At 39.9% G+C, this 131,222-nt stretch overlaps 9 protein-coding genes and 1 pseudogene across 10 annotated transcripts; 1 reads left to right on the top strand and 9 right to left on the bottom strand.

The window, feature by feature from the left end:
• Positions 1 to 21,593: 21,593 nt before the first annotated feature.
• tyw1 (tRNA-yW synthesizing protein 1 homolog (S. cerevisiae)) lies at positions 21,594 to 91,769 on the bottom strand. Of its 2 annotated transcripts, XM_078246958.1 has the most exons (16): positions 91,514 to 91,769; positions 91,082 to 91,209; positions 90,703 to 90,834; positions 90,174 to 90,275; positions 88,342 to 88,536; positions 87,389 to 87,682; positions 83,004 to 83,126; positions 72,192 to 72,324; positions 68,328 to 68,380; positions 68,118 to 68,236; positions 64,237 to 64,346; positions 58,487 to 58,664; positions 54,937 to 55,072; positions 48,616 to 48,726; positions 33,511 to 33,678; positions 21,594 to 23,172 (listed from the first exon to the last, which is right to left on the bottom strand). In XM_078246958.1, exons 1-16 carry the CDS (start codon positions 91,575 to 91,577, stop codon positions 22,951 to 22,953), a joined length of 2,268 nt encoding a protein of 755 aa, XP_078103084.1. In that variant the 5' UTR covers positions 91,578 to 91,769; the 3' UTR covers positions 21,594 to 22,950. The 2 variants fall into 2 exon arrangements, with proteins under 2 accessions (XP_078103084.1, XP_078103085.1); XM_078246959.1 differs by lacking the exons at positions 87,389 to 87,682; positions 88,342 to 88,536; positions 90,174 to 90,275; ... (1 more) ...; positions 91,082 to 91,209; positions 91,514 to 91,769 and adding an exon at positions 83,674 to 84,243.
• A 716-nt stretch (positions 91,770 to 92,485) lies between these two features.
• On the top strand, positions 92,486 to 96,148 carry sbds (SBDS ribosome maturation factor). Its single transcript, XM_078246953.1, has 5 exons — positions 92,486 to 92,724; positions 93,579 to 93,708; positions 93,789 to 93,989; positions 94,925 to 95,089; positions 95,234 to 96,148. Exons 1-5 carry the CDS (start codon positions 92,597 to 92,599, stop codon positions 95,357 to 95,359), a joined length of 750 nt encoding a protein of 249 aa, XP_078103079.1. The 5' UTR covers positions 92,486 to 92,596; the 3' UTR covers positions 95,360 to 96,148.
• Positions 96,149 to 96,521: 373 nt separating this feature from the next.
• LOC144515819 (claudin-4-like) lies at positions 96,522 to 98,079 on the bottom strand. Its single transcript, XM_078246956.1, has one exon. It carries the CDS (start codon positions 97,983 to 97,985, stop codon positions 97,314 to 97,316), a length of 672 nt encoding a protein of 223 aa, XP_078103082.1. The 5' UTR covers positions 97,986 to 98,079; the 3' UTR covers positions 96,522 to 97,313.
• A 154-nt stretch (positions 98,080 to 98,233) lies between these two features.
• Positions 98,234 to 101,077, bottom strand: cldnj (claudin j). Its single transcript, XM_078246954.1, has 2 exons — positions 100,693 to 101,077; positions 98,234 to 99,787 (listed from the first exon to the last, which is right to left on the bottom strand). Exons 1-2 carry the CDS (start codon positions 100,774 to 100,776, stop codon positions 99,125 to 99,127), a joined length of 747 nt encoding a protein of 248 aa, XP_078103080.1. The 5' UTR covers positions 100,777 to 101,077; the 3' UTR covers positions 98,234 to 99,124.
• Positions 101,078 to 101,374: 297 nt separating this feature from the next.
• LOC144515820 (claudin-4-like) lies at positions 101,375 to 102,959 on the bottom strand. The gene has a single exon (XM_078246957.1). It carries the CDS (start codon positions 102,878 to 102,880, stop codon positions 102,215 to 102,217), a length of 666 nt encoding a protein of 221 aa, XP_078103083.1. The 5' UTR covers positions 102,881 to 102,959; the 3' UTR covers positions 101,375 to 102,214.
• A 3,975-nt stretch (positions 102,960 to 106,934) lies between these two features.
• LOC144515814 (claudin-like protein ZF-A89) lies at positions 106,935 to 107,858 on the bottom strand (annotated as a pseudogene).
• Positions 107,859 to 111,533: 3,675 nt separating this feature from the next.
• Positions 111,534 to 112,774, bottom strand: LOC144515816 (claudin-4-like). Its single transcript, XM_078246952.1, has one exon. It carries the CDS (start codon positions 112,665 to 112,667, stop codon positions 112,035 to 112,037), a length of 633 nt encoding a protein of 210 aa, XP_078103078.1. The 5' UTR covers positions 112,668 to 112,774; the 3' UTR covers positions 111,534 to 112,034.
• A 749-nt stretch (positions 112,775 to 113,523) lies between these two features.
• Positions 113,524 to 114,820, bottom strand: cldnf (claudin f). Its single transcript, XM_078246951.1, has one exon. The coding sequence runs from the start codon at positions 114,721 to 114,723 to the stop codon at positions 113,968 to 113,970; it is 756 nt and encodes a 251-aa protein (XP_078103077.1). The 5' UTR covers positions 114,724 to 114,820; the 3' UTR covers positions 113,524 to 113,967.
• A 4,281-nt stretch (positions 114,821 to 119,101) lies between these two features.
• Positions 119,102 to 120,654, bottom strand: LOC144515811 (claudin-4-like). The gene has a single exon (XM_078246949.1). It carries the CDS (start codon positions 120,581 to 120,583, stop codon positions 119,948 to 119,950), a length of 636 nt encoding a protein of 211 aa, XP_078103075.1. The 5' UTR covers positions 120,584 to 120,654; the 3' UTR covers positions 119,102 to 119,947.
• Positions 120,655 to 121,738: 1,084 nt separating this feature from the next.
• cldna (claudin a) lies at positions 121,739 to 122,875 on the bottom strand. Its single transcript, XM_078246950.1, has one exon. The coding sequence runs from the start codon at positions 122,743 to 122,745 to the stop codon at positions 122,125 to 122,127; it is 621 nt and encodes a 206-aa protein (XP_078103076.1). The 5' UTR covers positions 122,746 to 122,875; the 3' UTR covers positions 121,739 to 122,124.
• Between the last annotated feature and the right edge of the window lie 8,347 nt (positions 122,876 to 131,222).

Genomic DNA, 131,222 nt, shown 5'->3' with positions numbered 1-131,222 from the left:
TTCCTCTTCATCTACAGTTTTCTTTTTGTTTTTAAAATTTCTTCAAATAGGAATCGTCTAGTTTCCGGTATTTTCGTTGTTTTCTGCTCAGCTTGACGAAACTCACAAGTAGGCAAACATATATACAATATATAAAAACTATATATATATAGCGTGAAAACTTATGTCTGGCGGAAAATAGGTTAGAAAAGTAGCCTGATTAATTATATATATATTTAAGATGACCAATTTAAGATGACCAATCGTCTAGGTATTCTAGCTAAAAACTGTCACCCATGACCCAGTTCAGACTGTACACTGACTGGTGTCTAGCAGAGACAGAAACAAGACAGATGAGTCAGACAAGCCAGCAACTTTACCGTCTGCAGGTAAGTGTTTAGGATAAAAGGGCCTGTTTTGGACCTGGTGGCATTGCTGTAACTGATGAGTTTTGTTCGAAATAGAGCCGAGCAAGAAGTGACACCTGCTCTCACAAAAATGAAAAGTTACCTGGTATGTTTTAGAGGACAGTGAAGAATGCAAGGTCTTTGCTGACAGAGCAATAACTTATTTGTGGATCTGTGAATAAAACATGCAGCCAGTTTCTCAGTATGGCTGTGCATTCGTGCATTTAGAAGGTTCTACTAATGTGGTTTTGGCTCCTGGACATTCCTACAAGTTTCTACGACAGATGTGGGTATCTGAGACGACAACCCTGAACCCTGGACACAGTGAAGAGTTAACATCTCCCAGGAAGTCTGAGAGTACCTGGTGATCCCACACGAAGGACAGCGGAGTAAGTTGTTTGGGAAGAAGCAGTAGTAGCTTCTGGTCTGCTTGGCCAAAAACCATATCACACAATTCCCCTGATTTAATACAAAGTATTTACTGAGCATGTTGCTGAAGTTTGTCACACTTTGAGGAAAGTACCTGTTAGAGTGCTGATCTACAACTTCTTCATTTAAATAAATTGCTCTTTTGATACTCAGTGTTGCAGATTAATGCCATGAAGTGGAGATTTTATTAATAGTTAATAATAGGTTTTACATTTTGCAATATTCCCCCAAAATTTGGTTGAAAAGTCAAAGTATTACATATAACCAAGGGTGTAACTTTGGGTTCAACATTGGTTGGGTTGAGATCTCCACTTTTGAGCAAAATTGAAATTTTGAGCATCAAACACTTAATTTCCTGCATTCTGGTGAATGTTTCTCCAACAGTTGTTTGCCTTTTCTGCATCAATTTATGGTGCAAATGTCTTTATGTATGTAAAGGAAATTATAATAGGTTTTTGGGGTGGATTGCACTGGCCAGTTATGATTATTGGGAGGGTTGTAACCCCCCCATCCCCCCTGTAAATTACACCTATGCATATACTGTAACCATTGTCTCAACAACATTTCAGTAACTATATTTCATTGTGTAGTAAAGGCCAGCTGAAATACATGCAGGGAAAGGCTGTTTAAACAGTGGTTAGGCCTTATGCAGGCTAGATGTCTAAAACATGTAGACTTTTCAAACAAATTTAGCTGTGTTTTCACTTTTTGACCTTCAAATCACCAAATAATCTCTTGCTGGGTATTTTGGGCCAGTACTTACTGTACGCGCACAAAATAATGACTGCTTATCAAAAAAGGCGTGACTGGAATTTGGCAAAGAAAGCAAAGAAGAATCATAGGAACATATTTTCTGGAGGGAGGGTCTGGCTAGTCCATACAGCATTCCGGGATGGGAGAAAAACGTGGTCTGGTTTATTGGCATTTCTTTTAACCAATCACAATTGTCATAAGTGGCGTTAAGTGCAGGGCGGAGCAACGCCGCCTCTGTAAAATAGCCTCAGATCTCTGCAGGGTAAATCCAGACAGCTAGCTAGACTATCTGTCCAATCTGAGTTTTCTGTTGTACGACTAAAACAACCTGTTGAACGTACACATATTCCACCAAAACAAGTACCTTCCCGAGGTTATTTTGCAGAGTTGCACGTTTTCCTCCCATCCCGGAATGCTGTGTGGACTAGCCAGACCCTCCACAGCGCTGCGGAGGAAGGTCTGGCAATGCGAGACAGGTTAACAAGTGGCATCAAATTACCTACTGTTTATAGGAGCCTCAACGACCGGAGTTATGCTGGTTCTGTGGATGTTTGAAGATGAGTAAAACACTCATTTAAATCAGGATTGCCTTCATTTGTAAATGGTTGTAATGGCAGCTGTTATTGCAATACCATGTTTCCCACAAGAAATAATAATAAATAAGTAATATTAGAATGTACATAACCAGAGTTAAGCAGACCCTGAAATAAGTGAATAAGTGAACTTGGTAAATTATTACTCAACCAATTTAGAAAAAGAACTTTGAATTAATTTGCAGTCTTAGCAGTTTTATCAGGTTTGGGTTTCATATGTGCTTCATGCCGGGATTACTGTGAGCTATTCTGATCTTTTCCTTTCATACAGACTTCTGCACACACACACACACACACACACACACACACACACACACACACACACACACACCATGTGTCACATATCCAATCTGTACTCAGTTCCTTCCCAGTTCAGCCTTGGAAAGCTCATAACCATGAGCCGTGTTTATGTGCACGTGTGAGTGTGACTGCATGTCTGAACGTGCATGTGTGTGTGTGTGTGTGTGTGTGTGTGTGTGTGTGTGTGTGTGTGTGTGTGTGTGTGTGTGTGTGTGTGTTCTCAATGGAATGAGTCACAGTGTCTCTGTTCCTGCTGTGGCTTCATCTAACTTTTTCTAAAGGAAATCTAATGAGTCAATAAGTCTGTTCTGGATTTGCTGCAAAGAAATAAAATCACTGATACCGCCTGACAGCTGCTGAGGACCACAAAGCTTCTGGCTGCTGAATATCTTTGTAGGGTACAAATAGAAGGATATATATATATATTTTTTTTTATTGAACCAACACTATTGTGATGCATACACACACAGTGAGCATTAAATTATTATTGTCAAACCTGTGACAATGTGAGCTGTGTGAGCCAAACTAGTTGCTTTATATTCATCACTTTCTTTTATTAGGTTTTTCCCAAAAGAAATACTGTATCAGTAAACATCCAAATTGAAAACCTTGTCTGATCATTTATTTGCCTGAGTTGACAATATCATGTTACCCTTTGCCAAGGATAATGTATAAATATAATGGAATGGTAATTATACAGAAACAAATAAGAGCACATAAGAAAAATGCAACATCCCTGTGTGCAAAACAGAGTTTAAGAGTTCAGAGTTAACCAATACCAAGCAAAAACAAAAACTAGGACCAAGTCAACATTAAGAGCCATTTTGGTTCCTAAAACGCTGGTAATACAGTAGATAGCAGAACAAAATCAGTAAAATGTCAATCAGCAACATTACTACAACAATAAATGCTTTCTGTACTACTTTATTCCCATATAAGGTTATGGAGGCTAAAACCTTTCCCAGCATGCATTGAATAGCAGGGAATTCCCAGGACAAGTCGCTGGTTCATCACACAGAGACAGTCCAACACATTCAAACTAAGATTCACACTATGGGCAGTTTAGTGTTCAGTGTCAGTTTCTTCCCACAGTCCAAAGACTCTAAACTGCCTGCTTTGTAAATATAGTGACTGTCATTGACATAGATGAGACATCATCAGACAAAAACCAAATCACTGCATTTGTGTAATGAAAGCTTTGTGGAGTTCACCATACCTAGAGATTGGCATGGTTTTATTTCAGTTAGCCTAATAGCTGGTTTGATTTGCATTGAGAGATGATTTCATGGAAAGTACCCCATGCCAATCTCTAGGTATGGTGAAGGGTATGTGATGATGTGGGGCTATTTTAATTCCAAAGGCCAAGGGAACTTTATCAGGATGCATAGTATCCTGGATCCATGAAATAACTGGCTTTTAAAAATAAAATTATAGCAGCTGTTAAATATAGCAGCCTAAATTCAATTCTTAAATCAGCCTAGTGATGGCATCTGATAAGACAACTATTATGTGTTATGTGTTGTGCTGCTGTTGAAATTACATTCACATTTTGGATTTTAAAAAGTACAAATATGGAGAGCCACTTAGCATAGACCTTTAAAGAGAGAGATGTGACCCTGTAATTACAGCTTCCATGTCATCCAACAGATGTAACTATAGCCGGTATGTCTGACAGCACAGCTAACATGAACAGTTAATGGGAAAACCAAATCTATTAATGATTCCATGTAGCTATCAGCAACATTGGTTTGCATTAAGCTAGCCAGTAAACCCCACTTTAGCTGCTAGTGTTAGCAAACACTAGCTAGTCTGAGAACAGTCTGTTAACATGAATATTTTCAAGCCTCCAAGTTTGGTAGCAAATGAATGCATGATTCCATGGTAAACCCCCCATTTGGCTGCTACATTCCCAGTGTTAGCAAACGCTAGCTAGTCTGTTAACATTAATATTTGCAAGCCTCCAAGCACAGACGTCACACTTTAAATCCTACCTGTTGCCTTTCACCATCCACTTATTTAACTGCTGTCGCATCCCTTTATCATGCCATCTCCTTTTCCCTCTTTCTTTTTCTATTTTTAGCCTCCGACAACTCACTACTCAGTGCGCTAGTACCTGCTCGCTGTGCGCTCACGGCGCTCCCCGTGAAAAAGGTGGGTATGCGCTAGGTGCTAGGGGCACCAAAGCGATAAAATAATAATATATATATATATATATATATATATATTTTACCATCGCTTTGGCACCCCCATGGTGCTGCGCCCCTATGCGCCGCATATAGCGCATACCCACTTTTTGTGCCAAAAAGGAGACTCGGATGAAGCTGGGAAGGATTAAACACACGGTTTCCACACCATGGTAATCCACCGTGATAATAATGATATTTTAAATGAAAATGGTAATTGTTATCGTCAACATTTCTATCGCGGTTTACCGTTACACCGGTAATCGTTACATCCCTAGTGATGTCCTCACACATTGCTCTCTAGCCACAAACCACCTTGCCTTGTTTTCAAGTAAATAGAAGCCAGTAGATAAGATGTACTCAAAATGGCAGCAGCTTCAGAAAAGAAAAGATCTCCTCAGGCAGTCAGGCGTCAGTCTAGCTGCTCATGCTGGCTCAGTAGTCCATGACAATGACTTAAAAAGGAAAGTTCTTCTTAACTTTAGTCTAAAATATTCTGGTGCAGTATTCTTTATATTTCATAGTGTTATGTTATTTTGTTATTAGTGTTATGTCACAAAAGCCTTTTGAATATATATTTTATTATATAGCCTTCTCTCTATATATAGTTTTTATAATCTGCCAAAAACTAAGAGCAGCAGAACAAACCCCGGGGCTCAGCTGTGCAGACAGAGAGCTATTGGTGTGTTCTTAAAATTACACAAACAAGGTGCACAAATAAAAGGACAAAATAGCCTTCTGGTTTGCAGCATTTCAAGCATTTTGGGAGCAGATATGCTGTCAGATTTGTGGCCTTTCAGCAAGTGTAGTGGTGTAAGATAAGATTACATTTTTTATCTATCCAGAGCAGTTGCAATACAAAGTGGGAAGAGTGCAAATATAAAAGTCTAAGATAATGAGTGCAGATCTTTAAAGTCCAGTGAGACATTGTAACATAGTGTACTATTCACTTACAGGCACCCTATCTTCATCTAGTTAGACTTAACTGACTGAGGATAGAGAATTAATTATTTAAAAGAAAAATACTGTAACCATTGTGATGGGGGGCAGAGCCACATGTTGTAAACATTTGAGGCTCAGCCAAAACCTAAGGGGACCCGGGGGCATGCTCCCTCTGGGAGATTTTTTCCCCCATATGGCAGCTATTTGCACTATTTTTCAAGCAATTTGATAATAGAATGCCTAAAAATCTGTAAACTATTTGTAATAGTTGCCAAAGAAAAACTTAATTAAAATAATGAGAGCATGACTGCAAAAGGGAGACTGATGGGTACCCATAAAACCCATTTTTTATTCAGATATCTGGAGGTGAGAGGTCAAGGCACCCCTCTGAAAATGGCCATGCCAGTTTTTCCCTCATCAAAATTTAGCCTGACTTTGGAGTGTTATTTAGCTACATATGACACCAATATCTAGTTTTACTCTATATTTAAAACAGAGCCCGCTACAGCCTCTGAAAGACAGTAAAGTCTACATAATAGATTCAGGGCTTTTAAAAAAACATTTGGAACTGGAGCACCAAACGCCACAACTTCGCCCCTGCATTTAGCATATTTTTGCAAAACAAAATGATCCCCATACTTGAGTCTGGGCTGAGCTGCAGGGGTCATTCACCAACATACACGCACACACAAAAATACACAAACAGCTGGAAGAAATATGGTGCTTACTCCTTCAATCCAGTCATTTCTCAAGTGCTGTTTCTATTCTGAATCATGACCTTTATCCAATGTTGAATTGCATGGCCTACAGAAGTGATGTGTGTTTAGATCGACAGTAGCCTTTTAACATGTTGCAAGAGCTCAGAATACATTTAGTAGAAAATGTCAGCGACTTCATCTGTATGCTGCAACAATAGCAATCCACACTGAAATGTTTCAGAGGATATTGGGATGGTATCTTAGATAACTCTGCCTGCTGACACCATCAGGAGTCTTTAGTATATTGACATTTCCTTTACTTTCATCACACCTGGTGAAAAGCGATCATAATCACACAACCTTCCGCTCCTATATTTGGTCAATCATATATCTGCCAAGCTCGCTGCTCACAGACGTAGAGCATGCAGTACAGTACACACAGTTTCTCCGGACAACCAAATGTGAGGCATCTGTGCTCTGTGACTGGTCATGTGGTTAACACTGAGTCCATGTGCAGAGCTTCACAGTGTTACAGACTGACGGCTACATATCTACAAACTATATACGCAGACAAAAGCTCCAGTGGAAAATAAGCTATTAAATCTACTGTAGCAGTGTCAGTGCCATACCGTATAACCGGAACAAAGAAAAGGATGCAGGTCCATTTGCAGCACAGCACACTGAAGATCAAAGACAGCTTCATTATGCAAACATGTTGTTCCTACTAGACTGATATAAATGCCTTGTTGCTGACTAATGACTGGTTGTAGATTAACAAATACTTTCTGTTCACAGATTTGCATGGTAATGAAAGAGTATTTTTTATATAATAATTCATCAATGGCTTTCTACATTAGGAGCAAATTTACAGATCAAAGTAACATGTATACCAGCTAGCTTATTTAGTGATGACATTCAGTGGTGGAATGTAACTAAGTACATTTACTGAAGTATCGTGCTTAAGTACAAATGTGAGGTACTTGTACTTTACTTGAGTCTTTTCTTTTCATGCCACTTTCTACTTCTACTCCACTACATCTCAGACAGAAATATTGTACTTTTAACTCCACTACATTAATCTGACAGCTTCAGTTACTAGTTACTTTACAAGAGTTTTGCACACAAAACACATGTAGTTCATTAAATACAATGTTTTATTATAAATTAAACTAACCAACAATATAACGGCCTACAAGTCCAGCTGAAAGGATTAGACCATTAAACACTTAGTTCATTGACAGAACTGTTTGGATTGTTTCCAGATTCTAAAATGTAAGGATTTTTCTGCATTGAATACTTTTACTTTAAATACTTTAAATACATTTTCCTGATGATACTTACATACTTTCACTTAAGTAACATTTTCGATGCAGGACTTTCACTTGTAACAGAGTATTTTTACAGGGTGGTACTAGTACTTTTACTTAAGTAAAGGATCTGAATACTTCTTCCAGCACTGATGACATTAATCCATTTAATGTTTTCCCTTTTCTAAAGCATACATATCTGTCCTGGACCATGCTTTGTTCTGGACCACAAGAAGGATCTTAGGGTACTATTTCATGTTTTAGTTTTTGTCTTTTTTCCCCCCAACCTGTTATTGTGTTAATGTTGTGTGAGGATATTTTCCAGTTTGAATAAAACCCTTTGGGCTGAGGTCAATCCACACGGCAAACCAAATACAGAGCTCAGCATGTTTTAGACGAGTTCAGGAAAAGGATAACAGGAGTACAGGTAATTCCCACATGTAGCCTTCTCTCATCCGCTTCCCATCTATAGCATAATGTGAAACATGTAGTAGCCTAACTGTGATGTATACCGCACAGCAGTTTTACTTCTAAATTGGCATAACACATATATCGCAACAAGCCGACCATATTTTTTAAAACGGCATACAAAACACACAACTTAAAAACATCCCCTCCCCCCGAACACCCCCATTCGTCATCACCACTTATTAAAAAAAATGAAAACGAGCAACAACCATAATTATTCAATGCAATAAAATAACAAAATAAACAGCTGTAAACCAAATTAACATAATATGTATGTGACAAAACAATAAGCACTATGTACAGTATACAGTATGTCTCTCCACAGTACATGGCTTCTTAGGAACCCTCCAGAAAGCTCTGGTACTTTCCCCATTTCCTAGTGTAGACATTCAATCTGGCAAACCGTTTATATGATCTTTTTTCAAATGCTGCCACTTTAGCAATCTCACAAGCCCACTCCTGAATTGACTGCACCCCTTCATTCCTCCATCCTCTTAAAATAATCTGTCTGGCTATTATTAAACTAGATGTTGCACCAACACTTATGTCAAATCTCAGTAGATGCATGTCACATTAGCATTTATATCTTCCAACCATTGCGTAGTCAATTGTGACAGGGGATAAGTCTTTATTTTGTTATTTTATGGAATTGATCAGCGGTGTATGATTCAGCTCTGAGGCTTGGCAACCTGCCTGAAATTCATATATTCAATCATGTACAGAAGACTGTGTGCCAAACCACAGGCAGCAAGAAAAATAAGTGCTAGCGGTAAATAAAATTCCCAAATGTCCATGACTTTTCACAGCTGGAGATCAAGGTTTTTTGGGCATGATTAAGATTGTTTACTTAAGTAAAAGTACCACACTGTAAAAGTACTCTGTTACAAGTAAAAGTCCTGCATTTAAAATGCTACTTAAGTAAAACTATTTAAGTGTCACCAGGAAAATGTACTTAAAGTATTAAAAGTAAAAGTACTTCATGCAGAAAAATCCTCCCATTTTAGAAACTGGAAATGGTCAAAAACGTTCTATTGAATTGTCTAATCATTTCAGCTGTACTTGTAGGCCCTTATATTGTTGGGTATTTTCATTTATAATAAAACATCGTATTTTATAAACTACATGTGTTTTGTGTGCAAAAATCTTAATTTGTAAAGTAACTAGTAACTGAAGCTGTCAGACGGGAGGGTGTGGCTGGGAAAAGGAAAGGACAGTCTTGGCTACTCTGCTTAGCCTGCTGCCACTTCCACATGGATCGGATAAGAAGTAAAAAAGGAATGGATGCATTTCCTCATGCATGCACATGAAGTTATACAGCCGTGCTCTAATTGACAGCAGCAGAAGGAAGAATAATCTAGTCTAAAGTCACTACATCTGGGTAGCTGCTGCTGGATACAGTTGTGTGACAATTCAAACACTACACTGCTGATACTGCAACACAAGTATGTTCCTAAAATAAATCTTCAATAAATATTTGGCTCCTTGAGGGCAGAAGAACTTCACAAAAAGCTAAGGTCTGGAAAATGATCGCCTTAAAGGTCCAATATGTTATATATTTACTGTAATAAATAAAGAAATGACCCCAATGCGTCATCAGATATTAAAGAAACATGCTGAGTTGAAATACTATCTTTTCTGACAACAATGCTAATGCCATTATTTTCTCCTTTTGAAATTTCGTTCCGTTACGGAATTTCTGCCCAGTTTGACAGCCAGGCCGGGTAGCCAGATGTACCAGTAAAAACGTAAACCCAGCGCGCTACAGCTGTAACGTTAATACAACCATGAAAGCAGCAAACAAACGAACAGGATCAACGGAGATGGATTCTACCCGACCTAAAAAAACGTGTCATGTTTCTAACAGTTGCGTGACCAGAGACGTAACAAACCCCAGGGAAATATCGGCTATGTATTTGAAAAATGGAGACAGCTTAGAGCCCAAAAAGACTCCAAGTTGGCTAATTTCCTCATGAACAGGTAGCTAAGCTTTAGCTTAAGGCCAATTTATCACAGCATTGTATGTCTTTTAACATTTGTGTACTCACATTGAATTATATAGCTAGAGTACCGAGTTGGTTACTTGCAAAAACAACTGAGACACAGCCAGTAAAATGATCCCGACTGTTCCTAGCTAACCCTGCTGCTAACGTTACCGGAGGACCAGGCAAGCTGGCCACGGCTGTATATAATGTGTAGCCTGTTCAGCGGCCGTAGCCGACAACAGTGAGTTATTTTAGCCAAGGGAGGGGGGGGCTGTAAATCAGGAAGAGAGGACCTTGAGTTTGCAGTGTGTTTAGCGATTGTTGCCGTAATTTTAAGCCAATAAAGTGTGTTCAGTCGGGTGGAGAGGACGGCAAGCTATTGTTATTTATAGCGGTTCCTACCGTAATTCTAAGCTGAGGAAATGAGGAAAGGTTTTTTTTTTTACCGTAATTCTAAACCTATGAAGTGTGTCTGTCTGTCAAGTGGAAAGGACAGCGAGGTTGTTGTGTTTTTAGCGGTTCTTACTGTAATTCTAAGCCAAAAAAGTGTGTCTGTCAGTTGGGTACAGAGCTCAGCGTGAGCACGGCTTTTATGACTGTTTAATATAGCCAGCATCTAACATTAGCTACTCAGCTGTGCTGTGAAGTAATGTCTGGCTATGTGAGACAAGCGTCTAGCAACATTGTTGTGGATGCTGCGGTCTCAGCCTGGCAACCTCCGTGAACTTCGAGTCTGGGGAGGAAGGGGCGGGGGAGACGACTCTCTCCAGTATTTAGAATTTGTACTGCAGTAACTATTTTAAACACTAGCCGTCAGTATTACATATTGCACCTTTAATGTAGCATTTATTTAAAGTTGTGTTTCTGTCCACCTGATGAATGTTAAGTGCAATATTTACTCTCCTTTAAGCTCTGGTTTTGTCTGGAGACAAACTGTGGGCTCTTTAGCTGCTAAATGCTCCAGCTATGCTCACCAGCTCGTCACTAACTTCAGTCTGTCTGCAATTTGGTGCTGGGCATGCAAAGTACAGTGGGTTTATCATTACAAGCAACACTTTCACGTTACAAACTTTCATTTGATTCCTGATTAGTGGAGGTTTCACTTATTCAAATTCTCACAGTAAAACCAGACCAGGTTGGATCCTGAGTGCCTACAATTATGAAGTTAAGGCGTGTTTGGTTTTATTTCCTTGTGAATTACCTGTGCCAGGAAACAGCTGTGATCACTGATGTGTGGCTAAAAATGTGCAGAACAAACAGTTCCCATTGCATCAACCTTCCATCAGTGGCAATATGCGTACACATATGCACACTACTGTAACTCTGTAACATTGTGTTATAGTTGTGCTTTACACAAGAGGTTAAGTGCAGAAAACATGACACCTGTGTGATAAACAAGTGTAATAAACAAGTGGCATCAACAGCTTTTCAGTTACAGGGTCAATACAAAAAGCTCTCACCTAGAGCTAATTCAAGTATTTCAGTCAGTCTGTGGGATGCATAATAATCAGCTCCGTGCAATTCAGCTCACAGGCCACCCTGGCTTCTTGCCTGCTAACCTGCCTCTGGTTCATTCATCAATCAAATGCTCTGGCCTTAACAGACGACAGGACATAAAGGTTACAGAAAAATATGCTTCACCTGATACCCACCAATGATTTCTCTGAACACATGCGCATACATGCACTCTCTCTGTGGGACATCCTCAGATTTAAGAAGTGAGAAGACAGAAGAGTTTCATTTTCAATCTTTATCTTATTTGGGTTTCATTCCCATATTGGTGTCATCCACATATATCCACACATAGTATATGGCTTTGATCCTCCCTTTCTCTCTAAATGTTTCATCTTTCCAATGAATGTGCTAGTAGACAAAGATCCTAGTCAACATGATCAAGTTATGTCACTTCCCATAGACCCTGTTTTCACTAAAGCTTAATGCATTAGTTCTTATGCTTTCTTCAGTTGAATATGGAAAATCAATTATGATCCAGAAAAGATACATAATTATTGGACAGGCTTTTGGAAACCAACATGTACATTTTAAAACATTTTCAAACATGGTCATCAATCCACAGGGGTTACTTCTCTGTTTAACTTGTTCATAACCATTAACAACTAGTAGTAAACAGTCCTGCTTAAAAGAGTAAGCAACGGCAAAGTCAATTCCATTTCCTGTGCTAATATGTTTGGTTGGGCATGTGTGGACATAAATAGCAGGTGACAACAGTTTTTTTTAATGCAGCTTGACTTAACTGTACAACGCTACCACAATGTCTCACTCACACACACCTTCAACATAATGACGGGAAAGGCAGATTATGGTATAAATTGCATTGTTGTTTTTGTATTTCTAAATTCTATCTTTAATGCAAAGTCAGGAAAAAGGAAAACATGTCTTATCAGTGCTCTTTCAGCACATGGATGCAAAATTGTCACTTGCCATCTTTTTCTACACCACACCATAACTTACAGCCTTAAAATTACAATAAAACTGAGTCAACACCTAGACAACTGTTTAATTTTACTTTAGGTGGCGATTATTGCAGGGCTATTGTTTTGCATTGCATTTTATGATACAGATGTTTTTTTAAACTAAGTGTTGTGTGTTTTTCACTAAGACCTAAACAGCAGTCAAATGCATGGATTTTGAGTAGATGACCTGATATGTTATCAGGTCAACATCAATGGTGTCAGTTTAGCCACCTGGGAAATGTAATAATCTGAATAGGATTGGTTATCCAAGATAAAGATAAAGATGATACATACACAGATGATACAGAAAAGATAGTGAAGGTCTAAACCTTTAAAGTGATGTTTTAATTGCTTATGATGGCGCAAAACGTTTGCGTGGACTGTTCCCCTTTCGATTAGCTGTGAAACAGACAATATGACAGCAGAGCCTGAGAAGAGAAAGAATGATCCAGGACACACAGCAGGCAATTAGCACATATCACTCCTAATCGCTCTGCACCCCGAACGCATTTCAACACTCATTATTGAGACAGATTTTCTATAATTCATCGCATTGCTGTGTGATTTATCGCCAGTTAGTTGTCAGGCGAGAATTCATTACGCCATTAGAATGCAAAACCTCATTCAAAAATCAAGCATCAATATGCAAGGCGATGCCTTCGTTAGACGGTCATTTGGTTAATTGAATCACTTTGTTTAAAGAGAGGCTTGGCATTTGAGCTAATCAAGGTTGTTGCCTTACAGCACCTGTCTCTCACAGAAGCAGCACTTGCAGGCAGAAAACAATACCACAGCCTTATACTTCTGGCGGCAAATGTCAGTATTGAGCCAGTTGCATTTCTGAAACGATGATAAGTGAGTGAGTACAATTAATTTAGTGAACTCCCACAGCACAGGAGGTCAGGTGTATTTGCCTGTTGACAGAACATTGAGTGAAACACATGAGGTGAAAAATTAGTGTGGTCCAGGACAAAGAGGCATCAATACAGCTGGAGCAGAAAAATTCAGATTACAAACACATTCTCGGCATGGGGGCTGTGCTTTTCCTGCTAAAGCAGCCCTGAGGTGATTGCTTCCATTACACTGTATCAATTATTTACCCCATTATTGTATAGGAAAATATGATTGTGATTGAAAAAAAAGCACTTCAGATGGAATGATGTTTCAGTAGTAATTTACCGGTATATAGTCTATATCCACGACGTTCCACTTCCGGGATTGCTCCTGTCACACGACTAAAACAACCTGTGAACGTACACGTTCCACCAAAGCAAGTTCCTTCCCGAGGCTATTTTGCAGAGACACTGTGGCTCTGTCCGGCGCTTAGCGCTGCCCATGACGACTGTGATTGGAAAGAAATGCCAATAAACCAGGGGTCTCATTTATAAATGTGGCGTACGCACAAAACGGGGCTGCCACTTCCCACGCAAAGGTTCTGATTTATAAAAAACAAAGTTGACGGGAGAATGTGCGGTCCTCCACGCAAACTCTGACCCATGCGTACGCACATTTTGGAGACAATGGGAATTGGCGACGCAGATGGTGAGGTAAATGTGTTGGAATAACGACTTCCCCTAATATGTTCAAGTATTGATGCCTCACTCACATTTCTTCACTCCATATCATCCACGTTGTCATGAAGATTAAATCCAGCAGTGTTATTTGAGCTTGTACTGAGTGATACTTGTTCCATAAACTTTGTAAAATCCAACTCAAATCTTAAATAAAAATTTGTTCTTAATGTTTAATCGGCGCTGTCTCACCGTCACATTGTCCACTACGGAGCGCAGGAGGATGAGATGGCCCGACGCATGGAATACAGGACAGCATTTAAATACCCTAGCATTAGATAACGGCAGAACACAGTGTAAATAACTAAATATCTGTCTTTAATACTTTGTATATATCATCAAATGTCAAAGTCTGGAAATACAGCCGTTAAGCTCTCGCGCAATCGTTACACTTAATGTCCTCGTTCTCAGTCCAACTTTAATACTGTTAGTGACCAAACCTGCATGAAGAAACGTGTGTCTGCCTATTAGACTTTCGTCTTCAGATTGTATCTCTGGGTGGGGGATACCACTAGTTGATGCTGGGATTTTGGCAAGGTGTTAACAATCAAATACAGGTCCTCGCCACTCTGGAGGCAACTGGCTGTTTTCAGAGGGAAATGTCAGACAGCTAAGTGTTTTATATAAATATTATATATAATCTTCAACTTTATCACTAAGGCTTGTTTGGATATAATATACTGTATAGTTCTGTTAAATCTTATCATATAGGTCTGGTATATCGAAGTTGTCCCCGAGTGCCATAATGCCTGCCGTTTTGGACGGTATTATTAATATAGGTAGTCTATAGATCAGGTTTCCCTACACTGTGGGTAATCTGTGATTTATAAAGGGAACATTGCTTACAGGTGTGCGTATGCATGGTTTTATAAATCTGATTCATTTTTGGCTTATGGCCATACGTACACTGTTAGTAAGGATCCTACGCACAGTTTTATAAATCAAACCCCAGGCTGTGTGGACTAGCTAGACCCTCCTTTGCGGTGCTGTGTAGGAAGGTCTGGCAATGCGAGACTAACCGGTATATAATGAAATAAGCATTTTCCAGATGCTAGTTGAGGAAATATAAAATATCCACTGCATTCACATTTTGCAGTGTCCAATGAAACAATGACCAATGTCTCTTCAGTGTGACACTGGGCAAGGGTGTCCATTGTGTTCTAATTTGTTTTGGGCTGTTGATGTCATTTTGAGCAATTTCCTCTTTGGCAAAGGCAGCTTAACATTTGGCTCCTGCTCTCCTCAAATCTGTTGGTTTGACTGAGTGCCGACAAGCTCATCCCTGCACGTCTCAATGAATTCATGTACAGACAGAGGTGAAGCCGTGCGCATTCACAAAGGCATCTGACCGTACAGGCGCAGCCATAAACACGTGGGTGCAGGCCGTTTATAGGTCACCCTTTTCAGACATTTTAGACTAAAGATAGAAATACACACAGGCATCTTAAAACGAGTGAACACTGATTCACTCAGATCAAACTACATGGTCAAACGCACACACGCACGCACTGCATCCAGTTTTTTGTGAGAGGCCCACTGGAAAAACAATATATATTGTGTTTAAAAGATGCCTTTGTTCTTATGTGAAATCCTATTCAACAGAAACTGGTGCAAACATAGGACTCAATCACAATATTAACAAAAATAGTCCCACAATATTGATATCAATCATAAAGTTTATGTAAAAATCAATAAAAAGATCAATCAAAATCCTATACTTTGATGTTCAGTGTAATGATATATGTCCCTCTGTTATGCTTTACGTAAGAAATCTCTTCACAGAATTATAACAATAATAATTCTGTTAGTTTTTCACAGAATCATAATTTAGACAACTTAATATTGGAAAATTATAGCACAATATAATTATATTGCCACAATACAATCCCATAGACAGTGAATAAACAATAATACTGAATTAGCACCCAGCCTTTTCAAGTCCATGGAGACAACCCACTTCAGCCCATAATGGTGCTGGGTTACAGATGGACACTGTCAGGATGAGCTGAGGAATGGAGGACTGCTTGGAGCCCAGATTCTCTGGACATCTGGCCCAAACATGACACACATTCACATACAGATGCACATGAATACACAGTGATAAACAGCACATGCACACACACAGAAGCTGAGGGGAAGAAGGGGCATGGAGTAATGGTTCGAGCTGCTGGTGGTGCAGAGCCGTCTGTGAACACTTTCCACTGAAGCGAACAGACTCTTCTCACCCCCCCTTATCTATCTGACAAACAGATAGATAACACAGATAACATCCTCCAACACATTTACCAGCCATGTGCAAGAACCATTATCACTTTCAGATACCCTTGCGTTTTGGGCACATTATGTTTAGGAACTGTTCACAGCCTTGCAATCATGGGCTGAGCTTTTACACACCACCAGCAGCTTAAACATGGATGAGAAAGCCTATGGGACAAAAGCAGAGAAAAATATCAACAGCTACAGCTTTGTTTTTCCAACTGTCTCTATCGGGGTTCAGTGGACACCCTGCTGTTCCAACGACAAACCACCAAGCTGACCTCTGCTCAGCAAACATATCAACCTGTGAGAATATTAGGCGTACGTGGGCACATATTCAACTTTGATGGATATCTTGCCAATAGGAAAGATTTTTTTTTTTGCTCTTATTTTGTAGGCCTCCAGATAGTTATCTTGGACTCCAAACTGAAATCAAAATAAATATATTTTCTCAAAGCCAAAAAAGAACTCCTTTGTATTGGGTCCTTGCTTTCAAATGGCACGTTACAGTGCAGCAAATTCAGTGAAGGAACTACAGTACAACTCATTTTTGGATGAACTGAAGCCATTTAAGTCTCCATCTGTCGTTGTTTGGGCACAGCCAAGTGTGTGTGCTTTTTAGCTCCACATATGTTTTAGCAAAATACTTATTAAGAGGGGTTTGAGGCTTATGATCCAGTTCTTGATGTGTGGGATTTAAAAAATGAGCAATGTGTGTGTGTGATACATACTTGTATAAACAGTTTAACTATAATTTACAGAAGACAACAAAATCTGATGTTATCCCCTTTCTGTTTCTCTCTCAGCCCTCTTACAAAGCATACACACTCTTTCTGTGAAAAACAATTACTGTTATCCTTTCTGTTTCAGTGGGTCTCAATTATTAAGTATTTGTCACTCTGGTGTTAAGAGAGGATTGCTGGAGGATGATAAAAACACATTTCTCATTCAAAAATCATCACTGCATGCATTCACATTATGAAAGATTCATGTAACACTTCTGGGGACTGTGGTGTGCCCCCAGGAAAATCTGTGGATGATAAAGCCATATTCCGTATGTCACAATAAGAAAGAGTCAGGCCAAGAACATATGATCTTATCTTTCTCCTTTGTGTTTTACTTTATTTTTCTTATCAGATTTCTTGTTCAGTGAGATTTGTTTTGAGGTGTGTAGTTCAATGGCCTCTTTGCAAAACAAGTATTGATACATTATTTTATCAGACACTGCAAATGTGGCGTACAGAGCCGAATTTATAAATACACACAAACAAAGCACAACTGAGTCCATTCATCATTTACAGTGGGGAGAACAAGTATTTGATACACTGCTGATTTTGCAGGTTTTCCTACTTACAAAGCATGTAGAGGTCTGTAATTGTTATCATAGGTACCCTTCAACTGTGAGAGACGGAATCTAAAACAAAAATCCAGAAAATCACATTGTATGATTTTTAAATAATTCATTTGCATTTTATCGCATGACAATAAGTATTTGATCACCTACCAACCAGTAAGAATTCCAGCTCTCACAGACCTGTTAGTTTTTCTTTAAGAAGCTCTCCTGTTCGCCACTCATTACCTGTATTAACTGCACCTGTTTGAACTTGTTACCTGTATAAAAGACACCTGTCCACACACTCAATCAAACAGACTCCAACCTCTCCACAATGGCCAAGACCAGAGAGCTGTGTAAGGACATCAGGGATAACATTTTAGACCTGCACAAGGCTGGGATGGGCTACAGGACAAAAGGCAAGCAGCTTGGTGAGAAGGCAACAACTGCTGGCGCAATTATTAGAAAATGGGAGAAGTTCAAGATGACGGTCAATCTCTCTCGGTCTGGGGCTCCATGCAAACTCTCACCTCGTGGGGCATCAATGATCATGAGGAAGGTGAGGGATCAGCCCAGAACTACATGGCAGGACCTGGTCAATGACCTGAAGAGAGCTGGGACCACAGTCTCAAAGAAAACCATTAGTAACACACTACGCCATCACGGTTAAAATCCTGCAGCGCACGCAAGGTCCCCCTGCTCAAGCCAGCGCATGTCCAGGCCCGTCTGAAGTTTGCCAATGACCATCTGGATGATCCAGAGGAGGAATGGGAGAAGGTCATGTGGTGTGATGAGACAAAAATAGAGCTTCTTGGTCTAAACTCCACTCGTGTGTTTGGAGGAAGAAGAAGGATGAGTACAACCCCAATAACACCATCCCAACCATGAAGCATGGAGGTGGAACCATCATTCTTTGGGGATGCTTTTCTGCAAAGGTGACAGGACGACTGCACCGTATTGAGGGGAGGATTGATGGGGCCATGTATCGCGAGATCTTGGCCAACAACCTCCTTCCCTCAGTAAGAGCATTGAAGATGGGTCGTGGCTGGGTCTTCCAGCATGACAACGACCTGAAACACACAGCCAGGGCAACTAAGGAGTGGCTCCGTAAGAAGCATCTCAAGGTCCTGGAGTGGCCTAGCCAGTCTCCAGACCTGAACCCAATAGAAAATCTTTGGAGGGAGCTGAAAGTCCGTATTGCCCAGCGACAGCCCAGAAACCTGAAGGAGCTGGAGAAGGTCTGTATGGAGGAGTGGGCCAAAATCCCTGCTGCAGTGTGTGCAAACCTGGTCAAGAACTACAGGAAACGTATGATCTCTGTAATTGCAAACAAAGGTTTCTGTAACAAATATTAAGTTCTGCTTTTCTGATGTATCAAATACTTATGTCATGCAATAAAATGCAAATGAATTACTTAAAAATCATACAATGTGATTTTCTGGATTTTTGTTTTAGATTCCGTCACAGTTGAAGAGTACCTATGATAAAAATCACAGACTTCTACATGCTTTGTAAGTGGGAAAACCTGCAAAATCGTCAGTGTATCAAATACTTGTTCTCCCCACTGTATATATTTCAGTCAATTAGCTGAATCACTCAATGTGACTTTAATGGAGTGCACCGGTTAAATGAGAGCATCAAACATTGCAAACATACAAGAGTGCAGATGTCAGAGCCATGGGATAATGATAATTTTGAAATACACACATACACACTTATTTTCATTATCCCACTGTGAACAGAAATAACACAGTTTAAAATAAGTTTGTTACGTTACTTAAGCCATTAACATTTCACCCTTCCATAAGCACATAAACAAATACAAGTAGACAAAGGGCCTCATTTCATTTCCTAAACCTTTGAGATGTGTTGTGCTATGTGTAATCTCCTAATGCAATTTCTGAGATTTAATTGTTGTTTGACAGACATGAACATTTATCTTAGGTTTTAAATTAGACTATATCAAACAACCCAGTCACAAGGTAGCCTGGTCCTACCAGATTCTTGTACATTTCATTTGCACAGAGAGTCTGGCCTCTCTCCATTGACAAGTGTTAACTTCCTTGAAGGCGGGTACTCTGTTGAAGTTTAAAACTATTGGATCTGCCCAGAGCCACTCTGGATCTGCCATAGCCAATCGCTAACGTTTGGTCGTGACGTATGTCATGCGCATGTGCAACAAGAGGGGAGACCGACAACTATCGGCTTGTATTTAGCATTAGCATCGCTAGCGTTAGCCTTAGCCAACTCCTTCACCACTAACGGAGCGAGCTGGAAAATCTAACTTTTCCCAATAAAACTCGCTTTGAAATACTCCTCATAACAAACACCCTCAAATCGACTCGTTTTGTCACTACATTCACGTGTTGAGTGAGTGATACACTTTCACACCATATATACACACATTCAAATAATTGACTGAATAACAACGTATAAATATTGAGTTTGAAATGTGTCCTGTTTCTCATGACTGTCCATTGATATGACTTCTAGGTGAAAGCTACAATAAACGATTTGATGTTTTTAAAATGGGATCTCAACATCCTAGGAGTCAAAAGACCAAAAAACAAGAACGAATTGTTAATGTAAAAAATAAAAACACTGGCATAGGATGCACAAGCACCTCCCCAACCTGAGCAATTACCCATCATCCCCCAGGGCCTTCTCACCATTCTCCAGGAAGATTTTCTCTTGTGAGACGTGCAACCTCCTGTATAGTCACTGTTACTATAACCTTTATTTATTCAAACAGGGTTTGTATGCTTGTTGCTTTTTGGCATAGCAGTTACATGATGATCTGAATGTGTTACTCATCAACTTTCCTGTCTTGTTTACAGATAATGAAACCAGTGTCCTCCGTACTACATATTTATAGTTACATGATTTGACACCCTGCAACCTCAATCATCTACAGTTTACCCATTGAGGAGTGTGCTCTCTCATGTGCTTTGTGTAATCTCAAGTCACTGAAAACTCAGGTATCCCAAATTAAGACAACTCACTGAGGGCCAGTTTCTATCTGTATCCACGCCGAAGTGTTTGAAGTGCAGATTACTTCTGTCTGAAGGGGGTTGAGACATTGAGACAAAATAACTGTTAGGATGAAAACAAGCATTTTGTATTATGGAACTGGAAGGTTTTGTTCTCAAAACGACGCAATTTTCTCATTTTGTGCAGCAGCCATACGATCTTGTTTTCCTGCCTGTGTATAGTAATTACACTGACGGAAGTAAAGATTAAGTTGCACAACTCTTCCACGCCGATTCAGTCTTTTAGTTCCCCCAAACATCTTCCCCAACAACACCTTCGTTAGAGTAGAACATGAAGTTGGTTCTGCTTTCTCTAATAGAATAATAATAGAATAATAATAATCCTGCTGACAAACAAACCAAACCGAAAACACAACCTCCGTGGCGGAGATAATAACAGTTTATGTCCCTTGCTCTGTTATGTTATTGTTAAAGTCAGATAATACAAGTCCTGTACAATGTGTCAACTATTTTATATGTAATTCTGCTATTCTATATGTAATTGTATATTGCAAAAACACAAAAAACAATCCAATCACAAATACTTTTACTGCAGCTTTATATTTCTTGACTACAGTAACAATGAATTACATCTGAGTAAACTTTAACAGGAATAATGGGAGCGACTGCACTGTTTCACTTTTGATCTTCACCTCTGCCTCCATCCTCAATTAGAGCTCTGCTGTTGGCCTCTAAGTGCAGCCCAGAAAGCTTTCGCCACAATTATTGTGGTCTTAAAATGTCAACTTCCCACTTTGTTGGCAGTAAAAAAAAAAAAAAAAAAGAATAGACAAAATGAGGTCTTCCAGAGATACAGTATGACGTGTCTTAATCCACCTGTGTGTACTTAATGTGTGCTGCATATGAAAATCACAAATGACAAATCAGATTATTCCTTATCTGTTTATTATAGTGACATATTCCCACACTTGCTGTTTCTCCCAACAGGGAGTCACTGCAACATTAGAGATCTTACAAAACAAATCAAAATGGACTTAAACATTAACATCTGGTTTTACATTCAATTAAAAAGAAAAGGAAAATGGACTTGAATTTTACATCTGGATTCACTAAAATATCAGTCAAGGCTTTATTGCGGCACGCTGGACTCGAGGAGGTGTTCATGAGTTTGACTGAAGCTACGTCATCACCGATCTTGCTTTTCTTCATACTCCTACTTTATCCGGATGGGTGGCTGAATGTAGATCAGACAGCATACATTTGGGAGTTGGATGGATTTTTAAAATGTGTTTTATCTATCTTTGTTCACAGTGTTTTGTCTCTTTAATTAAGAGCTGAGAAACAGCTTAAATTTGGATGTATTCCTTCTTAAACTGCAATCCAAAACAGTGATATCATTTTATCCCTTCAAGTGCCTTAATCCACTTTTTTCATATTAAAACTACTGATGTAGTAGTTTTTTTACTACGTCATCCATCCGCAGTTTAGGTCAAATATACAACAATATTACAGTAGATTTTTTAACCATTGTGCACCTTTTTATTTTTTACAGCAAACCTGTCAAAATTGCAAAACTATCTGTCAAAAGCTACAATATTGGGCTGGGAATGTGCAACAGTGCAAAAAAGCCAGATTTTTCCAGTGGAGACACAGCCTTAATGCCTTTCTCTCCCTGCTCAAGTCTCTCACCTGTAAGTAAATACATCCACTGTCCTAATGAGGAGGAGAAAAGGGTGTCTGGGAAAGTGTCGCTCCCACAGACGTCATGAGGAGAAGAGCTACTCCTTATATGCTTATCATGTTCTGAGCTGTACAGCTGCCTAACTACAGTAGAACCTGGAATATAAAAAAAAAATATGTCCGAAATGATGATAATGACACAAACTCCCAACTTTAACAGTGTAAACCAAGTGCTGCAAGATGGTTTAACAGCTCAAAGCCATTGACATTTATTATAATGACCCCTTCAAAAAAAAGAGGGAAGTATCAAAGATCTATGTACAGGAAGTAAAAGAATCACTTAAAGGGAATGTTAAATTAATTCTGACAGTTTTTGGCTGATCTTAGAGCTCATGCCAATAAAATGAAAGATCCAAATTGAAGAGAAATGAAACGAGGGCGAAAGAGTTTAAGTGAGAACGAGGGCAGCTGGGGAAAGTTACACTCTCTGAAACTCAAAGAGGATAGGAATAAAACCATTGAACCCTACCTGTTTTAATTGTTTATGCTTTGGAGATTAGTACTCGTTCTATTCATCCTACCTACCTCTCTCTCTCTCACATCTATCAGCATCCTGAAATGTCTTTGGTTTTGTTGCGCCGTTGGAAGCGTGTGTCAGTGGGGTCAAAACCTTGCTCATTGGCTCCAAACAGAGCCCAGCTGGGCGTCTTGGCCATGTAGTCCAAGGCTGAGAAGCCCTGCTGTCCCCCACTCTCCTCATGAGCCTGGACCAGCTCCTGGAAACGCTCGTAGTCGATCCACGTCCACCACTCGCCATCCACCTTGAACTGAAAGCACACACAGAGAAGAAACATTATAAACAAGTCTTAAACGTTTGTGACATAACGCTTCTTTTAGTAAGTGTCATTCGGTTTTTGTCATGACAAGTTGTGGTTAGGGTTAGAGTTAGTGTTAGGGGTCATGTGTCATCACCATTTTATTTATTTGGTTATTTGTTTGTTTATTAAGATAGCATCTACCTTCCACTCCAAGCACTCCTGCAATTAAACTCCGTGCCTTCTCTTTTCTGGTGTTGCTGCTTAAAAAAAAGATCTGCGATGTCTATTCAGTCCCTCCAGGATTTCGCAATGTCGCGATCGCGCCAATCCACGTGACTTCAACCAAACACCGCGAATTTGGTGCGACTCGCAATTTTGACCAATCACCACAACTTTTCCGCAAATTTGACCAATAACCTGAACTTTCCCACGACTTCAACCAATCCCAGCAGTGCCACGTGCACTCTGAGAGCCAATGACCAAGCGGGAGTGAGAACGGGTTGATCATTTCCTTGTTTGTGATATGAAGACGAGACGTGTGTGACTCGAACATCTCATACTTACCAACAAAATGTACAGCGAACGACCGTGCAAAACATTTCAGACCATCCTGCCAACCTGTATACATTTTAACATCAATGTACGCTGTAACGATTTAAAAGACGCTGAAGTTGCTGCCGTTTCCATCCTGGCTGAAATCCTGGCTCTCTGCAGCGGGTGGGGCTGCTGCTCCGTTCCCCCTGCGACTGGCGCACACCCACCCACACACACACACACACCCACCCCCACACACACACGGTGGATGCAGGAAAAACCGGAGCTGAGACGACACAATGACCTAAATTGAGGACAGCTGCGCTCGTTATTGTAAGTGCAATGATAAGTTAGTCCAATAAGAAATGTTACTTTATCAAACCGTATGAATGTGTGTCCCAGGCCAGGACAGGAAATGAACTAACAATGTAAAGATCAATAAGCCACTGACAATGACAGATATGTTCAAATTTAATGCATTCATAAATTATTATTTTCTGTCTTAAATCCACCAGCCATTTTCATATTATACCAACATTTGCAGCATCCTGAGCCTTTTTGGTAAGGTTACTAGGAAAACTCAGCCCAGAGTAATTTTATTCTCCCCAAAACAAGTTTCCTTTTTATTTTTAAGATAAGAACTACACAAAAAAATTGCAACTTTTTTTGCAACTTCCTCCGTCTCCTGCAACTTCATTGCAACAAACATAGAAAAGACATCCCAACTTTTATCAAAATTTTTTACAAAAGTTCCCACGAAATCAGGCATTTTGGGCCGCAACAATCTCAAAAAAAGGCCGCGAAATCCTGGAGGGACTGTGTATCGTCGTCCGTGTTGTAGAGGAGACGTATACAACATTGGGGTGTGTGTTTTGGTATATTGACTGGATACTCTCGCTGTTTCACTTCCTGCTGTCCGAACGGCTCCCGTGAAAATAGACCTGGCGAGTATCTTTAGCAGAGCGGAGAGCTGCTTCACTCACGCTTCTGGGACGCGCTGCGTCTGGTGGAATATCAAGCATTGACTTGAATGGCCGTGATTGTAGACGCGTGAAAATAAATAAAGAACCCAACAAAAACATTTTCTTTTTTTAAAACCAAAATCAATCCAACTGGAGTAGATGGAAAGATCGCACTGCTGGTTCTATTCTTCAATTGGCCTTTGTTACAACCAAAAGTTATTTCAGCACAGAATAATACAAAATAAAAAAAATCCTTTATTTAAAAATAATTTAAAACATATCCACCTGTTACCATGTCGCACATTGTCTTCTTATAGCAAATACACCATTCCCTCCATCTAATTTCATCAAATAATCTGTTGTGGCATGATGGGGAAATAAGATCTCTAAAACTGTATTCGAAACATTGTGATCATTTTGCAGCATGAAATTTAGATAATTTATTTTGGCAAACATTTAAAGACCTGCACATATACATATGTAAAGAAACAAAGCTAATAAAAAACAGCAACCTTATATACACACACACACACACACACACACACACACACACACACACTTATACAACCATTTAAATGGAAGCCATATGCTCAGATACAGAGAGAGAAATAAGTGGGCAACCACACTCAAAAAGAAAAGTGTGAATTTAAAGATGTGACAGTGATTATAGAGTGTCTCCCTTCACACCTGCCACTTGCGGTTAGCTTATTGCCTTTTTTAAATGGTTGCAGGTTCACCAATTCCACCTCCTTCTCACATTTCTCCATTTATCAATCAATGCTTCTTGCTCCTTCACCAAAGTCGCTATCCATCTTTCTAAAGAAAAAAGAGAGAGAAATAAATGTGGCAGTGGGCGAGGAGCCGGAAAAAAAAGTGTGTGTTAGTTTGTGAGAGGCACACTAACTACCAGAGAGAGAGAGACAGATAGAACAGCTTGAATGTTTCATTGAGGGAAAAGCCTCTAACATCACTCTGCCTCTCTAACCCTGGTTGTTTTCTCAAACCAGCAAACGAGTGTGACCTCTACTTTCCCAGCATGCAACAGTGCTCCCCAGTTGATACAATACCATGTTTCCCTTGTTGTCTGCAAATATGGGAAAGACTGAGAAGAAACAGAGAGCAAGCAAAGTAGGTATTACAACCTTTCCTCTGACGTTTGGTGGCGTTTATGGCAGCAGAGTCTGATCTTTAAAATGGTCCTTCATGACTTTAACTCACTGGTGGGTTTTGTTTTGAAAAGCTGCGACTGGATGCAAAATGGTGCTAAGCTGTCACAGGGGATGACTGCTGTGCTTTTAGGTCTCAGCATTTAGAATTTAAGAGCTCTTTCAGGTTCAGGGCTGCTTTGGCCAGACCCCTATGTATGCGCTGTGGCTTGCTTATTTAAAACTGTCAGACACAAACAGCTTCTACAACTGTAATTAACACAAAATAGCAATAGCAAATGTACTCATGAAGGACTAACATTTATTTGCCAAGTTAAAGATTTTCCTGCTGGAGATGACGACCCACTGAAGGAGTCATGGCAATAAGCATTTGAGTGTTAGCCTTTAGATGCCTTTTACATGCCTCAGCCATTACAGAAAAGCTACCCAATGCATTGCTAATGAGGCCTGAGAAATGGGGAGAAGATGAAAGCAGCGCCTATTGGGAGCTAATGTTTCTGGTAATGAGAAGGGATGATATTTGTTCAGCCGGCATCTTGGCAAACAATTTCAGTCTCTAAGCAACAAAGCAAGGCTGATGAGCTGCCTAGGATGAGAACAAGACCTGCCTGTTGGTTTTACTAACAGCGTCTTTGCTGAGGATCACTGAGGACAGCTTTGTTCACTGAGCACCACAGGAGGTGCCTTCATGTATGTGCACATGCCAATGAGCTAGCACGCACATGCTTGCACGCACATATACACACACACACATCACATCTTATCTCTTTCTACCATGGTATCTGCTCTGTAAATGAGATTTCCCGTGCTCTCTCTAGAGACAAGAAAATAGGAAGAAATCTATTCACATATAATCACACACACACACACACGCACGCACGCACGCACGCACGCACACACACACACACACACTCATATCAGGTGGTCTTGAGATCTGGTGACTGAGGCCATTTGAGTAGAAGAGTGAACTCATTGTCAATGTTCAAGAAACCAGTCTGAGATGATTTTAACTTTGTGACATGACGCGTTATCCTGCTTAAAGTAGCCATTAACAGACGGGTACACTGTGGTCATAAAGGGACAGACATGGTCAGCAACAATACTCAGGTAGGCCGTGACGATTGAACAATGATTAATTGGTACATGGCCCACAGTTTGCCTTGAAAATATCCCCCACGCTACTACATTACCACCACCAGCCTGAAACATTGACACAAGGTAGGATGGATCCATGCTTTTATTCAAATTCTAACCCAACCCTCTGAATGTTGCGGCAGGAATGAAGACTCATCAGACGAGGCAATGTTTTTCTGAACCTCTATTATCCCATTTTGGAGAGCCCATGCCAAATGTAGCTTCAGTTTCCTGTTCTTAGCTGACAGGAGTGGAACGTGGTGTTATCTTCTGCTGCTGTAGCCCATCTTTTTCAAGATTCGATGGGTTGTGCGTTCAAAAATGACCTTCTGCATACCTCGGTTGTATCGAGGGGTTATTTGAGTTACTGTTGCCTATCAGGTTGAACCAGTCTGGCCATTGTCCGCTGACCTCTGCTATCAATGAGGCATTTTTGCCCAGAGAACTGCTGCTCACTGGATATTTTATTTTTTGTTGGTCCAATTTATGTAAACCCTAGAGATGGTTCTGCGTGACAATCCCAGTAGATCAGCAGTTTCTGAAATACTCAAACCAGGCCGTCTTCCCCATTCTGATGCTTAGTTTGAACTTCAGCAGATCGTCTTGACCATTTCTACATGCCTAAATGCATTGAGTTGCTGCCACATAATTGGCTGATTAGATATTTGGTTTAACAAGCAGTTGAACAGTTTTGTTCTGTTTAGTGATGGCCCTGTCTGTGTGCAATGTTGTCGGCCTAAAAAGAGAATTTTTTTCAGCCAATCAACTTGAACAACCTTTGAATGGCAACCCAATGTATGTCTTCTTCCTATCTATAAGCAGGGGTACATATTTTGTATTGCACACTGGCTTTCTGAAACAAGCCACACACAAAAAAAAACATCCGCCGAGGAAATAAATGCTGCCTTCGTGCCATGTTGTACAAACGAGCAGCCGAGTGTGAAAAACCTTTAACGTATACCACCTAGTTGTAATTACAAGTCAGGGGAGAATTTCTGACAGCTACAACTTCTCCCACTTGGTGAAAAGACCAACAGAACTCAGCAAAGTGGTGACAAAATGGCTCCCAAAACCAACCAACATAGGCAGCGATTACGTCTAAATCAAATCCAATCCCAACACTAATACAAATGTTTCAACCAACTGGGAAGGAGCTATACACATGTATCTGGTTCCACTTGTCAACAAACCACTATAAATAATGTAACATGCTAAAAACAGCACATTTAGGCTGGTGTGACTATGAAGTAACAATGGCAATCATCTTGAAATAATGCATGTACACTCATATTTTGCTATAACGAGAGGTACTCCTGTTTTTTACTGACATGGCATGAATGTGCAAAAGTGCAGATAATAGTTATCACGCTTGTTGAGTGTAGCACTTTTACAAACTTTAAAAACTTAGTGTCATGATTTGACAGCTAGGAGAGCATTGCTGATGTATATTTAAAGACATTGTTCCTTATAGTAATAAGAAATATTAATTAATCTGACAGGATGTTTGACTGTAAAAAGTGTTAATTATCTCTGGGAGGTGAGTGACTGTGTTGTTTTAATTACAGCATCCCCTGAGAGAAATGGGATTCAGATGAAGAGAAGAGCATGGATGTGAGCCAGGGATCATATCTCCAACCTGCCCTGGGAACGCCTCGGGATCCCCCAGTCGGAGCTGGTTAATGTGGCTCGGGAAAGGGAAGTTTGGGGTCCACTGCTGGAGCTGCTACCCCCGCGACCCAACCCTGGATAAGCGGACGAAGATGGATGGATGGATGGAAGAGCATGGAGAATAAGAGGAATGAAAGATCGGAGAGGAGAGGGAGAGACGAAAGAGGGGAGATGAAAGACAGAAAAGGCTTGCAGAGAAAGTAGAACGAGGGGTGAGAGAGGTAGAGAAATGCCTATCAATGGGAAGATCCCAGGGGTTGAAAAGGAACTAATGATGATGATGTGTCAGGTCAGGGAGGATGCATCGGCGCGCGCGCACACACACACACACACACACACACACACACACACACACACACACACACACATCTGATGTCTTTTAAAGGACTACATCAAATGGTGATATCATCCAACTGGAACTAGACGATCTGAGAACTGTACATTAAGCATGCAGACACACACATATTATACAGTACACTCAAAATGAGACCGATGTGCTTTCCTGTGATGCATTTTAAACTCTGCTAGGAGGACTTCATATTCTGGTTTCTCTTCCTGCTGAGACTGTGCTGCACAAAGACATTCAGGACACTGAGGACACTTAACAGAAAAACTTCTTCATTTGCAGGAGGAATCCAGTTCCCAAACTCTGCTGGATTATTGATGACTGACCAAAAAATGAAAAGTTAGTAAGTCAACATAAGTTGTCGAACTAAAAAAAGAAAGTCTTCAGTATCTGTGTTAGCCAGTTAGGATGAACAAAATCTAAAGATAATAATGGGTCAATTTTATTTATTATTGTTTTCTTTAAGTTTATGCTTATGTTTTTATATATATAATAATTTTGTTTTACAATAATAACATTGATACACTCTCCCTGACAATTTTACAAATGAGTGTGTACTTCACACAACTGCATTCATACTGCAATTCAACTTATGGATATAGAAACATATATACACACAGAGTGTGTGTGTGGGGGGAGGGGGGGAAGCAAAATTGGAGGTACAGTGTGTATGTTTGAAACTAAAACTCCTCTGCTCTGTTTTTTTTCTTGAAAAAAAAAGCTAATTAATTGAGGTAAAGCAGTTGCACAAACAACCTATGGTTATATTTGTGTTGGTGAGAGAATGATAGAGAGATGAAAAAAAGAGACTGAAGAGGATCTCAGGGGTGTGTGTGTGTGTGTGTGTGTGTGTGTGTGTGTGTGTGTGTGTGTGTGTGTGTGTGTGTGTGTGTTTACCAAGAAGTTAATGGTAGTGATAATAATCTTTGTTTGAGTTTATATACGGGCCTGCATATCAGTTTATCTGTGTAACAAGAACTACATTCCTAAATTTCATTTAAAAATAAACACCTTACCCTCTAGAACGTGAGTGCATAACTCTTTACAACTAAGCCATCGGCTCAATGAGGCTGTACTGAATGCTAAAGTCGGCATGCTAACCTACTGATAATGACAATGTGAACGTGTTGATGTTTGGTTTAGCATGTTAACTTTTGCTGATTAGCATAAAACACAAAGAACAGCCGAGGCTGATGAGAATGCCATTTGTTTTGCAGGCATTAGACAAATTAAAACTCTGAAATTATGTTGGTGATGCTAGATGAAAAGTCAGACGATAACAAAATGAATACAATTCATCCTGGGGGACATGAACGTGTGTACCGGATGTCATGGCAATCCATTCACTAGTTGAGACACTTCACTTGCCGCCTAACCTAGCCATCCCCGAGCCACGGCTAAAAAACACATTACCTTTAATAAAAGTTCATCACAAATCTTGAGAAATACTATGTGTACAGCATACTGTTTCCATCAAGAACCAAATTCATTCAAGCCTGCATTAAAAATCACAAGGAGCCGTGCACTATAATCTTCAAACTCATAAAAGGTGATTTGTTTAAATTTTGTGTTGTACTGTACACATTTTCAGTTTCCACATTTTTAGACTTAAGTTTTTGTAGAGGCAATATGCATATGGTCAATCAATTTTTCCAACCTGCAACATATTTATTTAATAAAATATCAGTTAATTTTTTTAGTAGTTACTTTGTTACATAGCGCTCGAAAAAGAAAAAAAAAGGGTAAAACCTGCAAATTCATAAGATGTGTGCTGCCAACATCCTGTTTGAACTAGATCTTGAAATACAGAAGCAGGATTGTACGGAACTGTGGTTTCTGACTCTGGGTTTCTCAGAGAAGTAGTTTGCAGCATTTTACATGAAAACATAAAATAAGCATTTCACTGTGTAGTAGAAAACTTGTGGAATAAACAATATGTGCCTTCCTTCTCTCCTGTTATCCCTTTTAGGCATTGGGAGCCTGGAAAGAGCCTACAGACACCACAGAGGTAAATAAATCTGTAAGTAGTCCCATCAATACAAAGCTACAGTAAATAAAAACAACAAAGGAGGATTTGGCTTCTGGCTGCTTAAATAAACGATTACACATCGTGCACAATGTTTCTGTGTGTGTGATGGAGAAGTCCAGGGGCCTGTTGCACAAAAGTAGAATGAAGAAATCCAGGATAACTGAAAAAGCGCAGTTTGACTTAGTGTGATCTGCTCATCGCGGCTTAATCGGTTGCATGTTTGCCGAGCCAGGATGAGAAGGTGAAGCTATGTCAAGCCAGGTGTAGATAGCTGGGATAAGTGTACGTTCACGGCTTTCTTAAATAGACCTCGGTATCGATCACAGATTTACTGATGCAGAAATGGAGAAGATGCGTGCGGCATATCTTTAACCCGCTGAGCAGCAGCTTCTAATGGACAATTACGAGGAGGTGAAACATATAATATGCAAAAAGGGAAATACGGCTGTTGTTATCAGACAGAGAAAAAAAGCCCAACAGACAATAGCGGACCAACTGAATGCGTAAGGATTTAAAAAGATCTACTTACTAGTCCCTCCACATTTTTACAAAGTTGTACACTGTGTTTTAATTGCTTTTAAAATGCTTGTTTTATGTGTTGGTTGTATTGCTGTATCTGTTTTTATGTGCTAAATGTGCTGGTTTTACTGTAAAGTGTCTTTGAGAAGCCTGTAAAGCACTATATAAATAAAATGTTTTATCATTTAGCCTACTTTGCCTTGAAAGTGAGCAGAGGTAATTAATGTTCCTCGGGAAATTTACCCTAAGGACTAGGCTTAATTTCAAACCCGTATTCACAATGCGAGAATATGTTGCAACTATATGCACAAATCTCTATAAGCTATGTCTAATTCTAAATATCTTTCTAAGTAATTAATGTTCATACAGAACAAACATGACTGGACAAAAACTATAAAAAGAAGTAAGTGACTTCAAAACACACTGTAAGCATATCTGTAAAACAATATAGCCTATTATTCAGGGTTTTTTCTCACTCCCAGATGCGTGACAGCACCAAAATAAAAAGATTAAGAAGCTTTGTGGCATTCCAACATATTCCCACTCCCAACTCGTAAAACACGGACGTTTGGTCAGGTGCCATTGTCGTCGTTATTGACGCTAAAAGTCTCCTTTAGAGTCCGCTGCACGGTGTGGGAGGATCCCCCTGCCACCCCCCGCCTCTCCACGTTGCACGGGGCAAATTTCAAATTTCAGGCTTAATCCCTTATCCTGGTTTTGTGCAACAGGCCCCAGGTGCCTAGTTGGCTGGCTTGAATTTCTACCCTGTCAGAGAGAGCCAAGATGGCAATTAATCACCCTTCATTAATTATTAACCGACAGTTGCTTAGGCAGTACCCAGTTGAGCCTCTGTCAGAATAAACCACTCTGGTGGTTGCATATTTGGAAAAGGAAGGCAGGGAAGATACAAAATTATATAAATAATAAAACAAGACTGAATCAAAACACCAATTTAAAAACAAGGAACCTGCAGTGAGTTTCTGAGCTGTCTAAAAAGCTACTTTGAAAGAAAATGGAGATGAAGGATGTGTGTTTTTGTGTCTGAAAAGAACTGCTGCGGAATCACAACAGATGCAAAGCGGATCACATTATTCATTATTATGTGTGAAGAGATGATTATGCAGTATCCACTGTCTGGGTCCACTGATAACTTAGAAATGCTAATAAGCAAAAACAGCAGTATAGCCAGTATCTGCACCTACAGTAGTACTGTAAATGTCCAGCAGATTGTTGCACCTGCACATGTATATGTCAGCAAATTAGAGTGCACAGTCTACACTGTAACTGTAAACTTTCTTTTTAAATTTGTTGTGCTGTGCGTTATCTGGCTCACATTGACTATGAGAGGGTAAAGAGACCACTAGCATATATATATATATATATATATATATATATATATATATATATATATATATATATGTTAGGAAGTATAAATGTATCCTTCTATGACCAATAATGATTTCTTGTGGATGACTTAATAATTTAGCCAAATTAAATAAAAGCAGGATAAACACACAAAGAAAATAATCCAGTGCAAAGTATTATTCCTTTAGAGTTTGTCTCATAATATTAAACACAAAATACTGTGTATTACTTGCAAGCTACATTAATTACATCAAATGCTTAAGCCTTTTAAATGCTAAATGCTTAAACATCAGGGCTGCAATTAACAATTATTTTCATTATTGATGAATTGTGCTGATTTTTTCTCCCTTCATCATTGGGTCTATAAAATGTGATAAATAGTATAAAATAAATGCCCATCACTATGTCTAATAAGACATCTTCGACTTACTAGCATAAAGTAATAAGCAATTTAGAAAGTATTCACATTTGAGAAGTGAAATTATACTAACTATCCCATCACATGTTTGACCTATTTCCGTTTTAAGCAGTAGCTCAAATTTGAGGGCTCACTATGTTTTTTTTGTTCAGGCTGCAGATATGGCACGTTGAGTTATGTATGACCCTCTGAAGCAGAGTTCTTACCTTGGTGTGTGCCATGAGCAAACAGTTGGAGTGCTCGTGTTCGCAGGCGATCTCATACTGAGGCAACATGTCAGCCAGCTGCTGGACGAAGGCGACCACTTCCTGGTGCCAGGGAACATTAGCCATGGTCAGACTGCTGGCAGAGCTTTCCCCACAGTACGTCACTCCCTGCACACACATAGGCACACGATCAGAAACCAAGCACAGAAACCACCTTGAGTAATAGAAACGTACTACAAAGTGACTCAGTCATTGTTCAAATTTTGTGACACCTCTTTGGTGGTCGACAACAGCTCACACTGAAATGGTTAGGCATGGTGATTATTTGGGCTGCAATCTGACGTAACCTGTCATAAATAATTATAGAAGCCTAAAAACAGTCCAGAAACGAGGAATATTGTACTGCAGCATGACGATGATGAATGGTTGACAGATTATGAGACAAAATGTAAGATTTTATAATAATAAGACGTTTTTTTTGTCTGCGACTTTCAAGACACCCAAGGACACCAACTTATTTTGCCAATTAAAATCATCAGATGGATAAAGTAATGAAATAAAAAGAGCTACCTCAACTTGGTCTGTAGTGTATCATTGACAAAAAGGCTTCATACACAGCAACAACTGCTGATCACCAGAAAGACTTGGGAGCTGACATTTATTTTCCCATTCAGCAGGTGTGAGAAATGGAGTAAGAAGTGGAAAACCATCTGGCCTTGGCCAAAAAATTCAATCAAAACAGCAGGCTGGATGCTGAGTGTTTTCTGATCAATAGTGGCAAATCTGTGCGGTGGTTACAAGTGATGAGGAGGGAGAAGGACTGAGAGGAGAACAACAGCTCCCTATGGCAGAGACAAACTATTGACGTGTTGGACTGAGAGCAGAAAGGCGCGAGGGAGCCATGAACAGAGTCTTTGAGGCTATTTGTATGAACTGAAGGAATCCGCAGCAGGGCCCCAACCAGTACCTTCCAATAAAAGACCTACATCAGCAGGACTGGTCGCTACATTTATTCATCTGGGCTATAACATTGATTCAAGAGTATTCAGACTTTTAAGTTTCAGTCCCTAAAAAATGTATGGGTCAAATCGTTTAGGAGATTTAACCCGGAAGGACCTTTGTGTTAATAAATCACTCTCATTGGCGAAACTCTTAAATTGCACACCAAATATATTGTAGCAGATACAACTGATTTAGAATCTGCAGAAGTTGTATGCATTTCATTTTCAGTATTTATGTGAGCATCAGAATTGAATTAGCCTCCCAGTCTCCTAAACCTGGAAGGACAAAAAAGGGAGGGAGAAAGAGAGCAGAACAGCACGGAGGGAGAGGAAAGGCAATAATTATGAGGCAAATGTGGGCTGAGGACATACACCTTTTTTTGGAATAAAAGCACTATATAACACCAGAAAGAGGTTCTTACAGATGCATCACAGCAGTAGCCCTTTTTCCAATTGTATTTTTGTCTTGAAATAGTTCAGTGATGAGAGAGACAGTAAGGTTAAGGTAACAGTGAGAGGGATGACATGCAGCAGGCATGTACCTTTACAAAAACACAGCATACTTTTGAACAAAAAGTGCAGGAAAAACCAAGAATGTAGAGTATACCATACAACTGTGTGCTGGAGAAATGTCTCCACAAACCAAGGTGTTGGATGATGGTCATATCCAAACTAGCAGTGTGAAAAGAAGTTTTTAAGAAGTATACTGAACTGTCTATATGTGTGTTTCTGCTCTATGCAACAATACTATGATGTGAACCTGTAGACCAGGCAGTCATCTTTTAACTGCAGTGTCAGTCATACACATGAGTACGTTTAGTTTAGAATTCATAGTTACACTGTGCTATCACATCCCTTTGGTGCAAACATGCCAAATATAAATCAGTCAAAGTTGTGTTATTCATTTCAACATGTGAACAAACAAATATCAACCACTTAGTCATGCACAGACAAACGGATACACAGAGAGACATGCTGCCATCTTGGAGGCAGGGGAGATCTTACCTGAGGATATAAGCCCCATTAGCCAGAATTATTTGCATAACTTTGATAAATAATCAGGCAGTTGTATTTCTACTGGACAGAGAAAATCATAACTGGACAGAGATGATTTACAGTGCAGTTTTTCATCTTTGAAGATTTAAAATTAAGTATAAATGTAAAATGATCTTCGTTAACATTAGTGGTGCTAAATTATGAAAATCTCAATTGATCAAAACCATACAGGTTAAAGAAGGTTGAATTCTGTTTTATTTTTTTAGTTGTCTTTGCATATTTACCTACATTCATCTTTTTTTATTAGTTTAGACAGCTACATAAGGTGATAAAAAGCCCTCCCTCAGCAATATTCTTCTGACTTCTGCAAATAATCTCTAGGACTCTAAAAACTCTATGAAATTGTCATACCCAGGGAAGATTGAATACCAGATGTTTCACTATTTCACAGGAGCAAGACATCAAAACTCCACCAATCTGATGGCTGAGGCCAGTGTCCTAAATCCAATAAAATGTATACCAATGAAAGACATGGTTTGTCTTAGGAAACAAAAATACTTCTCACTTTAAGTTTTTCCTCTCAAGCAAACTACACAAGAAACATTCTAACAACTCAACTCTTTCTACCATTGGTCTAGCTATTTCGAGAGTGCCATTCACATCAATTTGAGCCTGTCCCCTCAGCAGCCATAGGGGATCTCTGCCTAAAGTTGTGAACTGGAGCCATTTCTTCAGTAATTTAACCACATATATCTTGTAGGGCTGCTTGCGAATTCACGGCAACCAGAAAACTTAAACAGAAAGTGAACCGTATCTTTAGAGGTTGAGAGAGAGAGAGAGAGAGGAAGCGTGCTGCTGGGGGGCAAGACAGGACAGGGGCGGTGGACCGAATTGATGAGGGACCTTGGTGTTATCAGCCTTGCCTGGAGGCACGCTGAATAAAGATCAACTATCCAGGACTCGGTATAAATCACCAGGAATGGACCAGTCATGAGGATAGAGCAATAGGAGGAGATGGGAAAAGATATTTGAGATATATGGAGGGAACGAATGAAATGTATCATTGAGGAAGTTATGAGGGTGTGGGAGAGACGGAGGGAAAAAGTAAGAGGCCTTCGCCTGTTCACAAATAATCTTTCGCCTTTAATGGAAATCATGAATGCTGATCCTCAAGGCCCCCCTCCCTGTGTGCAACATATAGCTGTGTGTGTTTGGTCAAATGTATCTCTGTACATTTATGCCCTTGCCCAATCCCTTCTCTCTCCCTCTCTTTTAGTAATCCATTTCCTGCCTGGGCGAGCGAGGGACCAGTGGCAGATAAGTGGTATTGATGCAACACCGAGATAATAAATCACACTTGGACAACAATTGGACAGTGGGCAGTAAATTGAGCAGCATGTGTTGCACCTCATAGGATGATGGACTAATAACTAATGGGTCAGTAACAAAGGTCCTGCAGTGGACACACACACACACACACACACACACACACACACACACCCCCATGCAATACATCATATTTACAGATCCAAAGTTGTGATGACAGAAAAAGTGATTTATAATTCCTGATTGTAAAAGTCTCTCCCAGGATGAAAATGACTACATCTACAGGGCGGGAGGGCTCACTGAAGAGTTTAATGTGAAAATGTAAATGGGCCTTCGCAGTCAACAGACCTCAGCCCACTTCAACACCTATGGGAGATTTTGGAACATACTGTGGACCACCATCACCAAAACGAAAATGGGGGAAGAGTTCCAGATACTTGAAGAACTTATGGCAAAGAGCACTGACGATCTTCTGGTGTCTTATTGTAGCCTAACACCTTACTACGACACTTTATGTTGGTTTTTACTTTTATTTGTCACCGATCTGTCTATTAGAGATAGGAGGAAAACATCCACTCAACAGCAAATGGTTCCAATGCCAAGAAAACACCTCACACACTGTTTTGTCAATGTCAATGTCCGTGTTGCACTCATAAAGATCTAATCTGAACAGATTTCGGTCATTCAAACAACTCTGGATTGTAGTTTGAAACTTTTACAGCAAACTTAATGAAATGCCTGGTGTAATTTGGTCGAGTGCATTAGTAACGTTACAGTTAATAAATACGGGCACAGAGAGAACGAGAACTGAAGGCTCGGTGCTCGGCACGGGAAGCCACAAGCAGCGTGCTACTACTAACGTAAGCCTGACTCTGAGCCCAAAGTGAATTGTTGACGCTGTGACATGCATGCGCCGCGCAACTTCCCCCAGGGGGAGGGGCTGGAGGCCGCTGGTCTGTGTGCACTATAAAAAAAATCATCGTTGATTGGAAAAGAAATGTCATTCAGTTTTTATCTATCTGGGCAGGGTGCCCAAGTAGAACATACGTATCGGAAACACTGCTTTTATTTTCGCACCAAATAATTATTTTAATTATTTGCTTTCTGGCCATGGGCATTAAGCTTGCTTTCATCTTTAAATTAATCATAGATTAAAACCCAGCAGATAGACAGTAAATAAAATAAAAGAAAGCCTCCAATTGTGCATTGAGGGGATTTCGGAATAGTTTTCAAAGTCTTACTTTACAAACATCTTTTCCCCCCTTCTACTTTAATTACTGAGCTTATATGTCTCTAATATCCTACCTGTCTTACAAAATGTTTTTCCTCTAGAGTCCCTAGCCTAAAGACTAAAAATGTCAGTGAATTTGCATCTGGAATAATCCAAAGTTGTATTCTAAAAAGCTTAAATACCTACCTATCTGAGGTCTATTTTTATAACTGTGCCTTTTTCAAGTTGCTAAATGTATTGTTTAACGTGTCCGATCATGGTTATATCACTCTTGTGTGTATCTGAAGCACTTTGTTACTCTCATTATATAGTATACTGTATATAAATATATACAAAATATAGAAAAGTCCACATTATTATTAAAACCTTTCCACAGACCTGATGCTAATGGGCTGGGCTCCCATCAGTCAGGGCTAATTTGAGAGCTGGTGATATGATAGAGCATTTCCCTCCATCATCCTGCCACCAGTCCATCCTGGGACGCACTAATTACTGAGCTCAGGATGCTGCAGTCGATAGCTTGCCTGAAGCTCAGCAGCCAGAGGGGTTCATCTGTTCAGTGGAGGACGGCAGGAGGAAGGGAAGCAGGAGCGAAGAGAGAGACAGAGGTTAGGAAGTCATTTAGAGATGAAAGACAAGAGAGAGATGAGAAAAGAGAGGGAGAGTTCACCCTGACAGTGACCCTTTACCTGTTGCCAGTGAGACCGGTTCAATAATTGATTGTCCGGATTAGAGGAGTTTTTTTCTGTGATTTTCACTCCTCTGAAGGTCAGACTTTGAGGAAGTGAAACACTTTATAAAGTTGGGGAAATGAATCATCAACTGTAGACCAGGGTTTTAGACAATGCCAGGTCAAAGGGGGGTATGAAATATAAAAATTAAATACATTGCCACAACCACGACCAACTGATATGTGAGGGAGTAGCGCTGAAAGTAATGTTGTTAATGTGATGATATGTCAATTATTTTTAAGACTAATCTATCGTTTGGTCTATGGAATGCCAGAAAATGGTGAAAATGTTAAGTTGCCAAACCAACAGTGTTGTTTTGTCTAACAGTCCAAACCCCAGAGACATTCCCTTTACAATGATGTAAAAACAAGGAAGCAGCAAACCTTCACATTGGAAGGTGGAACCAGAGAATGTTCAGTACTGATGAATTAATTGTAATTTATTGATTATCATAATTGTCGTTAAATCTATTGGTTGACAACAGAGGTGTCTATGTGACGTTCATAGAGTTGTTTTTTTATGTGTGTGTGCTTGGTATCCATCTTCTTATCCTCCAGAGCATGACAAAAAATGTCAAGAATTGATGTGTTCTGCTCTCTTTGTGTGATGAAAGGAAGCAGTGGATGAACAAAGTAGAAAATGTGAGTAGAGCTTAATATATTACCATCTCAGTGTGTGCGTGCTCATCACACAGCCACATTTGATGGGTATCTCTGATTATCTGTCCAATCCAATGCTCCCCGCTGTCTTGTTAGTGTTGTGCTCTCTCTGATATAATGAAATACCATGTAGTGGTGGATCAATACACACTCCTACAAGAAATCTTTAATAGAAAAGCAAACCAAGTCTCAGGGGACAACTTAGATTCAGAAGTGTGTGTGTTTTTTTTCTCACCCATCAGCAGCACATCATAAACCCCATGATGAAGCCATGACGTCCTTGAAGCAAGTTGTTGATTAGTAAGTAGCAATAAAAACGCAGTGTGAGTAGACACGATTAGTTTAATGTAGAGGAAAGGAAGAGAGGAGATAGATGGGGATCCTTTAATTGTCATACAGCTGGTCAAATTCATTTTTGCACAGATGGCAAAAAAAATTGCCTTGACATTTACCAAACATGACAAATTTGAGTGCAAGAGCAGATTTGAACACAATGAACAGAATTGAAAGAGGGAAAAAGATACAGGAAGATGAGTTGGGCATGGGTGCGTCACAACACAGCAGGATTCCCCATAAACACTTTGTTAGGGGGAAAAACCACATGCTTCGACTGGCGACTTAAGGAACCCCTCATTACAGCACCGGATACCACGTCTCATTACTTTAAGTGGGAAACCAGTATAATGCTGCAGTTTTCTGACAGCGCTGAATGTTTATAGTGTTTTTGTAGTAAAAGTTATATCGATGTTAGTTTGAATGAAGCTGTCCGTCTCCGTTTGCACTGTGAGCAACTGTTTGATGCGTTTGGTTTGTGCACCTGGTGGCCACACTTTTGTTATGAAATCAGCCAAATGAAGGATGCATTTATATTGTCATAGAAATGTACAAATCCTCCAACTGGGTTGTTTTAAATACACTAAATATATTGAAATGTGTCAGCTGCATGTGGGGCTGCATTACAAATACATAGTGATTTGTAATCATAGGATAAATGTGTCAGATTTTGTTATTCAAGTGCAAAAATAATGATTAACTTTGCAATGTAAAGCAATCCTTAAAAACATGTACTGTACAGAAATACCTACAGTACGTGTACCATGCACGTCTAAATGTTCACCAATTAATTAAAATTATAAAACAACTGAAGAAAACTCCACCCTGATTTGTTTTTAAATGTTTTATCAGTGTGAACTCTGAGCTCAAGTGGGCTTCACTAGCTTGTGGTGAATGTGTTTTATCTTCCATGGTCTGTATTTTCTGTATACAGTGCTGCAATGTTGGCTAACTGATAATCTGCAGATGCTGAGTGCTAAAGTGTCTAGTGTGAACAGTTTAATCAATAGGCTGCTCAAGGCTACAACAGTATTACTTTCTACTATACGCCTGCACCTTTTCAACAAAATAAGTTGGGTCATAAGTGATTCTGGTGTGTGTGGTGGGCTCTTATTTCTGCACCAGCAGCACCAAATTGCAACAACAAAGGAGATCTTGGCATTTCAGATGCAGATGTCAAGGATGTGCACCGAGACAGCAAAACAGACGCATTTCTAGACTTAATTTACTCAGTGTGTGGGCCAGCAGGCACAACTAGTTGCTAAAGACTGTGATAGTTTGAGGAAAATTATTGATGCCTTATGCCTAGGGTTGGGTATCGTTTGGGTTTTTTTCCGATACCGGTGCTAAAACGATACTTTTAAAATGGTGCCGGTGCCCAAAACGATACTTTTAAAAAGATTTAAAAAAAAAAAAAAAAATTATATATTTAAAAAAGAAAAAAGGAGCACAAAACGACAGCCTGTGACATTTAAGAATGGCTTGTTTATTGCTAAGGCCATATGGTCAAAATTAAATGATGTATTAAAAATGTAATAACAATAACTTATAACAATAACTTATTTCACCAGAAAACTGCTGGCAAACGACAAAAACAACCAAGATGGAAAAAGGGCATTTTACAATAACTTTGAATGCACCACGAGGCTGGCGAGGCGAGTTTCAAGTGACGCACCGTCTCTGTGTTGTTTTTCCGACAACGGCAGCTGCGGACTGTTACGTCCCGGTGTTGGAATCCTCTACAGCGAAATACAGTCACACCGGTTAACGTTAGCTGTCAGTATTTTAACTGTGTTTAATCCAGCTACTAGCTAACGGTAGGCTAACGTTACCTGCTGCCAAGTGTATTATGTTAACTAGCGTTAGATGCAGCAATGCTTCTGTTGCCTGTAACGTCCGTTTCGGAGCATCAGAGGGCAGTGCTGGCATTTCAGTAGCACCGAAATGAGGCACCGAAATCCGCGTTACTATTCGGTCCGGTAGATACCGGTTGTTAAGGCACCGGTGCCGAATAAGCACCGGGTTTCGGTACCCAACCCTACTTATGCCCTAAAGGGGCCGAAGAACATAAGTAATTAAGTATGGTCCAACATATAAGATTGTACTAGTATACAGATGGGTGATCAGGAAAAAGCTGAAAATGTAAATAAGTGGAGATGCATAATAAATGCAAACGCTTTCATACCTGGCACAAGGGAATGGTTTGATCAGTCTGAAAACGAAGATATATACTAGAGATGCACCGATTACAACTTTCTAGGCCGATTCCGATTTCTCATTGAGTTTGAACTGCCAATACCGATTTCATATTTTCTAACCACTTTAAGGCACACACAAATATTTATTTTCTATCTTTTCTTTAATAGAACATTTTATATTTGCATAGAACATTTTTTGAACAGATACTCTCTATAAAATGGAACTATATAAATTACTCCTGGTGTGGGAAATTCACTGCATTTCGCTGTCTTTGTACTCTGCACAATGACAATAAAGTTTAATCTAATAAAATAAAATCACGGTTACCTCGGAACAATCCAGCAAATAGACGGTACCCTAGAGTGCTGTTACCTGAAACAGATGATTTAACGTCACCACTCATTTTACACACAGTTTAGCAACAAAACTAAATGCTGAGGGAAGATTACTACGTTTTTAATGTTGGTTTTGAGTGGTATGCATCCCCACTAACCTGGAAAGCGTTTTAAACAGTAACGTTAATACAGCGTGTTGGAATACACACAGCGTCTCCTGCAGCGGGGCATCAGAGACAGAGGGACCGTCACCGCAGCGTTCGCTAACATTAGCTTCTCGTCTCATCTGGGGTCTGATAAACAGTAAATTCATCAAAGTCAGTGTGCCCAAAGCTATTTTCCAATAAACTGTAGCTGTGAGTGCGGTTTTCTTGTTCCAGTTGTTCAGCCTCAGAGGGGAGAGAGAGCAGCTGACCGTTAGCCTGAGCACACTGCTCTGCAGAGTCGTGTATAATTACGACTTTATGACATTTCATAAACGCCCGAGTGCATTTGACCGGCATAAAATCGGCATATATCAGACCGACCTGCCGGTCTCCGGTCATGGCCGGTCACGTGAAAATCGGCCAATTCCGGTCAATCAGTGCATCTCTAATAAATACACTATGATTGTCACAATCACCAGATCTCAATCTGACTGAACTCTTATGGAACATTTTTGGACTGCTGTGTTAGACAGAGTTCTCCACGACAATAATCAAAACACCAAATGAAGAATGCCTTCCATCTTGACGCAGTTTTTTTCTTTAATTTGTCACTGATCTGTATCTGAGATAAGATAATGTACACTGATGTATCATTTGTACTCTTACTGCTCACCCTCGTTGCTCTCTGTTAAGGTGTCTTTGAGTAAGACACTTAACACGAAATTCTCCTCTTTGCTACAAGACTCCTCTTTGCTACAAGACAGGGTTTGTACTGGCAGTTCCCAGGTGTGATTCTGTGTAACTGTGAGCAGCAGGCTGCTGAAAAAGACCATTCAGCTCAGTAAACCTAGCCTGGAAAAATGAAGGTTAAAGAAAGTAATAACTGCAATAGTTGGGAGCAGTGGAGACTGGCCACTGATGGAACTCTAGTGCAGCAATGAGATGTGCTCTGGATTATGAATGAAAGGATTTGGGGAGGTATTCCCATCATGTGGTGGCTCCATGTGGAAATAGGCGCTTCATGAATGCTAACTTTGTCAATGGGAAATATCACCTGTTCTTTTGCCTTTATAGCGAGACGTTTAGGATGAGGGACGCATGTAATTGGACACATAAGGGAATGGATGAGGCGTGTCTCGGTGTGTGTATTTATGTGTGGGGGGAGGCAGGATGAGGCCTGACAAATGAGCAGATCACCTGTTCAAACCAATTAGCTTTCACCTCTGCAGTGGAATGAAAATAGAATACATCTGAATCTTAACTTTAGTTAGTTTCAAAAGGTCAGGGCTCTCTCTTATCTCTGCTATCTGAGGTAGAGACAATTCATTGTGCTGTCCTGATTTTTTATTTAAGTCTAGACACTGTTTAAAAGGAACAGAGGATAAACTGCACCAAATGGCAATTTCAGGTACAGTTTTTTTTTCTGAGGCAGACTACATCATCAAAACAAAGAACAAAAGTTCTTAGTTTGACTATTTTCCCATGAGTGCAGTGTTTTATCCTCAAAGGCAAAATAAACTAAAGGGGGAAGTAAAGTATACTACATGCAATAATAAAGAACGGCATCCCAAACAACATCCCAAGGGTTACAAAGTGCTTTAAAAAGAATAAAGGAAAGTCCACATATCAACAGACGTAGCAGCTACAGTATGTAAAAAAAATGCACTGCTGAGTCCCTTAATGTCCACAGTCCATTTAGACAAGCTCATCATAATTGAAAAGAAAAGCATGTTGGACCCGCCACAAACAAATTAATAATCATACTAAAGCATGACGACAGCTGTGGCATAGAATAGATAAAAATAATGAAATGATAATGCAGCAGTCACACCAGGCAGAGAAGCAACACTGCTTATTATCTTTCAGACAGGAAGCAACTACACATACAGGTGCTTAAATGAGATTTAGGGCGTTTTTGGAGAATCTATCTAATGCTACACAACTGACAAATAAACTGAAGAAATGCATGTGTGAGGTGAAAATACAATAACATGACGTAAACAAAGTGCCACTGGACAAAGCGTCCAATGGGAAATATAATAAAAAATATTTAATGTTAAAACAACCTATTAAATTATGAACTTAAAGGAAAATTGGTCATGGATTGAGTCAGTAGCGAGAAATATGAAAATAATCGGTGTTGCCTGCACCGAGTTATGCTCCTGCTACACTTCGCACCCAGGCAGCTGAAACGGGGAAGGTTTTAAACGTGCTTTTAGCCTCTTAACATGTTCGAGATGTCATTACAAGTGCTTAGCCATGTGAACTGATTCCTTCCAAGTGAACACAGTGAATATGACTGCAGTAGATGTGAAAGAAATGCATACAAGTTGTGTTAATTCAGCCAGTGCACATACCTCTGTTTAGTTCTGGTGTTCTGGTGAAGTCCACACAAGTCTATGGTCCAACTCAAACAATCCAATATTCCCAAACTTATTTTTTCCACCAAAAAACGATGGTCACGAATTGCTGTGGTTATGTCCGCCGAAATGACCGGCAGCTCACGGTGCTCTGTACCCAGCGCCCAGTCACCTATTCTGGGGTAACTAGATCACCAACTACCGCTGACCTGACGGAGCACCACGACCGGCAGCTCGCGGAGCTCTGTATGGGTGAAACAATGTCCGTTATCTGGGGACCCGTCCAGACCAGGCTGTATGAGATCCCACTCCTTATAGCACAGGCTTTCTTCCTCGGTGGTCATTGTCACGGCAATTCGTGACCATCATTTTTTGGTGAAAAAAATAAGTTTTGGAATATTGGATTGTATGAGTTCGACAATCGATTTGTGTGGACTTCACCGGAACACCAGAACTAAACAGAGGTATGTGCACTAGGGTTGGGTACCGAAACCCAGTTCCTACGCAAACGCAAAAGTATTCAGACTGGATTAGAACACAAATTTCGGTTCTGACTGAAATATTTTCCCTCTGTCGCGGTGGACAGCGGCAGATTCTTTTTTTCCTTTCTCCCTTTTCCGCTCGCGGTGTGAAGCGCGTGTCCGCGCTATTCTCGGACACGCACTCTTCAATCACTGCTGATAGACGGCTTTTTGTACACGCTCCGAAACGGACATAAAAATATCACACTTTCTCTGTAGTCTACCGTTGGCTAGCTATCGTAAATGTAGGCTACTTTTAAAATGGCATATTTTCCCTCTAGGCTCACCAAAACGGACGTAAAAGCATATTAACCATTCACTGCACGTGATCACTAGTAAACATATTACACTTGCTCTACACTCCTACCTGTGTGTCCAGGCCTCTTGGACACCATCTGAGAGAGTTTTCTCCTGTGCAGGACATGCCATTAGTCAGGAGAGGTGTCGTATCTTGCCAGAGAAGGCAAATATGGTCATTTTTCTGCAAAAGAACTGCTAAAGTTTGAAGCTCGTTGGCATACCAACTCAACAATTTATTTTGTTGTTACTTGTTAATAGTGTAACTGTTATTTGTTAAATTATTGTAGTTGTGGGTTAGGTGACTTAGGTTTACTTATTATATATTTAAGTACTTTAAAACGTTAATATATTGTTAAATTTAAATAATTTTCAATAATAAAAATAAAAAAAAGCCATAAAAGAGCCTTTCTTTGATGTCATTTTTCAGTTTTTCAAGAATCGGTTAGGAATCGGAATCGTTTTAAAAGTACCGGTTCGGCATCGGAATCGTAAAAATCCAAACCTAATGTGCACTGGCTGAATTAACACAACTATTATGCATTTCTTTCACATCTACTGCAGTCATATTCACGGTGTTCACGCGGAAGGAATCAGTTCACATGGCTAGGCACTTGTAATGACATCTCGAACATGTTAAGAGGCTAAAAGCACGTTTAAAACCTTCCCCGTTTCAGCTGCCTGGGTGCGAACTATAGCAGGAGCATAACTCGGTGCAGGCAACACCAATTATTTTTATTTTTCTCGCTACTGACTCACTCCGTGACCACAAACAACATAGCTACGTGTTGAAAACGACCAGAATTCTCCTTTAAGCTAATATTTAAGAACTTGAAGAGTTTAAATGGTCACAAATGGTAATTTTTCACTTAGATAGATAGTCTTTATTGTCATTCAACTGTACATACAGAGTGCACATATGAACGAAATGTTGTTCCACTGGCTCATAAATACTGTATTTTCACTTAAAACAAAGTTTGAAAATAAATACATACAAATGCTACAGTGTTATATTTAAATATGACATTAAAAAAAATAAAAAAGTAGTTTGAAAGCAGCATTAATATTGTTATTGCACAAATTGAATGGCAGCATATAAAAACTGTTATTGCACGTTAAGTCTTTTGTGATGTTTTTGAGCCACCGGTGACTATAATGCCACTTTATGGTACTTTGGTCAACCAGGTCAGTTCAAATTTCAGTGTTACTGTCAAAGCCTCTCACTATTATTTACGATAACTTAAACTGTGTTGATAATGACTGTGGATTACTAGCTGAGAGAAGGTCTTTTGTTATGCAGGTGCTGCCATGGATGCATTCCGTTTTGCACTTGTTTCCCTATTTTCATACATCATATTGGGCATGCAGCTTGCTTGCACAACTGTAAAGTAATCTCCCAAAACCTTTTCAAATCTTAAAGAGGAAATGGCAGGTTATGAGGTTTTGAGTATAACCAAGACACTGTGCTGCAAAGACTTGAGAGAGATTAAGCCCCCCCAAAAGTTGAATATGATAATGCGTTATAAACTCTCAAGGGGAAAATTAATCAGACTATTAGAACAAAATAAGTAAAAGGAAGCTCAGCCTAAAATAATCTCGGTGAATTAGGCGTTCTTAAATTCTGCTGACGATGATTCTGACACTTACAGGCAAGAAGAGAGATGGCTGGATCTACTACTGCTGCTGCTCCAGCTGTAACTACTACTGCCCCTGTTATGACTGGGATCATACCTTGATGTAATGCACTGAATAACCGACACCGACTCAGGTTGGTTGTCACTATGACAACCATAGCTCAGACTGCCACCAGGTGCCCCTTCCAATACTATTAATACCATGTCTGCCAAATGTGACATGGTCGACATGGTCCACAGCCCATCATTCCATTGAATTATGACACATCTGTATGGACACACATTCTGACTACAGAAATCCTGCAGGGTGTGTTAGCACAACCGCAGTGTTGGTATTTTGCACAGATTAGCGGTAGATCCACACATCCAGCACCACATTGGCTCTGCTGCAACAAAGCTGAATATTCATGTTTTAATTTATTTGATAAAAAGGGGGAAAAGCAACTAAGTTATCAAGTTAGCTCTGCCTCTCACAGTCACAAACCGTTCACCAACCAAGGCACCCAGAAACTCTCATACTCACACGCATAAAACAGACCATTTACTGACAACGTCAATAATTCAGTGCACACAAAATGACCCTGAAGTTCTTAAATAATACAAGCTTTAAATAACTGTAACACTATTTAATAGGATATGTTGTGGCTCTTCCATTTTGGATCAACCAAAAATTAGAAAGGATACATAACTTGAAGAATGTTCAGCTTTCAGTTTGAATATCAGGTTGTTTGTTCAGCCTGTTCCCTTGATGTATACATTGGTGGAGTGCCAGAGAGACGAGCGAGGAAGATGGAAGGAGGAGATGCTAATTCTCTTTCCTTTGTATGTCTGGGGCTCTTGAATTAATTACAAATGTTTCCCATTAAATTGTCATTTATTTCTACTTGTTTCCTTTCATCTGGGAATACAATAACACTATATTTCTGAGACAAGGGCGGTACATGATGTTACAACATGGTATATTTAAGAGATTGCGGATGATGTGTACTGTATGTGGCAGAAAATATAATGTGCTAAGATATTCCCTCAAAAGAGTTAATGGTGGCTCGTGCCACTGGCTCATTTACCTTTTAGAAAACTCATTAATGAGATGAATGCAAATGAGTGCAAAATAATGCAAAAGGCTTTGCTATTAAGAGAGTTTACTCCAGACACACATCAAAAGCTCAGTACAGAAAAATCATTTGAAAACAGAGAAATAAAGAAAAAGAAATCTGCTGCAAGGATGCAGACAATTATTGCACCGTGAAAATGACACTGATGATAAATAAGACATTAACTGAGAGGAAAAACAGAAAACACAAGCAGATATAAAGTACATGCTGCTGAACCCTACCTTGACCTCGATGAAGTCCGGCTGGCCCAAAGCAATGAGCTCTGAGTAGGACTGCATCTCCTCCACATTCCAGGCCTTTACCAGTGTCAGTCTATACACCGTCCTCTGTCTCTGGATTGATGAAAAGGGTCAAAAAGCGAGGGCATAAACATGAGATAGTTGTGGTAATAGTGTGTTGCATATTTTTTCTTCCATATACCCCTTCTTAAACGACCATATTCAACAAAGACATTTACTTTATTGATTAATCAAATTGTTTACATATCATGAAGACAAAAAAACGCATGCAAGTAGTGTTCAACAGCTTGGCATTGCTCGACAGATTCTGAGCCAACCACACATTTGTGCAACACATTTTACAGAAAATTCAAACCTCTAGTTTAGTAAAAAACAAAATCCTCATCTTTACAACTGAATTCACACAGTTTCTTGGCCACTGTTATAAACCAGAATTAGATTAGGTGTTATAACAGTGAGTGCTGCCATGAGCTAGGTGTTTGCTGGAGCAAAGAAAAAACCTCATAACACACTTGCTTGAAGCTCATACTGTACATACATAAATACATACATAGTATGTACGTACAAAAGGTGTTATTCATTCGAATTAGGGAAAACAAGCATGCGTTGCCATCCTCTGGCACACGTCAGTATAAGATCACTAGCTGCCTCAAACTATTTCGCTCACTATCGCCGTTGTGCTGGTAACTTATTTTAAATTCAAACCCAAATTTCTGGACTTATCCTCTTTTAAATAAATGACCATGGCAGTTTGTTGTCACCAACATCTGTCCTTCACAGGCAACACAGCAGCTCACAGATGTCCTGCCAACCACCCACTCTCTGTCTGCATAATACAGTAACAGAACTGTTAGAGGAAGTGTTGCATGTTTACTAATGCTCCAACAACTGCTGCAACAGAACCGGAAATTTGAGTTATTATTCCAATGCTTATATACTCCAGTACTCCAGCTACAGCAGCTGTTAAAACCTGTCCCAAACCTCCCAATACTGGAACTCCATAGCATTGTCAGTGAGTAAACAGGGAGGGAGCAGTGTATTGATAAAATAAATAAAGAACAACCAGCACTATCAAATAAGGATGTGGAAGCAAGCTATGTGAGCAGAATCAACCAAATTCTAACGCAACAATTAGCAGGTGCACTACGGGTCAGAAGTGTGGTTTTTATAGTTAAAATAATTGATTTGACCTTTAGGATTTTAATTATTCTGAGGTTGAAGAGGGGCTATTCAAATTATTCCATGCTTGCTTCCATAATAGGTTCACACTGACAGAACACTAGGCTATATTTTCTCAATGAACTTTTAATCATTTGGAAGGATTAGACATTTTAAATGTGAGCCTACTTTATGTTGTTTGTACAATGTGCAGCTGTTTTATTAAGAAAAGAATAAACAAATAAAAGTTTAAAAAAAATATATATTAGACTGGACTATGTATTGGCAAATAATTTGAATCGAGGTCAAGGTCAAGAAAACCTGATGTGGACATCACTCTTTTACGTGCTCAGTTAACTTTCCCTGGATGAATAAAGTACTGACAAAAGCCCAGCTCACAGGTTAATGGTGTAGATTCAGGCTATTGTTGTTTCTGTATAGCAGGAGAAAGAAGATTATTGAGAATATGATGGAGAGGAAGACAGACAGGGAAAGACGGGGAGATGAAAAAAGGGGACTGGTAAGGACAGAGGACATGAGAAACGTATATTACACAGAAACAAGTAAATGGCAATGGGAGAAGAGAGAGCACATTTCTTCACCCTCTCCCTCTCTCACTGGAAGGTTATCTATAACACTAGGTCCATTCAACCCAGTAGGGAAGGGGATAATTGGCCAGTGGAAGCAGGGAGGTGAGGTATTTTAGGCGGCCTCTATTCCAAATCCGACACTGAGGCACAACTCTATCAATCCCCTAGCGCACTGTCAGGGAGGCCAAGTGGAGGAGAACAGAGAGGGATAAGCAGTAAGGAACGTTAGAGATAGAGCCCACCATAAAACGCTGACTTAAGAATATGGAGCTAAGACAGGGGGAGGTGGGAACAGAAACAGTTTATTTTTGGAAAATGGGAAGTTGCACACAGGCAAACCATATTGTCATACTGGCATGTACATGAGTAAACACACAAGTACACATATTACCATCTGGGGCAAATTATAATCATACTAATAATGCTAAATAACCATATATGCGTCTATGCACACGTCTGGACTGTGCACAAGACTTTTGTTCATGAAACTCTATTGACTCACAGGGTTGTTATGCATGTTAGTCTTATGTTACGATATTTAAAGCATTTATAAAATACGCAGTATACACATCCAGTGCCCTCCTTATCATTTCATCAATGCTTGAATATGCAAACGGAGAAACCATGTCCAACCATATGACCATACCTTTAACATTATCATGACTGATTCATATTTATCTCCAGTCAGTCATACCACACCATGCCATCCACCACAACTGTGTACTGCAGTTTAAATACATCAACAATAAGAACTCACATTATGTTGGCTGCCACAATAAGCTACTGTTCCACTGAAGGATCAGAGTCCAAACTGCTATTCAAATGATCACTCTTCAAACATATCACACTAAAAAGATACATAATAAAAATAATGTTATAATAAATATAATTGATATTTTCATGCCAGAAATTGAGACGAGAGAAAAGAAGATGCATAAATACTTCCATATACTATGACAGAGATCTGGGCACATGATTGTTGCTGCTCACATTTTCGCAGTACAGAGTTTTAAAGTGCCCATATTATGAAAAAAACACTTTTTCTGGGATTTGGGGTGTTCTTTTGTGTCTCTGGTGCTTCCACACGCATACAAACTTTGAAAAAAATCCATCCACGCTGTTTTGAGTGAGATACGGTTTCTGAATGTGTCCTGCCTTCAGTCTCCGGGTGAGCTGTTCAAAATCGGCACAGCTTGTGATGTCACAAGCCGAAACGAGCTGGCTAACCACAACTGTTAGCTCATAGCATTAGCGTTAGCATGCTAACGCTAACGCTAGCATGCTACCTCATTCTCAATAGCAAAGCACTGCTACAACACACACAAGTTCACCATAATCTACAAAGAACTACTTACATGTGCGCCCTCATTTAGAAGTCTCCCAGCTAATCCTGCCTTGTAACTGACCCAAGTTGGAGAAACAGCCTTTCTTTTACTGTCTATGGAGCTAGCTAGCTGACATGATCTACATCTGAGCTACTGCACATGTGCGAGTGCAATCAAAGATAGTACAGAAGAAGAAGAAAAGAGGTCTCACTCTGTAGCTAAAACAGAGACCAGCTGACAAGAGGATCTGCAGCAGTGAGAGAGAGCTGTGCAGTACAACAAAAATATGGTGTTTTTTGAAAATTAAACCATGTAAACCTATTCTGGTACAACCTTAAAATACAATTATGAACCTGAAAATATGGGCACTTTAACATTTGGTGTAATGCTCGGTGTCTAACATGCGCTATGAGAATGCTGAGCCAGAAAACCTTAATATCATTAGACATTTGTTTGACCCCAATTATAAATGTACTTCTATAGATTGATGGATCTGTTAACAGACAAACTGTGATGCTGTTTTGGATATAATGAGATTCCAGCGAGTATACAGTGAATGTGCCAGCGGACAAAAGTGTCAGTCAGTGGTCCAGCAGGACTTTGTGACTTGTGTCACTTAGAGGGTGGAAAATCTGTGATACTAACATATCCATAATCACCAGTCCAAAATCCTACAATAGATGTATCTGATGTCCACAGGTTGGTTGTTTGAATGTATGTTTGTCATAATATGGTCAGTAGGGCTGGGTAGCGTTAAAACTTTTCTACACCAGTACCGATACCAATACCATGACTTTGAAAACAATACTTTTTTCGTTACCAATTTTATAAAATCCATTTTAACAAAAAGAAATTATAACATTACGGCACAAATCTTTTTTATTTATTTTTCAGCTCCGTGTTCCCTGCTCTGTGTGTAACGTAGAGTTTTTCCTCCGTGTCTCTACTAAGTGTAACGTTAGACAGCCAATCACCAGCATTATTAGATATTGGTAGAAGCATGCTGCATGCTTATTGGCTCACTGACACGGACGAGATTTACTCCCTAGGTATTCAAATTTGGTATTAAATGATGAGGCATTTTCTGATACTCGATACTAAGGAGGCAATTCGGTCGGCGCCTAAAAAGTATTGAATTCGGTACCCAGCCCTAGAGGTCAGATAGAGAACTTGCCAAACACTATAAAAGGTGTTTGCCCTGCATTTTTCAAACATTTAAAAATGTCACTATAGTGTGGCCGGGTTGGCTCGGTTGGTAAAGCAGGCGCACATGTGTAGAGGTTTATTCCTTGATGCAGAAGGTCCAGGGTTCGAGTCCGACCTGTGACGATTTTCCTGCATCCCCTTTCATATCTAACTGTCCTATCCATTAAAGGCGGAAATGCCCAAAAAATAATCTTAAAAAAAAAAAAAAAATGTCACTATATATCATACAGTAATTACATTCTAGATCGAGGCAGCTATATGAGTCTGTATGTAAACAGCTCAGGGTCTATAAAATGTGGTAATGACTAAAGTAGGGGATACTGTAATGACTTTAAAAATGACCATAGACAGAAATGGAACATCTTAACTTCATAATGGCAGAAGGCTATTGATTTATTCAATTCTAAGATGCCCCTGTTATTTTGCTCACCCCTGCAGTTATGTCACATTGCTATCTGCTCGTTGGCATGGGCTGAAAATGGTGCTCTAGATGCAATTAGAGTGCAATGATCCATCGCCAGTGATTTGCCTCGAGCCGCGCAGTCACCAACACCTCAAGCTGAGTGGTAATGAATTTGTCCATAGTTTGCTAAAGCATTGAACAATAGGAAACCCGCCCATTACAGATAGGTGTAAAACAGGCCCCCTCTGAGAAACTTCACAGCCTACAACTTTCTTTGATTTGCCAATGCACCCAAGCACCATATTCTTTCCTCACGTTGGCTTTCTAGGAAACACACTAACAGAGATAGAAATGATTTACACAATTTACACTTCAGTTGTTGTGGAGCTTTGGTACATTTTTAGGGCAGAGTGAGACAGAACAGTTTAAAAGTAGACAAAGTTTAAATCCTTTCAAAGGTTTAATCCCATAAAACATTACCTGTCACAAATTCCCCAAACCTAGACTTGAGTCAGATTTGTTTTGTTTTTATCAGAACTAACTTACATCCTTACAAAATACAAAACAACCTCTAAAAACCTAGCCTAGCCTGAGCATTTCTAAGATAGAAGATAATTTAGGCACAACGGTGAGATTATAAGAAGAAGAATAGGAAAAAAAAACATCAAATTCATAAAATAAAATGTGTGCAAGTAATGAAGCAGGGCACATTTTCAAGTAGAACATTTGTTCCACACTTAATTGCAGATAATAAATTTAAAAAAATCGCCATACAATGCAATGTATATACTTGTGATGCAGAATTACGAAAGCGAGGGAATTAAAACAATGTGGTCAAACTTGAGGTAATAAGCTATTCTGACCTGTTAAAACACAAATCACAGTGTTTACAGTTTGTTGAGGCTACCTTAATTGCACACAATATAAGTGGCAATTCCTAATACATGTTGTTGTTAGCTGGTACAGTGCTTTACAGGGATAAAGATAACAAAAAAAATTCTTTCAAACTCTCAGCTTTCTTTTCCTGTAAATATCAAGTCCTGGACTTTTGTACGCTTACCAAATTGCCCAGCTACCTGACACAAGAACAACAAATGCTGCATCTTTACATTCATATGTGAATCAAGCAAACTTGAGTAATGTATGAACAATATATTTGAAACTCTTAATCCAGGGAGCTGCACAAAGCTTTTTTTTTTATTTTTTATAGCTGAGTCCATTGTTACTATAAGAACCTGCCGATAACACATTTATTTATATATCATAAATTATGATTGCAAAGACAGAGCTAGCCAACCAAACCACTACTAGGAAACCAAACTAATAGGGGTGCACGATTCAGAAAATGTCACCATTCGATATCGATTTTTAGGCTCAAGATTCGATTCAAAAACAATTCTCGATTCAAAAATCGATTCGTAGTATGTAAATGTAGTTACTTTTCCCATGTGATTGCAGTAGACATACAATTAAAAATAATAATTTAAATTTCAAAATATGAATCGATTTTTGGAATTCTATGAATCGATTTTGAATCCTGTCAATCAAAGCTTGAATTGTGATTCGAATGTGAATTTTGTTTTTGCACACCCCTACAAACTAACTCAGTGGGCAGTTTTACCTTCTCTCCCAGGGCCCTGAGGCTATCCAGGAAGCGGGGCCAGAAGTCCTTGAAAAGTGGTCGGTCAATCTTCTTCAGACTGTCTTTGGTGCTGGCGTCCACACTAACGTACAACTGGGTAACTGGCACCAGGCTCCTGGAAATTATAGAAAATACAGAGGAGAAATGAGGATAAGAATGATCCAGTTTTGAGAGAGAAAGAGAGTCTCCTAAGAAAGGTAGTACAAAGCATACATGTAGAGAGCATTTGAAAAAAGACATTAGAACTAAAGGAAAACAAAAAGAATTTTATATAAAATTCAAAAAGTTAGCCACCCTCGGTGTCGTCAAACCTTTACATACTCTCCAAACACATGGGTGTACTTCTGTCAGCTCTGAAGCACACAATTGTACTCCTTTAATGTGAGACAAAGTATATATTCTTTTTCCATTTTGATTCAATAATATCCATGCAACAACATGAAACACCCTATGTAGTTGTGCTAAAAGCAAAGAATTTATCGCGTAGACAGATGAAGGCAATATGAGAGGGCAGAGGAGGAGGAAGCTGTGAAAAGGAGTGCTTCTCATCAATATTAAATAAGGAGAGACATTAGCTTGTGGCACAATCTGTAAGAGCAGGAGGATGCACCAGACCAGCAAAGAGAACCAGAAAAGTGTAAAAGATTCCCACGACTAAAACAAGAAGGGCACTACCCCCAACAATTTGTCTTTAGATGGGAAATAAAAAATAGTTGCTGTGCAAGTGAGGCGATTATGTAAAGATGCAAAAACAACCAATTAGCCAAATGAGCAAGGAGAGAGAAAATCTGGAAATTCAGCTATTTCTACTTCTGGTAAATCTTCATATAAGAAACCGTTCTCCCAATAAACTGCATCAGCTTATCTCCAACCAGGTGGCTCTGGCAGACAGGAACAAAACAGCTGATTACTGCGGACCTCACCATCAACCTGCTTGATGCAAGTTAGCTGACTAAACTACTACTACTTAGCATTAAGGTTTGTATCAGCAGAAACACGGTAGTATTTTTGAATGACTGTGCTTCCCTCCCTCATGTCCCCCTGAGAGGGGAGATCCATGGATGTATTAAGAGAAGGGGAGATCTCTGTATTGTGGGTCTGGAAAAATGTATACCGATGACGCAAAAATCGTCATTTTACGTTATTGGACTACAGCCAGTACTTCCGCATAGCCCATAGGGGGTTGGATGTCGTTTTTTTTTACGGAGAATGCTGAGGTAAAAATGAGTGTCAGCCATCTTGAATCATCGCTTAGCTTCTCAGCAGAAACAGATTTATTCATCCTGAAGGAAATTTTAGAACAACAATTATGTGCATACAAACTACCGCACACATGTACCACCGGGATACATTGCTAGCCGGTAAGGGGACATTCTCAGCGGTGTGCGGAAAGCGGGACGAGGGTAGGAGTTGGAGCTAGGTGGAAGCTAACGCTAGCCAGCCACCTGTGCCAGGCTTCGCCTGCTACGGAGACCAGCACCTCAGGCTGCGGTGTCGCTCGATGCCGTTAACCAGTAAGGAGGTATCCTCAGCGGTGAAACGCGGAGGATGTCCTTTGTTCATACTCCTAGCTCGGTGGAAAGCTAACGCCAGCCGGCCACCTGTCCCATCAATCCTGCTTGCAAGTGTCTCTTTCGACAACAAACTGGACTACATCCAACTTCAACGAAACTCCCAACGCGAGTTCAGAGACTGCTGTGTTTTTGTTGTTGTGGAAATATGGCTGAACAACAGTGCTGCTTTGTCACCGGTCTAGCTAGCTAGTGGAGGTGGGCTTTTTTAAAATGGACTGTTGCAGAAATGGGGTGCTTGTATCCAACTAACTGCTAACCGCTGGTGGAATTTGTGACCGTTAGATGAAACCATTCTACATTCCACGCAAAATGTACGGCTGTGTTTATACTCTGTTTACAGCGAAAATGAAGCTAACTAGCCGCTACCTGTACACATAGGATTGGAGGGACAGTCGCAGCTAACAAAACCCCTAATGTTCACAAAAATTCATTAAAATGAAATCGGACACCATTGTTAGCTTTATAAGACCTTGGGATATATATTATGTAAGTGTCGTGACGAAATTCAAACTGTAAATATACTCTAATTATGCCGAAAATGAAGCTAACTAGCCGCTACCTGTACACATAGGATTGGAGGGACAGTCGCAGCTAAATGAACCCCTAACGTTCACAAAAATTCATTAAATTGAAAATCGGACACCATTGTTAGCTTTATAAGACCTTGGAGTATATGTTATGTAAGTGGCGTGACAAAATTCAAACTGTAAATATACGAAAGTTATGCCGAAAATGAAGCTAACTAGCTGCTACCTGTACACAAGATTGGAGGGACAGTCGCAGCTAACGAAACCCCTAATGTTCACAAAAATTCATTAAATTGAAATCGGACACCATTGTTAGCTTTATAAGACCTTGGAGTATATGTTATGTAAGTGGCGTGACGAAATTCAAACTGTAAATATACGAAAGTTATGCCGAAAGTGTAGCAACGATCTTTTCCCATAGGATTAAATGGGACACATAGCCTAGCTTGCAGCTCCGGAGCTCCGCAGTGCCCCCGTCGTCCAGTAACCGAGAAACGGTGACTTTCACTGGGTATGGAGGTTGCCGCTTTCTTGTCTGACTGTGTGGAGCTCCTAAAGTCCGACATGTCTTACCAAATTTGCAATTAGCCATCAATTTTCGTAAAACGGCCCATATTTGAGCTTTATATAGTCGATTTCTCGCTTAAAAAAGTATTAGAAGTGAATTTAATAACAAAATAGCCCGACAAACAATGTATAACTTTACAGTGTCTGAAATATGAGACTTGCTGTCTCGTCTCCAATGTGTTTTACAACCTACCAAGCGCTAATGCTAGTATGTGTTAGCTGAACTTTACGGAGCATATAATGTGTTTTGTATGTCGTTTTTATATAATGTCGTTTTTATATATTTGAATTGTGTAACCACTTGAGCCACGGTGAAACGTTGTTTTGTGTATATGGTTGAAATGACAATAAAACACAGCTGAATTGAGTTGACCGTCTCACTGTCTGTCTGTAAACGGTAGGCGTGGCTTGGGAGTGGACTCAGAGCAGCGAAGCAAGTGCATTCTGGGATTTGGTGTCTTTCATCCACATGAGCCAAAAACACATTTCCTGGCTTTTCTCGGCCTAGGCACCAATTTAAAAAGAAATTCACATTTATACTACATAAGTGACCCAATTTAAAGATATATTCAGCTTTCCAGCCGTGAAATATCCCTTTAATGGTATTTTGTTTGGGCTGCTCAAAGCACTGAAGATTTAATTTTTCTGACACTTTGGTAACTGAACCTTTGATCCTTACTGCTAGGGGAAAACAATCTAACTGCTGCGACACACTCCTATTCCCTACTTTCCACTTCATCCCCGAACACTTCAAAGAAAAGAGGTTGCGTAGGCAGTGGGTAAAAATATACTACAGAAAAAGTAATGACACACACACACACACACACACACACAAGTTGTGGGTGTCCGTTTTGTCCCTACCTGATTTCCTTTGGGAATTGTGCATTGGTGACCAGGAAGCTGGAGATGTGATGAGAGTGGAGGAGGCGGATGAAGGTGTTGATTTCGGGGTACATGATTGGCTCACCCACCAGGGAGAGGGCACAGTGCTTGACTGCCAAGCCCTCCTCGTACCGCTCCGGCTTCACTCCAGGGACACCTGGAGGGAGAGAGGTCAGTGGCTGAACAGATGATAGTTTTGATGTCGACTCCATCTTTGACTTAATCAACGTCTCCCAACAATGAAATAAGGGGCCCTCACATGTGGAATCAAAAAAAAAATCAAAACAGCACTAAAGGCTCTTATACACTAGACGCAGCCCAGCTGGCGCGTGCAAATGTGACGTCATAGGATCACCGTGACTATTAATACCCGCGCTGGTGCTCACGATACTAGTCGCAGTCTTCTCCTGAACAGAGGTGGCGCTAATGAGCAAAGGCTACAGAAGTTGCTCTTTCTACGGACTAGAAGAAGAAGAAAAAGCTAAACAACGGCAGAACTGGCAGCAGCATCGACGTCAATGCTTCGATTTGATTCGATGACCTACTTCGTCGGATCAAGCCTTTCATTCGCCATAAAAGAACTCATCTTAACCCAGTAAGTTTACAAGAGAGACTTGCAGTCACTGTGAGAGTCCTGGCATCCGGTTGTCGGCGAACCCGTTCAGGCTTCCAGTTTCCGCTTAGTCGGCGGAAAAAAAAAGTGAGTGAGGGACCTCTGCTCTGCAGGATATTATGTCATTTTGACATCACGATGGCGCGCGCCACCGTGGATGCGTCTAGTGTAAAAGAGCCTTAAGATGGTAAATAACAGCATGAGGTCAAGCTTTGAAGTGAGATAAAACTGAGTAATAATTACATACATCCAAATAGGCATCAAAGAGACGTGTGGTGCTCATAAAAAATGAGCAGAAGAGAGGCAGTGAAAGTTTCAGCTTTGGGAGTCGGGCAAGAAGCCCAGTCTCTCTCTCTCTCCCACTCCCTCCCTCCATCTTACAGCTGGGTGGTCTTGGACTCTCCTAATGTTTAGGGGATCTACCAGCACAGACTACAGGATGATGTAAAAAATATACTCAGCATAAGTTCCTGAGTATTAGGGATGCATTTGCACAAGTGGTATTGCTATTAAACGTTAAGATAGTTTAAGATTACTTAATAAAAAAAGAAAATTATTTATTTATTTAGAATGGTTGAATAGACAACAAAGAACACAGTACAAACCTCAGCCATAGGCATCAGATGTTGCTGTGAATTAGATTGATTTTCTGACCCAATACATATACTTTAAGAGTGAGGAATCAAGTGTCAGTTTCCATTATTTATAGTTACACCAAAGGAAATGATAACTGTCCAATTGAGGAAAGTCCACATTTAGCTCACGTCTGAAGATAAGCTTGACGCTCCTAACATCATTTGGTGGTAATAAAATACATTAATGGGAGCATTATCTAGTGTGAGGAATCTATTGTTCCGCCTTTCACATTTGGATCATGACCATAGGCCACCAAATTTACAAACAAAAATTACATAAATTAAATACATAGGACAACCAAAATTAGATTAATGAACATAATCATCCAAGAAAAAAAAAATAGCCTGAGAGACGATGTGAGTCTTTCTTTGACTATGGATATATTTATAGAACCTGTGATTTGATCAAGTCTGCTTTTCGGATGTGGAGGGGGGTCGGGAGGTAGGGGGTGTCAAGTAAAGTAAGAGCAGAACAGAGCATATAGGCCTGCTTTCTGGCCTGCCAAGAATTTGATGTAGACAGGGAGTAAGGGGAAAATGTTTCACACACTGTCTGGGGATTTAATGTGATATCGCTGTAGCTACAGCAGATTTCATTTGATTTAAGAGTGCATGCTTTGAATAATTAAATACTTAACTTCAGAGTGTTGCCTTAATATGCTTTATACATTATTTATAAGCGTTTGCAACATTTTGTACAGTCGAACCACAAAGCAACTGTTACTGTGCTACTATTCAATGACAAATCCCATCTCGCAACAGCTGGAAAGACGTTAAACTCTTTTCATATAAACCAGTTGAGAGGATGATGCATGTGTGTTAAGTGTGTGGAACCTTATTGAATGTATACTGTATATCTTATAGTGTTAGAAATGTGAAATTCCATTACATTCTTAGAAAATTCCCTCCCTTGAGGTCCTTTGGGGGAGCTCTCTCTTTCTGAAGTAGATCACTCAGATAAAGATGAAGTCTATCAGCGAGGAAGTGGGGCTTTATTACAAGTTATGTAATTATGGTTACTGAATTAGAAGCCGCAGAAGTGATTCAAGGGAAGACAACTATTATCAAAGACCTTAGATGTCCTCTGGAATTGACCCGCATCATCTTTGGTTTGACATCAAGCCTTACAGAAGGAGGTTAGGAAATCATTCTTCTCTGCTTTGCAGGCTTCTTTCTTCATGTTTAATTTGGGTACGATGTGAGTTAGGACACACACTGAACACGTCCTGGTGGTATTGTTTAGCGTCTACTAAAATTAAACAAGGACATGGATGCTTGGATGGAAGGGCAGAGTTCAGAAGTACTGTATGCATGACTGGACTAAGTCATTTAAAAAAAAATAAAAGTGCTGTGTGTTGTAGCTAAGAGAATCACAGAACCAAATGTTTAATTCAAAAGTTGACTTAGCTGCGAAAGTTAGAACATCACCAAAGCTTCTTCCTGTTAATATGCAAATGTGCTGACATAAAATAGGTTCATGCGAGTTTAATCATATTGCCGAGAGCACACACTCAAGCTGGACAGTAAAGAGTTAACTGCCAAGCAAAGAGCATATACTGTAATACTGTATATTGTAAGTATTGATGAATGTAAAATGTATGATCAAATAAACAAACTAGCCACACAAACTACCGGAAAAACATTTTAGAGTTAAAATTATCCCTAACAGTGTTGTATCCCGCCACAACGTTCTGTGTCAACAGGAGTTAAAACGAGGGTTGGGTACTGAGACCTGGTGCTTATACGGCACCGGTGACTTAATGACTGCTATCTACCGGACCGAGTAGCAACGTGGATTTCGGTGCCTCATTTCGGTGCCACTTAAATGCCTGCGCTTCTCTCTGATGCTCCAAAACGGACGTTAGAGGCAACAGAAACATCGACGCATGTCACGCTAGTTAACGCTACACTTGGCAGCATGTAACATTAGCCTACTGTCTAATCTGTTCCATTATAATACCATCAGGAAATTACATTTTCTACGATGACATTATTCATAATACATCATGAATAACTGCTCTGAGAATACATTAGCTATAAAGTTGCCCTTTAAAGAAGATATGTCTCAAAAGCTTTCAGCATTTGGCATCTATCTCACTTCCTGAGTACAATTGTTTCTCTGTTTAATAATGGGATCAGCAGTGGATTTGAGGTTAGAGAGGCAGCCTTCTGACTGTGAGGTCACAGGATCAAGCCAGGTCTTAAGAATACTTTGGCTGGATGTACAGTCATACATGTCAACATACTGTAGATTTTGTTTAATTTAAGGGTGTGCATTATAGGTGAAATATTTAAAATAGGCCACAGTGCCAGCCAGTATAGGAAAGTTTGGCACTGGCTTCTATATGAGTTACATTAAAAACAAAAGAAATCAACAATGAGCTGATCTGAAAAGAAGACCGTGTGGCAAACTGCTTTTGGGCTTGACAGGAATGGTGTGTGTATTAGACTGAGTGTGTGTGGCTCTGGCTGTGCTGACAGGGGTCTGCAGGATCTGAATCTCAACGGGGCTGTCCAGTCACGTCACAAGAGTCAACTTTGCATTTATATGAAAGAAGTTCAAAGCTCACAACACTGATGAGAAGGCGAACTCTATTTATGCTGTCTTTCTGTGTGTGTGTGTGTGTGTGTGTGTGTGTGTGTGTGTGTGTGTGTGTTGGGGGGGGGGGATTGTTATACCTGTAAATACTGTCTTTTTTTAAATACCAGTGACCCTTTGTACAGGTCACAACAAAACAACAAAATGTAAACAACAAACAATCCCATTCAGTGCTGAAATTATTAGTCCATTGACAAACAAAGAAAAACAGAAAAAAAGTTGTGGATTTGCTGTTTTTCGATTATATATGATAGTAAATTGAATGTCTTTGGTTTTTTGACTGTTGGTCAGACAACAAAAAGCAATGTGAAGACACTGCCTTGGGTGGGTCAGGACATTTTATAGATTAAAGTGCTCATATTATGCTTTTTGGCTTTTCCCCTTTCCTTTATTGTGCATATTATAGGTCAACAAAGTGAAAAAAACCAAAGTCCACCTCAAAGGGACTTACCATTTTCAAGAGAAAACACTGTTCACAAACTGCTCCAAACAGCTCTATTGTAGTCCAGCCTTTACTTAAGAGACGAACGTGCGTCACTTTGTAACATGTTATAATGCTCTCCTAGCTGCTAGCTGCTAGCGTGGCACGCCCTCATACTCTGCTTCTGACTGGCTTGTGTTGCTGACCTAGATACTGGGCATGTGCGACTCCCAGCAAAGATGGGATAGAAGTGAGATGCCTCACTCTGTAGATAAAACAGAGAGCTCAACACACAGGGTGAAAAGAGGAGCTGCAGCAATGTGTAGTACAAATATATGGTGTTTTTTGAAAATGAAACCATGTAAACCTATTCTGGTACAACCTCTAAATACAATTATGAACCTGAAAATGAGCATAATATGAGCACTTAAAATGAGTAATTGAAAATTGAAACGTTAAAATGTTAATCTATCACAACAATAACACACAATAAAACCTTTAAATCCATCTGGAATACAAACAATTTTCCAATCATGTTTTCTTTAATAAATGTTGGTTTATTGTGTCACCAACATGTTTTGACAACATTTCTTAAAACCTCTCAAAGTAGATCTGCTTAGGGAATACTCACAGGATGATCACCAAATTCAGTTTGAACTGAGCTTTGGGCATCCAACTAGCCGTCCTAAGCCAATGCTGGCAGCAGCCAGAGAAAATAAGTCCCAAGTGCCAACAGTATTAGTACAAGCAGCACAAATGGAACCCTAATGGAGCTTTCACACCGCCACACGGTAACTCGCCGCCTTCAGTCATTTCAATGAGGGGGAAGCGGATTTGATCACAGCAGGAAGGGTATATAGCGGTTGCTGCTTACGTGAACACAAACTTCTGTGGCCCAGAGTTCACCGTACTAAATTACTAGCGGTAACCGTTTAGCTTTTTTGGGAAACGCTCTTGCAGGTTGGCGGTTACTGCGCTGCAGTATGAAACCAGCTTAAGTGAGGTTACAGCTCAATGTTGATATGTTTTGAGAAAACAAAGACAGTGAAGTAGTGACAATAACGCAATGGAGTTGCCAGGTGGGGAAATTAAATTGTGTGTGGGGGCTGAGAGGTGACTGATGAGGTAGTACATCACAATGTGATTAAAGGGAAGACCGAACATTTAGCATTTTGAGCTTCACTCTGCTTCATTACACATTGGGCTACAGAGGTCATGAGCCGTAAATTGAAGATGCAAAGTGTGCATGACGAAGACCATGTGCTGTGTGAACATGACGAAGATGATGTGTCGTGTAAGCTATTGTGTCGGTTTATTTCTACAACAATGATCTGCACTCAACAGTGCAACGAATGGGTAGATAAACAAATAGCCAGACAGACTGCTAGAGAAACTAGAGTAAAACCAAGAGGTGGAGCGAGAAAGAACACGTTTGCATGTGTGACCTGCTAATGGACGAACCTCTGAACTGTCGAATCATGCTCTGGTGCTTCTCCAAGGCATCCTGCAGGATCTTCTCGGCAGGGTCCATCTTCCAGCGCCACTCTGTGCCCACAGGGTTGGTGTGGTGTCTGTTAGTGGGGCACACAGATAAACATAAGGAACAGCAGACATACTGTACCCACTCAGTTAGGAATGTTACTATACCCTCCGTTTAGGGCTGTGACAAGTCACTCAGCTTCACGAGAATGAGACAAGATTTTAACACTATTTTAATGAAAACTTTAATTAAGAAATATGACTGGAAAAATAGTCTTTACTCAGAGAACCAAGGTTACAACGTGTGTGGGGAGAGAGAGAGAGAGAGAGAGAGAGAGAGAGAGAGAGAGAGAGAGAGAGAGAGAGAGAGAGAGAACCCTCTAACGCTGGGTTTTACCGGCAGCTTTGTACAATTGCAACCACCGCTACCACTCTGCAAAAGTGAACTCAGAGTCAACTTTGGCAAACGGGAAGGGGATCTTCTATGGTAATTTAGAGAGGTCCAAGCCAGCCTCATCTTCAAAGCCAGATGTATTATAAGACCAACCAGGTCAGACTCCGTCTACTGGGGGCTGCTCTGCACATGTGACCGATATTGTGAGACAATTTTTACCTTGACGAGAAGTCTGGTCACATTTTACCTCTGTTCACTGTCTGACCCGTGTCTATCAACTGGGGTCATTTGACACAAATAAAGTTAAACACTAACTACATTCAGATGAGCATCCTTCTAACAAAGGGAAAAAATATGAAGTCCAAAGAAGTTTATTCACAAACGTAAGGTGAATTTGAGGGCTGTGACTTTTCTCACCCTATAAGACATATAAAGTGAAAGAATGCATCATACTGTAAAAAAATTGCACCTTCCATGGGTGTTAATAACACCTTCTGACTGTCTAAGTGTGATGTCTAGGTGCAACAACAAATCCTGGAGGCATCACAAATTCAGGACAGTCTGTCGCATGCATATGCACACACTCACACCACACATACTGGCCTTGCACATCAAATTTAATTCCACCTGTTGCTACAAAGAAGTGGATGGCGAGGGCAGCTGCAACAACACATCAGTGCCCTGAAATTGCTTACTTCCTGTCATCACGCATAGCTGCCTAATGGAGTCTGGCATATATGTGGTGACAGCGACCTTTCAGTGCTCAACACAGTCGCCTTTTTTCAAATGGAACTTGAGGGGAGTAAAAGGCCCAGTCTCTTGCCAATGTCATGATGAATCAGTGTCCACCTTTAGGCCTTGCAGTTATGCTGGCCATTCGTCTTCTGCGCGTAAATCATTAACTTGTTTGCCACAGAGATATCATCACTCAATGTGTAAGTGATCTTGACTGACGAGATAAACAATTTAGGTAAACAAGACAAGGCGAAAACTAATCATGCGTGTAATAATGCCAAATATAATTCTGAGTACCCTGCTTACTTTTTGTAATTGCACCATAGACATGTGGTGCACTCTTGAAAAACATAACCTTTAACAACCTAAAGTTTAGTGTGACAGCAGTACACTTTAAACATTTTAATTATTAAGTGAAGTCAAATCAGTAAAGGAATATATGGAAATAGATACCAAAATGTTAGGGGTACGTCTATGCTGACCCAAAACCTAAGACATATTTGCAGCAATGAACAATGTGGGCAGCTTTATTTTATTTGTATAGTCTGTATGTAAGGGACGGTTAGCCACTGGTTGGCTCCCAGAGGGCTTAGTAACTTTGATAAATCACAGTTTAAGCCCATTTACCTTTTGCTTAACGCTGGCTAACTTGGTAGCAAAAGGAAATTAAATGTCCCTGAATTTCCCAAGATTGTCCTTCATACCTAGGAGTTGAAACCAAAAATAGCCAACAACAAACTTTATATACTTTATTTTAAGCACCTGGGCCAGTTTTACAAACATATTTTAGACTGGTCTGTTTTGCTCTTAGATTAGTCTGCGGTCAGTGTATGTTTTGGTCATTCGATTTCCATTTCATTAACAGGTATTAAAAAACTAAAAAAATTATTTGATTTTCGTTTTAAAATACAAAATTTAAAATTGAAATACAAGGCGTTTTTTCCTTTTCATGGTCTGAAGGGAATGTGAAAATTAAAAAAATGCTTTGATTTTAATTTTCTATTTCATATAACAAAAAATGTCATCACTAGAAAACAGAAATGAAAAAATAGCATATTTTTTCATATTCTGAGACCGGATGTTGCATTTCCAAGGCAGTAGCACGTTCTCTTCATACATCCATGAGTAGCACCGGTGTAGCCTACCAGTTTTGCTTCATCACAGGCTGTAGTTGAGGGAAACTGTAGCCTAACTTCCTGAGCGACTTTACATAAATATAAGCTACATAAATATGGCTATGAAATACATCATGAAATACATAAATGAGGCAATACATATAAACATATGTATTAGTCATTATAGTTCAATAGCCTAAATACATACGTTTTACTTTTATTTATTTCAGGGGACTTTTATTTATTTCCGTCTATTTATTTGCACGTTATATTCAAAGGAAGTTTGGTTATCTCACAGACTCAGACTAAAAGCAACTAGCAAGCCTGCCTGACATCAGTGCATCAAAGCATATCACTATCTGCAAAGAAAAGAGCCGGGGTCCCAGGTCACAGGACTGGTGGCTAGCTACTAGCTAGCTGCAGCGGCAGCAGCGAACATTATAACATTAGACCCAGCACCGGAGGTCTGATCCCCATGATCTGATCCCGAACCGCCGGTGACTTTCTGCCAGATCATCAAGCTTAACGGCAACAACAGAAAGTTTGCTGGGATCAGACTTTGGCGCTGTAACGCTAATGTTAATGTAACAGTAACGTTACAGCCGTGAACTGAAAGTCTATTTCCTCAGCTGGTTTGACTCTCTTTGGGCGAAGCTGTCTGTGGCAGGTAGAGACAGAGAGTCAGAGGAAGGCAGGGAGAGAGGGTGATAAATAAATGTGACATTATGAAATAAAAGTCCCTCCAAGCATTATCAAGACTATAGGTTTCCAAAGTAATTTTAGCCTGTGCTGAAAGCAACACTGGTACACTGACGCTGTTGCACTGGAAATGACAACATCCGGTCTCTGAATATGAAAAAACAGGCCTTTTTTCATTTCTATTTTCGGGTGATTTTATTTTTTGTTATATGAAATAGAAAATGAAAATCAAAAGCATATTTTAAAATTTCTCCCATCCCCTTTTGACCATGAAAAGGAAAAAAAAAACGCCTTGTATTTCAATTTTAAAACGAAAATCAAATAACCATTCGTTTTTTGTTTTTTAATACCTGTTTATGAAATGAAAATCGAATGACCAAAATATACACTGACCGTCTGCGTACTGGAAGTTTTTTTTTGGATTGTTGCACTCTTTAAAATGTAAAATGTTTTTGTAATTTGTTGAAGTTTTCAAGAAGGCAAACATTTTCTGATGGAGTGGATCGAGCTAAGTGATATGAGGCAGTGGCTCAGTCGCCTTTTTGTTCTCAGTTTAACCAGAATTCATAGCAAATTAGTCAAGAACCAGACCGCTTTCTGTAACAGATGAATTTAGACTTCAGACTAGGGCTGGGCAATATATCAATATTATATCGATATCGTGATATGTGACTAGATATGGTATTAGATTTGGGATATTGTAATATCACACAAGTGTTTAAAAGCACCAAATGTCAACCCTACAATATCACCACAATATCGACATTGAGGTATTGGGTCAAAAATATCATGATATTTGATTTTCTCTGTATCGCCCAGCCCTACTTCAGACTACTGGTTTGATCTAAGCCATATTCAAAGTCTATCTCTGTGAAACTGGCCTCTGCACTTTGCAATGGCTTTATTCCTTAGGTACATACCTCCAGCAGAAGACACACTTGTTAGCACAGGCGAGGCTGGGGGTAGTCTCCATGCACCGGTGGGACTCAATACCATAGAAAGTGTGCTTGTAACAGCCTCCTCTCCCTCGCAACATGGACTAACCAACAGAAACAACACCTTTAATGTGATTCTTTCATTCAGTTATTGAAAAAGTCAAATGTGTTATAGAGAAGGGTAAATCCGGTTACCTTGGTCCATCGACAAAGCTTCACTCCTGAGTGACTTCCAATTAGTTTGTACCCTGCACAGAAAGAGAAAGAACAACATTTGTTTGATAGTTTTTCAAATTCTCTTACAGCACAAAAAGGAGGATAAAGTGCTTTGAATTCCCTTTCTTCACAAGTCTGCCTCTCCTCTCATATTACCACGGCCTAATACCACTGGCTATGCTTGGGTGAGTCCTTGCGGGCTTTGCTGGCTTTTTACACATCCTCCTCTGATGTCTATCAAAGAGAAAAGCTTCATCTGTATCACTTAATCTGCTTGAGAAAAAACAGAACATGATATCTGGATTGCTTCCAGGGGAATCAAGAAGGGGTCACTTTTAAAGTCCCAACGTTTAAAGATACTTTCTACATAAGCCATGCAGCGGCAAAACAGCTTGATGTGGAATTCACGTGGGAATCTTTATTTTGGAACCTTATGCGTTTTGCCATTGATTTTTTTCTTGCTGAAATATCTCATTAAAACAAAGCAGGACATTTGTGTCAGGGTGTGGATGAGCTCTCACAGTTCGCAAAGATCTCAGGTTTGATGCTAGATGAGTTGGATACAATTGGTATTCATCAAGGCTATTTAGAGTATATTTGTAGAAAAGGCTGAATGATGAAAATACTCATTTCTGATTTGCCACCTGAATGAAACAGCTTGCCATTGAGCAAAGATGTTCTTTTGAGAAGTAGAAAAAGCACTTACTTTGAATGCACGAACACAGTTTTATGTATATTTATTAAATAATATTTTTAACACATAATGTTTACTGTGCATTTTCCTCTTTGAGGCATGCTGACCAGGATCAAATTTCTTTTCCACATTAAGAGCACATGTCCTCTTCTAACCTGGCTCCTAGCAAGCCAGATACATAAAAATGATATACATTTCTCAGGCCAACAAGACTGTGGAAACCACGGTAAGGAACTAAGCCAAGCCAGTTTATTTAACCATTAATGACCTTAATGTAAGAAACGTTTCCCCTCCTGTGTTTGTTAGAGAAATCGATTTCCAATGCCTCCATGTCTTTCACTGTGTCAGGGTAGAGGATCGAGCTAAAGTGAGGAGGGGGTGGATGGAGAGAAGAAAAGAAAGGTCTTTCTATTTTCTCTTTGTCTATTATCTCTGAGAAATGACATCAGCTGAAAAAGTCCAATATGTGCTATGAATAATTGTACTGTAAACAGCTTCACCAGGAGGCTTCATAACAGCAAAAAATCAAATGAATGTAATGGATGGATTGGCAAAACAATACTAATTTAAAATGTGCAGTACTAAAAAATATATACATAACACCTTCACATCTTACATTCTTCCTAATGAGACAACATTACTCTGGTTGGAAAAATAAATTAATTTATAAAATAAACAGATTAATAATGGTTTGAAAGTCTGTTAGTCGTCTGTTTCTATGATAATATTAATGGCCACCTGCTTCTCAACTAACTCTTCAAAGAGGACTTCAATTTGCCACTTACAGGTAGTCTGCTGCTACAAATAGCTGCTGAATAGAAATAAGTTCTTACCCAATAACCCTTCAATCTGTATAGCACAAAATACAATACAGATTAACTCTCTAGTGGACCAACTGTGGACTTAAATAACATAAAATAAAAGTCAAGACTATTGACAATTCTGAAAACAATTTATACTTTGATCTGTGATACTCTATCCATCACTCTGAGCTGCCTGAGAGAAATAAAATGAGCAGGGAGAGGATGTGTTGCATCAAAGAGTTGGATCAGCCTAATTTGTTTGAAGAGGTCTGAAGCTTCTTTTTTTCCCAGGATCTTAGAGGCACTATTTTTCCAAGAAGTAAACCAAAAAGAAGACACTCGATAAAATATTTATTTTAATAGTATACACTATATTATATTTTAATCACACTTTGATCTGTAAGAGTGAATATTCTAATGACAAATAAAATGTTTTCAATGTTTAGTGCCACACTTGGTGAAAGTTTATTAACTTAGATATTACCTAACTTAAAACTCTCTCAATGACATTGTGGCAGCAGATGTACCAGTTATTATATTACATAAAGGAATATAGCTTTTGCTATTGACTATAGTTGACGAAATACATGTGCCCTAGTCTGGCTCCCGAATGTTGAGCGTGTGTATAAAGTCTGACATCCCCTTCCGCTTTCTCCGCTATCTATTTTGCAAGGCCAGCGCTTGACTTTTGCATCCATGTCATGCCAGAATAAGGCTACACAGAAAATTAAGCTTTCCAAGACCCAATATCATTAAAATAATGCCAAAACTTTCATCCTTTATTCTTTTATTGCAAATAAAACAAATTGTCTAGCGGGACTGACTGTTGCCAACACAACACTATAAAACAGGTCAACATTTGGTCAAAAGAAGTGAAGTCTTGCTCACAGAGTTCTATTTATAGAGCGTTGTGTAATCCAACAGTGTGGGGGGGGGGGGCTTACTGGCTGAAAATGACTGGCTTGTGCTATACTAGTGAACGGATTAAATAGAGAAGACATCGTAAAATGTTTCAGACAGAACTAATACGTCAACAACCCAGACCCTGAGGCTTTATGAGAGGCAACCACCTACACAGAGGACATACGGATACCCTTCATGTAGATTCATTTACCCAAAACACAAGATGCAATACGATAAATATTGAGCCAATGTTAAGCATTAAAGACGAAAAAGAATAAATCAGAACCTTTCACACAGGCAGCACTATTCTTAAAATATTTCTACTAGATCCATTTTTTTTTTTTTTAAATACTGGGTGAAAAGTGATATTGCCTGTACATATACAGGGTTATCATGTGCGCATGTTTAATTCAAGATATTTCAGTGAGTTAATGGCTAGTCCTCAAATGGCGACAACCTTACTTTTTTTAAATGAAACAGGCATATAGTATTATATTTGAACCGATCCAATAAGACTGATTACAGCACGTAGTCTGGATGTTGAATTTATGAGCACTACCTTGTTAACACCAGCTCAGAGTAGTTTTATTGAGGTGTTTGGTGTGGGAGGAGAGAGAAGTGAAACTCTTGGGACTGCTCCCTGAGGACAGGAGGACGCAGAGACAGTAATAGGGCTGCAAGGTATCAATAAGTGTCATTGGACAACACACATTCCCCAGCTACACACTTCTCCTCATGTAGCACCACTGACCAGCTTTAACCACTTTCTCCATCAGGATGTCAGGGAAAAAAAAAAAGAAGCCTGGAACACAAGATGCAATTTTCACAGCTGATTTAACTGTATCATACTCCAACCAGAGGTTCCAATGTGTTACTTCTTTCTGTGTCGTATGCCAAAGTAATTAGCATTTGAGGCCAGTAAACAGGATACTTGATGAATTACAGAAAACATTGTTATGTACCCGAGGTAAATTGAGTTTGAGAAGGGATAACCTCTGTTAGTGACTTTGATCATGTGGGAATGCTTTTCAGGATAATAAAATCTATGATTGACTTCTACCCTGGCAATGTCTGTGTTTGCTAGATTTACTGCTGAAATTAAAAATAATGACATGACTCTTAACTTATGTTTTAGAGTCAATTACAACTTTGCCACCCTTGTGGAAAGAGAAAGGTTCAGGATATGCTGACAAGCAGCTGGTGTGTAATGGGATTTTATTGCAAAGCAGTGCAGCTAGATAATATGAATATATTATCAACAGTCAGTGACACCAGCAGATGTTCTTTTGGAAATGGCTGCACAGTTTTACACACAAGTCAAAGGTTCATACAATTCCACCATCACAGTTATAGACAATATTGATGTTCTCTTCATCATTTTTCTATGAGTTGTATTTTGTGTTAGCTCTCTAATCTTTGAATACAAATCTCCATTTTGCTCACCTTGTTTTGTCAGTGCCCCTCTAAGGGCAGGGGTGATCATCTCTCTTCTTTCCACGTCATCTTCAATCTTCTTCACGCCGTTCAACTTGGACAGCTTCACCATCTGGCCGTCTCCTCGACCCTCCTCCTTGCTCTGTGGCAGAAACAAAACTCAGAGTCACTTATCGTTTATAAACATGTTGCATATGTGAAAAAAAAAAATCAGGCTCTGCACAGGTTTCGCTGTGTTGCAACAGCAGTCTGCAGTGTTTCCTCTATGTTGATTTGACCGTGGCGGCCCCCCACGGCAACATTTCTGCCCCCCACGGTATCAGAAATAGGGCTGCATTGTTAGTAGAGATGTTCTGATACCGATACCAGTTTCGGTATTGGCTCCAATACTGCCTAAAACGGAAGTACTGGAGTTTATGCACCGATCCGATACCACGTAATAAAGCCCTAAAGAAAATCTACGTTAAAGTAGTTTATTTATGTTCTTTTTCCGTTATAACTGACTGTCAAACTGGAGAATAAAAGAAAGTTCTGGGGCATTCATGTTTCACAAAGAGTTTAACCTGAGCCAGACCGACAACAAAGATAGAAATCATATCACATCCATACAGGGATAGTAGTATAAAGTTGTTAAAACATAATAAAATATATGACACACTGGTATTGGATCGGTACTCGGTATCGGCCGATACGCAAGTTCAGGTATCAGTATCGGGAAGCAAAAAATGGTATCGGACCATCTCTAATTGTTAGAGTGCATGTCGGAGAATAGCGCGGACACACAGGGATAACTAGCTAGTTGAGATTGTGTGTGTGCGTCCTTGAGAACTGTAAGTCGTATAACTTATGTTGTCAGTTCATTTAAGCCTGGTCCTGCCAATTTTAATTAAGTTAACTGGTGACTTTCGTTGTTTCTATTCTTCACCTACGAGCTAAATTGCACGTGGCTCGCCCACGTTTGTATTTTAGGTGCATTATTTACATGCTGAAGTAGTTACACTGCATTAAGATAATGTAATTAATAGTGGGTTTATTGTTATTTGCTACAGAATGCTTAGCCTATATGTCAGGATCAAAGTTGGCCTATATAGTAACTCAAAAAATACAGTTCAATCACAACTGAAAATATGCCTCATTGTGTGTGTGAATAAATATATTAGTTTGTGTTGCAGCGAAGTGTCAGTTCCGTTTAATGGGATTATATAACTATAATGTTGTAAACATAGTCAATAACACTTTAAGGTTTGCAGGCTTGAAACTAAGTAATATTCAAAAGTAATATTCAAAGCTTTGCATGTGGGAGATTACACTACTTAAACGGACGGACATGAATTAATAGTTACTATCTTTTCCAACTTTGTCAACTTAAAAAGGTGCCCTGCCACACATACTTCATTACTTTGTGGTAATGTCTGAAGTTCTACCATGGACTCTGTAACATTCTTTGTGGAAAAAATGCCTTGGTAACCTTTTTTCAAGCCATTCTAGCGTGGTATAGAAAGCCTGCAGGAAGACTCAGCTCGATTTGTGCCAGTTCTCATTAATATTCAACGAGCTAAGCTGCTTGACAGCTAGCCAATGAGAGCCTGGCTATCAGCATCCTTTACCCAGTGCAACTGGGCGAGCTCATGAATAGTAATGAGCTCAGGCAACGTCACGTCAGACTGACCAGCTTTTGTAATTGGCCTGATTTCTCCGCTTATTTCTTTTCAGTGGCTAGAGCTGACAGAGGAGGTAGCGGTTCATTTTCACATTCACGACATAACACAAACACATATGGACCTAACATATTTCAAAAAAATGGTTGTGTGGGGCAGGGCACCTTTAAGAACTACATTCAGTCACATTGAGTCACCTGCATCAGCGTTCCCTCACCTGTAGCAACAAATGAACCCACTTGCAAACACAACACTTTAGACGTCACAAATATGTCAGTCCACATGGCAACTGTGCTTTCTGACAAAACTAAGCTATGAGAGTTATTAAAGAGTAAAACAAGTGTCTATTTGATTTAACCACACGGTCAGTGCCTCGTTCCTCATGTTGGACCTGGATCCTCCAGGAGATTCAGCCTCTCCTCGTGTATCTCTCTCTTTTTGTTTCATTCTCCTATCTTTGTGAATGATGTACCTCAATATCGCTTCTTGTGTGTGTGAGTAGCCTGTCCTCTCTCCAGGTTACATGGTAGAGAAGAGTGGCTCAGGCTCTAGATGTTTGGTGACACCTGGAAGCTGCTTGCCATCCTTCTGGATCCATCTTTTTCATATGTTCAGGTTCTATCAGCATCATTTTGCCATGGATTGTCTATATTGTCATTTTATTATGCTGGTCTTTTTCTGTACACACACATCTATTGTACGAATGATTGTCCTGGGAGAGAGATTCCTCCTCAGTTGCTCTAAGGTTTCTTCAAATTTTTTCCCTGTTCAAGTCTGTGGAGTTTTTCCTGATCTTAAGCGAGGCTTAAAAAGGACAGACGGGGGCACCCTGATGGCTCAGTTGGTAGAGCGGGAGCCCATATATAGAGGTTTACTCCTCGACGCAGCGGGCCCAGGTTTGACTCCGACCTGCGGCCCTTTGCTGCATGTCATTCACCCTCTCTCTCCCATTCATGTCTTCTGCTGTCCTGTCCAAATAAAGGCCGAAAATGCCCCAAAAAATAATTAAAAAAATAAAAATAATGGACAGACGGTGTTGTATGCTAACAGATTGTAAAATTTGTGATATGTGATATTGGGCTATTTAAATAAAATAAAACTGACTTGACTGTCATCATCCTGTGTAAGAACATTGCCCATTAATCACACTTGTCACTGGAATACACTTGAAGTCCTGAAATGCTAATGCTGATTAAACTGCTGCAGGATGTAAGATCAAAGTTCTGAAATGTTATAAGTTCAAGGAACCAAGTTAAAAGCAAGAACTTCCAAAAGATTTCGTCCAAAGTGTTGATGTTGGACAGGACTGAAGATCAACGGTTGTGATTCTGCAGTCCTTGTATGACTGTGTGTGTCACATAACCATTTACCATTGCATGACATGATCATTATAAATAAAGAGACATCATCCTGTCCGCACAGTACGGGGTCATCTTCATTTTAGGCCCTTCAGGTGAAAGTGAAATGCAACAAAAAGGTCTATAGCATAACAAGAAAATTGTTGGACTATATACCACAACGCCTGTTTTGATGCTACAGCTGCGGCAGCCTGTTTGTTTGGAAGATTAACAACTTCCTTCAGGCCAGGATTACATTATTGCAGTGTACAGCATTTGTATGTAAATCTAAATATCTTAGAAATATGCGGTTTACAGATACAACAAAAGATTGATTAGATCCTGTTAGAAAAGTTGCCCAGTGCATGGGAACAGGTATTAGTTTTTTAGAAAGGCATGATGGACGCGGTGCCTTTGTGATTAACAATGTTAGGTGACAGCTCCACCCAATTACTGTGCTGCTACCACTGCTACGGCTCGTCTATAGGGATCTATATGTCACCTTTTCAGCACAGCAGCGCTCATAAGGGACTGATACTATGTCAGCAAACATTGACGAATGTTCGTATGTGTGTATTCCTGAAGTGAGACCTCAATTCACCTGTTCCTGTGCAGCTCGCTGTAGGGCGCTAACCCTAGCTCACTGGCCCATGTGCTTCAGCCAAGACAGTCTGAAAACCACTCGATTTAAAGTAGTGCGAACATCAGCCATATTTACTGGAAATCCATGTGTTCTCTTAAAGTTGCCATTTCCATCTTTTCCAAATAATTCCCCCTAGGAGTCAGTGCGTCAACCTGATGAATGTCTAAAATGTATTCTCCTTTTAGCTCTAGTCTTTACCAACTCCTAAGAGAAATCTCTTCAGCTGCTAAATGCTCCACTATGTTCACCAGCTAGTCTCTAACTGTGTTTGTTTGCTGTTTGGTGCTGAGCAGGTAGTGTACAGTGGGTTATTACAGCATTTTCTTTGAAAAAAGTTGCCTGCTGCGTCTCAAAACAACATCATGAGAGCGGTGAGAGTGAACCTGAACAGTAAAGTTGTGGGCCAGATTGCTGACAAAAGAGCTTAAACTCACTATAAAGCTCAGTAAAGCCGAGAGGAGCTGCAGATACAGGGATAGCATTGGGTCAATGATTTTGTACAAAAACCATTATCTGGATTAGAGCTGTAAAGATTAATTGATTAGCTGATTAAACAGAAAACTAATCTTCAACTATGTGAATGGTTTATCAATTGTTCAAATATTTTTCAAGCAAACAGACTCTAGTTTCAGCTTCACAATTGAAGATTTGCTGCTTTCTTAAGAGGTCATCTAACATCCATCTCTGACATTTTCCACTACTTTGTTATACTTTATAGAACAGACAGGGGATGCTGTGAATAAGTAAGCCATCGTGCTGTGTCAGAATCGTCCCACATCTCACGCTCAGGTGGAAAAGGATCTGGTGTTGTGCTAGATGACATTTTGACATTTATCTCTCTGCAAATTATGTGGGGTTGCTGTTTTACTTTGGGTGGTTTAAAGGATGCTTTAAGCCATTCTCTATCCCAGTTATCAAGCAGTCAATCAGGGATGGCATCAGCCACCTAGAGGTAAAATCATTATGAGGCTGTGGCTCAAATAGCTGTGCAAGTCCATAAAATATCTACACTGGAAATTCTGTAGCCTTCAATTTAAAACCCCAAAATGGGATTCATCACTCTCAGCCAGCACAAATGTCCACCTTCTCTTGCTGCATCCCTGACATGCAATATTCTGACCGCATATGCAACATGTAGCCAACAGTGCAACAATCTGTCCCTGTGGTGTTTGCGTGCAGCCCTGGCGATTCATCTGGCCTTAGTCTCTGGTTCCCACTGCTCGGCTTTCACCCTCGCTTGAAAGCGCGCAGATATCCGGTCATGCCCGGGCCTGTCTGGACTAACAGAACTGGGACATCTCACAGCACTGTGTTCTGCTCTGGAACCATGACACGACGTGGGGCTGATGCAGACAGACAGCGATAACACACAGAGCTAGCAGGTGATCACAGGGACAAAAATAAAGGTATATGTAGGAGAGAGAGCACAAAAGAGGGGGGGTCAGGTAGAAATAGAGAAAGAAGACTTGGGAATAAAAGAAATTATATGAAACCTCAAAAACCAAGATCTACATTAGTTCAACACACCAGCTGTTACCAGCAGATTACCAGCTGTTACCCCAGATACCCTTGCCACAGTTATTATATTTATTATATTATTTAATCAACTGAAATAATGTAAAATGCATAGTCATAGATTCTGGGTTTTCCCAATGAGATACAGTACAGTGTTCATTTCGTTGACGAAGACCATGACGAAAAATATTCATCAACGAACCTTTTTCACGGACGAAAACTAAATAAAAACTAAATAAAAAGTCAGATATGATGACGAAGACTGTGACGAAATATAACAGACACTTTAGTCAACAAATAAAAATGAGACGAAAATGTTAGGGAGGGACGAATGGAGAAGAGATCCAATCAGAACCACTCTTTTGTGGGACAAGTTGGGAAGAAATCCAATCAGAGCGAATCTCTGAGGGTAGGTTGATTTATGCAGAAGCAGCAGAGCCATTTTAAAAAGCCACGGCAAGTGCAGGCACAACAGCTAAACAAACGCAGCAGAAGTTACACAGGAGGACGAGTTTGCAGAACTTTGCACAGTTTCGAGGACGTTTTCACAACAGTAAGATTGTTTACATTATACTTAGTTGTGTTTAGTTGCACAGTCTTAGTTAAACAGCTGATTTCAGTTGACTTCGCTCGTTAGCAACACGCTAACGTTTTGCAGTGCACCCGGTCCGAGGGCAATGACGTCTCATGAACAACAGAAATGTCAGAGCTAGGTCTAGGGCGAACCGTTAAATCGGTGTCTGTATTGCATATTCAAACCTTAATACCATTCCATAACAGACTGAAACATTTAGTCAACTAAGTCAGCTGTCGATTTAGTCGACTAAAATCTGCTAATATTTGGTCTACTAAAACTAGACTAAGACTAAAACTCTTATGATATTTAGTCGACTAAAACTAGACTAAGACTAAAACTCTTATATTTAGTCGACTAAGACTAAAACTCTTATATTTAGTCGACTAAAACTAGACTAAGACTAAAAAGACTTAAGACTAGACTACGACTAAAACTCTTATGATATTTAGTCGACTAAAACTAGACTAAGACTAAAAGACTTAAGACTAGACTAAGACTAAAACTCTTATGATATTTAGTCGACTAAAACTAGACTAAGACTAAAAGATTTCAGATGACTAAAATAAGACAAACTAAACGGTGTGTTATTCAAAAGATTAAGACTAAATCTGAATTTGCTGTTAAAATTAACACTGATACAGTATAGGAAACAGATGTAACTTTTAGAAATTGTAATGATAAACTTTTTTAGAAACGTATACTTGTTTTGTAGAGAAAAAAAAGCACATCAGACAAAAAACATTCTTTTAAAGTGAATTATTTCATATACAGTATATATATAAAATGATATTATATAATATATACATAATTATAATGTATTTATCTGGTCACTTAATGTAGATGATATGTTATCTGTATGGAACCTGACTGACAACCTGCTTTAATTGACACATATTTGGCATGCAAAAGACAATCGTGTTTTCAACAGACTCCAATCATTTTAAACTATGTCGACACTATCTTTTACATTTCAATTTTAGTGATAGCAGTTCATCTCTGTAATCTCGCTCTGGACATCCAGGTAAAAAACATCCAAAACCCAGCACAGAAACCTGTGTGGCCTGCTGGAGTTAACGATCCGTTAACGTCCACACTAACTCCTATCTGACAACAGTCCCACGGCATGAAATGGACCACTCTGGCAGAAACTGAAAGGAGGACAAAGTTTAGATGCCAACGCAACAAACATTTGTGCAAAATCAATTAGAGAAACAATGGAAATGCAGCATAGTGGCACTTGCCAGAATACAAAGACTGCCAAAGACTGGAATAGACTAAGGTTGGGCAATATGAACTCTGCACTCTGGCAGCCAATTGCAGCGTGCCTGGCAATCTATCCTAGTGTACACTTGAAGAAAAAAAAAAAAAAAAACTGTTGTGGGAAATATGTCTCACCATTCAGTTTAGCAGTAAACCAGTCATCTTCATTTCTGCCTGGCTACAAACACCACGGACATCAATACAGACAAATCCATCTGTGCCACATTTAGCTCTACAGCCATCTGCTTGTTATGGACTGGCCTCAACTAACAGGCATGATGGCAAAAAACATTTAGTGTTGGAGAGGTAACTTACTTATCCAAGTAAGAGATGATTCGTGAATAAAGTAGACAGCCAGACACCTTAACTAGAGACATATGTTAGTTTGAGTGTAATTGGTTTGAGAGGATGAAATGTGGTAGCCTATGAAAACGCATTAGTGAGTGAAAACAGCCGTAATCTCTGGGTAGCCCGGTTCAATGCTACTTTTTTTAAAGTGTGAGAAGTTTGTGTCCTCAGTCTGTGATGTAAAACCCCTAAAAACATTCCTCTATTTAATAATTCACTGACATTTCAACAAATAATGCTAAACACCTTGGATACCTTTTTGTACTGAATTTTAAGAGAATACTGTATATTTAACAATCTGTTCAGTCGACATCCATAAAAACAGGATCAAGGCTGACCACTGGACTAAAGGAACACATTAGTGCTAGTGAATGGAAATGTGATGTTTGCTGCAAGCTCATATTTTGAGCTTTACTTGCCACGTAGGAAATCAACATATGCAGTAACCTTCACTACCGTATTGGCCAGTAATCTATACCATAGTGACATAAACATAATTACTTCTTCTGAATTTGTTTGCCTGGTGTTTGTAAATCACCTGGCCATAATCCATGGTGATTCACTTTAAAACCATGATTCAGAGATATTGAATACAGACTCAGATAGTCGGTAAAGTTTAGCTTCAGTTTGGTTATAAAAAGGCCAGGGAGTTAATAAAATCTGCTGATGTGCACAGATAAGTATTTTATTGCAAATGAGATGATGACAGTGTGGTGTTAAAGTGGTTCACTCAGAGTTTTGAGTTGAGAGAGTCTCTGCCATCACCTAGTGGTCAAACACAGCCAAAGTGAGCTCCCACCTGCAGGTGTACATGGTTGATCTCCAGCTCCTTTTGTAATACTGCAACACTGAGAGCCTTACGCAGCCTTTATAACCTGAGACTAAAGTTTTCAACATCCCACAACATATTCATCTTGGTAACAGGGAGTCTTTCAAAATAGATAATAAACATCTGGGCCTCAGCTGACTCTACACTGTAAATTAGCATTATTTATTAACATATTCCAGTGGGGAAATTTCCTTTTCACACTTAATTTGCAGCTTGGCTAAGTACTTATCTCTTGGCAATAGCACATGTTTAATCTCCAAACTAATTACATCTTGCACTGCCTGCTCTGTGTGACCAAATTATGCAAAAACAACACTAATTTGTGATGTTATGTCATCCCCGACATCCAAGTGTGATGATGCAAGTCACAAGAGCAAATCATTTTACTTAAATGTTACAAGGTAAGTTAGACTAAATAATATGAGAATACATTCGCAGCAGGTGAAATGGAAGTCATTGTCCATGATTGTGATTGGCTATCCCAAAAATAAAATGGGAATATCCTCGGGAAAAGACTGACAACAGGAATGCATGCCTTCTTCATAAAAAAAACTCAATGAAAACACCTCCTGACAATTTAAAGAGAGGTCTGGCTACTTCAGCAGACATAACGGAGCTTCTCCGGCTCCTCAAGTCATCAACTGATGTCTCTTCAACTTTCCCAGTCGGGATGTATAAAACACATTCATGCAGGGCTTGCAAAGAGACCTGTCCAACCCTCGCACAGCTTACACACAATACCCTGTAATATCCATGTCACATACGAAGGGACAAGCCTGTTGTTTAAATCTGTGTGAGACATCGACACTTCTACTGCTGTCCAGCACTGTTAGCACAACATTACCTTAAAGCATTATGCATTCATGAGAACCAAATTTAATAACCACAACATTTCCAGTCAACTGCAGTGCTGTCTTGGGCACTCCCTTGAGACACTGAAAAACACACCAAATTAATTTCACACATAATATATTCCCCTCTCGTTTCTTTAGAGGCAAAAAGAAGCTAACAGGAGACAAATGTTTGATTTGAGTTCAAAAGCTGGGATCAAAGTTTGTTTTTGTTACAGCCACAAGTCATTTTGCGAGTAACTTGTTATGCCTGGTTTAGGCAGGAATTTGAAGCTGGGCATGATGCAGGCAGACATTAAAAAAAGGCCAGTGGTGTAAATTGTGTAATCGGACATTCATTACATCACAGATGTGGATGGACAGGGCTTATTGTTCGATCTCATTGTTTTTGCAACAACTACTTTAGCAGAAAGGAAAAGGTAATAATCTAAGAGAACATAAGTGCAACATGAAACTAGTGAGCAGCTAATTCAGAGGTTTCCGCTACAAGAGGACTTCCCCACGATGATCTAGCACTCAAAAAACACATTGAATAGCTACATTTCTTTTCATTTAATTTCCCTCACTCTCATAGCTCCCACCTTCGCCTCAGTCCTTACACTGCATATAAAGGAGACCGATAGGGCCTATTCCTTCATATTTTTTATTGCTTTTCTTGAGTCACTCGTTCCTCACAAGTCTGTGAAGTGGGCGTCCTCGCTCTTACGCAAGCCTCCGCTTCTCGCCTGCCAGGGTCTGGTGTCTATCAACCCATCTGCCACTTCTACTTCAATGAAACCACTTTTTCTCAACACACTTAGATTGAACTGAGGCGGAGGAAGCTTAATGCCACGACGGTGCTCGCTAAAAGACCTTAACGTGGAAATGCTGAAAATAAACCTGCTGGATGACTTGGAGACTCCAGTTTTAAATGTTCAACGACAATCTGTTAGTGTAATATTGTGAAGCAGGCTAAGCTCTGTAACTCTAACTCACATTTACAAGTACAGTATACACTTCAGCATGCTCATTTTCATTATTTTATTTCTTTCTGTGGTGTTGCCTGAACTGTAGTGGTTTTCTGAAGCTAGGGAAAGGGGGAATGAAGTAAGTTATTCTAAGTTCTTTTTGTTCAAGATCATCAGCTAACTTAGCTGTAGAGCAGGGGTCATCCACTATATTTTCCCAAGGGCCAGAATTTTTCTAAGCAGACACTCCAGGGGCCAGACTTTCAAATAAATAAAATAAAATGTATTTATACCTAATAAGCCTTATGCAGTGTCCTGATTGGTGGAAAATGCTTGCAGAAAGAAAGGCCCTCAAAGTGCCTGAAGCGAAAGGTTGACGTGGAAAACCGCAGCTTTAATACAGAATGGACTGATACGCATTCGTCTTGCTGACTTTCAGTAACGCTAAACCTGTATGCCTCATTTGCGATGAAACGCGGACCGCCGGTTGTGGATCGCTGCTGTAGAGGAACGGCTGTAGACATATGTAGTGTAATGAAAAAGAAGCATGTACATAAAAGATGGATAGATTAAGTCTTTGGGGTTTGTGTGGTTTGTTGTATGGCTTTCTTAATATAGGCATGGTTGTATGGAAGTGTATGGTTTGCATTTGTAAATGTGTTTGAGTATAAATTGATGTGTGCATATAGATAAATGTGTGTAGATCATGTATAGATATATTTCTGTTTCTATGGATGTAAATTCTGCTTCTGTTCAGCTGTTAACTGTGAGCATGCATAATGCTAATAAACCAAAAATAATACTAATACTAAATCAACTAAAAGTGGTGTCAGTGTGGTGGTGGACAGAGTCTGACCTTTGCTTTCTTGGCACTGTTCATGATCTTGCCCAGATCCTCCATGTCAACCACTGAACCGGAGTTTTTCTCATCTTGCAGGCCTGAGTCCTCCTCATCACTGCTGGACTCTATAAGATCCTCCTGAAACAGGAAGGAAGTGAGAACAGAAAGCCCAAAATATGGTTATTAAAAAACCCTCATCCTTCCTACCAAAATATTTAACACGCAAGCACTACGGAATGGGGTCCCTGGGGACCACAATAATAAACTACTCTAAGAAACAACCATCATAGCAAACCGTTAACTTATTTCTTCTCAAAAACATTATCAGTTACGTAATTAATTTCATATGGAAAAAAAATTATTTTACGAAACTTAATTTAATTAAAAGTTAATTTGCATATTGTGTAAAATGAAAATGGAGAGCACATGAGGAAATCTGTGTCTGTCTCCTTTAAAATGACAGACAGAGTGCCCCAACCCAGAGTGCCCCAATAGTGTGTGATTCTTTAAATTAGGACCCACACCAAACATTGTATCTCTCGGTTCTATTTTATCTATTAAAACAGCAGAGGCTGAATTGAGTGCTGCTGACTGGGGTCTCCGAGGACCCTAATACATTTTTTCAAAAGCACTTATTTAAACAGAAAACAATGATTGACAAAGTCATAAAAATGTGATAATGCACCTGTGAGATAGGACAAAAAGTCCAAGGTCTGGGGGTACCTCAGTTGGTAGGATGAAGATTAAACAAAAACAAGTCAAAGACATGGGGAGACAGATGATCGAGTCCAAACCGTACGTCACTCCAACACAGAGAGACTCACATATGTTTCAACCTATAACCAATTAAAAAAGTATCCATGATTAAGCGAGGGAGCCCATATGGAACACATTTATTGTACGTTGTTATCTCCTCTTGGGCTGCCTGAATAAAGAGGACCATATGCATGCTTACGGAGGATTTATCACAGTGTGTGCCCAGGATCAAAGCTTCTGCACACATGTGCAGCGGCAGAATAAAATGCATGAGCGGTACAGTGGGTGGAATCACGACGATGGTCCCCTCGCCACAGTTCTCAGTTACTTCTACTACTACTACTCCGGTTCCGGTTGAATGTCACCTCCGTTGAGTGCAATCAGTGTTGCAGACAGAGGGGAAGAGGTCTCAGCTAGAGTTGGATCTGAGGTGCCTGTTACCATGACAACTGGTCATCTATGTATGATGCATATGAAAGCTCTCCGTGTGTGTGTGTGTGTGTGTGTGTGGGTGTGTGTGCGTGCGCGCGCGCGCGCGCGCGCGCAGGGCTCTAGAGTGCGACCAATATTGTCGCACATGCGACCAAAATTTGTAAGGGTGCGACTAAGATTTTTTTTCTAGGTCGTACCGGTGCACCTAACGTCCTCGCATCCGAGTCGTTTATATCGATATGGTTTAATGTTGCGTTACATGACCCATTCCTTCTGTAAAGCCGTGCCTGTGTTTGGATCTCGCCTCCGCGCAGCCCCGTCCCCATTCACGCACACACAGCTCCGCTGCTGCTGACATTTGTCTACAGTTTTAATTGTTATTAACACAGCTGTATAATGTGAAGTATGAGAGGGAAACCTGTATTGATACCAGTGTTTCCGCTGGTAACTCTCGGTTATTGCGGCCGCCACGGCGAAAAACACATTAGAAGTTATTAAATGCAATTAACTTCAGTTGGTTGAGTAATAGCGTGTGAGACGGAGCCTGCTGGACCTGGGCGAGAGATGTGACCCATGGCCAGAATATCATAGTTCATAAAAATGCAGCGCAGTGACGATACAGACATTTCATAGCCTACACAAGACGTGTGTAACAAGTGGCGCAAAAATTGGGTATGCACTATATGCGGCGCATAGGGGCGCAGCACCATGGGGGGGAAGATTTTGGTATTTTCTCTATGCAGCTGCTGTTGTGCGTTTCTAAATCATTTCTGCATTTCCTCAATGTTATTATATAACATTTTAGAGGGCTAACAGGCTAGAGTAGGTGCCCTGTCTCATAAGATTCCATCATAGAATGTTGACATAGAAGAGGGGGAGGGAGCAGGGAGCGGGTGGGCTCTATGAGTAAGTTGCCGTCTATGGAAAAAGAGCAAAGCAAAACAGCTGTTGGGGCTAAAAATAGAAAAAGAAAGAGGGAAAAGGAGATGACATGTCCAGGGATGCGACAGCAGTTAAATAAGTGGATGGTGAGAGGCAACAGGTAGGATTTAAAGTGTGACGTCTGTGCTTGGAGGCTTGCAAATATTCATGTTAACAGACTAGCTAGCGTTTGCTAACACTGGGAATGTAGCAGCCAAATGGGGGTTTACGGCTAGCTTAGAATATGCAAAACCAAGGTTGCTGAGCTGAAAACTGATAAATATAATGTAGCATGTACAATAAATGACAATAATCTGGAAAACATAACTAATGCAATAACTCTGGTTTACCATGGAATCATGCATAGATTTGCTACCAAACTTGGAGGCTTGCAAATATCCATGTTAACAGACTGGCTAGTGTTTGCTAACACTAGCAGCTAAAGTGGGGTTTACGGCTAGCTTAATGCAAACCAATGTTGCTGATAGCTACATTTAGATTTTGGTTAAACCCTATGGTACCAATCCCATGCATGACATATCTCAATTTTATTAAGGTAAAATAACAACTGGTAAATATAAGGTAGCATGCACAATAAATGACAAGAAGAAAGATGAATAAATATGAAAAAAATATATAAATATTTAAAATACAAAATGTGAATGTAATTTCAACAGCAGTACAACCTTACTGCATCATAGTTGTCTTATCTGATGCCATCACTAGGCTGATTTAAGAACTGAATTTAGGCTGCTATATTTAACAGTGTTAACTGAGTTCATTTCATTCAGGTGTGAGGATGGTGGATCAGGAAAGGCAGGGGAAGGCAACAGGTAGGTCTAACATTAGGTGGAAGTGTAGGGGGGAGCCACTTGATACCAACAGATTCATTTCTTCATATTATTGATATGGAAAAACTAATGAAAAATCTATTACATAATGTTTGTTTGACATTATGTCTTAGTGGAGAAGAACACAGGCAAGGAGTGAATGAGACAGACATGAGGTCGGCGATAGCATCAGGTAGAGATGAGACCAGTGATGACATCAGGTAGAGATGAGACCAGTGATGACATCAGGTAGAGATGAGACCAGTGATGACATCAGGTAGAGATGAGACCAGTGATGACGTCAGGTAGAGATGAGACCAGTGATGACGTCAGGTAGAGATGAGACCAGTGATGACATCAGGTAGGAGTTCTATTAGACCACACAACACTAAATGTCCAGTATGGTTTGAAGTTCTGTTGACCAACCTATTCACTGTGTCCTTTTTGGGGGAAGAAATAGTGCAGACAGAGATGGAAAGCCACTCACCACTCAAATCACATCAAACAGGGGTGATGATTAGGTTGCCAATTGTCACAATTTGGTTGCCAAGGGCAACCGTTAACATCCTGATTACAGTTTCATCACATTGCAGGAGTGCAACATGAGGCCGTTAGCACAGCCTGCCCACTTCAGCCTCCTGTGATAATGGGTGCTTTCATATATAGTGCACTTGTAAAATTGAACGACTCATAAGCCACAGGACATTTTCCTAATTACACACCAGCTACTCACTGTCTCAACCTTTGTTCTTCTTATATTTACCTATTGTCTTCACTTTCTTAGTTGTGTTCTGGGTCAAAGGGGGACAAGAGGGAGTCTAACAGTGCACCTCCCAGAAGTAAGGTTGCAACCGTTGTTGTATCACATCCTTTAACATGGTTGTGTATTTTTGTTTTGTGTTTCACTGCTACTGAGAAGCTACTCAAACTGAATCACGCACATCCAGTTCTTCAGGTAATACAAGTGTGTTCTCAGGCACTTTTTGTAAATTATTACAACCTCAGGAAGAAGCAAGGAGAGCATTTTAGACAGGTTATTTGTCCAACAATAAAATGGACAGAGACAACTCACCCTCATCCTCAGTTTTACAACGTTTTTGTCCACCTGACGCCAACAGCAGACTAGAGGGAACTACATCAAACAACAACCTGCCAATGTGAGTTGTAGTTAAACTAGATCACCGATATCCAATTCATCAACTGAGATAGGAAGTGTGATGTGCGATCAATAGTACCACATTATGAAGAAATCATCATCATCATCATCATGGGCCAGAACATTGATCCAGGGGCAGCATTCAGATTTTTGCTCAAGGACACTTTAGCAAGAAAAATGCTTGCCAACAAAGGCAAAAAATAAACTAAATATCTTTAACCACTTGGTTACTGACGCAGGTGTTAGAATGTTCACAGTGTGGCATCAAAAACGGAACAGTGAAATAAACTTTTTCTTGCCGTTACCTCCGAGCTGTTATTCTGCAGAGCTGCCTTCTCCTCCTTCTCCTCCTCCTCCTCCTCCTGGCCGTCTTTCCTCTTGTTCTTACAGGAGCCTCCAGTCTTACAGTTCCCGCTGCAGCTCTTCTTCTCACCCTTGGCCAGGGCCTGCAGGCGCTTCAGGAACCTGACCTTCCAGGCCACGAAGTCTGCCTGAATGCTGCCATTACGGCTCTTCACCACATTACAGTCGCCCTCGCCCCTGGTCATGATTCGCATGCCACTCAGCATCCAAAGCCACTTGTCCACGTTTTTACCCACCTGGTGAGGCAAAAAGGGGTGTTAAATGAGGTTCTAACTAATAAAGTCGGGCTGTTCTTGGCTTTAGTAATAGTCACTGAATGCTGAACAAGATGACATGGTGAGCGGCATGTGAAGTCAAGTTTGGACCTGGAATATACTTTCCACTTAGGGCTTGGTATCTTTCAAATATATTCAATACTGGTACATATACCAATACCATGACTTCGATACAAGATCCTAAAAGATACTTTTTTCGATACCAATTTTTTAAAACAAAAAGTAACTGCAATATTACACATTACGGCACAAATCTTATTTGTTTTTCAGCTCCTACAACGTGAGTTTTTCCTGCCTGCCTCTGCAACATATAACGTTAGACAGCCAATCACAAACATTATTAGATCTTAGTAGAAGCATGTTGCATGCTTATTGGCTCACTAAGACTGATGAGATTTACCCCTTAGGTATCGGAATTGGATATTGAATGACGAGGTATCTTTCCATACTCAATACTTTAGAGGCAATTCGGACGGTGCCTAAAAAGTATTGAATTCGGTACCCAGCCCTATCACTACTGAGCTACAGCTGTCAACCGAGGTAGCTTTAGAGATTCTTTGAATAACTGATTGTAAAGCCCATTAGATGGGATAAAAATGAATATGGAAAGCATTTCTTACCGTATTATAGTGGCCAACATAGACAGAGTTGCCAAGACCAAACACAGCATATCTGAGGCCTTTGAGGTAGGTCTTCCCGTATCTGAAATCAGTGGATGCCTCCTCCAACCACTTGCAGAACCACTCAGCGTTCTCTGTGGGCTGTCCGTCAGTGTAGGTGGCCACAAGAAATACACAGACTGACTTGTTGGTGCACTGAATGGAGGCAAACACAGCAGCAGACACCAGGGAGATAGTGAAACTATGAAGTAAGAGCATTTCATTAAACATTTGTGAATGTAGGTTTCTGGATCTAAGACATTTTCTTGGATACTTAGAACAACAATATCAAAAAACACTTATTTTGGATAGGAGGAACAAAATGATGTAATAATTCATTTCTGACCACTACGGAGCAGAACGGAGACACACAAAAAAAAAAAACTTGAGTAAAAAACTTGCACAACTATGTAACAACTGTAAATCACAGCCAAACAAACGCAAATCTTGCAAAGCACTCGGGCACCATGAACAAGTTGCTCCATGAAAGACAACTTCTCAATTCACGTTTTCAGCAAGTTTGTTACTTTATTACTTATGGAAGCAATGTGACAAAAAATTACACACAATTTATTCCGCCGACTCATCAAGACTAGAAGATTCAAATTTCATGCGGAGGACAGCAAAAACAATCAATCTAGTAGATTAAATCTAAAGTAAGTACACATAGTCTCCTTGTGTAAATAAACAGAAAACTTCAGGAGTGAGTCTCTCGCCTAATGTCTAACAGAGTGAAGGATCAGCTGCATTTGGGGAGCGACTGGTGTCTGCGGTCATTTCTCCTGTATCCCATCACTGAAAACTGTATCACTTTCCTAGTGAATGTATAGCTACTGTATTTTTCTCTCCTGCTGTGTACCAGCCCACCAATCTCTCTTCATCTATCAATGCACTACACAGTGCCTGAGTCCACAAAATAAAAAGGGGAACACTGATTAAAACACATTTGTCCTCTGCTGACACAGCAGTGTAAAGAATCAAATCAAAAATGAAGGAAGAGCTGAGCATGAGAATTACAGAACTTGAGGCCTACTGTACTGTTCGTTGTTAAGCTTTCAATGAAGAAAAAAAAACAGTAATGATTTATTGAATTTTACTTTAATTTATTCTGGTCTAATAAAGCCTTGCCTGTAAGTAAGTACACGTCGCTGGGTCTTACATTTTAGAGATTTAATTAACACCCTAGTACATGAAGCATACTGCAACAATTCATTGAGGCATCAATTAGTCACTTAAATTATACAGTGTCAAAATGAAGGGTTATGGTGGAGCTTTGACATTGGCAGTGGTTTAGGTTCTTGTTCAAAGACACAATCTCTTGACATCCTCCAGTTGAGTTCCATATAGACTACAGTATATCCACGACGTTCCACTTTCGGGAATGCTCCAGTGTCGCCGGAAATTCCGCCAGATGTCCCTCTTTTCGGCCGGATGTTCGTCACCTTCCGCTTTCTTTGTGTTGGCATTCTAAACTCCGGTGGATTTCTCTCGCACGCCTAAAACTACTTTTGAACGTACACATGTTCCACCAAAATAAGTTCCTTCCTGAGGCTATTTTGCAGAGGCACCATCACCCAAGACGATTGTGATTGGTTTAAAGAAATGCCAATAAACCAGAGCACGTTTTTTCTCCCATCCCGGAATGCTGTGTGGATTAGTCAGACCCTCCTCCACAGCGCTGTGGAGGAAGGTCTGGCAAAGCGAGACTACGCGGCCATATGTCTCTACATACTGCAACTTTCGGTCCTTTCGCTAAACAAGGAAAAAGCATCTTCTCTCTGGACCTGGCTTACCTCATCAGAAAGTTGATCGTCTGGATCGTAGTCTTTGATGTTGATCACCTCTGCTGGTATACCCAAAGTCTTCACCTCCTCTGACAGCTCTTCTGCAAAACCCTGAATGAATGAAGAGTCTCAGTTGATGCTTATCAGACATCTCGGAATGCCACATTTATTATGTGTGAGCTGATGGTCTGTCTAGCATCGAACTAATCCATCATGCCTGGAATTTCATCTTTTGATGTGTAAAATAATGGTATGCAGGTTTGCACATGGTTAACCTCTACATGTTCAGATTTTGTTGGCACTGAATCAGAGACTGATTAAACTATGCGGTAAGTTTGGAGGACGCATTTAGTGGCGTTGTTGCACGTGCTGTGTTACTACCTTTTGTTTTTCTAATATTTTGTCTGCTCACATTTACAAGACATTAGTACTGGGGTAGAATAGCATGAACACTGATCTGTGTCATCATATTATAGCATCATCTTGTCTATGTGTTAACTTTAGCCAGTTTGTAATTTTCAGTAAACAGTATCTGTACCTTTGCAGTTCCAGTTTGTGAACCGTAGAAGATTTTAACTCTGGACACATGAACTGAGGTGTCTCTGTCAGGGCTGTCATTGCTCTTCACAACTTTGTAGACCCACGGGCCGACGTCTTTGGAGAAGCTTTTCTAAAACCATTAAGAGGAAGTCATTAAATGCAAAGACAAAACAAATGACTGGTGGTCTTTGCATGTGGAGATTCGTTTTTATGTAAGGACAGAGTACTATAAGCAGTGCCTAAACACTTCCACTGATACCAGCAGCCACTGACAAAACTGTTTTACACAAATCAGCACTTTGAAAAACAGAAAAATACAATAAGTCTACGAACATGCATAAGAAAAGGTGAGATATACGCAACAAGTGACAACTCACCTTCTTCAGTACCAACTTAAGTGAGAACCAGATCCCAAAGACTAGTGCAGCAGCTGAATACAAGTACAGTCTGTTTTGCCATATTGACATAAGATAGCTCTCACTGGGACTGTGGGCATTCTGTGAGACTGGAGGGAGAAACAAATTCAAGTTGAGTTTTCCGAAACTTGACATGAATAATAAAAGCTAGTTAAAGTAACGTTAGCTAACTTCACGTTCCAACGTACACAAATGCAACGCAACGCACGGCTGCTAATCCTAAAGGTGCAACAGGCGGAAAAACAACGGGATTAAATCAAACCATAGGTCACCTGCAGCACATAAAAGGCTGGCTAGCAGCGTATGCTAGCTAGCAATGTTACTAACAATAGCTAAAACATAAACGCCAAGTTAGTTTCCTTTTCAATTAAAATTATATTTAAATAAGCTCACCTTTAGTATCCAAAGTAGACACACGACTTATGCAAAGAACAATAATCACGAAGAAACTCAGCATCTTTGCAATTGGTGTATTAAAATACACAGTCCTCTGCAGCTGATGTTGTGTGCAACCATATTTTTTGACTGATGAGCATGCTGGGAAGTGTAGTTCTTTGTATTGTTTTTTTTTTCTCGAATTTTCGACCGAAATTTAAAGAAGAACTATCGATCCCTCGTCGCAAATCGCGTGCCAAATACGGGCTAGAACTTGTTTATTCTACCAATGTACCAGTTCCCGGAGTCACAGCGCGTATTTACTCTTCTCTGCCTAACTTTTTTGTTTTATTTTGAATTTCTTTACCGGAAGTTCTTCGATATGTCTGCAGCACGGATGCCTTTGCGTTATCCTGTCTATTTAGAAGATGTTGTTTTGAAAGAGTACCGGAATATGTATTTAGAATTGTGAGTATTTACAATAGACAGTATATAAACTCCGTAGACCGGCTTTGATAGTATTTAATAATGTACACTACATGTTGCTGTCAATCAACATACATACTCGTATCTATACTGCCCTCTTGTGGTCACAATACCGGAACTGCATTCGGTTATTATCAAGTCAGACACTATAAGATTATAATACTTCCGGTTAAAACTAAGTAAAATTTTTATTACAAATGAACTGAACTGCGTAGTCATGATTATAAATTCTCTCATCTCAACCATTAGCTGTACCAAGTGGACACAATAGTGTACTAAATATTTCATTAGTATGTCGTTTTATATTTTTATTGAATTTTATTATAATAAAAAAATAGAAAAAGTTTAAACATTAGTATAAAATAGTAATACATTTTTTATATTTAAAAAACGATGAATTAATTTACTTTCATAATGATCATAAATGACAAAAATATTGAAATCGACTGAAAAAAAAAAAAACGGGACCGGAACGGTTGTTTGAAGTCGATGTTTTACAGCGGACACTCCTTGGAAACGCACTCGGAGCGCATCTACTACTACGCAGTATTCTGACAGCATATTCTTGTTAACAGCAGCTTCGGGACAGAGCAGTCTGTCTTATTAAACATAAATATGTCTATATTTACGCCAACGAATCAAATACGGCTGACAAATGTGGCGGTGGTAAGGATGAAAAAAGGAGGGAAGCGATTTGAAATCGCCTGCTACAAGAATAAAGTTATGAACTGGAGAGCAGGAGCGTGAGTAACGTTTAAATGTCAACACCCACAATGTTTAAATGATTTGACGAGCTAGCTAACTAGCTAGTTACCAAAATATCTTGTATATTGGCAAAACTACAATGACAATTAGCTAAGCCTGAACTCTGCTGCCAGACAACAAGAAAGAGAGAAAACAAGAAAAAAAGAGCATATTAGCCCAGTTAAAAACCAGCAGTTAACCTCCAGTTTAGCTAACCTGCTGCACTGGCTCCCAGTGTCTTTCAGGATTGATTACTTACTTGTTAATAAGGCTCTTAATGGTTTGGGACCGATCTAACTAGCTAAGTCTTTGTCGTTGTTTTATTCTTCACGGCCTCTTAGATCTTCTGCTGTAATGCAAACGATCACACACATAAAAAAATAGCAACTCCCAACCCAAGAGATGCAAGCTCCGTGAACATTTATAATTTGTATCATTCATAAAACAATTGATAACGTATTCATTCAGCAAGGCTTTTAACTAAATTGTCACTCTTCGTTCGTTCGTTTTATTATCATAGTTTACATGTGTTATTGTTCCTATGCTTTCCTTTGTCTTATTCTTATCTTTGACGTATTCTATTGTTCTTACCTGTTCTTGATATTATTTGCTGCCTCTGTTGTTTGATGGCTTGATTTTATCACACAAGTGTCTGCACTTGTTTAATTTTGCACTTTGTTGTAAAGCACCCTGAGGTTCACTCTCTGTATGAAATATGCTATATAAATAAAGTTTATGATTATTATCTCATCTTAAGTCAAAAGACATTTGCTGTTTTGCTTATTAATACATGTCAGTTTAATGCCCCCCTGTTATCCGTCTCTAAATGTCCAAACAATGTGTTTTCTTCCAGAGAGAAAGACCTGGATGAGGTTTTGCAGACAAGCTCAGTCTTCGTTAATGTGTCCAAAGGTCAGGTGGCTAAGAAGGATGACTTGACCAAATGTTTTGGGACAGATGATCTGACAGAAATCTGTAAACAGGTAAACACCTCTTATTATTCTCACTGTATCTCAATCGTTAAAAGTCTGTGCAGTGTTCACGTTTCCTTTCTCTCCGACAGATCCTGGCCAAAGGAGAGCTCCAAGTGTCAGACAAGGAAAGGCAGTCTCAGCTGGAGACAATGTTCAGGGACATTGCGACTATTGTGGCAGAGAAGTGTGTCAACCCTGAGACCAAGAGGCCGTATACAGTCAATCTCATTGAGCAGGCGATGAAGGACATCCACTACTCTGTAAAGGCCAACAAGAGCACTAAACAGCAGGTGAGGAGACACATTTTGCTTTGTTTGCTTTGTCATGACTGTAGACAACACAAAGCTTCCCACATGTGAAACGTATGTGAGCTGCCGTCCCAGAAAGATTTATTTTATTATTATTTTATCTATTACTTTATGTATTATGTAGTCTTTTGAAAATGTGTGGTAATGTACTTACATTTTCAGACTGATTGAAATGTCTTCTGAAATGGTGCATTTATGGGTAATTGTGTAGACTGGAAAAATGACTTCCCAATCTGGAAGTTGGCTAATCACTGCTTCAACCACCACAAATACATTTTCAATCTGTTGGAGACACTGAAAGAATGAATCCACACTGACAGCTGTTCCCTGGACCCAGTGTCCATAAATACAACCAGGTGTATCTTTCCTGGAGTGTGATTTTTCTAGACAGGCAGCATTAAAGGTATTGGCTGTAACGGTATATCACCTTATAAACTCCACATCCTTTCCCAAATATGATGACTTGTAATTAATTAAATGTGACAGAATACCTGTCAAATAGACAACCACGAGGCATTCACAAGGACAGCTAAATATTATCTTCCTGCTTGACATCTGCCATCATACAAGCCGCCGATGCCGACAAGTTCAGGTGAAAACCGCCAGTGAATAAAGAAACTTGCCAATCCTGGACTCTCACCACCATCATTGGGGTCTAATTAGCCATAGTGTCATCCTGTTGTTTTCTTTTCATCTAGCACCACACTGAAGTGAACATGCTGTTGCAATTACCGTTGGCAATGATGCATTTAACACAACACTCTGGAGATTATTATTGTTGATGTGGTGAGGTCTTGGCAAAGGCGAAGCAGCCATCTTTACATTCTGTATGCAGGAGAAATGAAGCTGTAACAGTCTGTGTGGAACGATGAACCTTTTTGTGCAACCTTTGACAAACTCCTCTGTCCCGTTCCCAGGCTCTGGAAGTGATCCGGCAGCTGAAGGAGTCCATGGAGATCCAGAGAGCCCACATGAGGCTGCGCTTGGTGCTGCCAGCCAAGGAGGCCAAGAGGCTGAAGGAGAAGCTGAAGACTCTCCTGCAGGTTGTGGAGAGTGAAGACTTTGATGAGGAGCTAGAAATGGTGAATTATCCTAATATCCAGTGTGCCGATGGTGCACGCTTTTACTTTCTCTGTGTTCTGTTTTTATAAAATGTCCATTCTGTCTGTTTTAACTGATGCCTTTTTATTTCTCGCCTGTGCCTCCTTCGTGCTCCTCATCCTCAGGTGTGTCTGGTGGATCCCGGCTGCTTCAGGGAGATCGATGAGCTGATCCGCTGCGAGACCAAAGGCCGAGGTACTCTGGAGGTTCTCAGTCTGAAGGATGTGGAGGAGGGCGATGAGAAATTCTAGTAACCCAACCAGTCTGGACTCTGCACCTTATCCACACTAACACGCGTCACCGCGGCCCATAAAGTGCAAACTCATTAAAAAGATTAAAAGAGCCTATATTTTTTTTGAGGAGATCCATGCTAATTTCTACCATTCCTGTTTCTGAATCTCTCCTATGTTAACAGGATTTGTTTAACTGAAGAAAATGTTTTGCCAGATTTGCCTGCTGGTTGGAATGTATTTTGAAAATGTGTTTGAGCAAACTTGCAGGTCAGTAAATAGGTCTGGCCTGTGTTCACATATTTATTCAGTACCTCTGTATCATTAACAGAACGCTTCTATCAGACTCTGTGTGCCATGTATAGTCATGCTCAATATCCCAGTTTTATGGATAATTACTTTAACTCAATAACTTTTTTATTTTGTCATAATGAATGAGCTTGCTCTGCAGCAAATAAATATGTAACGAAATAGTTTCTTTTTTTTGTGTATACACAGTGATTTCCCTAATATACACAGTTCATTTGAAAACAAATCACAGGTTTGCAAAACGCCAAATTTGTTGCAGCTTTAAGGACAGAAAAGCATAACATCCAAACCAGTGACATTTATAGCACAACTATCTGTTGTACCCCTTATTAAAAAGTGTTGCCTAGCACAAGTATATAGATATTATCTTGAATATTGTACCAGAATGTATATTCAGTGTTCAAAAAATGCTACAATACAGTGTTTGTAAATATTGCTTTAAAAGGAGTAACTTTTTTTTATTTTATTTTTTTTACTAATTAAATGCAGAATGCACCTCAAGAGTTGTACATTGTTTTGTTGTAACACAGTAAGCTATGATTTTAAATATTTTTTAAAGGGTTTTTACTTGCAAAATTGTAATTAGAAAGATACAAAACAAGCTTCAGGAGCATGTGACTGCAGAAACACAGTCACAATCAAATGACTAAAAGAAATCGATTTGAGGAATTTGACTTAACTCTTTCTCATATTTTAACAGGAGTTTAGAGTGTAGAATCTGAAAATGTAGCTTCTCTGAGTTAAAAGGAAACCCAAATCATGTGTCATTTATGCAAAAATAGAGAAAGTGCAACAAGTGCAAAATTGATGTTATCCTGTCAAGTTTTATCTTTGACTTCCACTGTAAAATTAGACAGGATTTGTGTAGTGCACCCTCTTTCACAGTTTTTTATTTTATTTTGAAAAATGTAACATACTGATGTCCCATGATGTGCCCGCTTAAAATGGGTGTAGATCTGCAAACAGAAGTCTGAAAAGTCCATACTTTTACACCCTACTGTGAATCGTTTGTAAATGTAGCAACCTACTCAAAGGACATTGCCTGCTTCCTTTCCATCATGCATCCATCCACCTCTCCAAAATGAGTTAAACCACTCTAATGCACGACTTAGGTCAAATGACTCTCGTGAACTACGTAATATTTATGTTGTGAAATTTGTGTCCTTTTGCGCAGAATTCATCTCGGTTGTAAACATGTTTGCCACTGTCAACATCAAATCTTAAATGGCATTACCCTAATGTAGAGCAATGTATCTATAGAAAAAAGTATTTAGTTTTAAGACCAATATTAACTCTCACATTTAAGATATTACAATGAATTAAGAGTATCAGAGGGCTGTAGTGGTCTTGATATCAGTTTAGTATCAGTATATTAGTGTAATTTGACAGTGATATTGGAGGCGGGAAATGAGGATTGAATGTAAAACAATGCTATACAGACTAATACAGTGTGTTAGGTTAAGTGGAAATGGAAGAAACACAAATGCAAAACAAGATGCAAATTTAAAGTCCTACCTATCAACATCCCTACTAATAAAACTAATGGCATGACACATCGCTGTGCTTCTACTTGTGGTTAATGCTTAGTTAAGTCCGTGCATCATTACTCAACAGGTGCAGCCAGAATTCTACTCATTCACACTTTAAATATTACTTCACAGTCCCCTCAGATAGGCTCTGATCTGCGTCCATACTGGCTGTGCGTGAACGTAGTCCTGTTGATTTGGCTCAGTGGGTGAGTAGCCTCCTCAAGATTCGGGTGCCTGCTCTCTTCAGGCGGCTCCACCTGCCTTTCACTAGTGATGCATCTGGTGGTGAGAAACACCCCTCCAGCCACCATCAAAACAAAGGAGATCCATCCCAGATACAGCGCAGGTCCCCAGTCTCTTCTCAGCAGCACAGCACCCTCCAGTGGCTGACTGGTGTGATGGCACGTCCAGGCTGTGGGAATCAACAGCAGGATCCCAGACAAAACAAAGAGAGCACCAGAAAACACTTTGACCTGCCCCCGCATAGGGAACCACACCGCCCCTGCTGCTCCTATCACCGCAGCAAAAGCCCCGGCTCCGATGGCAGCCATGATGAGGGCTCTCCACGTCCGAAAACTTCCAGAAAGAGACATGAGAGACTGGTAGAAGGAGCAGTGCAAGCTGCCATCGTGGGCCAAATCCCAGTGATCCCATTCCAGCCACACCCCATCCCAGTAGGCAGGCAGAGTAGCCGTGGTGTTGTCCAGGGTGCCGCTCACCTTCCACAGGGCCAGGCAGCGTGTCAGAATGGCACAAAGCCACCCTGTGAGAGCCAGACCGAGGGCAGTGAGCTCCAACTGCCGTTCCATGACTCTGGCCTGCCTGCTCCTCCTCTTCACTGCTTGCCCAACTGCCTAACCAGAAACAGCTGGCAGCGGGGTGGGGTTGTGTTGTTTTTTTTAAACGTGTGTGTGCATGCGTGAGGAAGAGACCTTCTGTGTAGGTCTGTGTTTTGCATGTCTGTTCAGATAGAGGAAACCAGTTTCTCTGGTGTTCAGGAAAAGAAGGCATGGCCTGGCTACAGCTGGGTGGAGGAGGGAAATCCCTCAGTTTTCTTCTGCCATGGTTTCAAAACAGTCCCTTTCTCCCAGTTTCTGCAGAGAGGGAAGACAAAGCTTCCACTGTGGTCAGATTTTTCAGCCTCTGTGTCATGTTTCTGAGAGAGAACTTGGTTTAAAGAGCACAAGTTCTTACTGATAATGGGATTCTCTGTTGTTCTCACAGTAGCAATGGAGCCCCTGGGTGGAAGCACAACAACAATGACACCTAATTGTACGGTGGCCCTGAGAGGCCACTGCACTGCAACTTAAGAAAACACACGCAAATGTAATACTGTTCTCACTGCAGAACTCTGATTCAACTGGCACATGTTTACTCTAAGGTGTTTATTTTGAATTCTAAGATGCACTACGAATGAATGAATCACAAGCACACAAGCTTTGAGCATGGCACATGCTCTCTGTTTATATTTTCACTAAAAACGGTGACTTAAACATGATTAATGTCATTTTTCTACTGGTTAAAAATGCACGCACATTAAGCTACATGGGTACAAATCAATTCTCTGGCTTTCTTTGTGAAATGAATTGGCAACAGTCATTGTTCATAAGACCAGGGAAATCCATATTGTGGTTCATTTTGACAGATTGCAGCTATTTCAAAAGATGTCAGATAATTATAGCTGTACCAGACATACAGTGAAATATATTACCACCTCTATGGAGATCTAATAATTCAACCGCATGTTTAATGACAACCACAATGATTGGCAAATGGTTGGTATGTATACCACTGTGGACATCATTTTATAAAAGAAACCTGTATGGATAATGAGCAAATCTAGTGTCAAATTACAACATGTTCATATATTTAAACATGCTATGTTTTTTAATATCTATGGTCTATATCCATCAGCCCTATATATATCGTTCAGCCCTCAGCCCTCACGTCACACATAGTTCTTGATGGCATAGCTGCTGTGTGTGGGTGTCCTGGCCAGTGTGTACCCACTGGAAGGGAACCTGGCCCTCTGCGGTGGGCAGCTTGTGCACAGAATGGCTCCCCCACAGAACAGCAGCCCAGATGTCACAAAGCCGATATATATGGCCGCTCCGAGCTCCCTCTTCAGCACCTCAGGGACGCGTGGGTTGTGGAAGTCGTTGATGATGGAGTTGGCCGTCCAGGAAACAGCAACGATGGTGGTGAGCGCTGCCAGGCAGAAGATGGCCCCTGAGCTCACCACCACCCGAGCTTTGATCCTCGGGTGGCTCAGGCAGTTGGTGCAGCGGGCTCCCAGGAGGAAGATGAGGAATCCCAAACATCCCAGCACCAGGCTGATGCAGATGAGGCCGCGGGCCGCCTGGAGGTCTGGCGACAGATCCAGCAGGGCATCATAGAGCTTACACTGCAGCTGACCTGTGTACTCACTGACACAGGTCATCCAAAGACCTTCCCAGAACACCTGCATAACCACCAGATGGGTGCCGATAAAGGCTGTCACCTTCCACATGGGCAGAGCGCAGATCAGGATGGTCCCGGCGACGCCTATCATGGACAGGCTGATGCCCAGCTCCTGCACAGCCATGGGACACTGTGCAGATTCTCTCACACCCTGGGAAACACAGAGAGTGGACAGGAACAAAACCATTTAGTTTTTTATTCAGAATAGACACATTATATCTCTTTTATTACATCCTGACATGTTGCTGATGGAATTAAGGCATCAGTTAAGACGGCAGTATCACAGTATTTTGCTTTGTGACAGTCATTGACATACAATTGAAATGTGTTCTTCTGTATCAGGTCAACATAATGTTCATGTATGACTTTTCATTTTGACCTAATAAGGAATTATGTAAACTAAAGAAATATAAGATATATATATAAAAAAGATATAGACAGACAAGACACAGGATAAAAAGTGTCATTGTGCAGATAAACTGTGGGTTAACTCTTTACTTGAAGGTATCTATATAAATGTGACATGACACTGTCATGAACGTGTCATAAACATTATAAACAAATCATAAATGTTTATGACATAATGCTTCTGTCAGTAAGTGTCATTCAGATATGTCATAACAAGTTATGGTTAGGGTAAGAGTTAGGGTTAGGTTTCATGTGTCATGACAGTATCATGTCACTCTTACGTAGATACCTTCAAGTAAAGTGTTACCAAACTGTGTTCACTGATCAGATGTGATAGCAGCAACCGCAGAGATGTTTTTCCTGTAAAGCTGAAGTTGTTCCAGTCTCTGATGTCATTAGATATAAATGTAGGGATTTTCTCGCCGTGGAGGAAAATGGCCACCAGGTTGCAGTATGTCACAAAAGACCAACACGATGACAAGGAATCAGCTCATTTATTGCTGATGACTGGAAGTGACAAACTCAGGTGAAGAATCTGGGTTTTATTTGAAGAGATGTATCCCAAAATTCAATGTTTGTAATTTGAAGAAGAGTAAAAAATTACAACATGTAATTGAAGTTTAGTGTCATCTTTACACCATCACTTACAAATAGTTGTCTTTTTAAGGTTAAAATCCAGTGTTTTTGAAGAGACAGTGTCCAATCAACTTCTGTTTGGTGTTCTCTTTTCATTTGCAAGGGTATTATCACAGGATTTATTTTTCACAGATCTTTTAGATTTACTATGCTTTAGATTTTTTTTTAAATATATGTTATTTTGTCAAAATGTTGTAAAGGAACAGTTAATGTCTGACAACAGGAACAGCATCCTTTACTAACAGCTTTATAAGCTTAATTTGTGCATGTATTGTACGTTTCCATTTTCTTTTGAATGATGAATCTTATAAATGTCTTATTAGGGTTATTATTAGCATCTTCTTTAATCCAACCATATTCCCTTCATTGTGGGTTGTCTGTGTGCCTCCTTTAGAAATCTCAAATGTACGTCTTGCTTGGTGTAAAAGATCGGACCGAATCCTCTCTGCTATTTCCTCCATGTTTGTTTAGGAGGAACTTCACCGGGGGGGTCTCATCCTCTTCGCTGGGACAGGTGGCACACAGAAGCGCTCCTCCAAAGACCAGCAGTCTCCCGGCCACCCACCCGATGTAAAGAGAGGCCCCGAGCTCTCTTTTCTGGGCGTCTATTAGCAAAGGGTTGTAGAAGTCCGTTATGACCAAGGTGGCAGTCCATGAAACAGGGATAAGGCAGAGGATTCCACTGATGATCAGGAACACACCTGCTGTCACTGAAACCCTCGCCTTTGCTCTCTCCTCTGGAATAAAGTTGGTGCATGCAAGATATGTCACTTCCCTTGAAGTCACTGGTTTGAAGAATCAGTGTAGACCTTATTGATTTTCATCAACATTTATCTATATTGCCTTATGCTCAAAATACAGAAAGTCACTGTGGAGAACAATGTTAAAATAACCTACTGAGAAAGCAGAATTACTGTACTTAGTGGAAAAATTTGGCATTTCAGACACACCCTGAGACATGTGACCCTCCCGCTTTCTGATCTGCAGCCTGTAACATGAGAAAACAACACTCCTGTCAGGTTGGTGAGAGTTTTGTGAACAAACAACAAAAAACATCTTACAAATCCTTTTAAACCCAAAGATTTGCTTTTGATTACTTTTTTTTTTTTTAAAGCCAGCCCTCGTATTTATGCAGCAATCCTTGATTCTGATGGATGAAACTTTTGAAAGCAGGTCTTGCTCTACTAAACAGGATTTTAAGTCCCTGAGTCACCATGTTTGTTTTCTAGTTAGTGATCTTTGCTGATTACCTGACAAACAGGTTCTCTCGGTGTTCGGTTTAAATTACCACAGGCAAGGCAAGGCAGCTTTATTTGTATAGCACATTTCAGTAACAGGGTAATTAAAAGTGCTTTGCATGAAACATTAAAGAGCAGTTAAAAATGATTAAAAGATTAAAAACAGATAAAATAAGAGAATAAAATTTACAGTGAAATGAACAATTATTTAAAGAAAGGCAACATCAAAAAGAAAGGTCTTCAGCCTTGATTTAAAAGAACTGAGAGGTGGGGCGGACCTACAGTTTTCAGAAATCTCAAATGTACGTCTTGCTTGGTGTAAAAGATCGGACCGAATCCTCTCTGCTATTTCCTCCATGTTTGTTTAGGAGGAACTTCACCGGGGGGGTCTCATCCTCTTCGCTGGGACAGGTGGCACACAGAAGTGCTCCTCCAAAGACCAGCAGTCCCCCGGCCACCCACCCGATGTAAAGAGAGGCCCCGAGCTCTCTTTTCTGGGCGTCTATTAGCAAAGGGTTGTAGAAGTCCGTTATGACCAAGGTGGCAGTCCATGAAACAGGGATAAGGCAGAGGATTCCACTGATGATCAGGAACACACCTGCTGCCACTGAAACCCTCGCCTTTGCTCTCTCCTCTGGAATAAAGTTGGTGCACTTTCCACCAGCGAAAGCGATGAGGATCCCTGCACTGCCTGTGACTATGGAAACCACCATCAGAGCCTGTGCCGCCCGCACGTCAGCGCTCAGATCCAGCATGGAATCGTAATCATCACACTGCATCTGGCCCGTACTTTCGACAATACAGGTCATCCAGATGCCCTCCCATATGACCTGGGCTGTCACTATGTTGCTGCCAATGAAGGCAGTGACCCGCCACATGTGTGTGAAACAGGCAACGAGCACCCCTGTCAAGCCCAAAAGGGCCATGGCGAATCCCGCCATCTGCATCCCCATGACAGCCATCGTCTCCTCTCTCCGAATGTCTCTGAGAGAATATTAGGAGCTGATCAGGTCTTTATGTTCATCTGAAGCAGAATAAGAATGGGCAGTGTGAAAGCCAAGCCATTGGAAGTCCCGCCAAAGAATAGGCCTACCAGCCATGTAGGATTCTTTGTATGTAGGCACAATAAAGGTTAGGGTTTCACGTATTCTTCTGGATGGAGACACGGATAGTGTTACAAAAGGTTTTGTTTCTATTCTCAAAAAGGAAAGGGATATACGCACCAACTTGAAAATGTTGGCAGTTTGGATGCGGAACAAAGGGAGAGTTTAAGAAACAGCACATACAGTATCGGTGACAGAATCAGCAAAAAGGGGGATTGAATCCATCCTGCCATTCGCTACAGTGTCAAGGCAAACAATGATTTGTCTTTATATGTACATACATGTATCTATGTGTGCACACTAATGAGTGTTTGAGGTTAATTTACAATAAATCATCGTACATACGGTAGTTTCGGAGGAAACACCTCATTATTGGGGACAACAGTGAAAGAAACAGAAAGTTTACAGTAGGCCTATCTACATGCGTACAGCTGAAGAAATCAGCTCAATGTCTGGAGATTTTGAGATTGTTATAGCTGTTGTTGTCTGCTGACTGTTGTGACGATAGAAGCAAGGTATTGATTATAAAATATAACATAAAGGTTAGGGTTCATGTGTCTTGACAGTGCCATGTCACTCTTATGTAGCTCAGCGCAAATTCTTTCAGGAAGACGTAACACTTAATCACTGCTCTCTTCCTAAATCAAATCAGCTGTTTAGGGGCATTCACCTTTCAGTCAAACCCATCAGAATTGGCCATGAATGTCAAAGGCCAATCAAAGCTCTACAACCCTGTTTTAAATCTGTTTCTCTCCCTGCTGCTGTCAGTTGTCATTTCAGGCAAAGCGTGCAACCCTCCACCTCCCCTTCCACCTCCAGTCTTTGTCACCCACGGCTCCCTGGGTCTTCCTCCTGCAGGACGCCCCTTCGACTCCTTCGGTCTGGTCTTCGGGGCTCCTTCGCCGCCACCGCCAGTGTCTAGACTCCATCGGGGGATTGTCTTGGCTCCCCTACCTCGTTATAAATTATTTTATAACGATGGAGTCTAATCTCCAAAGACTTTGTACATTTTATTATGCTCATTATGTACAATAAACCTTTGCATATCTGCAAACAAGTCTCTCCTGATTGAAATGTAGATACCTTCAAGTAAAGTGTTACCAAACTGTGTTCACTGATCAGATGTGATAGCAGCAACCGCAGAGATGTTTTTCCTGTAAAGCTGAAGTTGTTCCAGTCTCTGATGTCATTAGATATAAATGTAGGGATTTTCTCGCCGTGGAGGAAAATGGCCACCAGGTTGCAGTATGTCACAAAAGACCAACACGATGACAAGGAATCAGCTCATTTATTGCTGATGACTGGAAGCGACAAACTCAGGTGAAGAATCTGGGTTTTATTTGAAGAGATGTATCCCAAAATTCAATGTTTGTAATTTGAAGAAGAGTAAAAAATTACAACATGTAATTGAAGTTTAGTGTCATCTTTACACCATCACTTACAAATAGTTGTCTTTTTAAGGTTAAAATCCAGTGTTTTTGAAGAGACAGTGTCCAATCAACTTCTGTTTGGTGTTCTCTTTTCATTTTCAAGGGTATTATCACAGGATTTATTTTTCACAGATCTTTTAGATTTACTATGCTTTAGATTTTTTTTTAAATATATGTTATTTTGTCAAAATATTGTAAAGGAACAGTTAATGTCTGACAACAGGAACAGCATCCTTTACTAACAGCTTTATAAGCTTAATTTGTGCATGTATTGTACGTTTCCATTTTCTTTTGAATAATGAATCTTATAAATGTCTTATTAGGGTCTAATCTTTGTATCGTATGTTTTATGTAATAGCAGTGAGTTGTTCAAATCCAAGCTAGACTGAACCAAACTACTGCAAATATCAATGTAATATTAATACATGAGAGGTCTCGTCATGCAAGATATGTCACTTCCCTTGAAGTCACTGGTTTGAAGAATCAGTGTAGACCTTATTGATTTTCATCAACATTTATCTTTATTGCCTAGTTATGCTCAAAATACAGAAGGTCACTGTGGAGAACAATGTTAAAGTAAACTACTGAGAAAGCAGAATTACTGTATTTAGTGGAAAAATTTGGCATTTCAGACACACCCTGAGACATGTGACCCTCCTGCTTTCTGATCTGCAGCCTGTAACATGCGAAAACAACACTCCTGTCAGGTTGGTGAGAGTTTTGTGAACGAACAACAAAAAACATCTTACAAATCCTTTTAAACCCAAAGATTTGCTTTTAATTATTTTTTTTTTTTTTTAAAGCCAGCCCTCGTATTTATGCAGCAATCCTTGATTCTGATGGATGAAACTTTTGAAAGCAGGTCTTGCTCTACTAAACAGGATTTTAAGTCCCTGAGTCACCATGTTTGTTTTCTAGTTAGTGATCTTTGCTGATTACCTGACAAACAGGTTCTCTCGGTGTTCGGTTTAAATTACCACAGGCGGCATTTATTAAATGTATATGACAAGCAGAGCAGCCCGGCCCAATCAGGGGCCCGTGTGACTGGAAGATATTGATTGACAGCCGGGGCCTCCTATCGCATTTGGCCACTGACCAAGCGGGAGTGAGAACGGGTCAAATTCATTTCCTTGTTTCAGAGAGCGTTCTCTTCACGTGTGTGACTCGAACATCTCACATTTACCAACAAAACGTACAACGAAAGACCGTGCAGAACATTTCAGACCGTCCTGCCAACCTGTAAACATTTTAACATCAATGTACGCTGTAACGTTTTTTCACTCTAAAGTCACTGAAAGCTGCTGCTGTTTACACCCTGTCTGATCTCTGCAGCGGGCGGTGCTGCTGAGTTCCCCCACGACTGCACACACACACACACACACACACACACACACACACACACACACACACACACACACACACACACACACACACACACACACACACACACACACACACACACACACACACACACACACACACACACACACACACACACACACACACGGTGGATGCAGGAAAAGCCGGAGATGAGACGTACAGGATGGCCTAAATTGAGGACAGCTACAGTCGTTATTGTAAGTGCAATGCTAAGTTAAAGTCCAATAAGTACTTTATTAAACCGTATGAATGTGTGTCCCAGGCCAGGTTTGGAAATTAACTAACAATGTAAAGATCAACAAGCCACTGACACATATGTTCATATTTGATTCATTCAATAAATTATTACTTTTTGTCTTAAATCCACCAGCCATTTTCACACTATACCAACATTTGCAGCATCCTGAGCCTTTTTGGTAAGGTTACTAGGAAATCTCAGCCCAGAGTAATTCATTAATAATAATAATTATTATTCTCCCCAAAACACGTTTCCTTAAAGAACTATACAAAAAGTTTTTTTGCAACTTTCACTGTCTTCTGCAACTTCATTGCAACAAACATACAAAAGACATCGCAACTTTTATCGAAACAATCTAAAATAAAGGCCACGAAATCCTGGAGGGACTGTCCTTGTGTGTTTTTTCATGCGTTATGGTGCGCATTCACCAGTGTTTTTTGTTGTTGTTGTTGGTGCGCATAGGCTACTCCTGATTTTGTCAGTCATCTCATCTCTTATATGCTGTGTCTCTATGATCCTATCCTGTCCTATTGATGGTAGCCTACTCGTGGACATTGCGCCGTCATCACGTGCTGTAGTAGGGGGGCCCGCCTTAATAATCCTGCTTAGGGGCCCGGTGTTGGCTCGTTACGCCACTGATGACAAGAAGCATGAGAGAAACAACACTTAGAGCAGAAGGTCATTTATTGTGAACAAATATAATCACAAGTATAATAAAGGCGCACACAGTGCAGTTACAAAAAATATTTTTTCAACTGAAACCAAACACTTTCCCAAACATGTAAAACAGTTTCTATCATTTAAACTGCCACATTGTAAATCTTCATTTCCAAAGAGTAACGTCAATATTCAAAGCAATCTCCGACAGAAAGCATCTTCAATCATCCAACGTGTGATTCTCTTACTGTATGAGGACAAAGTGCATATTCCCTTCATTGTGGGTTGTCTGTGTGCCTCCTTTAGAAATCTCAAATGTACGTCTTGCTTGGTGTAAAAGATCGGACCGAATCCTCTCTGCTATTTCCTCCATGTTTGTTTAGGAGGAACTTCACCGTCTCGTTCTCATCCTCTTCGCTGGGACAGGTGGCACACAGAAGCGCTCCTCCAAAGACCAGCAGTCCCCGGCCACCCACCCGATGTAAAGAGAGGCCCCGAGCTCTCTTTTCTGGGCGTCTATTAGCAAAGGGTTGTAGAAGTCCGTTATGACCAAGGTGGCAGTCCGTGAAACAGGGATAAGGCAGAGGATTCCACTGATGATCAGGAACACACCTGCTGCCACTGAAACCCTCGCCTTTGCTCTCTACTCTGGAATAAAGTTGGTGCACTTTCCACCAGCGAAAGCGATGAGGATCCCTGCGATGCCTGTGACTATGGAAACCACCACCAGAACCTGTGCCGCCCGCAGATCAGCGCTCAGATCCAGCATGGAATCATACGCATCACACTGCATCTGGCCCGTATTTTTCGACCACACAGGTCATCCAGATGCCCTCCCATATGACCTGGGCTGTCACTATGTTGCTGCCAATGAAGGCAGTGACCCGCCACGTGGGTGTGCCGCAGACAATGATCACCCCTATGGTACCATGCCATGGTACATCCCGCCATCTGCATCCCCATGACAACCATCGTCTCCTCTCTCCGAGTGTCTCTGAGAGAATATTAGGAGCTGATCAGGTCTTTATGTTCATCTGAAGCAGAATAAGAATGAAGAATGGGCAAGCTTCCAATGGCCAAGCCATGGCCAAGCCATTGGAAGCCCTGCTAAAGAATACCAGCAATGCAGGATTTTTTTTGTATGTAGAGACAATAAAGTTTCGGTGTCTTCACAAGGAAGGGATGCACCAACTTGAAAATGTTGGCAGCTGGGATGCGGAACAAAGGGAGAGTTTAAGAAACAGCACATACAGTATCGGTGACAGAATCAGCAAAAAGGGGGGATTGAATCCATCCTGCCATTCGCTACAGTGTCAAGGCAAACAATGATTTGTCTTTATATGTACATACATGTATCTATGTGTGCACACTAATGAGTGTTTGAGGTTAATTTACAATAAATCATTGTACATACGGTAGTTTTGGAGGAAACACCTCATTATTGGGGACAACAGTGAAAGAAACAGAAAGTTTACAGTAGGCCTATCTACACGCGTACAGCTGAAGAAATCAGCTCAATGTCTGGACATTTTGAGATTGTTATAGCTGTTGTTGTCTGCTGACTGTTGTGACCACAGAAGCAAGGTGTTGACTATAAACTATAACATAAAGGTGACTATAAACTAGACTATAAGCATAAACTGTCTGTAATAGTATCTATTGACATATGTGAAAACACCTTTACATGGAGGATTAAGATGTGTTTGAGATTTTGATTTTAATTTAGCTTTATTTAATTGTGAATTTTATAATCAACTTGAATTCTTTTAGTTTTAGTTCGATTTTTTATAACCTAGAAACACCATGCCACCATGTCATTGTATTGTATTTTCGTTGTATTGTTAAGCACCTTGTATTGCAATTTTGCACGAAAGGCGCTATATAAATAGTTTGATTGATTAATATTGTCTGAATTTTTCTTGTAACTATATGTTCTTTTTTTAATTAGCAAAAAGCTGAACATAAAGTGTTATAGGTCAAACAATATGACCAAGTATAATATCCAACAACAAGGTTGATTTTATATATGAAAGTAGAAAAATACTTTTTAGCTTTTAGTGATTAATTTACTGAAACCCATTTTTTAATCACTGCTGTTCCATTCCACTCTGACATAAGTGAGTTTGACATTTTATCATCAATGCGTAACAGGTTCATGTAGTTTCTCTCTCTAATTCCAGATGGCAACTTAGTAATGTGAAACCAGGTCAAATGTAGCAACACAACAGGGTGTGCTCACACCAGTCAAACACCTTGTGATGATGTGCTGACATTATGCTTGTAATGAGATGTCTTCGGAACATAATAGAAATTTCCTAGATGTCCCACAATGACATGTACACACATCTTCCAAATTAGCTGACAAAATACTCTGCTTGTTACTGCTTTTTTGAAACAACACAAGTGTTTTAGGATTTGCAGCCATAATCGGCAAAATGACAACATGTGTCCGTTCCTTCCACAGCCGTTGCAAATCACTGCTGACATTTTTTTTTAGTTGTATGATGTCAGGGGTTGATTCTGTTTAGGCATGATGTAGTTAGATATGGGGAAAAAAGTATGGTTAAATAACTACTGTGTTGACTTCATGGCAACAATAATAACCACTTGGATAAGGTTCGGGAATGACCATGGTCATGATTTAAAGAAACCAACGTTGACTTTTGGTTGGAAACAAGAAATGAACAGCGTTGTCCCGTGTTAAAGTCACCTGACTTATAATTACTACAGACACTAGAGGGGTCTGTCACTTGAACATGTACATACTGTAGATATCGATTTGGGGCATTTCTGTCATTTTCCTCGGGAGGACAGTCTCATTTGGACATTTTACAATATACATTTTCTGTATAACTTTAATTTAAAATTGAATAATGACTATGAGGTTGACATACTGACTTCAGTTTTAATGGACTTTTAGAGACTTTTACTACAGTACAATGTTTGAGGTCTGTTTTCATTTTTCAGTGGCAAAAAAATCCTAATTACAGTACAATATACTGTACAACACGTTAGTGACATTGATAGGGATACAACTGCTGATCTCCTCCAAATCTGGATGTAAACCCCCTAAAAGTAAAGGATAAGGCTCCTTTATGACCTTTCTTATATCCTGTATTTGTTTTAATTATTGTAAAATGAATTATTTATTTTTACAAGTATTGTATGTGTATCAAAAGCCTGATATTTTGTATATCCCTGTGCCATATTAGTAAGTTTAGTTTGTTATCCTTTTTGTGTTAAGACACACCAATGAGCCACACCACTACACTGAGTAACATGGTCCTTCACTACGGTGAACATGGGCACAGTAGATCACTTGTTGTCAATCCAACATACACTGTCCTGCTGCTTTAAAGGGTAATTTGTTTTCAACCTGGACCTTATTTCTCTATATTTTTATGTGTAAGTGAATGATGGGAACTACAGTCTTTGAAATTGGTTCAGTATTAAGCGAGAATGCTGTGACCAGCAGTCACAGACCGGGCTGCAATGTAATCCTATGGGGCAAATGTGCATAATGGTCTGACAACATTCTGACAACACCTCTTTAGGACCTTTTTGTTAAACCCAAATCAGCTCTGAGGTCGCTAGCGCTAAACCCACCAGACTAAAAAAACAATCATTTTAGCGTGTAGCCAACATATTTTCACATGTAAATCGATTAACTATGTATTTATTTCAACCAAAACTAGAGTTGTGACTGTGGGTAAAGTGGAAAGACGACCCAAAACTGCTTTTCATAGCTTAATTTTTTTTCTGTCAACTTTGAATGAAGTGTATTTTACGATGCTAAAATTACTTTTTATTTATATGAAGTCTGGTGGCTTTAGCGAACGCAATTTTGAGAATGTTTTTGTTTAAAAAAAAGATCTTAGTCTTTAACAGAAAGGTCGACCTCCTTAGAAATCCTTTCCATAATGTTGTCAGATGCACAGATATTAATCTGAGCCTGTCAGTGACTTAACAAGCACTTTTGTGAACGTAAATAGAAGGTTCACAGTTGCCCTATAACTTACATTGTAGCTTGTTACGCTGGCTGCTGACAGCAGTATTGCTAAATACTGGTGACAGACACACATCAGTAGAAACCCATGCGCTTGGGCCTGAGTGCCAGTTACTGAGTAGGGAAGTAAGAAAGTATTGAGTAAAGGTGGTGGCTTTGGGCTTTTCATGGGATTTGTTGACAATAATGCCAGCCTTATCCTTTAAAACTTAAAGTCATTCCTCAAACCTCATAGATGTTGAATTTGAAGATTGCTTAAATGCTGGTGTTTTATGGGTAAGGCTCTTGATACGTGTTTGAACACTAACATTCTACGAAAAAGGGTTAACCGCCACTCAACACTGTAAAACTGATTGAACTGGTTGAACTAGTTTAATGTCTGCATGAAGATTTCAAGCACACCACTGAATGTTTTGCTTTTTTTACTTTATTTTTATTCCCAGTAAAATCATATTATCCATTCAATTGTTTAAATACACTTCAATTCTACAAAATTCAAGTGTATTTCCTGTTTAATAAAGAGACAGCATGCGCTACTGGTTTATGCTTCTAAAAAATAAATGATGTCAGTCAGAAACTTGCACCTCAGTTTCCTTTCTGACAGCCAGCATGAAAAGCTGGGTCATCATCACTACGTTACGCAACCATGCTGATAAGATTAAGTTAAAAGATTTGATCTATTTTATTCTAGTAAGGCATTAATTTCAATTTCTCTGGACCGTGAACCTTAAAACCTGTTAAAACTTGTTAATGTAAACAGCAAAAACATATCAAAAACTAAAAAATAGGCACACAAAAGAATCTAATTTATGTAAATGTTTAATTAAAAATCAGTGATTTCAGTAAATACAAACAGTCTTTTGATGTTGTATTGAACCAAGATATTGGTCAAATATTTTATACTGTAAATTCACAATATATCAAGAGTGCTGTACAGGTTTCATTACATCATACCCCTATTTGACCATTAACATCCTTCTTGCACAGCTTAGATTTACATTCAGAGAAATATTAGGTTTGATACAAGCTTTATATACGTAGAATAGCTCTCATTCAATCCAGTCATCGTGCCATTGGAAGATTTTCTTGTCAGTACAGTAGTTTCACACTACATCTTTTGTAATGTTTTCTCGTTCCTCAAGAAACTTGCCTCCACCAAAGAAATCTGAATTTATCAGAAAACCAGTTATGTGTGTCACTAAAAGAAAAGTGACTTGTGATGCAATCATAACCTCACAACGAAGGAGGGTAACTCATGAAAAGTAAAATAATAAGTCTTTCTTAGGAGAGAGGATGGGATTCTCAGACATAGGCCCGGCTGGTTGCTTCGGACCTGGCACCAGAGTACTTGACTGGATACTCTGGGCTGTTTTTGGCTGGGCAGGAGCTGCAGAGGAGGCCACCACCCAAGATGAGAAGCCCAGCTGTGCCCCAGCCGATGTAGAGTGAAGCCCCCAACTCTCTCCTCTGGGCTTCGATTAAGGTGGGGTTGTAGAAATTCTGGATAATGGTGTTGGCAGACCAGCAGACGGGGATGAGCATAAGAACACCGGAAACAATGAAGATGATTCCCGACGCAATGGCCACCTTGACTTTGGAATTTTCATCCTCCACAAAGTTGGTGCACTTGCCTCCCATAACCCCCAAGAGGATTCCAAAGACAGAAGCGATGATGGCGATGACCACAAGAGCTCTGGCAGCCTGAAGGTCCTGCGGTAGAGCCAGCAGAGAATCATAGATCTTGCACTGCATCTGGCCTGTACTCTGCGTCACACAGTTCATCCACAAGCCTTCCCAGATGACCTGCGCTGTCACAATGTTGGCTCCAATGAAGGCTGTAACCTTCCACATGGGCAGGATACACACGATGATGGTCCCCAGAGAGCCAATGATGCTCAAGGCAAAGCCCAGCATCTGTCGTCCCATTGACACCATGATGAGATCTTGTTTGAAGCACTTGAACAGGAGCAGAAGAGTCGAAGTTTGAAGGAGCAGGTCAGCACAGCTCGGGTTGTAAAGTTGAATACAGACTGTTGTACATTTCCTGTGGTTATAAGGATGTCTTTCATGAAGGTGGAGTCAGAACCTCCTTCCCTCTGACCTGAAACCGGTGCACTGGCCCAACCAGATTCTTCACATTATCTGTATGCGGACAGGGGGTAGTTTCGACGAGATGACATCAGCCTTAAATGTCTCTATGTAAATGAAGCCCGTAAAAAAGGCAATTGAAAAAATAGCCTGCCAGTGGCCATCCTTTTGTTTGTTCCACGTTACCTGAAGATTAGGTCCAGTCATTTGTTTCAGGTTTAAAAAAAAAAATACCAACATGGGTGGAGTATCACCGGATGTCAGATGTTAACGGAAGGAGCGTCCATTTATGGTTTTACTAATTACTTCTCATCACCATATATTATAGGCCTATACTATTCAAGGAATGGATTGTTTTGTATTTCAATCAGAATGACAGTCCTCACTGAGATTAGATCACAAGAAAAAAATAATTCTTTTGTATTGTCTTTATTTAACAGGGGTTTCATGTCTCTGTATTTCAGATTACAGTGAAATAACACCGCAATTAAAATAAATTAAGATTGTTTTATAAAAAAACCTTTGTTATTATTCTTATAGGTTTATAGAGGACAATTTATATGGATTTGTTTTTCATTTCTGCCTCTCACTCACCCAGACACAGACACACAGTGCCTCGACCGTGTAAAATGTCAGAGATTTTTCATAGCATTGCATAAAATAGCAACGATATGTTGTGATAATGACTGCACAAACAGATTAGTGAATACAAACAAACATTTTATTGAAAAATAGTTGCATTTACAGAAAAACACATCACAAATCATCACTATTTACAAAATCTGCTCTGTATTACAAGATAATAAATATATAGACAGTGGCATCAGTATGAGAAGCAATGCAACTTTTCGTGCACAAAGCCATGTTGACATATTTCTCTTATATCAAGACTTCATAAACTTCTTAAATGTCTCCTTTGGAGCACAAAATCAATCCAAAAGAGAAAACATTTTATGAAAGATTTCTAATAATCAAAAGGTCACAGTGATAGTTTGAGTGAATTCATTTTAAATCCCAACAATGTATTGGAATACATACCATCCTTAGAAATACAATGTTTATTTTGGTACAATTGTACTGTCTAATGACATAAGTTCATAAAGCCGACCTGGCAAAAAAAAATCTTTGTCTTCTGTCCTTTTCATTTTTAGAGGTATTGTCTAGCAGTGTATGTAGGTGGTACTGCATACGGTTTGTTAGGTACGTATGTACCAGTGCCTGGGTATGGTTGGCTGGATGGGGGAGCATACACAGGAGCATATGTTGCCGGGTTTGGCCCTGGGCCAGCGTAAGGGTACATAGGTGCTGGTGGATAGCCTGGGTACCCATACATGGGTTTTTGCGGAGGGCAGGATGTGGTTAGGATGATCCCACCGATCAGAAGAATCACAGCAGAGCCCCAGCCGATGTAGATGGAGGCTCCAAGTTCCCTCTTCTGTGTCTCAATGGTCAAGGGGTTCTGAAAGTCTGTGATGGTGACGGCTGCAGACCAGGAGGCGGGGATCAGGACCAGGATGGCAGAAATAATGAGGAGACAGCCACCTATGATCACCACATTTGCCTTTGATGATTCGTTCTTAAGGCAGCTGGTGCACCTGACTCCAATGAAGGTAATCATGAAGCCGATAAAGCCGAAGAGGATTGAGATGACGACCAGGGCTTGGGCGGCTTGCAGATCCCGGGTCAAGGTCAAAACAGAGTTTTGAAGCTTGCACTGCATCTGCCCAGTGCTCTGCATCACACAGTTCATCCACAGGCCGTCCCACACGATTTGGGCTGTCGTGATGTTAGCTCCAATGTAGGAGGTCACTCTCCACATGGGGATCCCACAGGTCACTGCCAGCCCAATGAGGCCTATGAAGCTTATGACCTGACCGGCCACTTCCTTGCCAATCCTTCCCATGGTAAAGAGATTTTGTCTGCGGCAGGAGAGAAGAGCGTTTCAGCATACAGACCGGGTCCTCTTTCGGAGTGACACAGCTCACTTGTTGTTTGTCAGAGAATGTACAGGAGGAGGGATGTTTCATCGTCAGGCGAGTTATTCTGGCCAAACAAGATTCCTCTTCCTAGAGCTAGAGGAGTGGCACCCATTTTTAAACAACGTCTTGTTTTTGTTCTTGGAAAACACACTTTAATGTGCAGATTTTCCTGCAGATTGGACGGGGTTATTAGATGGAATTACAGCCACCCAGGGACTTCAAAAGTCCTGAAACCAGCTCAGCTCAGACTGTGAAAGATAGCAAATGATCAAATCACCTCTAGTTGTTTCCACAAGCAGCATCTTTGCTGTGTTCATTTAAAACCAGAGTGGGGGTGGGGCATCTTAAGACAAATTGCTAATGAGATCTCTTATGAAACTCATGTTATTATTATATTTAAGTCTAAAGAGACTTAGCAAGTGTCTATTGTTCATAATAGAAGACATAGAGACTTCTACACTGTTTTGGAGAAAAAGAAAGGTTTTCCAAGATGGAATTTTTTTGACACTAGTGGTTTAGTCAAATAAGGTTAAATGTGTTTAGATATCCTGTTGAGTGACTGAACTTAAGCTGTCAACCACAGTAAACACTGGGTTAGTTAAATATTAAAAGATATAGATACGACACAAGACCCAGAATTATAATTGAATAGACTCCACCATGCTTGTATCACAAGCATGATGGAGTCTTGATGTTGAATGTTGAACGCTTGATGTTGAATGCATGTTGTATGGCAGTGTGGCAGGTGATGAAAGGAAGGAACAGAAAGCAGACGTTAATATGGCCCGTGCTATGATCAGGATACAAGATGTGGCCCAGTTAAGACAGATACTCAGCCCAAGCCGAGGAGGAGGGATCTGTTTCAGTATTGGTAACAATGACTTTGAGGAAGTGATGAGACACAGGAAACCAGTCCCATCAGCTGACACTCTCAATTTGCATCTAAAAAAAAAAAACGACTACAGCCTATGACAAATATCTGTTGGGTAAACAAACTGTTCACACACCTTATCCAGAAATGTGATCATGCATCAACAACAATCTCCATATTGCAATTGAGTGACCAAAATGTGTTTTGTGAAAGCTAATGTTTGATTGATCGATTTTTACTTTAATTTAAACCAACTCCTCTCTGAATAATGAAATGATTCACCTGCTTTAGCAGAACAGCCTTCACATTTAAAATGATTGTCATTTTCCCTCTATGTTTTAAAGAACAGGTGGCTTAGTACATTTTCATCATCAGAGGAGTAGAAGCTTAAGCCATGAACACCTCTGAACTCATGTGTCTACTGAGCATTCATCAAAATCAGGGTGTTCAAATCCCTGAATATGGTGTTGGATGTCCAGGACACCGGGATGAGACACAGCAGCCCACCACAAGATAAAGAAACCCCAATACACAAGAACAGTCTTCAACTTGGCTGGTTCAGCCTGGATGCTGTTAGTGCATTTGCCTCTGACGGCGCTCACCAAGATTCTGATGAAAAATCAATGACGGACTGAGGGCAAGATAGATTAGACAGACGTGGTTTATTGGGACTGCTATACCAATCTGTTCTTCTTTTGGAAATGAACCCCAAACAATTTAAGAATGTATAGATTAAGGAGGTAATATATCTTCTATCCCATTTCCCATGGAAACTACATCACAACAGTAACACCCTTGCATATGATGGTTAATTCATGTTAACCACATTGCTGCATACAATCTGATCTCATAGAATTCCGTGAAATGAACACGGCTCCTTAACTCAAAATCTGTGGCAGTTTCACGGAATTGCAAAACATTCCGTGATAGGCCCACGGAAGAATTCAGTTAAATAAACAAGGCCCCTTAAAGGTACAACATTTACATCATTTACAGTCAGGTCCATAAATATTGGGACATCGACACAATTCTAATCTTTTTGGCTCTATACACCACCACAATGGAGTTGAAATGAAACGAACAAGATGTGCTTTAACTGCAGACTTTCAGCTTTAATTTGAGGGCATTTACATCCAAATCAGGTGAACGGTGTAGGAATTACAACAGTTTGTATATGTGCCTCCCACTTTTTAAGGGACCAAAAGTAATGGGACAGATTAACAATCATAAATCAAACTTTCACTTTTTAATACTTGGTTGCAAATCCTTTGCATTCAATTACAGCCTGAAGTCTGGAACGCATAGACATCACCAGACGCTGGGTTTTATCCCTGGTGATGCTCTGCCAGGCCTCTACTGCAACTGTCTTCAGTTCCTGCTTGTTCTTGGGGCATTTTCCCTTCAGTTTTGTCTTCAGCAAGTGAAATGCATGCTCAATCGGATTCAGGTCAGGTGATTGAATTGGCCATTGCATAACATTCCACTTCTTTCCCTTAAAAAACTCTTTGGTTGCTTTCGCAGTATGCTTCGGGTCATTGTCCATCTGCACTGTGAAGCGCCGTCCCAATGAGTTCTGAAGCATTTGGCTGAATATGAGCAGATAATATTGCCCGAAACACTTCAGAATTCATCCTGCTGCTTTTGTCAGCAGTCACATCATCAATAAATACAAGAGAACCAGTTCCATTGGCAGCCATACATGCCCACGCCATGACACTACCACCACCATACTTCACTGATGAGGTGGTATGCTTTGGATCATGAGCAGTTCCTTTCCTTCTCCATACTCTTCTCTTCCCATCACTCTGGTACAAGTTGATCTTTGTCTCATCTGTCCATAGGATGTTGTTCCAGAAATGTGAAGGCTTTTTTTAGATGTTGTTTGGCAAACTCTAATCTGGCCTTCCTGTTTTTTGAGGCTCACCAATGGTTTACATCTTGTAGTGAACCCTCTGTATTCACTCTGGTGAAGTCTTCTTGATTGTTGACTTTGACACACATACACCTACCTCCTGGAGAGTGTTCTTCATCTGGCCAACTGTTGTGAAGGGTGTTTTCTTCACCAGGGAAAGTATTCTTCGGTCATCCACCACAGTTGTTTTCCGTGGTCTTCCGGGTCTTTTGGTGTTGCTGAGCTCACCGGTGCGTTCTTTCTTTTTAAGAATGATCCAAACAGTTGATTTGGCCACACCTAATGTTTTTGCTATCTCTCTGATGGGTTTGTTTAGATTTTTCAGCCTAATGATGGCTTGCTTCACTGATAGTGACAACTCTTTGGATCTCATATTGAGAGTTGACAGCAACAGATTCCAAATGTAAATAGCACACTTGAAATGAACTCTGGACCTTTTATCTGCTCCTTGTAAATGGGATAATGAGGGAATAACACACACCTGGCCATGGAACAGCTGAGCAGCCAATTGTCCCATTACTTTTGGTCCCTTAGAAAGTGGGAGGCACATATACAAACTGTTGTAATTCCTACACCGTTCACCTGATTTGGATGTAAATACCCTCAAATTAAAGCTGAAAGTCTGCAGTTAAAGCACATCTTGTTCGTTTCATTTCAACTCCATTGTGGTGGTGTATAGAGCCAAAAAGATTAGAATTGTGTCGATGTCCCAATATTTATGGACCTGACTATATAACATTTCTGCATTAAAATGTCTGCTGCTGCACTACTGGCTAATGTTAGCTTGCTGGCTCACTAGCTAACTGGTCAGCTAGCTACCAATACAGATCAAATCAATAAAAACTTAATTATGTTGTGGACAATGCAGCTATTTTCTTAGAATGACATGAATAAACGTTACTAAACGTAACGTGAATAAACTTGAATGGGTGCACTCGCCCGTGAACAGATGCATTCTAACCAGCGATGTGTTTAACAATAAAAACTACAACTCCCATAATTCCACGCAACTTCCCAACGTCATCAAACATCTGTGTTTACAAACCATTGTTTTAGTTGAGAGACCCCTAGTGGCAGAAAGTTACATGTTGTACGTTTAAGTTAAGGAAAATGTCATCGGTGGGCTTACGGTTCCGTGACATGCGAATCCCGCTCTCCTGGGTGAAAGTCTTGTGTTTGACCCATCCACCACCCCAACCAACCTCCTTACGCGGAATTTCGGCCTTACATACTACTCGCTACCGTAGTCGCTCTTAATCCTACGTCATCTTCTCATTGACTTTACATTGGCGTTGTTTTCCGTGGTGGCCACACAGATTTTTCACACATTCCGTGCCACCACCACGTAATGCGCTGTTAACAATTCGTGATCATTTCACGGAATTCTGTGCGACCAGGCTGGCTGCATAACCATGTCCTCAGATTACCTTGTGATGTTGAAAAATGTACCTCTTTTCCTTCCTGTATAGTACTATTATATGCTTTGAGTTTCTCAAAAGTAAGTAAACAGTAATCACCCAGTGATTATAGGATTTATTTACAGTAACAGAACATTACAAGATTGAGAAACAGAAATATAAAAGTGGAATTTGCAGGCTGTGTGAAAATCAAAAGGACAACAGAAAAAAAATGCATAGATTTTCCTTCACCAACAGTTTACTTATTTTTTCTAAGACAGATCTAATCAATGCAAAACTTATAAAACTAACTAAAAAGAAGTTATACTTGAAGGAAGTATGTTTTTTGTCTTTGTATTTGTTGAGATGTTACTATCTGAAGAAAAGTTACACTGTGAATCCTGTTTAAGTAGACTTTTGACTCATCATAGCAGGAAACGGCACAATGGTAACATTGATGGTGAATTTGTTCTATCTAGGTGTGACAGTGAGCCAGCATGCACAATCCCAGGGATGCAGTCATTGTTTATGTGTCACGTAAATAGCGAAGCTTGGACCCAAATGCAGAGTTCAGAATTTATTAACAAAAAACAACAACCAAAAATGTCAGAGGATGGCAGAGCAAAAACTTACACACAAGTAATCCCAAAAGGCAAGCAGGCCAGGAAGCAAGGAACGAGCAGGCACGACCGTACACAACACGACACAACACGACACGACAATACAGCACAAAAACAGAACAATGATCCGATAAGACACAAATAAAACACAGAGACTAAATATGTCCGCTGTGAGAAAGGTCAAAGACACATACACTAACCGCAATCAAAACTCAGCATTCAAGCTGTGCTTTTATGCAGTATTTACATTGCCTGAGAATAAATGATAAGTTTTAAGTTTTTAAGATTTCTCTCAAGTCTTCTAAATTCCTGTGACCTCAAAGGTCCATTTAAGAAGTGCTAACCATCCTATACGTATTCTTTTGATGTGGAGGCTGACTTCACAGGTGTGAATTTGGATGGGTAGTGGGGGTGTTCATTTGTGGGAGGGCAGTTCCAACACAGTAGCCCCCCTCCCAACAGCAGCAGTGCAGCAGCCGCCCAGCCGATGTACAGCGACGCTCCTAACTCATACCTCTGGGCTTCGATTATCATCGGGTTGTAGAAGTCGCTGACAATGGTGTTGGCAGACCAGGAGACTGGAATGAGACAGAGCAACCCCGAGATGATGAACAAAACTCCAGCCATGATGCAAGCCTTTGACTTGGCTTGCTCCTCCTCGATGCAGTTGGTGCATTTCCCGCCAGCGATTGACAAGATCAGTCCAAAGATTCCAGCCAGGATGGAGATGATGATCATGGCACGAGCGGCCTGCAGGTCTTGGGGCAGAGCCAGCATGGAGTCATAAACCTTGCACTGCATCTGGCCTGTACTCTGCACCACACAGTTCATCCACATGCCCTGCCAGATGGTCTGAGCCGTGATGATGTTGGCCCCAATGAAAGCGGTGACCTTCCACATGGGCAAGGCGCACACCACGATGACCAAGAACCAGCCAATCACAGCCAACGCTATACCAATGATCTGAACCCCCTGAGAAACCATTTTGCTCGCTTGGTTCCACACTCTAAATCCAAGAAGAAAGACAAGTAGAATGGTGTGAGATTGTATTTATATGGTTGTTGTGGGAGAAGAAGGGACACAGACATGAGGGTATGTAATACCACAGTCCTCAGCTCCTATTGGCTAGAATGAGTTTACACACAAACAAAGATGCAGGGACCTTTAGCAGTGCTGACCTGCTTGAATCCAAAGCTTCAAGGTCAAATACAAAAAGAAAATACTTGTTTCCTAATCCATCAACCTTTTACTCTCTAAGTGACAAAGATTTCAAAGTAAAAAGTTGGGCTACAAGCAGAAAAGCAGGAAAATTTAAACCCACCTTTTCACGTTGATTAACCGTGTTTTTTTAAGATTGTACAGTAAATGTGGTATACATACAACTCGTTGAAGAGGAAAATCGGATAAACCTACTCTATTTTGGGTTCAAGTATCAGGTCTGAACAAGAACAAAAGCCAAAAAACACATACAGTAGGTAATGTTATTTAAAAATATGCTGTATGATTGTAAAATGTGCATCACAAATGATATGACAATTACAGGTGATAAAAGTATTGTTACTTGTTACTGGGTGTTTATACATGATCATATGTGACAAACAGGATGTATTATTTTGTTAACAGCAAGAGGCAGTGTTGGACAGGTAATGCCTCAGAAATTGGGAAACTGTAAGTTTCCTGTAAAAACAAACAAACATGCAGCTCATAATTCATAAGGATGATACAAAAAGTCTGACTTGATTATATGGACGTCTAATACTAGGTTGGTCATAAATTAGAGTGTTTATTTGTTGCTTCGTACATGATAAAGTTGTAAAGTAGTTATATATTATATCTGAATTAAGTTCAAATGTTTTCCACACTTCTTTTGTCTGCAGGATAAGTGAATTGGGAGTATTTACATTATATTTAGGATTTATTATATTATTTATTATTGGGACAACTTGATAGTATGTATACTTTTGAATTGTTTTTATTAAATATTTATCATTGGTTTTACAGTTATTAAATCTATGGGTTATGTAAAAGAGAGTCCCACCTCCTTTATTCTTTCTGAAGCTTCCATCTTAGCTTGAGAAGAAGTTGTTTTTATATGTTTTTATGTTATGAAATCTAAACGAACAAAACAAAGCATGATAATTCAATGTTAATAAAAAACTTTATTTACAGTTTCAGACAGTCACTTATAAAACATTTTGAAATGAAATATGTAAAAGTGTACAAATGGATGAAAACAAAGGAAAATAAGTTGTTATATGCTGTTCCAATATACAGATGTGTATTTTTTTCACTCCCACCGCATTGTGTCACTCAGTCCATATTGTTTGGGTGTGGTGCAAATCTCTTCATCCTGGCACTGATAAAACAAATCTATAGAAGTGCTGTAACTCGACATGAAAGTGTCAAAATCAACTGTGAGCACAATGAAAACACAGTAAAATTAAAATTATACTTTTTGTGGCAACATAAATCAATGTCATGGACCACAAAGTCTTTTTTTTTTAAGCTCTTTGGCTTTTCTCTCCTCAGACATAGTCCTTGGGTGCATTTGAACGGGGAGCAGAGTACTTGGCAGAGAAGTTATCCTTGCGAGGGCAGTTGGCACAGAGGAGTGCACCACCCAAGATGAGGAGGCCTGAGGCCCCCCAGCCGATGAAGAGTGAAGCTCCAAGCTCCCTTTTGTCAAGGCCCAACATTGGGTTGTAGAAGTTCTGTATGATGGTGTTTGCTGTCCAGCTCACAGGGATGAGACACAAAACACCAGCAACGATAAAGATCACACCAGATGTCACGCCGATTTTGGCCTTGGCGCTCTCCTCTTCCACACAGTTGGTGCATTTGCCCCCCGCGATAGAGAGTAGGATGCCAACGACGCCAAGCAGCAGAGAGATGATGGTGAGGGCGCGGGCAGCTTGGAGGTCCGAGGAAAGGGCCAGCATTGAGTCATAAACCTTGCATTGCATCTGACCTGTGCTCTGGACCACACAGGTCATCCAAATGCCCTCCCAAGTGGTTTGAGCGGTGACAATGTTTTGGCCGACGAAGGCTGTCACTTTCCACTGGGGTAGGATGCAGGTAACGATGACCCCAATCCAGCCGATAATGCAAAGGGCAATGCCCATCATCTGAAAGCCGGCCGACACCATGTCTCCTCAGAAAGCTTCTTGCACAGTCGTCCAAAAAAAACTAAATGGTCCAAAAGTGTGTGTCTCTGGAAGTCAGTTAAGTCTTGCTTGAGAGATCACCAAGAGTAAATGTTTGGGTAAGGTTGGAGCAGGTCTTTTATACCCTTAACTCGGGAGGGGCTTGACACACACGCACATTGTTACACAGCTGTGACGTGATGACTACCCCCACCCTGAAGTGTGGGCATGTGTCATCATGTCAGTTTTTGTCTCAGTCAGGTAATCGTATAAAGTGTAACAGCCCCACTGTGACTCACAGGTATTGAGATCCATTGAGCACACTCAAAAAAAAAAAAAAAAACACCATCAGTCACACCCTCAAAATGCCATTAACTAGCTTTTTGGTCCTGTTTTCTGTACTGTGGAAACAGTGATACTACTACTCCTTTAAAAGTCATTGTAGCGTGTACTAAAAAACAGCTTTTATGGAACTGTGTAGAACAGCTTTGTTTAAGAATGCTTACTTTGTATTTTTTAGTTCACCCAAGTAGTTCTCAAATGTTTCCTAGATCTATTGTTCTTCTCAGGTTGTAAAGGAGCACATACTATTTTAATTGTGATTAAAATGAGAGAGACAGCAATAATGTTCTCAGTTTCAGGATTTCATCAAACATTGACTATTTGTTTGTAAATGAGTGAAGGTGTGTTTTCCACCCTCTGATGTCAGTATACTCATTTTAGTAAAGTCATACCTGTCATTTCCATTTTCCATTCAATTGGAGACAAAGGTGGAACTCACAAGCAACTTTTGTCCACAGTTGTCCAATTGTACAGACTGAAAATTGAGTGAAAATGTACGTATTTCAGAATATGTGAGTGCATAAATCTACTATTCTCTTCCTTACTTCACTATACTATTCACTATATAGTCTTAGAATTAAATACATAGTATACAGGATTTAATCAAGAGCCACTGTTGTGAAAATGACTAGATTAGTTAAATCCAAATTCTTGGCCTCTACTGCAGCTATACTGTTGACATTACTATCAAAACAACGTAGCATATTGTTAAAATTGTCATCTTGCCCTCAATAAATAAATGACTTTGATAAACTACAGAATGCAGCTGGTTGAGTAAATGCTCAGATCATTCTGGTATTAATCAGTCCCACTATACCCTATTTACAGTGTACAAATGTAACAAACAAGTACATGACATCCTACACTGATTACGCTGATTTAAACAGGCTTATTCGCACAGTAGTGCAACAGAATAGCATTGTTGGCACAGCTAAAGGACACGCCCATTTAAATATTTTACAAGATTTTAATAATGATGCCATTAAAAAGGAAAACCAAAACAATAATAATTTCAGTGATTGTTTCCTTAAGAACCCTATTTGTCCAATCATAAAGAAGTACTTTATATTAAACATGCATTCTACAGTAGTTGAAAAATCAAAGCTGACCTTGCAGTGATGTCAGTCCTTAAAGGCTGATGGGTTGCAGCCTTCTCCTGTAGGTTTTCTTGGGAGAAAAATGGGCACTCTGCAGTCCGAGGGTCCCACTTGGTTTATCGACAGTTTTCCACAGCAATGAGAAGATATCAGGAGGACGATGTTGGGGAAAAGGCAAACACTATGGCAAGTGATTCCTCTTGACACAAAAAGAGGGAATAGTGAGAGGGGGCAAAGAGAGGTAGAGAGGGAATCAGATTGTTTCAGAAATGAATGGAGGCAGTGTTTAAGGGCCAAAACTGCCGTTAGGACTATAATGCCTCTATTTTATCCAAGGTAGAATCATTAAAGCTACCTCGGCCTGGCTATGGAGATTGGGTTCCACACACAAGGAGGCTGGGAGGAATTTCCACAATTAAGAATCTGAGGAGAGATGGTTTTAGGGTGAGATTAGTCCTGATGTGCAGGTCCTGATAGGCATCAGAGTGGCCAAAATCTATTAATCCCATATTTTTGAAAGATTCCCATACTGTAATTATGGTAATCATGCAGCAACTTCACAATGCATACAAAACACTGTATCAGCTGAATAATCTTATATATGCATAATCAAATCTTTTCAAATCAGATATTATATGTGAAACTTTGTGGGAGGGGGGAGGGGGGGGGGTTTGAGGGGTTTACTGAAGTGGTTTGAGTCTTATTTAAAGAATAGGGACTACTTTGTGTCTATAGGGAATTATACATCTGAGCATACAAATATGACGTGTGGAGTTCCCCAAGGCTCCGTTCTGGGGCCTCTCCTGTTTAACATCTACATGTTTCCACTGGCTCAAATTATGGAAAACAATAAAATAAGTTACCATAGTTATGCGGATGACACACAAATTTATATAACCTTATCGCCAGGGGACTATAGTCCAATACAACAACTGACTAAGTGCATTGAACAAATTAATGACTGGATGTGCCAGAACTTTCTTAAATTAAATGATGAAAAAACTGAGGTGGTTGTTTTTGGAGCAAACGAGGAACGATTAAAAGTCAGCACTCAGCTTCAAACGATAATGTTAAAAACAACAGACAAAGCCAGAAATCTTGGTGTAGTCATGGACTCAGACCTGAATTTTAACAGCCACATTAAGACAATTACAAAGTCAGCCTATTACCACCTTAAAAAATATATCAAGGGTTAAAGGACTTATGTCTCAGCAGGATTTGGAAAAAAATTGTCCTGCTGCTCGAGTCCTCACTAAGACCAAGAAAGTGGATCACATCACTCCAGTTCTGAAGTCTCTACACTGGATTCCAGTGCCTCAAAGAATTGATTACAAAATACTTTTGCTGGTTTATAAATCACTAAACGGTTTAGGGCCAAAATACATTTCTGATCTGCTACTACACTATGAACCACCCAGACCTCTCAGGTCGTCTGGGACAGGCCTGCTTGTTGTCCCCAGAGTCAGAACTAAACAGGGGAAGCAGCGTTTAGTTTTTTATGCTCCATATATCTGGAACAAACTCCCAGAAAACTACAGGTCTGCTGCAACTCTCAGTTCTTTTAAATCAAGGCTGAAGACCTATCTATTTGATGTTGCCTTTCTTTAAATAAGCATTGTTGACACTGTATAACAATCTATATAAACATATGAAGAGAAATTCCTAAAACAAATAATAGAATTGAATTCATGATTATTCCGGTGACATTCTTTTGCAGTAACGGACATATCTCTGATTATTTCTCTGATGCAAGAGACAGACGTTGGGCTGGTCAAAAAGTTAGTCGAAGTAACTAACTAATTTAGGCAGAAGGCCTAAAAGAAGAAAAAAAATAGTCTATAAACACTCTGAGCGAGTTCTTGACTATTTAGAGACAGACTGCAGAAGAAGTAAAATAGTTTAAGAACAATTTTCTGGACTATTAAGAGATTTTTGTCTGCAGGGCTTTACCAGGTTTTGCAAGGTTTGCCGAAGAAAAGAACTAAGCTTTGCGGTGACGACCACATCGAAAAAGATAAGAGTATACTAAAGGAAAAGCTTCTGTAACTATGGGGAACGAAACCTCAAAGCCGTGCGACGCATCTGGACCCATAGTGGGTGAGATGGTTACAAAGTATGGACCGGACTGCTTAAGATATCTGTCATATTGGTCAAAAAGCTTTGGCTTTCCAAAAACTGGATTACTGAGTCCAGGAAAGTTATTTTATCTGCTTTTATATATTTAACTGTTTTAACTGCTCTTCAATGTTTAATTTCTTATACTGCACTGTAACTTTTTTTTTTTTTTCTCGTATTTTATCTGTTTTTAATTTTTGAATCTGTTTTCATGTAAATCTGTTTTTCATTTTTGAATCTGTTTTCATGTAAAGCACTTTGAATTGGCCTGTTGCTGAAATGTGCTATACAAATAAAGCTGCCTTGCCTTGCCTTGCCTTTTGTTAGAGTAAAGGGGCGTGAAAAATGTCAATATTTCAGAGTGTTCAGCTGAAAAATTTTGCCCAAGTAATTAATGGTGCCAGAAAACTATACTGAAAGCTCAAGTCTCCTCATTGGGACTTCAACTTTGCAACAAAGCATAGTACAATCTTTGCAGCAACAGGTGAACTCGACTCCAGCAGCCGTGAGAAAATGCCAGAGGGAGCCCAAGTGACAAGTGTCAGCAAGTAGTTCAAGGCAAGCCCAGACTTTGCAGTAACGGCTGCCTTTGGCTCCCACTCAGCTGTCCAACCCTTCAGTTAAACTGGCTGGGTCATTATGCATATCAATGCAAAAGTAAACAACAGCCATGTTCTTTGGAACCTTCATGAAGTTTCCTAAGGTTCAATTGAAATAAAGTTAAACACATAAATGAAACATGTGTTATGAAATAAATATATGTGTATTGTACATATGGAAACACTGCAGCCATTTTGAATGTTCAGGGTGGGTTAACTACAAATATTGGGAACAATACTACCGTCGCTGCTTGAATGTAGCAGAAAAAAAGTAAGATATAGCTTCAAATATACAATCTCTTTAGATTCTTGATGTACTGTCAGTTCAGTTGTCCCACATTTCAAAAATATGTACATTTGTTTTTAATGCATTTGGTTTCTGTAAATCTGTAAAATAATAAATGTTTTCTTGATGTCCAATGTCGGATACAAACATTGTGCATCTTGGTGGACAATATGACATTGTGCTCCCCACTCTTGAGTTCATGTACAAAATCTAAATGGTATTGCGGTCCAATGCTGTATGTAGTTTGTTTGGAGTTAACTTAATAATCTATTATCTTGTAGTTGAACCAGGCAACTGATATATTTGTGTTTCTCACAAGTTTAGTGTGGTGGATTTGTGGATGTAAACACATGCGGTAAAGTTCCTTTGTTTTCCTATGGGGAGAGTGCTGCCGCCCAACTAGGCGCAGGGCTACCCTTGGCGTCCCGCACCGCTCAGAATTGCGCGTGCGCTGCGCTCAAAGTTCAAATTATTTCAACTTTGACCTTGTTGCCGCTGACCTGTCAAGGCTCAACCAATTCCAGAACGTTCCTGCGCTGCGCTTTGCCTCTCTGCTCTGCGCCCTACCTCGCGGTTTTTCCGCTGATCATGTGTAGGCGGCTTAAGGCAAGGCAAGGCAAATTTATTTATATAGCACATTTCAGCAGCGGTGCAATTCATTAAAGATGGCTTAAGGGATAAGCCGGCAATAATTCTGATTTTATTCATACTGTTACATTGTTGACAGTGAAGATGGTAGTTTTTGTTGTACTAAGTTTTACAGAGTCAAATGTGAAGAGACTCTGGACAGGACGGTAAGTCAGTCCCTATTTTTGATATTATACAAATATCCTAAGAGACAAATATCACAAACTCACTGTTGAGTAGCTTACAAAATAACCATTGTGATATGATAAATTAAAGATGTTCTTGTGTACACCACGAGGTGTAAATACAACAGAGCTAAATCATGACTAACTATATGAATATTTTGAGGTGATAGTCCATGCTAGAATGTGGTAGTACAGTATTTTAATCTCATTGTAAATTACTAAACTCACTATACAACATTCTAAGTCCAGACATGAGATATATTTTCTGATGTAATGAAAATCATCCTTAGTTACATAGTTTGGGTAGAAAGAACTACTAGTAGTTTCATGTGTCAGAGTGGGAAGTATGTGTGTGTATCTGTGTAGGTACACCGTGTCTGTATTTGGCATGTGATGTCATCACAGCGATCCCTTAGGCTGTTGTCCAGATACCCGTCACAGTTTCTGTGTGTAATTTGAGCACGGTACCATTTGTGGGACTTCTCAGTGAGTCACGCGTTTGTCATGACACATTATCACATGACACAAACAATAACCTGAAGTCTTCAAGTGTCTGCTAAAGTGATGAGAGAGATTTTACAGATTTTTAGAGAAGATCTGGTCTGGTGAAGTATGGCATTAATAGTGTACAATATCTCAAAATATCAAAACATGTATTGTTTCTTTCAGTGGTGGAAGAAGTACACTGAAAAAAGAAAAATGTTGAATTCACATAAAAAGAAATATGTACATCGGTTGCACATATATTTATGTTTATCAAAATGATTAATTTCTATTTAATATACTGAATTTTTATTTGCAAACCCAACATGAATTTATCATGTAAATTCAAAGTTTTTCATTAATGTTAATTATATTCAATTATTCTGTGATGACCCAACATTTTTTTGGGGTTAATTTCAAGTTTCCCTTTTATGTTAAGTGTATTCAATTCTCACCTATTGAAGCAACATGAGATTTTTATGTAAAGTATATGCAATGTTGTTCTGTTAAATCAACTTTTCCTGCTCAAGTTAGTCTCATAAAGATCCTGCATACTTTCTGTATAAATTCTACATGCTAAAATTATTTCTGTATGCTGATTTCTACTAATCTCTTACCTACAGCATTTACTCCTTTAACATTTTCGAAAACAAATAAGGCAAAAACAAAAAAGTTTCGTTTACAACTGTATTGTCATAGAACAGAAGGTTCAGTGTAATGTATACACAAACACATATGCACACATTCACAAACAATCTCATATTAGAAGAAAGCACCTTTTTCTTTCACAAGAAACACTTAGTACCCAAGTTATCAAGAGTGTGTAGTAAACATTAATGACAGCTACAACCTGAGGCAACACTGTTGGTCCTTAGAACACCTTCTGAATAACATCAAACCAGCATCAAGAGAATACTATACAGCCAGGTTAATGCAGGGATGTCTTGCAAAATATGTGCAAAAAACATTTACTACATTTACAATTTCTCAACAAAAATAAAAAGACACATGTAAGAACCATTATTGTCCTGGCAAATGTAGATCCAGTGCTTGAAAACTTAATTTTCTCCTTTGACCGCAAGGATTTTGAAAATAAAGTAATACAATTAAGAGTAATGGCTTGCTTTCCCACCACTACTATATTTCAGTCAAGAATGTGCAAAAACCAAAAATCACCTCCAAATTTGAAAATAGGGGAAACTGTTGGAGCTCAAAAAAAAAACAATACACCTGCTATAAAAAAAGAACATACATTAAGGCAGCGCAAGTGAAATGCTTAAGTGTCAAAAGTCCAGTCCAATGAAAAAGCAGCAATGGTCCATATTCCAAAAGAAGATAGGGAAACTGTTGTATCCATCTTGCCATTAAATGGCAACAGTTCACTGATAGTGTTTTTGAGAGCCTGGGCTTTCTTTGACAGTGTGTTACCGTCCAGCTCCATCACAACCTTCTGGAGCACTTCGAACGAGTACTTAAGTTCAGGAGGATAGTTGAGGTTCAAGGCATACATTAGGCCAAACAACATGGCAGCAGCTAAGCAAACGTTCAGATCATGCAGTACCACCTGGCCCTCCAGGACAATCCCAATGTCCTCTGGTCTATCAGTGGCATCTGTGTGTTTCACAACGCATATTCCCAGCGTGGTCTCCTCAATGGCTCCTTGGTTCAGGCCTTCGTCTTCTGCCTGCAGAGTGCACATTCACAAAAAGAGTCATATGAGAGGAAATAAAAACACTTGCTCTAAACCTTAAGTCTATTATGCCCTGAAAACATCATACTATTTAAGGAGTACCTGCATTAACTGATAACAGTTTCCTCAAATGATGGCCTGGGCCTTTATTTACCTCAGCAGCAAAGGGTACCAGGTAAGGTTATGATCACATTTTTCCTGATTGGAGTTTTTTATATTAACTGTCTGCAGTAACTCAAGTCCTATTTTTTTTATTTTTATTATTATACTTAGTCTACATTAAAGCAGATCTGCATTAGCATTCATGAACTTTGACAGTTTAACAGCTCTTAAGTAGGAAAGGTAGCCAGTACCAAAGCAATACTTGATAATATCTTGTACAAAAAGGTCATAGTATTTTATGTAACTACAAGGAATCTGTCAGTGAATGTTTTTGAATTATACTACAATTTAATGGAATACCAAGGGCAGCGACTAGTAACAATTCTGTCATTATTAGTTAGTTAATCTATTGTTTTCTCAATGGTTACCCATTATAAAAATTCCCACAACACAAAGCAACATAACATCATAGTTAAAAATACATTTTGTGTTTCATTTCTGATATCTCATATTTTAAGACATTCCACTCTACTGGTCTTATCAATTTAAAAATGGATATTCACAAAATCTAGAACATGAATTATTTTTAAATTTCAGTCTTCAACATATTTTAGGCTACTACCAAACATGAACTAATTTTAGACCACTTTCTTTAAAATGTCAAAACCACTACCATACTGATATCTAAATAATTGGCTAGCTGTTCTGTTTCTTCAATAACTAGAAGTTTTAGAACTTCATAAAGTATTTAACATAAATCTCAAAACTACTGAACCCTAATATACTCACTGTGTATTCTCTCACTAGATTTTCCGGGTCCTCGTTGAGGTACACACACACACAGACCCTTGAGTATGTATTCCCGCCCAACATCAACGTCATCATCCTAAGCCAAGGGAAATAAGCAGAACAAGTCATGGGTTAGAATAGTTTCACAAGTCTGTTAGACAGCAC

Source organism: Sander vitreus, chromosome 3, assembly GCF_031162955.1.
Source record: "Sander vitreus isolate 19-12246 chromosome 3, sanVit1, whole genome shotgun sequence".
Lineage (NCBI taxonomy): Eukaryota > Metazoa > Chordata > Actinopteri > Perciformes > Percidae > Sander > Sander vitreus.
The sequence above is the reverse complement of the archived record's forward strand: the minus strand, read 5'-3'. Positions and strand labels throughout refer to the sequence as shown.

Bases quoted from the DNA above. Each gene is read 5' to 3' on its own strand.
- sbds (XM_078246953.1), top strand. From the start codon at position 92,597: ATGTCTATATTTACGCCAACGAATCAAATACGGCTGACAAATGTGGCG. The intron at 92,725-93,578 runs GTGAGTAACGTT...GTTTTCTTCCAG, and splicing joins ATGAACTGGAGAGCAGGAGC to AGAGAAAGACCTGGATGAGG. The intron at 93,990-94,924 runs GTGAGGAGACAC...TCCCGTTCCCAG, and splicing joins ACAAGAGCACTAAACAGCAG to GCTCTGGAAGTGATCCGGCA.
- LOC144515816 (XM_078246952.1), bottom strand. From the start codon at position 112,667: ATGGTGTCAATGGGACGACAGATGCTGGGCTTTGCCTTGAGCATCATT.
- cldnj (XM_078246954.1), bottom strand. From the start codon at position 100,776: ATGAAAAGAGAACACCAAACAGAAGTTGATTGGACACTGTCTCTTCAA. The intron at 99,788-100,692 runs GTAAGTGATGGT...TGTGTTTCCCAG, and splicing joins CCTTAAAAAGACAACTATTT to GGTGTGAGAGAATCTGCACA.
- LOC144515819 (XM_078246956.1), bottom strand. From the start codon at position 97,985: ATGGAACGGCAGTTGGAGCTCACTGCCCTCGGTCTGGCTCTCACAGGG.
- LOC144515811 (XM_078246949.1), bottom strand. From the start codon at position 120,583: ATGGTTTCTCAGGGGGTTCAGATCATTGGTATAGCGTTGGCTGTGATT.
- LOC144515820 (XM_078246957.1), bottom strand. From the start codon at position 102,880: ATGGCTGTCATGGGGATGCAGATGGCGGGATTCGCCATGGCCCTTTTG.
- cldna (XM_078246950.1), bottom strand. From the start codon at position 122,745: ATGGTGTCGGCCGGCTTTCAGATGATGGGCATTGCCCTTTGCATTATC.
- cldnf (XM_078246951.1), bottom strand. From the start codon at position 114,723: ATGGGAAGGATTGGCAAGGAAGTGGCCGGTCAGGTCATAAGCTTCATA.
- tyw1 (XM_078246958.1), bottom strand. From the start codon at position 91,577: ATGCTGAGTTTCTTCGTGATTATTGTTCTTTGCATAAGTCGTGTGTCT. The intron at 48,727-54,936 runs GTAAAACTGCCC...TCATCAATCCAG, and splicing joins TCAGGGCCCTGGGAGAGAAG to AGACAGAGGACGGTGTATAG. The intron at 23,173-33,510 runs GTAAGAACTCTG...GTGTGCTTTCAG, and splicing joins TGCTCATGGCACACACCAAG to TTCAAGGTGGATGGCGAGTG.